General features: G+C 38.6%; 18 protein-coding genes, 2 long non-coding RNA genes, 1 other non-coding gene and 1 pseudogene across 30 annotated transcripts in view; 11 read left to right on the top strand and 11 right to left on the bottom strand.

Moving 5' to 3' along the window:
* Nucleotides 1-830, top strand: part of LOC103437901 (tip elongation aberrant protein 1-like) — a 9,393-nt gene extending 8,563 nt beyond the window's left edge. For both annotated transcript variants that reach the window (XM_070824186.1, XM_070824185.1), the window contains exons 12-13: nt 16-229; nt 404-830. In XM_070824186.1, coding sequence (XP_070680287.1) covers nt 16-229; nt 404-453 — 264 coding nt within the window. In that variant the 3' untranslated portion in view covers nt 454-830. The remainder of the gene's footprint in view (nt 1-15; nt 230-403) is intronic.
* A 514-nt stretch (nt 831-1,344) lies between these two features.
* LOC103437900 (protein SPIRAL1-like 3) lies at nt 1,345-3,083 on the bottom strand. The gene is made up of 3 exons (XM_008376424.4): nt 2,956-3,083; nt 1,958-2,249; nt 1,345-1,613 (listed from the first exon to the last, which is right to left on the bottom strand). The coding sequence occupies exons 1-3, from the start codon at nt 3,072-3,074 to the stop codon at nt 1,524-1,526; spliced, it is 501 nt and encodes a 166-aa protein (XP_008374646.2). The 5' UTR covers nt 3,075-3,083; the 3' UTR covers nt 1,345-1,523.
* A 1,328-nt stretch (nt 3,084-4,411) lies between these two features.
* On the top strand, nt 4,412-9,979 carry LOC103437899 (uncharacterized). Of its 2 annotated transcripts, XM_008376423.4 has the most exons (7): nt 4,412-4,616; nt 5,644-8,103; nt 8,185-8,266; nt 8,355-8,421; nt 8,623-8,808; nt 8,915-8,975; nt 9,357-9,979. In XM_008376423.4, exons 2-7 carry the CDS (start codon nt 5,733-5,735, stop codon nt 9,524-9,526), a joined length of 2,937 nt encoding a protein of 978 aa, XP_008374645.2. In that variant the 5' UTR covers nt 4,412-4,616; nt 5,644-5,732; the 3' UTR covers nt 9,527-9,979. The 2 variants fall into 2 exon arrangements, 1 of the variants encoding a protein (XP_008374645.2); XR_011582266.1 differs by lacking the exon at nt 8,185-8,266.
* Nucleotides 9,980-10,738: 759 nt separating this feature from the next.
* On the top strand, nt 10,739-11,511 carry LOC103438203 (uncharacterized). Its single transcript, XR_011582267.1, has 2 exons — nt 10,739-10,966; nt 11,096-11,511. It is a non-coding gene; the product is annotated as an uncharacterized lncRNA (long non-coding RNA).
* A 1,378-nt stretch (nt 11,512-12,889) lies between these two features.
* Nucleotides 12,890-12,961, top strand: TRNAT-CGU (transfer RNA threonine (anticodon CGU)). The gene has a single exon. It is a non-coding gene; the product is annotated as a tRNA-Thr (tRNA).
* Nucleotides 12,962-16,983: 4,022 nt separating this feature from the next.
* Nucleotides 16,984-19,514, bottom strand: LOC103437897 (transcription factor TCP5-like). 2 transcript variants are annotated; one of them, XM_070824184.1, is made up of 3 exons: nt 19,196-19,514; nt 17,316-18,560; nt 16,984-17,234 (listed from the first exon to the last, which is right to left on the bottom strand). In XM_070824184.1, exon 2 carries the CDS (start codon nt 18,457-18,459, stop codon nt 17,335-17,337), a length of 1,125 nt encoding a protein of 374 aa, XP_070680285.1. In that variant the 5' UTR covers nt 18,460-18,560; nt 19,196-19,514; the 3' UTR covers nt 16,984-17,234; nt 17,316-17,334. The 2 variants fall into 2 exon arrangements, with proteins under 2 accessions (XP_070680285.1, XP_017188371.3); XM_017332882.3 differs by having other exon boundaries at nt 16,984-18,560.
* Nucleotides 19,515-30,035: 10,521 nt separating this feature from the next.
* Nucleotides 30,036-30,419, bottom strand: LOC103409839 (uncharacterized). The gene has a single exon (XM_008348626.3). The coding sequence runs from the start codon at nt 30,417-30,419 to the stop codon at nt 30,036-30,038; it is 384 nt and encodes a 127-aa protein (XP_008346848.3).
* An 18,056-nt stretch (nt 30,420-48,475) lies between these two features.
* On the bottom strand, nt 48,476-51,617 carry LOC114825419 (uncharacterized). The gene is made up of 2 exons (XM_029104095.2): nt 51,100-51,617; nt 48,476-48,755 (listed from the first exon to the last, which is right to left on the bottom strand). The coding sequence occupies exon 1, from the start codon at nt 51,498-51,500 to the stop codon at nt 51,105-51,107; it is 396 nt and encodes a 131-aa protein (XP_028959928.1). The 5' UTR covers nt 51,501-51,617; the 3' UTR covers nt 48,476-48,755; nt 51,100-51,104.
* A 7,435-nt stretch (nt 51,618-59,052) lies between these two features.
* Nucleotides 59,053-63,916, top strand: LOC103437896 (nuclear transport factor 2). 4 transcript variants are annotated; one of them, XM_008376419.4, is made up of 9 exons: nt 59,053-59,293; nt 60,406-60,591; nt 61,297-61,600; nt 61,684-61,934; nt 62,022-62,193; nt 62,426-62,550; nt 62,636-62,701; nt 63,208-63,271; nt 63,357-63,916. In XM_008376419.4, the coding sequence occupies exons 2-9, from the start codon at nt 60,412-60,414 to the stop codon at nt 63,605-63,607; spliced, it is 1,413 nt and encodes a 470-aa protein (XP_008374641.1). In that variant the 5' UTR covers nt 59,053-59,293; nt 60,406-60,411; the 3' UTR covers nt 63,608-63,916. The 4 variants fall into 4 exon arrangements, with proteins under 4 accessions (XP_008374641.1, XP_070680284.1, XP_008374643.1 ...); XM_070824183.1 differs by having other exon boundaries at nt 59,093-59,293; nt 60,410-60,591; nt 62,639-62,701; XM_008376421.4 differs by having other exon boundaries at nt 59,097-59,293; nt 62,639-62,701.
* LOC103437894 (uncharacterized) lies at nt 63,917-65,106 on the bottom strand. The gene is made up of 2 exons (XM_008376418.4): nt 64,677-65,106; nt 63,917-64,524 (listed from the first exon to the last, which is right to left on the bottom strand). Exons 1-2 carry the CDS (start codon nt 64,842-64,844, stop codon nt 64,156-64,158), a joined length of 537 nt encoding a protein of 178 aa, XP_008374640.1. The 5' UTR covers nt 64,845-65,106; the 3' UTR covers nt 63,917-64,155.
* A 783-nt stretch (nt 65,107-65,889) lies between these two features.
* LOC103437893 (mitochondrial import receptor subunit TOM5 homolog) lies at nt 65,890-67,593 on the top strand. Its single transcript, XM_008376417.4, has 2 exons — nt 65,890-66,087; nt 67,301-67,593. The coding sequence occupies exons 1-2, from the start codon at nt 66,001-66,003 to the stop codon at nt 67,376-67,378; spliced, it is 165 nt and encodes a 54-aa protein (XP_008374639.1). The 5' UTR covers nt 65,890-66,000; the 3' UTR covers nt 67,379-67,593.
* A 3,768-nt stretch (nt 67,594-71,361) lies between these two features.
* Nucleotides 71,362-74,297, top strand: LOC103438200 (ninja-family protein Os03g0419100-like). Its single transcript, XM_008376730.1, has 2 exons — nt 71,362-71,884; nt 73,933-74,297. Exons 1-2 carry the CDS (start codon nt 71,362-71,364, stop codon nt 74,295-74,297), a joined length of 888 nt encoding a protein of 295 aa, XP_008374952.1.
* A 4,633-nt stretch (nt 74,298-78,930) lies between these two features.
* LOC108173620 (ninja-family protein 6-like) lies at nt 78,931-81,748 on the top strand. Its single transcript, XM_017333044.3, has 2 exons — nt 78,931-79,390; nt 81,396-81,748. Exons 1-2 carry the CDS (start codon nt 78,931-78,933, stop codon nt 81,746-81,748), a joined length of 813 nt encoding a protein of 270 aa, XP_017188533.1.
* Nucleotides 81,749-84,528: 2,780 nt separating this feature from the next.
* On the top strand, nt 84,529-88,888 carry LOC103437892 (glycerophosphodiester phosphodiesterase GDPD6-like). The gene is made up of 8 exons (XM_008376416.4): nt 84,529-85,068; nt 86,019-86,182; nt 86,298-86,481; nt 86,720-86,794; nt 87,221-87,330; nt 87,586-87,804; nt 87,925-88,080; nt 88,513-88,888. The coding sequence occupies exons 1-8, from the start codon at nt 85,053-85,055 to the stop codon at nt 88,741-88,743; spliced, it is 1,155 nt and encodes a 384-aa protein (XP_008374638.1). The 5' UTR covers nt 84,529-85,052; the 3' UTR covers nt 88,744-88,888.
* Nucleotides 88,889-89,238: 350 nt separating this feature from the next.
* Nucleotides 89,239-92,647, bottom strand: LOC103437891 (replication protein A 70 kDa DNA-binding subunit B-like). The gene is made up of 12 exons (XM_008376414.4): nt 92,419-92,647; nt 92,046-92,192; nt 91,704-91,952; nt 91,429-91,606; nt 91,044-91,314; nt 90,863-90,965; nt 90,649-90,773; nt 90,467-90,545; nt 90,212-90,356; nt 89,930-90,090; nt 89,717-89,837; nt 89,239-89,609 (listed from the first exon to the last, which is right to left on the bottom strand). The coding sequence occupies exons 1-12, from the start codon at nt 92,547-92,549 to the stop codon at nt 89,412-89,414; spliced, it is 1,908 nt and encodes a 635-aa protein (XP_008374636.1). The 5' UTR covers nt 92,550-92,647; the 3' UTR covers nt 89,239-89,411.
* Nucleotides 92,648-94,038: 1,391 nt separating this feature from the next.
* On the bottom strand, nt 94,039-97,056 carry LOC103438199 (uncharacterized). 2 transcript variants are annotated; one of them, XM_029104097.2, is made up of 3 exons: nt 96,760-97,056; nt 95,294-96,438; nt 94,039-94,808 (listed from the first exon to the last, which is right to left on the bottom strand). In XM_029104097.2, the coding sequence occupies exons 2-3, from the start codon at nt 96,385-96,387 to the stop codon at nt 94,589-94,591; spliced, it is 1,314 nt and encodes a 437-aa protein (XP_028959930.1). In that variant the 5' UTR covers nt 96,388-96,438; nt 96,760-97,056; the 3' UTR covers nt 94,039-94,588. The 2 variants fall into 2 exon arrangements, with proteins under 2 accessions (XP_028959930.1, XP_028959929.1); XM_029104096.2 differs by having other exon boundaries at nt 95,294-96,414; nt 96,760-97,055.
* A 731-nt stretch (nt 97,057-97,787) lies between these two features.
* On the bottom strand, nt 97,788-99,635 carry LOC103437890 (presenilin-like protein At2g29900). The gene has a single exon (XM_008376413.4). The coding sequence runs from the start codon at nt 99,481-99,483 to the stop codon at nt 98,182-98,184; it is 1,302 nt and encodes a 433-aa protein (XP_008374635.1). The 5' UTR covers nt 99,484-99,635; the 3' UTR covers nt 97,788-98,181.
* A 970-nt stretch (nt 99,636-100,605) lies between these two features.
* LOC103437889 (glycine-rich RNA-binding protein 4, mitochondrial-like) lies at nt 100,606-103,333 on the top strand. The gene is made up of 5 exons (XM_008376412.4): nt 100,606-100,830; nt 101,620-101,773; nt 101,866-101,934; nt 102,311-102,417; nt 102,715-103,333. The coding sequence occupies exons 2-5, from the start codon at nt 101,629-101,631 to the stop codon at nt 103,126-103,128; spliced, it is 735 nt and encodes a 244-aa protein (XP_008374634.1). The 5' UTR covers nt 100,606-100,830; nt 101,620-101,628; the 3' UTR covers nt 103,129-103,333.
* On the bottom strand, nt 102,713-107,661 carry LOC103437887 (uncharacterized). 3 transcript variants are annotated; one of them, XM_017332951.3, is made up of 4 exons: nt 107,282-107,661; nt 105,891-107,169; nt 105,030-105,451; nt 103,715-104,723 (listed from the first exon to the last, which is right to left on the bottom strand). In XM_017332951.3, the coding sequence occupies exons 2-4, from the start codon at nt 106,777-106,779 to the stop codon at nt 103,902-103,904; spliced, it is 2,133 nt and encodes a 710-aa protein (XP_017188440.1). In that variant the 5' UTR covers nt 106,780-107,169; nt 107,282-107,661; the 3' UTR covers nt 103,715-103,901. The 3 variants fall into 3 exon arrangements, with proteins under 3 accessions (XP_070680283.1, XP_017188440.1, XP_028959931.1); XM_029104098.2 differs by having other exon boundaries at nt 107,347-107,638; XM_070824182.1 differs by having other exon boundaries at nt 102,713-104,723; nt 105,891-107,657.
* A 3,863-nt stretch (nt 107,662-111,524) lies between these two features.
* On the bottom strand, nt 111,525-114,004 carry LOC103438198 (serine/threonine-protein phosphatase 7-like). The gene is made up of 4 exons (XM_029104099.2): nt 113,319-114,004; nt 112,491-112,637; nt 111,871-111,978; nt 111,525-111,757 (listed from the first exon to the last, which is right to left on the bottom strand). Exons 1-4 carry the CDS (start codon nt 113,874-113,876, stop codon nt 111,677-111,679), a joined length of 894 nt encoding a protein of 297 aa, XP_028959932.1. The 5' UTR covers nt 113,877-114,004; the 3' UTR covers nt 111,525-111,676.
* On the top strand, nt 113,924-114,883 carry LOC114825511 (serine/threonine-protein phosphatase 7-like; annotated as a pseudogene).
* A 1,263-nt stretch (nt 114,884-116,146) lies between these two features.
* Nucleotides 116,147-117,200, bottom strand: LOC139196723 (uncharacterized). The gene is made up of 2 exons (XR_011581832.1): nt 116,611-117,200; nt 116,147-116,498 (listed from the first exon to the last, which is right to left on the bottom strand). It is a non-coding gene; the product is annotated as an uncharacterized lncRNA (long non-coding RNA).
* Between the last annotated feature and the right edge of the window lie 21,666 nt (nt 117,201-138,866).

Here is a 138,866-nt window from a genome sequence, read left to right as displayed (position 1 = left end):
TGGACTCTTATGCAGGATACTGGAAACCCTGAGCAGTCAGTGGTTCTGTCAGTGGTTCCTTTGAATCTGAGTAAAAATCAGACCAATGATGCTCCAAACTCCAACTCTGAAGTTCTGGGAGACATCAGGACTCATAGGACAACTGATGCACCAAATTTCAACTCTGAAGTTACAAAGGAAAGTTTGTCTGCCTCAGCTAATTCCGCTGCTGCTTCATCCCTAAACCAAGGTAGGAATGTAATGAGATTTATGACGTATTTGGTTTGCTACAGGTTCATTAGCATTGTACGCAAATGCTTATGCTTACTGCAACAAGTTATGCCAATTGCTAAAGCAACCTGTACCATCGTCTCTTACTGATCTTCTGATGACCTAACTTGGCCGTCTAATGTTCTGCTGGCAGGTGACGGGAAACTAACACCGGATGGACAGAACGACGCAGCATCCATTTGAAAGAGTTTGGTTGAGGATAGCTTCTGAACATAACCAGAAATGAAAAGCCACCGGCTATCTGTACATTCATCATGTGAAGGAGATCTTAGATGCCTACGACGGGAGATACAGAATTTTCCTACCGGTGTTATCTGCAAACCTCCTATAACAGTCGTAGGTCAAAAACTCTAGTTTATAGCGCTCATCAAAACTCCGGCGAATTCTCAGTTAGGCCCTTCTCCCAATTGAAAGGGGAAAAAAGAGGCGGTTTTTGCTTATAAGAAGTTGGGCAACTCTTTTAGGTTTAATCTCCTTGAGATGTGAAAATTTAGCTTAAATTTTACTTTCCTTGTTATTGTTTACAGTCTCCGTTAGATGGAAATTAGTTACCTGGATAATTTTCTCTGGTTTTATATTTGTACTTATTTGGGACATGAATTTACCCCATATGATCTCACCCAATACGAAAGAGTAGGGAGAAAAAATGTTCGTCCCGGAGGTGTTTTTCAAGAACCCTGTACAAATTTTGAGCACAAAAATGGAGGGACACATCTTGTGACATCCCACATCGTCTAAAGGAGTGATCCTTAAATGTATATTTACATCCCTATCTAGCACGATACCTTTTAGGAGCTCACTGGTTTCGGATTTTGTATGAACTCCGAAGTTAAGTGAGAAAGAGGCCTAAGCACTCCCAGGATGAGTGACCCACTGGGAAGTTGCTCGTGAGTTCTCAAAAGTTGCTTGTGAGTTTCCAAAAACAAAACCGTGAGAGAATGGTAAGTTTAAAACGGATAATATCGTGCTACGATGGTAAAACGGGCCCGAGATGTGGTGGACCCGAGCCGGGATGTGACACATCTCGTGTGCTTCTTTCCTTCCAAATAGAATCTAAGAAACTTGTATAACATGTAGTGCAATTGGGAACGATTATATTATCGGCCAACTTAACTCAAAAGTTTTAGCAGCATAAAAGCTTAAACCCAACAAATCTCTGCCACAGGAAGTGCTAGAATGTTACAAGAGAAATCATCCACAGAGGGTCCAAATCCCCGCCAAACTGACGATTCCAACTTTAGCGGCGTGAGGTTTCACTTGCCGCCACCACCACCAGCTCCAAACAGGTAGTCTAGGGATGATCCACCACCCGGAGCTGCGTGCACTTTTGTTGATGGGCGATCCTGTCAACCAAATTTTTGAAACCGTGAATACCAAAACTTAAGGGGGTAGTAAAAGTAAGATAAAGAGCATTTAAACTTCCTTTCTAACATCAGAAAGTATGCAGATCTGCGAATTACAGACTGCGAACAACCTATTCACGAGGGAAACAAAAATGTAGGCGAATAAATTTCTACCGAAATGGAGACAGAATTCTTAATTAGCATCAATGTGCTTGTTCTACCTTTCGTTCAGATCATAGCCCTAATAGTTAGTGTAAGGAAGCATATTGTTTGCCACAATTTATAAAATTTCATGCATTGACATATGATTTAGAGCAAAACATGACTATGAATAAAGATCATACTGTGATGAAGTTCCCGCAGTTCTGGCCATCAGCTCGGAAATAGTTGTTTGAGGTGTTCCCTGGAACGCCAGCAGGAATCTCCTTATTGACTTCTGCAGGTGGTGCGGAAGCAGTAGGCTTCTGAGCAGGTGATTCAGTGGTTGGAACCGGGGCCTGGTTCTGAGGAGCTGTAACCTTTTTCGGGGCAGGAGTCTGAGTTTCTTCTCCACCCCCAAACAGGTAGCCCAAAGAACTCTCTCCACCTCCGCTGCTGACTCCACGACCCATCTTCCTCGCCTCGAATGAATGGATACTGCACACATTTTCTCAACCAATTAAATAACAACGAATGAAACTAACACAAAGCAATACAACAACAAATCATTTTCCCGGCTATATAAATCCTATAATGCCATTGTGCTCGGTTCTGTGAACACAAAGCAATACCAACCAAAAAGTAATCAGGAATCACAACGAAAGCAAGAAAATACCATCTCACGTTACACCGTTCTAATCAATATCCATTTTCCGGGGATTATCTCCGATATATTTTGTGCTTTTACGCCACAATTCATGTTTCCAGATCTAGAAATTCATATTTTTCATTAAATTAAAAATGATTAAAACCCAACCTTGCCAATAATGCCACTCGGAGATCTCATATCAATACTAACTGAACACGAAATTCCATTTCTCGGTCAAATTGAACTCAAAAGTCCGAGTGCGAAATCTGACCCGAAAACAGTAATGAAAGATCGATTCAAGCTATTGAAAATTTGCAATTAATCAGCTTTATTAAACAAACTCACGCATCTGCAATCTGAAAAGTTGTAGCCAAATCAATAAGAATCAAAATTAAGCAAAGAAAATGCACAATGTAAAATTCCGATACAGATTCACCAAATCAAGAGTAAATTATTCCAATTAGCTAATTTCAGATGGTTTCATAGCACATTTTCCTGCATTTTCTCGGGAAACAAACAGTAGGTAGCGAGCGAGAGGGAGAGAGAGAGTGTTACCTGTGGGTGCGTTGCGTTGTTTGGACTTCAGATCTGAGTCGCAAGAGCACTGAGTAGTAAAGCAAGCGGCAACTTTCTATATTTATACTGAAATTCAAATCGCATGCGCTGGGGCCCATAACGAGAAGATATTTTTGGAATGGATTCGTTTTTCTAGGAAAAGGATTTTCCTCTAAATTTGGAGGATGATAATGGTCGTTTGTACATTATGCGATCAGTTTTCGTTAGTTACTATTTATATTTAATATTAAACTTTAACTTTTAAATGATTTCTAACTGCACGATGTATGATGAATGAACATAATCATTGGATCCCCAAGAAAAGGATCCGACCGTTTTTCTTAGTTAAGTTATATATTTTACTTTAATTCAAATTACTTAAAAGGTGAAGTTATTGATAACATTTTTAGGGTGCCGTGAATATAGCTTGGTGCAAGTATAATAATATAATAGCTTGAAAATTTAAGAAAAATAAATTTTGACAAGTTGTATTATGACATTCTGTGTTCCAAACCGTATTCTTAGCATACTGAAAAGTTTCTCACAATTAGTGTCTCACATTGTCTGAATTGTGTTAAAAAGATGGCAACCATGCTTACGTGGCAGAGTAATATAACGATTTCTTCCTTGTTGGCAATAAGAACCCATTTGTTGGGAATGAGTTCCAATCTAGATCTCTGTGTATGGAGTTCATAGACCGAGAGATCAAGCTCGTTCAAGAGAAAAAAAGATATCCAAACAATTTAAGTTTTTGAGTTTATATAAAGTGAGTTAGTGTGATAAGTTAATAAGAACACAGAATCCGTATTGGACCTCGAGCCATTTGTTGGGAATTCTCAAGTCTTGCCAATAATAATCTGCCACATGTATTACTTTCAATTAGACTCTCAACACCACATGTATTGCCCTCCATGGTTAGTTTCGGGAAGAGATCCCCTTCGGATCTCTCCCACGAAAACCACATAATCAATTAATCCAGACCCTTGAAATTTGTTTAAACGACTAAAATTATTATAACTTTTAACGGGCCCCATGTTTGTAGTCGTTTGATCAAATTTCAAGGGCCCGAATTAGTTGATTGTGTGGTTTTGGTGGCAGAGATTCAGAGGGGATCTCTTCCCGTTAGTTTCGGGTTGTATGTCGGGAATATGGAAATTCTTCCACGCACATTATTCTTCACTTAATTAGTTAAATCTCAACCGTTCACACGTAAAGTAAAAATATGGAGGTGAGAAGAAACTCGTGGGGATGTATCAACATTTGGGCCATTGCCCTAAAAATAACAATTTGGGCCAAATGAGACCTTATCAGCAGCCCATTAGCTGAAAACAACAATAAATATGGCCAGTGCAGAAATTAATTAGGCCCCATAAAAACAAAAATTAATTTTGAGTAAAATGACGAAATTACCCACCTATGGGAACAGGATAATAGGTAGCCGCGCGTCGAACGAAGCGAAAAGCAGTTAGAAAGTCCAATTGCCAATTGTACCAGCACCTCAGCACCCCACTCGCCGCCGCTTCAACTCCCTCCGCCGCCTCATTAATTTTCCTCTCTTCTTCTGCTTCTTCTCTCCGCCGCCGATTCGGTTGCTCCTCGCGGCTTCCCTTAATTCCGCCGTCAGAGATCTGCTTCGCACTGATACTGCCGATTGAACAGAGGTCGGTGCTCCGTTGACTACTATTTTCTTCATATCTTGAAACGTCTGATAAATATTTGATTAATTATCGAATTAATTGCGTTTTTGGGTTACTAATTCCAATCCTGTTTTCTTCGGGTCAGATTATCTTGTTTTTATTTCTATCTGTTGTTGATTAGCTTCCGAATGGTGATTCTGTTATTGCTTTGAAATGAATTTTGAACTGTTGATTTGATTGATTTATTGTTTGTGAATGCATTTTCTTGGGTGCTCAATTCTGGGCATATCAGCTGACTGAATGCGATTTTCGGGTTTTCAATCTGGATTAAATTCTTCATTAGGATAAGAAAACTACTTAATCCCAATGTTAACATGAAGAAAATTACTTAATCCCATTGCTATATGAAGAAAATTACTTAATCCCATTGCTATATGAAGAAAATTACTTAATCCCATCTCACTTCTGTGTGTATCAGCTGATTGAGTGCAATTTTCGGACTTTCGATGTTAGAAAGTTTCAATTTCTTTATTAGAATAAGTAAATTACTTCATCCCTTTGTTAATGCAAAGCAAACTACTTAATTCCATTTTTATATGAAGCAAATTACCTAATCCCATTGTTATATGACTGCTGAAGAATTAAGTCTCTTAGTAGTAGCGGAGGTTGGTCGTCAGGTAGAAGTTTCCCAATCAGCTCCATGGATTCTTTAGTTCAGTTTATTCCTTTTATCATTTGCTATGTTGTTTAATTTATATGACGGTAGTGATTTTAACTGAATATGCATATAACAACCTACAGTTCCGGGTTTTATGCATATGTGAATATGCACCCTGGACTGATTCATTTACTACTTTATTATGATTTTTTAATTGCATTCAATTCGATATGAAATTTGTAAATTTGAAATCCAAGCATGCGTTTAATGATATTGGTTTCCGGATGTTATATCTCTATTTTAATGAATTAGCTTATTTTTCTTTATTACTTGTGGAAAATGCATAAATGTCTTACAAATCTGATTTTTTGTTTATGTTGACCATTCTTTCAGGTGTTAGAAAAATTATTGTGAAGACCATTTTAGTTGACAATGCTTGGATTCAAGGAGAAGATTTCCCCAGTCATTAGCTACTGATCAATATGGAAACTGCAGAGTGTAGTGAAAAACCAAATTCACAGTCAGGAAGGGAGGACTCAGAGAAGCTCAGCGAGTCCAGGAACGATGCTCTGTTGGAGGAGCCTTCAGTAAATCTTAGTGCAGATTTGCCTCTAGCTGAAGCCCTGCCTTCTGTACTGCCAAAGAGACAGCGGAATAGATCTAGGAGTAGTAGTGCTAAAGTTATTAATAATTTAGATCTTGATTTAAGTGATAATACAGATTCAGTTCCAGTGCAAGCCTTGGAAATTCTGGTAAATCCGGTGGAATCCCAGCATAATGTGCAGAGGAGCCATTCCCCAAGTCCTGATGATTCAGATCTATGTTGTTTGAAGGGGACACTTTCAGTTGAGAGTATTACTCCTGAAAAAAATTCTTGTGTGCAGTCGTTGGGTAGGGATGCACATCAGGATTCTTCACTTGGGACTGATACACTGTTGGAGGATCCTTCAATGAGTATCGTTTCAGATTTGGTACCAGCTGAGTTACCGCCTTATGGAGACTTGAGTAATAGGAAGAGAAAGAAGGATATGATAAGTGTTGCCCCAGAATCTGAAGATTCATGCCCTGAGTCTTGTGTTGAAATTTGCACGGCAGTTTCAGAAAAGGAAGGACATCAAGAAGATTTGCTTCACAAACAAAAAAAGAAGAGAAATAAGCAGAATCAAAGGCATGAAATCCATGAGAATAATGATAAAAGTTGCGATATTTCTGTTGATACTTCTTTAGGGGAAACTATTATTCCAACAGTAGACCAGTCTGTAAAACCTTCTGTTGCAGGATTCTCCAAACAAGTGCTACAGGTGGCAAAGTCACAACCACCTATGGAGGGAATTAGTACAGATGAAAACTCAAAAATTGCTGAACCTATTGAAGATTTGAGTTGCTCAATGAAAAAGAAGAAAAATTGTAAAAGTAAAACCCGTGAGGGTAATGATGAAAATTGTGGTAATGACAAAAGTTGTGAGCTTTCTGTTGGTATTTCTGTAGTGGAAAGTGTTATGCCAGGAGTAGATCCGTCTCAACAGCCTCCAGTCTCAGAATCATTGGAACAAAAGCTCGAATTGACGCAACCACTTATGGAAGGAATTATTACGAAAATTAATTCAGAAAGTTCTGAACCTATTGAAGATTTGAGTTCCTCAAGCAAAAAGCAGAAAAAGCCTCGGTGGAAAAAGTCTAATGATGAAAGTTGTGGTAATGACAAAAGTGGTGAGCTTTCAATTGGTATTTCTTTAGTGGAAAGTATTATGCCAGGAATAGATCCCTCTCAGCAGCCTCCAGATTCAGAATTCTCAGATGAAAAACTAGATTTGTCACAAGCATTTGTGGAGGGAAATTGCACGACAGTAAGCTCAGAAGGTCCCAAGTCGCCTACTGTGGACTTGAGTTGCTCACAAGAACAGAAGAATAAGAATCGAAAGAGAAGGCATAAAACCAATGAGTGTATTGGTGAAAGATGTGATCTTTCTGTTGATGCTTCTTTAGGAGGAAATACTATGCCAGGAGTAGATCTGACTGTACGGCCTCCAGTTGCAGTGTTCTCGGAACAAGATCTAGAAGTGGAACAACCACTTGTGGAGGGAATTAGACAGAGAACCAATTCTGAGAGTACCAAACCCTATGAAGTTTTGAGTTGCTCACAAAAGAGAGAGTGTCTGAAGAAAAGGCTTGAAATGGGTGAGAGTAATGATACAAGTTGTGATCCTTCTGTTGGTACTTTAGTGGAGAAGATTATTCCAGGAGCAGATCCATCTCTACAGCCTCCGCTCGCAATAGTATCAGACCCAGAGCTCGATGTGTCTCAATTACTTTTGGAGGAAAGGACCTTACAGGAGCAAAATGAGGACAAGGATCAGAACAAGAGCTGTAATGCCTCAGGAAATAACGACACTAACCACCAAGTTTGCACTGGCTTTCCTTGCCAAGTTGTAAATGATGTTACTGATATAAAAGAATATTCTCCTATCCTCAAGGAACAAAATGGTCTACAAAAGAGTGCAGATGCTGGTTCAAGGAATAAAATTAACATGGAGGTTAGTGGCACTAAATCATATTGTTCAGATGCTTTTCCTGAATCTGACAATATTACTGATACAGAATGCACGGAAGCCAAAATTGAAGATCCTTCCTTGCCATCTTCGTCCGTAAAAGCTGATGTTGATTTGGCTGTTGTCGCGAAGGAGGGCAGTTGTTCACAGATATCAAACTCTGCTGTTGAAAGACCTCTTGTTAGTGTTTCTAAGAAAAAGCTTCTCATTCTTGATGTAAACGGGCTTCTTGCTGATATTGTTCAATTGGTTTCCGAGCAATATAAATTATATAGACCAGACACAACAATATCGAGGAAATCAGGTGATAATTTACATTTGAATGTATCTGGAGAGATACTTTTCTACCCTTACTGAAATCTAATCCCCACTTGTTTGTTCACAGTTTTTAAGAGGCCGTGTTGTGATTCTTTTCTACAATTCTGCTTTGACAATTTTAACGTGGGTGTTTGGTCTTCAAGAACCGAGTAAACTTCATTCTAGGACTGATACACCTGTTCCTTCTCTCATTTCTTTTTTTGGTTGGGTTATGATCTTTTACACTTGCCTTTTCAGGAAGAACGTGGAAATGGTGGTAGATTATCTTTGGGGAGATTCCAGAAAGAAATTGCTTTTTTGCTGGGTAAAACCATCTTAACCACTTAAGGACTTCTTCAGTATAGTTTGTTGAGTTAGGATAATCTTCTGTATTCTAACTTATTCAGTAAAGTAATTCAGTGTTACTTTAGCAATTTGTAGAACTTGTCTTTTGGATGCAATCAAGTCATCATTGCATTGAATTTCAGTTATATTGCTTTATTCTTACGGTGATTGGCGTGTGCAGAATCAATCCCACTGTACTACTACGAAGTTCAATACTCTTGACAACGAGGAAAAACCCCTTGTTTTGAAAGAACTTAAAAAGTTATGGGAGAAGCATGATCCTGATCTTCCTTGGGCGAGGGGAGAGTACAACGAGACAAACACATTATTAGTGGATGATTCACCATACAAAGCTTTATGCAATCCAGTTAGTTGATTAACTTGTTCCTCCTTATTTCTTCACTCATGGACATTACTGGTTTTAGTACAATGGTTACAACCTGAAACTAATACTTTTGTTTCTGATTGCTTAGGAGAACACAGCAATATTTCCCTACCCCTTTCGATTCAAGGATCGAAGAGATAGATCACTAGGTGAGATACCATTCAAGTTTTTGTTGTATTGGAAATGTAAGATCATTGGATGCACCTATATCACACATTCTAGCCTCACTCACATTTGCATTACACATGGTCGATCTCAATTAAAATAATTACGTAGGTTATAATTTGATTCAGGTTTGGACCTATTCTTGTCATTATGTCTTTCAAGTATTATGCGCGTTTGTGTGGCTTCACATCTTTGTGTTTGAGTTTGTAATTTTCAGTTTATCTACCCTCAACCTCGATGTTCTTGTTCACTTCTCTAAGTAGTACTCGCTTTTACTTCTAAGTATTTACGATGTTAGTGGTGTTAAATTTTAGCGTCCAGGTGTTTTATTACGGTTTCTTGTCTTTTGCACATTGTCATCACAGGGGAAGGAGGCGATATTCGTTATTATCTGGAAAGATTAGTTGAGGCTCAAAATGTTCAAGAATACGTGAAGCAGCATCCATTTGGCCAACGCCCCATAACAACAAAAAGTCGTTCATGGATATTTTATCGTCAAGTTATAGAGGATCAAGCAGTGTCACCCAAAAATTGATACCATTACTGGCAGGCGGAGTTGCAGTTGGCTAAAGTTACCCAGGAAACGGGTTCGTGGGTCGATTTTTCAGTTCTAATTCACCTCTTTTTGTACCAAAATATGGCAATGAATAATTGTGTAAGTTTTATTGGCAACCCACATGGAACCCTTTGCTCCCAGCCAAGATAAAATTGTTCGGCAGCTCCATCTTGAGAATCCTCTCTTGTACCCTGGATCCTTCGATGTTTTTTGCTTCCTAACGGTGCGGTGCAGTTCTAACGTGTAAAAGTATGATTCATTGTTTTGTTTCAGTTTTTGTTTACCAAGCATACAGAGCTAGAAGGATATAGCGTTTTACTCGACTTAGGTAAGAAATACGATATCTTCTATCTTCAAAGAGTTTGCTACTGAATTTTGTCGTTTTAGTTATATACAGGTTTTATATACAAGCGATATTCTTATTGTGTTCGATTAGTTGGTTATATGTTTCATACGACTTAGCAGATTCCTGTTTATAGTGTGCTAATGTGTTGATGTTTCATCACCGCGCATGTAACTCATGTGGTTCAGAACATTTACCTCCCACCCGGGATGGTGAGTTTGAATCTCCTCCTCCCGGAATATGGTTCTCTTGTACTTGAGCAATCATGGACCCAAGGACCTTCATTTGTGTATCAGAATCCGTAGCCTGACTTACTGCCTTGGGTCTCATCAAGATCACAAACTCTCGTCGTTAGATCGCGGTTTGCTAACCTTTTCACGCACAAATCTTCCGTCGTATTGTTCAACTCTTGTTCCATCTGCACAAAGTCGTCAAACGAGATGTCACCATAACCCTAGATGATCGCAATTGGTTACAGAAATTCACATAAAGTGTTCGTATCGTATGTATGGTTTCAAATTTTGATATAATAATTGTTCACTGAAAAACCATTGAACTTGTTTGTACCTCGTTGCCGTTATTTTCATTGAGGGAAGCCCTTTTCATTTGGAGGTTCAGTGAGTACGAGTGAGGATTAACGAGATATGAACTCGTATGAAGATGCTGCGAATCAATTTGTCTGCAATCCTCTTTTGGCCCCGGCCAGACGTGAAAATGCACCGTTGTTACAGGCTTCTCAGACGAGTAACGGTGGGGCAGGCTCGAAGTTGATGGTGGATTCACATCGCGCCCACAGGCTAGAAATCTGCATGAAGAGGACAGTGAGAGTAAGATAGAAAATGTAGCACAACCGCCACCCGAGAGGGTAAGGGATAGGCGGGACTGCACAGAGTGCTTTGGCATGAAGATCATGTTGCAAAAAGATATGCTGTGAGCTGGTCGGATGCTTGAAGGACTAGCAAAAGCTCCAATCTCTCACACACAGCCTCATCGAGAATTGAGTCATCTGGTTATTGTTTCATGTGACATACCAGAGTCGAAGACTCTGGTAAAGCAGATGCCGAATGCCCTTCAAGGTACAGTAGAACCTTAATCTCACTAGAAAGATTAGATAGATTTGAATTAGTGGTGAACGTATTTGCATCTAGAAACAGTTTTTTTCTCTTGTCCATGAAATCCGACTTAAATACTTCTTTGGAATACAGGCAATGGTGCCGAAGATTCCAACCACAGCGAAGGTGAAGATCAATGGAATCCTGCAGGTAAGCTTGACAGCATGGAATCTGGTCTTACATCGGAAATCAATCGTATGAAATTGAAGAACATTGAAAACTTAGTTCTGAAGCTTAGACGATTGAACTATAATCACGATGAAGCAAGAACATACTACATTGCATCGCTCTGCGAGAACACAAATCCAGACCACAGATACATTTCTGAGATATTGTTAGCTTCAGGCCTCCTACTCAGAGACCTCGGCTCCAGCTTGACAACATTTCAGCTCCATCCCTCAGGCCATCCCATCAACCCTGAGTTGTTCTATGTTTTGGAGCAAACCAAGGCAAGCAGTTTGCTTGCAAAAGAAGAATGCATCCCTGATAAGGTAACCCTTGCAAAGCAAGAGAAAGAGAAATCTCATCGAAAACTCATATTTGACGCTGTCAATGAGATTGTTGTTCACAAGTTGGATTCAGCTGGTATCTCTCCCGTCCACGGCGGAGCCAGCATGGGATCACTGGTTGTCCTTGACTCCAATAACTTCAAAAATCTCATGTATATTTGTTTGTATATTGTATTTGACGCGTATAAACAGCTAAAACAAACTAAATTACAACCTTATTTTCCTATATGTCTATTTTCTTCTATCACATTTGTCTTCCTTTTCTCTCCTCTTGCATGAAGTACTTTAGTCGAAAAACCTTGACAGTCTTCAACATTACTCCATAATATCCTGCATCTACCCTTAACAAGCTTCTGCAAATAAGAATAGTTGTCGATATATGTTGGCATAAACTTTCAGCATATGTTGACAAGAATTGACAGGTACCTACTAGGTGCTTGACGAGATGGCCCAATGAAGCTTTTTGGTTGATAATATGACCCTAGTATTTGAAAATCCTGGCTACGCCACTCCCTCCCGTGCGATGGTTGAAGCCTAACAAGCTCGCAAAGAAGACCGTCAACGCACAAAAACTTCTGAAGGAACTGTCTAGCGAGATAGAACAATTGCAAGCCAAGAAACCGGAGTGCAGCTTAGAGGACGAGGATGATGGTTTGAAAAACATACAGTGGGAGGATGTGGTGCAAACCGGTCAGAAAGCTGGACAGTTTTTCCATGGTGACACGTCCGGAGTAGTGTTAGATGTTGAACGATTGATCTTCAAGGACCTGGTTAACGAAATCGTTATTGGTGAGGCAGCAGCATAATAAATTGTGTATAAGATCCACCGTTCTTAATGCTGGGTTTGTAACGAAGTTAACTTGTAAAAGTCCTTAAAAAGATAAACTTGTATTTGAAATCAATATATAAGATCCTTTTTTCTTCCCTCTCCACTTTCCACTTCCCTTTCAAACATGCTATGTGTGGGTTGATCATATCATATTTTCTTATCCGAAGGCGAGTTTTCAAAAAACTGCTCGAGTTTTAACTAAAACGGGTCTCTGGGGTTGTATTGACTGGTTGAAAGGTTTGTAAATGAACGTTGTTTTATTAACCGTTGGTATTGGATTCAAGGGATTAATAGCAAAACATTGCATAGCATACATGTTCCATCTAACCTAGCACAATCTAATAAACAATTTTCCAACCACTTGTGCTTTTATTTTTATTTTTCTAATACAACCATTTGCACATTAGGTTACTGATTAAATCCGGAAAATTAATTTTGCTAATGGTCAACTAATGATTGCGTAGTCTGGAAGGAAAAAAAACAAGTCATTCGCAAATTAATGATTACGTATTTGTATAAATAAATTATAAAGTAGAGGATTAACAATCAGCCTCCGTAGCATAGTGGTAGTGCGTTCGCTTCGTAAGCGAAAGGTCGCGAGTTCGATCCTCGCCGGGGGCTTTCTATTTTACAGTTACATTTTTTTTTTTTCAAATGGGCTGGACTTTTGAGGATTCCCATAATTTGACCCAAATCCAGAATGTTTATCTGTAAACTTGTGCATAAGTTGGGCCTAACTGTGAAACTTTATAACCTTTTTTTTTAATTGTTGCCTTGTTGGTTCTGTTTGCAATCAAATATAAAGAAAATGGTGATCGAGGAGGTGGAGCAATGGAGAAATCTTGAGTTTCGACAGTCGAACCAGGTGGATTGTTATACCTTTAACAAAGAAGTGTGATTTTTGTATTAGAGGTTGTATAATGCGGTTAAGTGATACCTAAATATAAAAAATTTATTTTGTTTGTGAATGAGTCGAACAGCCTACATAATTCGGTTGTCGAATACAAGAACAATGAGCTAAGAATACAATAAATTTAGAATTCAGTTCTATCAAATGTAACAAAAAAATATTAGTTACACAAAAGAAAAGTTGACAAATATTTTGCTAGGATGGAGCTTAATTTGTTTTGAATCTCAGCCATTCAAATAATACCCAAATTGAAAAGGGAATGTTAAAAACCAATTTGAGAATTTGAGTAAGAGACCATTGATCAAATATGATCCTTGACCTAGGGCAGCGTGTAGAACGTTGAGGACCACAAAAAATTCCATAAATCTTAGTAGGAGTACCTATCAGCATGCCTGTACACACCTTCCATTTGCCTCCATCCTTATGTATTTCCAACAGTAAAAATAATAATTAGAAAAGAAGAAAAGTTTCTTGTGCATTCATGTCCATGCATGCTAGATATATGTACTCCTCGTTTGGTACATTATACGAACTGTTTTAGTCGAATAGACTAACCACGCTACTAATTATCTCTTTTTTATTTTGTATTCGTAACCCTAAACCCTATGCGCTAATGAAACCTTAAACACTATCCTATACACCAGCATCCGTTGAATCCTTGACTTCTGGACCTTTAGCTATATATCCAACACTCTATTTATCCAGTGCATGCCATACATGGGAGAATAGTAGAATTTTTACCCGTGCTCCACACTGTTGAGGGTAGAGGACCACAACTGGTACTGGGTGAGCCTTTTTGCATAATGGCACCTACATAATATAAAAGGGACAAGGATTGTCTGCTCTTCACTTCCGGTGCCCTTTCCGTGCCCTCTTGTTTTGTGTGGTCACGGTTAAGCAACGTCAATATTATATATATATATATTTTATAGATATAATAAGACAAAAATGAATAGTAATATAAAATGTTGACGTGACTTAACCGTAACTACACAAACAGGAAGGCACGAAAAGGACACCGGAAGTGAAGGGCAGACAATCCTTGTCCATATAAAAGGCAGGGAACTGGGGTTGGGTGCCCTTATTTAATGCTTCTTGGATCTTCTGACATGGCTAGCTGCAGCTGCTGCGCTGAGCCTGAGAGACGCAGAGTCTGCCTTCTAATTCAGTCCTCTCTGCCTGTGGACTCGTGTTCTTTCCTTTTCATTCTCTGAAGAACTGCAGATTTATTTTCGAAACTAATTTAAACAATAATTAACCAGTGTTTTTCTTGTTTTTCCTTTTTCATTTGTGCGTAGTCATCCATGCTTATTATTATAATCTTTATTGCTTCAAAAGGAGGGTGCACAGATGAAGGGAAACAATTAGACTTGTGGGCTATCCTTTCTAGCTCGGCTCTCGTGTGCCAAAATTAAGATTATTCATTCATGAAATTAATTTGAAAAGAAGAAAAGAAAAAAAAAACCACGAATCTGGTAGGTTATAGGAATTGGATTATATATACTCGTGCAGTTAAGTTGCTAATGTAGTTTGCTAGCTCTGCTTTAGACATGTATAAGGTTAATGCATGCATATGGTTAAAGTCTATAGAAGTAGTTTGGCATGCATTCCAGAATGCCCGAGAGAGAGAGAGAGAGAGAGAGATCTTTAAGAAGAGCTCGACGTTCATGTGCAACAAAGATGCCTCGAAATTAATCACGTAATGTCATATAAAAAATTTTAAACACATAACAATACATAATATGACTTAAATACCGTCACATGACATTTTCGTTGTAAACAAGTTTCTCTCCTCAATTAGATTATGCATGCCACTTTCCATTCATTCTAAGTTTACTTTTTCTTCATTTTTCGAAGCATTAATATATGGATAATGATAGGGAGACTAAATTTGTAGATAAAATATTGTAAACTAAATGACATGAAAATTGATGATTGGATTATTACTTAAGCGTTATAAACGTGCTCATTCTATATGGCGACACATTATTTAGTCTACAAATATAGTTTCCCTAGCATCATCCTTGATATATTATTGAGTGCAATACAATTAAACATGCACCCACATGCGTAAAGAGGCAAACAGTGGTACATGTTTCTGGCTATATATAATACACTGCATACGTTTATAATATGTTCCTACAAATTAAGTAGATATGTCAGGACTCACAATTAGTAATCAGAATCCTTCAATATTAATGGACGTAAGTTGGTCATCATGATTCATGAGGATTGAGCTATAGTTTTAGCAGCAAATCCTAAGAATAGTGATCACAGGTTTGGCTCCAGGATTACGTGCTGTTGATTATATATCATTCCACATTGTACCCACATATATAAACATCACAGCATAGCATGTCAGCGCGGCATATATATACATAATACATAATACATATACATATGCATATATATGGCCATGGCCAACATCTCCAAGATTTCCTGTATATAATTAACCAAAATCAGCCAACAAATATGATTCTGCTTTGCTGTACACAAGCACGTATATATGATCTTAACGAGCATGTGATGCATTACGTAGGGGTAGGGCATTGGCATAAAGAGTACGCACAAGCTAATTGATCATCCGATCGAACTCAAGACGTGTTACTATATATCATCACATTGTACCACCTCTCTAATAAACGTAGAACCTTAGCTCTTATTAAACATGGTCTTTTGTATTAATTGGTTCTTGAAGAGATGTGGATATCATAGTTCGTACTCCTAGCCAATATCAAGCTAAAAAACACATCACCTTGACTGATTTACTTATGCAGATCAAGTTTAACATGTTTTCTCTCTCCCGGTTTTATAACTTACTTAATATATATATCCTAACACGGATGACAATGGCAACATTATATTAATATCAATCCCGCAGCTACTTGCTAGTAGCTAAACCATAGATTATCAACTAATAATTTGATACTTTTGGCATTGCATACTAAAAAGAACACATGAAGAATACATAATTAAATTCTTACTCATACGTTGCTTAGATATCCACCAAATTATGTGTGAAATCGGCGGATTTTCTCACTTTTCATCCCAAGTTATCAAGTTCTTTAGTAATGTATATCTCTGAAAGGAACTACATATTAAATGTGGATTATATGTAGTACGTAGTATGAGTATTAGTACACAGTAGTATATATATACATACCCATATATAGAAAAGACCATTCCACTCTTGGCCAACTTTTTTTAATTTATGTTCACTACTTCTTTCTATTCTTTCATGTCATTATCGGACAAACATACGCATGTCCAAGACTGGCAAAGGAGAAACCTTCTAAATCAACAATATATAACCTTACCACAACCACTGTAATTACATTACTATAGTTATTATTTGTTGATGATCTAATATATAAAATCCAGGTCTTTCATCAACAGAAAACTAAGAATATAGTAGACCTAATCGTACCAACACACACATTACATATACCCCATTAAATTGAGAAGTTCATGTTCTATATCTCTTTTTTTTCCCCCTTACCATGACTTAATTAATAATCATTGCTCATGCATATGATCCCCAGCACTGAGACTATAATTATAATCTCATTGGATCTCTCTCTCTCTCTCTCTCTCTCTCTCTCTCTCTCTCTCACACACACACACACACACACACACATGTGTACGTGCAATATATACACGAATGCAATACTGTGGATATCTGACCTCACACATATATATCGATGGATTAATGTGTATAGGATAGAGTATAGTATTTAAGATTATAAGCACTCTAATGAATCACTAGTAAGCAAATGTCTACATATAACATTGCCATACTTACAAAGTTATTCAATATTAATTCTTGTCGCCTTCGCAGAGAGAGATGGAGGAAAGTAGTGCAGGAAATAAAACCAGAGGAGATAGACTTTTTCTAGCTATAACTTGTGCCGAAATAATCAATTGCTTTGCTCCTCCAGCCAACACATCTATGCATGTCACGGTTCATCAGTTTCCATCTCCCGTCTGTTGTGTAAATCGATGCATGATATAAATAGATAGATGTTCCAAGATCACGAGATCAACAACTAAGGTATACGAACTTACTTGCAATGAGGCTAATAAGTTATGGAACGTCTTTATTTGGTTGGCTTCCATTGTTATTTTGTGAATTCAAATGGAGCTGCTGCTTGGGATGAACCAATGATGGAAAGGATTTCAAGGATGAGCTAACTGAATGAAGAGGAGGCATGAGAGCATTGTTAGCTAGGAAATTTTGTGAATTACTTGGTGAGCTCAAAAATTGGAAATGGTTGGCTTGTCGAGGCTGATCGGTAGCAGTACTAGTACCCTCCACTATTGGATTGGTAATATATGGAGGATATGAACCGAAAAGCATCGGTGTTGCTGTAGGTGGACGGAAGAATAATTGAGAAACAGATGGCATTGGAGTTGAAAATGATAAGGCATTAGTACTCATCATGTGACTATGATGCTGATCTAATTGTGGTACTTGTGGAAATCCATGGCTACCAAACTGCGCTAGAGATAGCGTTGAAGGCTCTGAATAGTTGTGATAGTAGTTGTATGCCATTGCATTATTTAGCATGCCAGGTATGGAAGAAGAGCCTATGGGAAATAGCTTTTGAGCTAAGAGTTGTCCAACATTTCCTTCGTGATCATGACGATTTTGATCATCTTGTCCGTCGTTTGTCTTGATCGACTTGCCTTTTGCTTGATCACGAACTTCTTGATGATCAACTTGGTCTGCCTCCATAAAAGTAGAATTTACATCAAAGAAAGGAGCAACAAGAGAATTACTAACTTGATGAGGATTTAGCATTGGTTGATGAAATTGATGACCAAATCCATGAGGAACTTGAAGTGGAGGGAGCTTATCGATATCTTGTTCCGTAATGTCAAGCAGCCAGTCTATTACCTTGCTAGGTTGGCTAAGACCAAGCCTATCTTGAAGATCATATAATTGAATGGCCGTTGGTACTGAAAGCCTAATTCTCCTGTCCCTCAATCCCCTCACTGTGGAAACCTTGCTGTGCCTATCTTTCCCACCGAAAGTACGCGAAACACGTACGATCCTTGGATTTCTAAATCCAGACCATTGCCTTGAAGTAGTAGTACTTGATGATGATGCCTTATGAAAACTACTATTGTTGCTCCCGTCATTGTTATTGTTGTTGTTGTGGCCCTCTTGCTTTGCTTGGAAACCCTTGTCCCTTGAATTTGTTATCATTGTAGTATTTCTGATTATAGTAATCTCGCCCTTCTTTCAATTGCTCCTTTTTTTGCGGAAATGGAAAGAAATTCTCCGATCGCTCAACTCCAAAGATCCAACTGAAAAAAACAAGAATAAAAATTAAAGGGGAAAAATAATAAACTGTTATATACTACATGAATTCATATGATTATTCTTAATTTCTTTTGGAATCCATATGAGTTTATATCTTATGGAAAATTGCTTCATGAACTAATTAAATTAATCACTGTTCAGTTCCCGATCAATAGATGAGGAAGAAAACATTTTCTCATCAAAGTTTCCAATACTAGTATTTATTTGCATCTATATATATATATGCTCCCCTAATTATTAAGGAGATCCTCCATATGCAAATCTGAAAATTGTGCTGAGAAGTTGAGCAGATGTTGCATTAAAAAGAATGGTCACAAACTACTATAGAAGATAAATACACACACACACACACACATATATATATATATATATATATGATTAATGAGTTGAACCATTTTAATCTTCAAAGAAGTTAAAGAACTTATAAATTGTTTACAATTGAGAGTTAACAGGATGAGCAAAAGCTAGTAGAAAATCAGAGTTTGTAATGAGGTTTTTTCTTGATGTACTCTCACAAAAATCATACAAATTCAAACTACCGGAAACCCTAAGTTACCTTTACCTCTTATCAATCTATTTTGAAAGATATAATTAGGATCATAAGATGAACTGTACTCACATCAGACTGAAAACTGAGGTCGTAGAAGCTGAGATCAGATTTAGTTCTTGAATGTCGAAAACTTATTAACAAGAAACAGAAGAAGTAGGACAGACTAACAGGATGCAACAGTGGGATTTGAACCTCTTGCTAAATTATATATGATGCTCTCTCTTGAATTTCTTACTAAGCTGTGTACTTCATTTTCCTGTCAAATTCAACATCTTAGAGGCTCTTAGCTGCAGAGAGAGAGAGAGAGAGAGAGAGAGAGAGAGAGAGAGAGAGAGAGAGAGAGAGAGAGAGAATATAAACTTCTAAAAATAATAATCCACCATTTGGTAAAGAAAAGATGCTAACTAGATTTTACCACACCATATTGCATGGGAATGAAAAAGGAAAAGGTATGGCACATTTATGGCCACGTGGCATCTGAATACGCTAACACGTTAATTTAGACCAATCTTTTATGTATCTGAAATAGGACAACATAGCGTTATCATCATTCTACTCAAATGATATAATATAACACGTGAATTTGTTTTTACTAATGTCCTAAATATAGGACATATCAACTCCATTGTCCTCTCTTTTATAACACATAAATTTATACATTGCATAACTTGTGTTCACGATACCTATACTTTCTCGTCCATCTGTCAAGCCACAGTATAAAAATTTCAAGAATTTGTTCATACCACAGACTGAACAATCACTACTTAATTAATGAAAAAGTTTGGTCGTAGTTTACCGTATAATATTATGCAATAGGTTCTCTAGGTATAGATCTTCGATTATTTTGAAGGGGGACCATCTCACACTTATCAGCAACTACAAATAGCTTTATTGGTGTATTCCACATAGCATGAATTGAAGAAGGCATGCCTAGCTACCAGTTTAATCAAGAAAGCAGAAAAAAATTATCTATACATAAACCCTAATTAATGTTGGAGAGAATGTTTCTTCGATCTTTTTCCCCTACATGTAAATTTGTAGTGCAATATTCATATAAAAATCATATATATATATATATATATATAAACTAAATGGTACTATAAGTGATTTAGTTATATAAAACATATCAATATTACAAAAAGAATCTTGACAAATCAAAGGATGATAAAAAAGAAAAACGAATTGTAAACGATCTGATTTATTCTACAAACAAAAATAAAAAGCACTACAAAATTGTCAAAGTAACTACATAACTCGAAAAGTTTACATTTTACTAGACGTAATTCTTATAAAATTACAAGATGTGAATTTCAAAAACTTAAACCATGAAACAAACAAGAAAACTAAACTAAACCCTAGCAAAAGCAAGAAAGCAATCTTAATGTACTTATTCTACTAGAAACCCTAATAAAAATACCAAAATAACCTAACAAAATTACTGATAATAAACCAAATTTACTAACTTGCTAACATTTGCTTCACCAAAAACTATATTTGTAGTACTCATAGTTTAATATTTAGCAACAGTTTTAGTTTCTTCTTCATTTTGTGTGGAGCAAAATTTGAGATTAAGAAGGGGCATGCATATTTATAATTAGTAAGTCTGAATAGTTAGTAAGATACTAGAGTTTGCTATATCTATACACGTACATAACAGTAATCTTCAGTCATGCGGCTCCTAAAATTGTGGTCTGCAAGCTATCGTCTGTTTACAGTATACCAGTTGGGATATATATATATATATATATATATATATATATATATATATATATATATATATATATATATATAGCAGCATATATGTATGTACAATTTTGAGAGCAAGGATAGAAGGGTTAGACCTTCTAGAGAAGAGTAAAGGAGGGACCAAAGCACAGGTTCTTTAAGGCATCGATCCACTGAATGCATCGAGAGAGAGAGAGAGAGAGAGAGAGAGAGAGAGAGAGAGAGAGAGAGAGAGAGAGAGAGAAAGAGAGAGAAGGGACCTGGACCACTACATATCTACAGAATGCAATGAGATTTTCACAACCCCAAGTTGCACTAGTTTTCGCTAATATAATGTACATGAATGAAAAATAATATATACATAATTACATATATATTTACTCTTTGCATCTTTATTTCAAGTAGCAGTTTGATATATATATATATATATAGAGAGAGAGAGAGAGAGAGAGAGAGAGAGAGAGAGAGAGAGAGTTCTTCATATATACATGTGTGCATAAGGGCTCCTCAATAATCAAGACAAGTAGTGGAATCTTTCAACAAATGTGTGCATAAGAGGGCACCTCAATAATCAAGAAAAGTAGTGGAACCTTTCAGCAAAATAATTGAGAACGTACGCTAATATAGATCGAGTACTGTATTAGTTGCAGTTCAAAAGCCGAAGTCCTACTTTTTACAGAATTTCAAGACAAGAAATAAACCGGCCGACACTCTGACATCTGGCCAAGACAATTAATTTTACTTCTCCATAATAATAAGTAACAATTTGATCATCATTCCATTTGAACTAATTTTTAAGCAATATTTAACATAGCCTTATATGGTTTTAAACCCTCTGAAACTGATATACTTAAAATAAACATATGTTTTTGCAGAAACATAAACCCTAGCAAGCCTTCTCTAGCTCCTAATATATGTGTGTGCGCTATCAAAGGCTCCTGTCTCCTCAATACAAGAATAATGATAAGATCTACATAATATTATACTCAAAATTAGTATGCTTTTTATTGTTGGCATCAACCGAATTCTGGGGTAGCAGTTACGTAGGGATTTTACCAATTATAGAGATTGTAGTTGAACAATTTAAGTTAGTAAACCGAAAGCTATATTCAGAGTTCATCATACACAGAGAGCAGAGAAGTTATCTGAATATCTGCCCTAAAGTAGCAGAAAAAAGAAGTTAGTTAAATAGGGAGTTAAAGATTTTTTATCAAGTGTGTTAAATTCAACATTGACATTGCTCCTCCAACCAAGACAGCGGTTTTACTTTGTTCAGGAACCCCTAAATTTCCTGATCACTTTTTGGGTAAAAATTATTTCCACACCTTGAGTTTGAAGTGTTTGTTTCTCCCAATTTAAAGCCAGAGAGAACCCCGGCCTGCTCTTACCATATTAATTTGTTTAAATATATATAATATGCAGGCAGCTGGAGATCTGAGCAGAGCGGCAAAAAGGAATGGACAAAGCCAGTGATACTTGATAAGAATCTAATTGCTTCTTCACAGTGATTAGAATAATAACGATTCGTCATCAGTCAAATGAAGATGAAAATGAAAACTGTTGATGCACAAAACCGGAGGGGTCTTGGAACAACGTAAATCCGACTGTGAATCTGCAGAAAGTAAAGAACACAAAATGTATCGTGGTTCACCCCAATGTTTGGGCTACGTCCACACTGATGTTAATATTGTTTCACTCTGAATGGTGAGTATACAAGAAGGCTAGAGGTAGTGTGCTCTCTAGCCTATTTTCTCTCTTCCTATGGCCTAAACCTTGCCCTCAATCTTGGCCTCTCCTAATGAGGAAAGTGAGGAGTCCTTTTATAAAATAAGGGCTCCTCACTTATTACATATTTGCCCATCCGGTTTTGTGCATCAACATTTGGCGCCGTCTGTGGGAATCGACACAAAAAGCTATGTCGGTTCTCTTTCAATTTTTCATCTCACCACCGTGAAACCTTCACAACCTCACTACTGTCCACCATGGATCTGCAAAACCCAAGAGACAACCAAAACTCTCACTGCCTCTCTCTTACTTCTGATCTCTTTCACCTTTTCAAACAAAACACCACAAACTCTCTCTCTCTCTCTCTAAAACTCACGGTGATAAAACACCACCACCCAAACAACTCTCAAACATTCATTGCCATCAGAAAAACTCTCTGAGTCTCTGTTTTTTCTTAGTTCTAGAGAGAGAGATGGTGGCAACCACCGGTGCGGTGCTCAACGGTTTGAACTCGGCAGCCTTCTTATGTGGGGGCAAGAGAAGTCAGGCCTTGCTCTCTGCTGCCATCGTTGGAAGCAAGGTTGGTGGTGCTTCTTCTACTCCTAAGAGGTTCATTGTGGTTGCTGCTGCGGCCAAGAAATCTTGGATCCCGGCGGGTAAAGACGGCGGTAACTTCATCGACCCCAAGTGGCTTGATGGCTCTTAGTGCTAAATTACGCCGGCGGTTGGTTGCGTCGGTTGCACCATCTTTCGACATTTACTGCTCCACCCTCGAGCCCGTCTCGGTTCCCAGACTCTCCCTCTTTGCTCACACGGACCGTACGACACCACTCAACAAGTTGACGTTCACACAGAGAAACTCTCAAGTGAAAGCAACGAAACCAGTCAGGTTAGATCTGAAGCTCTGAAGGCCACGATGGTGATGGTGGTGAACGAGCGACCACTGAAAAAGATGAAGAGGCGAATTACGGCGGATCTTAATAACTTCTTTATATTCCCGTTGGCGTCGCCCAACCACCGCGTGGGGCCCTTCAGGAGTAGCGTCATGGATTTCATCTCTAAGCATGTGTTGCTGCCTCTGCCCTTTTCCTTCTTCCCTCACCTCACGACGTGACAGATCCTCTTCAGGGCCGGGATGACGATCCATCATCATCCCCAGCCGACGCTGCCGTCGTCTGTCTCGACATCGTGGAGGAAGACGTCACCAGATCTAGATCCATCTATTGTGATCACTGCCGAGTCGTTGGTGCAAATCTTGCAATCTTAATGCAAGTACAAAAGATTTTGAAGACTGAGTGTATAACCAGTTAGAGAACACAACTCATCTTCTGCATGGAATGGTCCATTCAAATGGTTTTGGACACCTTCTTAGGGTCAATGGAAGGGAAGGTGGCTCGAGAGTTCTTTCAGGATGTCATATAATGGACTTTTGGGACTGGCTCTGTAAATTACTTGGAGTCAGAATGGTCAGTGTGATGGATGTGTCAAAGAAGTATGGTTTGGAATATCGACTGCTTCATTCAATTATCAAAGGGCATCCCTGGTATGGTGATTGGGGTTATGAGTTTGTTGCTGGTAGTTTTGCTCTGACTCGTGATGCCTATAAATTAGCTGTTAGTGCACCACTACACTACACCACTCAAGTGAGCTGCAGCAAGTGAGAAGTGCAGTGAACAGAGAGAAAGCAAAACCAAAAAGAGAAAAGAAATGAAATGGGAAATTATGCTCCAACATGTGAAAAACCATAAACAAAAAAGGGTGTCGACCACTGGAAAAAGATAACTTTATTATCTTTATTATCAGTGCATTAACATTTTGTCGACCACTGGAAGAAGATAACTTTATTATCTTTATTATCAGTGCATCAACATTTTGTCGACCACCAAAGAAGATGCCCACCAACAATGAAACTTCCATCATGAAAGGGAATGCATGTTCCCTGCCCATTCTCTAAGAAGCTACGGGAAGATCTATAAGGAAGATAAGGGTTCCTTACTTTAAATGATGTGATTTACTTTTCTTATCTTTTGGAGACATCTGTATAAGCCCATCAGAAGGTAATCATAAATAAAGAAATAAGGCAGCATGCCAAAAAAAAAAAAGTACGTCCAGTACTCTAAAATTATTCGGCAACTTGCTGCTATTATCACTTACCAGGTTGACACGCCCCGACCCTGATATTCTCCGAATACCATTCTGCAGAGCTACACGAATTCCCTCAATAGGAATGAGTCCAAGAACGTTGATTCAAATTCCAACTGACACTTTCCAGATTCGTCACAACCAACGTTTACTTGTTTTCTCCAACGTGCATTTCGAATATTTTAAGTAGTTTCCACAAAGATGTGACCTTGCCCGCCATTCCTAGGTAACGCATATCACAGAGTGACATCATCGATTTCGATTTCCATTTCGTCTTAACCAACTCGTACCACTAATCCAAAATTTTTGATGTAGAGCCGACTCTGCCCGCGATTCCTAAGGAATGCATGTTGCAGAGCGGCATCGCCATTCAGATCTATGGCTAATCTTAACCAGAATTCCTCAAATCGAGATTTCTAAAACACGTCGCTGAGTATCGATACGATGTTAAAAGTCGTCTAACAAAACAAAAACGTCACCGATGAGGCACAATCCTGACAAAAATTCTTGTATTTCAACCAGAAGGTGACAATTCAAATAGAGAAAGATTTGCACAACTGCGCCGAAAGACAGCAAATCTAGAAGTCATGACATCCAAATAATGTCATGACAGACACACTACGAGAGTTAAGGATAATCCTAAGTATGCTCTGAACACGTTCCTAAATTGTTAATTCATTGTTTTTAAATTCATAACCTGTATTTATTTCTTATTCTTAGCTTTTGTATCAATTAATGGCTTTCGTCACCCCCGGGTGTCGGCCAGCACGTGTCGGTCCTGGTATTCGGAGAATATCAGGGTCGGGGCGTGTCACATGTGATCAAAAGTACAACCAGTACTCCAAAAACATTCGGCAGACTGCCGCTATTATCACCAACCAAGTGATTAAAAGTACGTCCAATACTCCAAAATTATTCGGCATCATGCCGCTATTATCACTAACCAGGTGATCAAAAGTATGTCCAGTACTCCAAAATTATACATGAGCATCACTTATGTCAATCATACATAAACATTCATGAGCATCACTCATGTCAATCATACATAAATATTCATGAGCATCACTCATGCCAATATTCATCAGCATCACTCATGCCAACATTCATGAGCATCACTCATGTCAACATCCATGAGCATCACTGATGTCAATCAACATAAACATTCATGAGCATCACTCATGTCAACATTCATGAGCAACACTCATGCCAACATTCATGAGCATCACTCATGCCAACATTTATGAGCATCACTCATGTCAATCAACATAAACATTCATAAGCATCATTCATGTCAATCAGTTTCGAAAGCTTCATTTACAAAAGCTCCAGCTTCGAAAGCTTCATTTACAAAGCTTCGACTTCAAAGCTTCACCTACAAAGCTTTCGTGAATGGTATACAAAGACCGCCTCCAAACAACCTCCACTTCGGCCCATACATGGATTGAAATTAAAGTCTCCAGCCAACAGCCTCTATTGACTGAAGACTTGAGGGATTGCACTATGTACCAATATATTGGGCTTCCACAACTGGGCCTCGTGAAAAATACTCAGGGGACTTAACCCATTATTCATGTATTGAGGAGCGAACCCTTATTTTATAAAAGAGACTCCATCACTTTCATTAGAGAGCACCCATTATTTATGTACTAAGGAGCGAGCCCTTATTCTATAAAAGGGACTCCCTCACCTCCATTAGAGAATATCGCCGCCAGCTGAGCAACCGCCTCGCCACGAACATCAACTCTAGCCCATCATTTATGTATTGATGAGCGAACCCTTATTCTATAAAATGGACTCCCTCACCATCATTAGAGAGCATCGCCGCCTACTGAGCAACCGCCTCACCGCGTGCATCAAATCTAGCCCATCATTTATGTATTGAGGAGCGAGCCCTTTTTCTATAAAAATGACTCCCTCACCTTCAACGCCATAAGTCGAGCCAACCAAGGCAACATAATCCATAAGCCGAGCAGCCTCGCAACATATGCTACTTCTAGTTGAGCATCATTTCACATTGAGCACCGCCTCATATCGAGTATTCAGTTCTAGATGACATCTAGTTACTTCAGCCCACACATGGACTGAATTTCAAGTCTCCAGCCAAAAAACTCTATTGACTGAAGATTTGGGGGACTACTGTTGATACCACATATATTGGGCCTCAGACTTTGACATATTGGGCCTCATTACCCAGCCCATTATTATGTAAAAGGAGGAGCCCCTTATTATATAAAATGGGACTCATCCCCCCTCACAAAGGGGACTTGGATCTCAGATCAAGAGATACCCCCAAAACATACAAGCCACAAAGCTCACAGAGAAACTCTCTTTTTCTCTAGGGGACTCCCTCTCACACTTATAATCCATACATTCATACAGAGAAATACAATCAACATCAGTGTGGACGTAGCCCAAACATTGGGGTGAACCACAATACATCTTGTGTTTTTTTCTTTCTTGCAGATTCAAGGTCGGATTTACGTTGTCCCAAGACCCTTTTGGTTTTGTGCAAATGTTAATGCACAAAACCGGAGGGGTCTTAGAACAACGTAAATCTGACCGTGAATCTGCAGAAAGTAAAGAACACAAGATGTATCGTGGTTCACCTTAATGTTTGGGCTACGTCCACATTGATGTTGATATTGTTTCATTCTGAATGGTGAGTATACAACAAGGCTAGAGGCAGTGTGCTCTCTAGCCTATTTTCTCTCTTCTTATGGCCTAAGCCTTACCCTCAATCTTGGCATCTCCTAATGAAGATAGTGATGAGTATTTTTCTAGAATAAGGGTTCCTCACTTATTACATATTTGCCCCTTCATTTATTACATAATTACATTTGAATCCCTCGAGTATTTATACGAGATCTAAATACAGAAGCCCTAAGTATGGTACAAACAGTAGTCCCCCAAGTCTTCAGTCAAGAGAGTCTTTTGGTTGGAGACTTGAAATTCAGTCCATGTGTGGGCCGAAGTAACTAGATGTCGTCTAGAACTGAATACTCGATATGAGGCAGTGCTCAATGTGAAATGATGCTCAACTAGAAGTAGCACATGTTGCGAGGCTGTCCGGCTTGTGGTTTATGTTGCCTTGGTTGGCTCGGCTTATGTCGTTGAAGGTGAGGGGGTCCCTTTTATAGAATAAGGGCTCATTCCTCAATACATAAATGATGGGCTAGAGTTGATGCTCGCGGCGAGGCGGTTGCTCAGTAGGTAGCGATGCTCTTTAATGATGGTGAGGGAGTCCCTTTTATAGAATAAGGGCTCACTCCTCAATACATAAGTGATAGGCTAGAGTTGAGGCTCGCGGCGAGTCGGTTTGCTCAGCAGGCGGCGATACTATCTAATGATGGTGAGGGAGTCCCTTTTATAAAATAAGGGATCGCTCCTCAATACATAAATGATGGGCTAGAATTAATGCTCGCTGCGAGGCGGTTGCTTAGCAGGCGGCAATGCTTTCTAATAATGGTGAGGGAGTCCCTTTTATAGAATAAGGGCTCGCTCCTTAATACATAAATGATGGACTAAGAGTCTCTCTCTAATGAAGGTGAGGGAGTCCCTTTTATAAAATAAGGGCTCGCTCCTCAATAGATGAATAATGGATGCTCTATATATGGTACACTATAAATAATGGGCTAAGTCCCCCAAGTACTTTTCATGAGGCCTAGTTACGGAAGCCCAATATATGGTACATAGTGTAGTCCCCCAAGTCTTCAGTCAATAAAGTCTGTTGGCTGGAGACTTCAAATTGAATCTATGTATGGGCCAAAATGGCGGTTGTTCGGATTCGGTATTTGTATACCCTGCACTGAAGCTTTGTAGGTGAAGCTTTGCAAGTGAAGCTTTGAAGCTAGAGCTTTTGTAAATGAAGCTTTTGAAGCTGGAGCTCTGTAAATGAAGCTTTCGAAGCTGATTGACATGAGTGATGCTCATGGATGTTGACATGAGTGATGTTCATGAATGCTTATGTATGATTGTCATGAGTGATGCTCATGAATGTTTTGGAGTACTGGATGTACTTTTGATCACCTGGTTGGTGATAATAGCGGCAGGCTGCCGAATAATTTTGAAGTACTGTGTGTACTTTTGATCACCTGGTTGGTGATAATAGCGGTAAGGTGCTGAATAATTTTAGAGTACTGGGCATACTTTTGATCACTTGGTTGGTGATAATAGTGGTAGGGTGCCGAATAAATTTGGAGTACCCCTCCGTACTTTTGACAACATGGTTGGTGATAATAGCGGTAGGGTGCCGAATAAATTTGAAGCCATAAGGTCTAGCTCTTTTAGGCATATGGGCATTCGCCCTCTCCATAACATTCTAGCCCATTATCTTGGGCTTGCCATTTTTTTTTTAACGATTACCCTCTGATGGGGTTATACAGATGTTTTCGAAAGATAAGAAAAATAAATCACATTATTCAAAAATAAATCCGACCCTCAGCTCAATAGGTCACGCCCATAATTCCCTTTTCTGCATGCCATCACCACCGCAATTATGTCTGCTTCTTTTTTTCTTCTTTTGCTTTCTGCTTTTGCTTTTCCTACTCCATTTCTTTCTCTTTTCTCTTTTGGCAGATGGCAGACAACGCCAAAGCGTAATAATAATGGAATTGTTGTAAGACATCTTATCTTCTGCCTGGTTTTCCACTGCTTCCTTCAATGTAAGAATAATATCTAACAGTACCAGTAAAGCTTATGTGAATGTCCGGTAAAGCTAAGCCTTTTGTTGGGAAAAGCTATTCCCTTTGTTGAAGTGGGTTGTTGAAGAGAACCCATCACTGCAGCCCCACCACAAGCCTGCATCTTGGCAGCATCAATGTTCTTAGCCACTTTGGAATTCGCTTCATCAGTTCCAATCACTGCATCAACCTCCATCGTCTTCTTCACGCCTATGCCGCCGGCCTTCCCGTCGTACTCCAGGTAATACATAACGTACGGCGCCTCCTCATCTCCCGGATTCGAGAAGCGAGAGGTTGAGCAAGGTGGGCGGATAAATGGCCACAACTGATGTCGTGGCCTCCATCGACGGCGGAGCAATGGGAAGAGGTACGCCAAAGATTTACCACCTATCGCCGACCCTTATGTTGAACTGAAGCTCAGAAACGGATCATTTCCTCGAAAAGAGTTTGACATGCTACCATTCATAGTGATGCTGCCAGCACCCCCCATTTTATCTTGCCGATAGGGATTGAGATTTGAATTTAGTGACTGCCGATATAATTGCCGATAAGAAAGAGCGTGTTGTTGAAGTTGTTGCTATTGCTGCAGAAGTTGAAGCATTTTTGACATAGTCAGCATATCTGTATCTCTACTTTCATCATTGGCAACAGACGGTGATGTCATCTTTTGATGAGCAAGCATAAGTTACTGGTGTTGTGGTGTCAACATCTGAAGCTGATGAAAGGGCTAGGGAGCTTGTATGAAAGGTTTCGGTTACTGAAGTAGTCCCCCAGTGAAGCTGCTCCAAACCCTTGATGAAACAAAGAAATGACCCAATCAAATACCCCAAAACTCCCATAAACGCCAAGAACCGAAATCTGTATACCACTTTGTTTAAGTATTCCTCGACGGCTTCTACTTGATTTGGTGAATTTGCTGAATTTTGACCGACTCCGGCATTGGAAACGATATCGAAACCGATGGGCGGGGAGGATGAGTGTTGTGGGGCAGAAGAAACGACAGGCCTGGAGCTGGCGGCCATGAATACAATGGGTCGGAGAGCATGAAGACAGTACCCAGATGCCCTATTCCAATTTGGGCTCAGTTTTGAGGCTTTGTTGAAGGATGATGGCAACGGCAGATGAGGTGTCGCTGCTCGGATGTGTTTTGGGAGCAGAGGCCGAGGCGGTGTTATGAATGACTATTTGACTGGTTTGCCAAGTTCGAGTTCTGACACTCGGGCGAGTTGGTTTCGGTTGAGGAACTGAAAAACGGTTCGAAATTTGGAAGGCTTCTGGTGGCTTTCTATTTGTTAGGGTTCTCTGGAAAAGTCACTGAATTTGGAGCCGCGTGGATTATTTTGGTTCGCACAATTTGTCAGCAAGTTGGGCTAGAAATCAAATGCAAGAAGGAGATGGGTTTTGCAGTGACTTTGCAGGGGTTTGGTTCTTGAGTTTTTGCAGATTCACGGTGGATAGTAGTGAGGTCTCACGGTGGTGAGATGAAAAAATGAAAAAGAACCAACATAACTTTTCGTGTCGATTCCCACAGACAGCGCCAAATGTTGATGCACAAAACCGGAGGGGTCTTGGAACAACGTAAATCTGACCGTGAATCTGCAGAAAATAAAGAACACAAGTTGTATCATGGTTCACCCCAATGTTTGGGCTACGTCCACACTGATGTTGATATTGTTTCACTCTGAATGGTGAGTATACAAGAAGGCTAGAGGCAGTGTGCTCTCTAGCCTATTTTCTCTCTTCCTATGGCCTAAGCCTTGCCCTCAATCTTGGCCTCTCCTAATGAGGAGAGTGAGGAGTCCTTTTATAAAATAAGGGCTCCTCACTTATTACATATTTGCCCCTTCATTTATTACATAATTACATTTGAGTCCCCCGAGTATTTATATGAGATCTAAATACGGAGACCCTAAGTATGGTACAAACAAAAACAAAAACGAATATTATGATATAGCGAATTATTTCAATCAAAAAAGATGAAACGAATTATTTTCTGTTCTTCAAGAATACTATATCCACTTTTCTTCATAAAAAATGATATTATGCAACATACATGATGTAAATGATTGAAATTTTTTTTTATCACTTCATATATAATTAATATTATGCAACATACTTAACATGGCTTAATTAAATTAACTGTTATGACCGATGCTTAATGTCATTCAAGAGAAAAAAATGTGTCACCAATATGATCTCAGTTATCATGTCATGATGACAACATGAGCATGTGTGTGAGAGAGAGGGAGTGAGGAAGAGTATGGTCCATATATATCCATCCAAAATTCTAATGTCTAATGTGTATGTATATTGCATGTGTGTTGGGAGGGGGACTGTGGATAGAAAACCAAGTAGGAGATGGAAGAATCAATAATATATAGTATTTTATAGTTCAAACGTTATAGCCGGTAATGTTTATTTTCTCTAGTGTCATTTAAAGATCATCTTTAAAAAAATAAAGAATTATTAGATTTGAAGGCTACTTAATCATTCGTATGAATCTACAAAGATTGACAGTTCATCATTTCTTACTATAACCATCCATCTTATGACACATATGAATGTTTAAACCATCTCCGAATTGAATAAACTTTTCAGATAATTTTTAAATAACGACAATGAGGGTGAACCATTCTAATTGCACTTATTGTACCGTAAAATGATATAAATGTTAACGAAAAAGTAGGACTTGCCTTTCATTGTCCTCCTTTCCAATATTATCCTAAAACTGTAGTGTGAAATATAAAGGATTATATTTGATCTAATTCGCAAGCATCTCTTGTTTTCTTCTTCTTTTTCTTGGTTCTTTCGTTCTGACGCCTGAAAGTGACAGGGCCAAACCCTACGAAGAGAAAAATAAGGTATCTAGCGAACGATGGCCCCAAAACAAAAATAAATGCGTGCTCCCTTTTTCTCTCTGCCACTGCGCATGTCTCTGTAAATAATACAAACCCTGCAATCTCTCAGCCTACAACAGAAAGTAAACTGCATTTCGCCCTGTGAACTCTCACCGTCGACTCTCTCTCTCTCTCTCTCTCTCGTGTAATATGCTCCTTCTGCATTAGTTTATAGTTAAGCACTTAGGTGCAGAATAATAGAATTAATCAAGAAAACAATTCAAAAAATCCAAAACCCAAATTACCGTACGTACTTGTGGAGCCAAAAATAATCACAAGGCGACACGTGGTTTTTTGGGTAAAAGATGACAAAAATACCCTTGAGGTATAACGGGATTCCTACGCTCAAGTAGCGGGCCATCATCCTTAACCAAGTAAAAAATGCTCCAAAAAGGTAACCAATTCCAAATTATCTCATCCATCCTCATTTAAGGTAATTCCCAAAACCTAATTTATTCCATTTAGCTAATCAATTAGCTAAATAATATATTTTTTCATATTTCCTAAAATCTTCCTTTAAAATCATAATAATTGACTAATTAAGGGATTAATTCCTAATCAATTCCTTAATTGTCAATTAAAACATCCATTCAACCCAAAAAACAAGTGAAGGGCCGGCCACCTATTATTAGAAAAGGAATTGGCCATGTTTTGTTTATCTCTTGATATTTGCCCATTTCATCCCATTAATTAGCTAATTCATTTGGTAATAATTTTATTTTGCCAAATTAATTAGTCAATTAATCACATAACTCCCAAAATCATCTTAAACCTAAATTAAACCCAAAAAACCCTAGCCACCTCCTATCTCTATAAATATACTCTCATTCTCACCAAAAAGGAGATTCCAACACTTTGGCAAAAATCCCAAAATTCTCTAAACAATATTTCTCTCTAAATTCTAACTTTGGCATTGGAGGTTCTTCGGCCAAAGCCCCCCCCCATTCATCGTGGGAGCGTGAGGCTCTTGGCCTTAACCTAAGGTGTTAATTGTTTTGTAGGTGCAAAATTGTCCAAGATCAAGGAGGAAGAAATTTGCATCCACAAATTGGTGCTTTCATTGAGAGTTGAAATCCATACTCGTAGAAGACTCTCGCACAAAAAGGTTTTTTCTTTATTTTCTAGTCCATTTGAATATTTTTCATACGTTCTTATTATTAGAATTTTTTACTTGCAAAGGTTCTTTGATAAAACGTATAAGCAAAATATAATGGCTAGAAATTTAGAAAATTCCACAAGTGAAAATTCTAATGTTCAAGAAATGGGATTGCGGAGATCCGTGAGGCTAAATGCGACAATAAGGGGAGCGGCATCATCATCACGAGCTTCCACCATGGGAACCACCGTGGTGGCTACCTCGGTAGCCACCCGCGGCGAGGTCCATGGTGCCTTCACCACGGCCACCATGGGAACCACCGCGGTGGCTACTTCGGTAGCCACTCGTGGCGAGGTCCATGAAGCCTTCACCACGGCCCGGAGATCCGTGAGGCAAAATGCGACAATAAGGGGAGCGGCATCATCACCACAAGCTTCTACCATGGGAACCACCGTGGTGGCTACCTCGGTAGCCACCCGCGGCGAGGTCCATGGTGCCTTCACCACGGCCACCATGGGAACCACCGCGGTGGCTACTTCGGTAGCCACTCGTGGCGAGGTCCATGGAGCCTTCACCACGGCCCGGAGATCCGTGAGGCAAAATGCGACAATAAGGGGAGCGGCATCATCACCACAAGCTTCTACCATGGGAACCACCGTGGTGGCTACCTCGGTAGCCACCCGCGGCGAGGTCCATGGTGCCTTCACCACGGCCACTATGGGAACCACCGCGGTGGCTACTTCGGTAGCCACTCGTGGCGAGGTCCATGGAGCCTTCACCACGGCCCGAGCCGTGCCATCCAAGGCTCACGGTACCAAGACCACGATCCAAGCCGTGTCATCCAAGTTTACGTGGACCCAAGCCCAAGCCTCGCATTCACATGCACCGCGCATTGAGCAGCCTGCTCCAGTGATCCAGCCTGCTCCCGTCAAGCAACCCACTCTCACGGCCCAACCTGCTCCTGCCGAGCAGCCTGCTCTCGTGACCCAGCCTGCTCTCGACGAGCAGCCCACTCCCGTGGCCCAGCCTGCTTTCGTCGAGCAGCCCACTCCGGTGCCCCAGCCTGCTCCTGCCAAGCAGCCCACTCCCGTGGCCCAGCCTGCTCCTGCCAAGCAGCCTGCTCTCGTGACCCAGCCTGCTCCCGATGAGCAACCCACTCCCGTGGCCCAGCCTGCTTTCGTCGAGCAGCCCACTCCGGTGCCCCAACCTGCTCCTGCCAAGCAGCCCACTCCCGTGACCCAGCCTACTCCTGCCAAGCAGCCTGCTCTCGTGACCCAGCCTGCTTCCGACGAGCAACCCACTCCCGTGGTCCAGCCTGCTTCTTTCGAGCAGCCCACTCTCACGGCCCAGCCTGCTCCCGTGGCTTTCCAAGCAGCCCAAGTCGGCCCAAGATTATCTCAACCATCCGGACCTACCATCGAGCCGGGGGCATTCTCACCACATTTTTTCGCGGATTTGACATTTCCTAACTCAAATCTCGCGCTCGGAGTCTACCACCTTTCCACTGCCCAAGGAGGCGCATTCCTTCCAAGCTCTTCCAATCCAAATGGCGAACAACACTTGTCTCGACAAGTCATAGAGTTGACGAGCGCCCTTGCACAACAGACAACTTTGGTGAATCAACTTGTGCAACGCATCGGGATCCAACGTGCCCCGGACGAAGTATCCCGAAGTAGGATAAGGGCAGACGAACCTTTCCAGCAGCGTCCCGGCAAGCAGCCATTCGACCAGCCACGAGCCGAACGTTCAGGCAGTGTACATTCCCGATTGGGCCCCCGAGATAGCGTATACTCCCGTCTTAGCGCGCGGAGGAGCGTGTACTCTCAACTAGGCCCACGGATGAGCATACATTCACGGTTGGGGTCACACTCCGATAGTCAACATGAGCAACCTTCCGGACAAAGTGTTCATTCGCGGGTAAGCCCACAAGGAGCATCATCCACCTCACATCAGAGTAGGCAGCACGACGGACGGAAAGAAGCAGTCACTCAATCCAGCTCAAGTTCAACCAGCAGCCTGCGAAGAACTCGCTCGCCTGCTAGAAACGCACCACATGCACTGCATCTGCGGCGTAGACGAGCCAAACACATGGAAGAGCAGCCTAGACCAGCAAGTCATGGCTGGGGGCAGCCGAGAGCTCCGCTACCCCAACAAAGGCAAATTCAGGAAGAAGTAGAGAGACTCTTGACCAAGCGATTGCATGATTTCCAACGCAACGAGGTCACCGACGAGGCACTACGACGGAACATGACCAACATAAGCAGGTCACCCTTCACGGACGAGATCGAGCAGGCAGAGCCTCCACGAGAGTTCAGCATGCCACATTTCACATCTTTCAAAGGGGATGAAGACCCGGAGAGACACTTAAAGCGCTACCGAAGCGCAATGATCCTTTATCGAAACAACGATGAGCTTATGTGCAAGATATTCACCACCACTCTACAAGGCGAGGCGCAAGATTGGTTCTACACCCTGCCGCCACAATCCATCCGGAATTTCTACGAACTTTCTTTGGTTTTCACCAAAGAATATTCATCCTATCGCTCGATCAAAAAGAAATCTGATCATTTGTTCAACGTCAAGAAGAACCCAAATGAGTCACTTCGCGACTATGTGAGGAGGTTCAAAGTAGAGAAGGCAAAAATAGTCGGATGCAACGACTCGATAGCTAGAGCAGCCTTCCAAAAAGGACTTCCAGCAGACCACCCGCTATTCGGAAAATTGATCATGAAAGAAGATCTAACTCTGGCAGACTCTTTTGCTTTGGCAGAGAAGTATGCACTTTGGGATGAGGCTCACCAATGCACATTCAAGGACTTGAAGAAGTACCCAACATCACCTCCCTAGAAGCAGCGGATGACTTATTCACATGTTTGACGGTATCTAAAGTAGCAATAAGCTCTACCATCATGCGAGAAGAGATGGGGGCCCGACTACCTGTATTCCACAGTTACCTGTATTCTACAGTTCAAAAGCTCTCCTCGATGTTATTAAAAATTCAAAAGCTAACTTTGGCAATAGTTGTTGCAACCCAGAAGCACAAGTTTTACTTTCAAACGCATGCAATCATCCTAATGACGTACTATTCTGCCCAATCCAGACGCGCGACGATAAAGGCGTAGACCCTGGCAGATGTAAAGTTTTCTGACAAACGCAACACTGGAAGGACACACTCGAAAGCAAGTTTTGTCCTCGTCACCCTAAAAGATTCTACATAGAAGCAACATGTATCGGCAGTTGAGTACCATTTCTTGATGCGCATCACACGGCCCTAGCCGACCCTTGCTCAATGATTCAACTCTAGAGTGGCCCAATACCGGCAGTTGAGCATCTCCTGTTGCGTATGACATGGCCCCATCTCCACAGCTCCCTACTGCGTCTTCACGCCGAGCCTAGGTGACGCAACAGAGCGGCCCAACGATGCCTCAGAAGTAGCCGAGCACACTCTAGCTGCGCCTACTCCACCCGATGGAGACTTCTGGCATTTGCATGTCGACGACGCAGAAAAGCCTTCATCACTGCCGGCAGAGAAGGCTCCAAAAAGATGGATCCCATCTGGGAAGGTCCGTACAAGATCAGCAGAGTAGGGGGCAAGAGTAATTACACCCTCATCACCATGAAGCGGCAAAAAGATTGAAAAGAAATGGATGGCCTACAATCTGAAGAAGTACCATGTGTGACCTCCCGCTACATCAAAACCCAAAGACTCAATAAGCTCGACGGGCACCATCTCACAAGCTGATGACTATCCAGTTGTTATGCAGTTCCTACCTTACAGCTAAAGTTCTCGTTCGTTTCACTCGTTTTTCAATGAGGAATTTAGAAGTAATCACAACTTGGCTTGGCTGCATGCTTACAACAACTAATCACTCCTGCACTTCAAAAGAAGACTGCGCCCTTCTTAGGGACTCATCGCAGGAATTGCGCCCCCCGATGGACCAACCATGCTCTCCAGTGCGAGAGGGTAAACCAATTCTCCGACACCCATATGGGTCAGCTCTCCAAGACGGGAGGATAAACTTTACACTCCGAATATCCAGACGTGGATGAGCCTGGCTGCCCTAGTATAACTAGATGCACGATGGCTTGCGCCGGGATTCCTAGAAGTAGCCGCAATGGTCTTTTTCAAGGCTTAGCTAACTGAAGGATTTTGGGTCTCTTGGCCTAATCCGTGGGGAACCGGGCCCTAGAGATGGAGAGGGCACATTACGCAGTACATCCAATGGACGGCTGCCCTGGAATCCTAAAGCTGCTACTGAGTGCACTAAGGTAGCCTACGGATTCCGGAAGACTGCCTACGGCTTGCCCTTCGAGCAGTGAAGCCGCACTAGACTTATACAACCGCACATTCTTGTGAAAGGTTAAACAAGCTAGCGCGCATATACGAAGTTTTATCCACTGCCGACATGCTACGTAGTCGATAAGCTTCACCTCTGCCAAGCGCGGAACAACCTACACCAAGTCCTAAAGTGTTGTGATACTTGCTACGCAACCTACGGAATTGAAAAAAGTCAAGGTTAACAGCCTAGTGGTTACGCGGACTTGTCTGCTTCTGTAAGTAAGGCATCCGGCTGCCAACCCAATGGCTAACAACTTTGCAAAGTTCTACACCAACACCTACGACTGCATAGGCTACGCGAGCTTGTCTGATTATAAAAAAGTAGCATGCTTGCCACTGGTCTATCAAGTCTAAAGGTTAGGGCATGAACAAAAGAAGAAAAAATGAAGAAAAGCTAAGGAAAACATGTTTATAAACGATTAGCAAAGGCCGAAGGAGTTCAAGCAAAACAAGAGCTACAAGGAAAAACAAAGAAAATCTTAAAGGCTACCTAGATGACTACACTTTAGCAGCCTGGACATCCTACGACTATTCGGTCGCCACACCTTCAGCAGCCGCGAAGCTCTTAGCAGCGGTATCACCCTTGACTGCTCTAGCCTGGGCACCAACTTCTCCAACTACTTCACCAATACCAACATGGATGCGCTGCAACTCATCCACTTCTTTCTTCAAACTTTCGTTGATCTTCAGTACACCTTGAAGTTCCAACACTTGGGGTTCAAGCCTATCGACGATTCTCTTGAAGTGGATCACTTGATTATAAGCAGCAATCAACTTTTCATCCTTTGCATAAGCAGCGAAAAAAAGTCTTTAGTTTTTTCTCAGCCGGCATCTCTTGAGCAGGCAGGGAAGATCCCTTTTCCCACCTTCACTTGCAGCAGGATCCACAACGGTGATTGGACGAGCCAATGCATCTTCCTTGATCATATTCACCTCTTATTTTGGGAGCAGCCCACATTTTTCCTGACGAAGAGAATTAAAGTAGCCAACGCCATTCGTGGTACCCAGCATGGGAGTTCAACCCAACATTCCAATAGCTCATGAGGCCCGCAACCTCTTCATTTCTCTCAATCACCTGCCTAGCTCGCGTCATGTCCAAAAGCCCAAAAAGACGTGAGCTATGTGACTCGCCTAGCACTGCGCCACATCGCCACAATTCGTGGCCCCAGCCATACAAGCTGCCTTTAGTTCTAGCCAAGTCGAGCAGCTTAAAGCAGTGGTCCCTGCCACAATACCTCTTCGGCCCATGCCGAGCCGACTCCTGGCCCATGCTAGCCGACATGCCACATCACCCCGACGGCTGCCCCGAGGTAGCACCATCCAAGAAGAAGACAAGGAAAATTAATTTTTTCTTACCTCAGTGCGGCATGAAGAAGACAAAGAAAGCAACGAAAGACGGTCCTTTGCACTGGCAAGATATAGAAAATTGCTAGAGGATGGGGAACAAATATCCTCTAAGCTATCTCTCTCTTGTAGGGTAGAATAAATCGCTCTCCAAAGTTGATTTAATCACCCACTTAAGGTGGACTTAAATAGGCTTTGAGAGAAATTTATTTCCCTTTCCTAGAAGGATCTAATTTCCTATTAAAGAGATAATCTACATCAAAATAGGAAGCAGTCCTAAGTTTCCTAAAGCAAGAAGATCTCTACACCTGCTGCCCTTTTCTACAAGCAGCCCAACAGGTGTGGGGGCATTTGTGGAGCCAAAAATAATCACAAGGCGACACGTGGTTTTTTGGGTAAAAGAGGACAAAAATACCCTTGAGGTATAACGGGATTCCTACGCTCAAGTAGCGGGCCATCATCCTTAACCAAGTAAAAAATGCTCCAAAAAGGTAACCAATTCCAAATTATCTCATCCATCCTCATTTAAGGTAATTCCCAAAACCTAATTTATTCCATTTAGCTAATCAATTAGCTAAATAATATATTTTTTCATATTTCCTAAAATCTTCCTTTAAAATCATAATAATTGACTAATTAAGGGATTAATTCCTAATCAATTCCTTAATTGTCAATTAAAACATCCATTCAACCCCAAAAACAAGTGAAGGGCCGGCCACCTATTATTAGAAAAGGAATTGGCCATGTTTTGTTTATCTCTTGATATTTGCCCATTTCATCCCATTAATTAGCTAATTCATTTGGTAATAATTTTATTTTGCCAAATTAATTAGTCAATTAATCACATAACTCCCAAAATCATCTTAAACCTAAATTAAACCCAAAAAACCCTAGCCACCTCCTATCTCTATAAATATACTCTCATTCTCACCAAAAAGGAGATTCCAACACTTTGGCAAAAATCCCAAAATTCTCTAAACAATATTTCTCTCTAAATTCTAACTTTGGCATTGGAGGTTCTTCGGCCAAAGCCCCCCCCATTCATCGTGGGAGCGTGAGGCTCTTGGCCTTAACCTAAGGTGTTAATTGTTTTGTAGGTGCAAAATTGTCCAAGATCAAGGAGGAAGAAATTTGCATCCACAGTACTGATGAAAATATGTTCCCTTAATTCGTGTAAGATTTTAAGCAGCAGAGTCATGGTAACATTAACTCCTAAATATGCGTCATTTAATTGATAAACCTTCATTTGGTGTCCAATTTACGCTTCTCCTACGTACGTGACAATTGGTAAAGTCCATCAAGGATTAACTAGGATAGAAATTATGTACAAAATCGATTTACATTGAATGCAATATATTTTGCTATAGTTTCTCATCGGCTATGAGGGCGGACTTGCCTACTTGGTTAACCGTTAGCTCAAGTGGTGAGAGAGAGTGGAAAAATAAGGATTAAGGTAGTTCATGCATAATAATCCATATTTGTGGGAGGGCGGAAGCGAAATACATATACTAAACTCTTATGACAAAAAGTTTAGCATTATATTTGGAATATAACTTTTAAGGGTAATTTTCCTTACTGAATAAGTCTTATAGTTCAAGTGATCAAAAAGTAGGAAAATGATCTAATCTACCACTTAAGCAAGTCCTATTCATTTATATTCAATGCAATAATGCTAATTCATTCGCTTTAAACAGTAATAGGTGGATGCATTTTCTTAAAAAGTATTTATACATCCAGCACTGATGTCTTTTGTTAAATTTCAATGTATCCTATATCACTTGTATAATAAAATATAAAAACTTGATCATTAAAAATAGATTAGAGGCACAAGTTCGTGAGGGTCTGCATCGTTGCCATGATTTTATATTCTCCCTTTTGTCATCTCAGACCAAAAGAGAACTGGATCTCTCAGTGAAGTCAAAAGTAGAGCCTCCTAAGATCTTTTGCAGTAAGTGACAACAATATAAACAGTGATCATTGTACACTAAATATTCTTCTTGTTGCTTGATTCATACTTCATATAGACTTTGTACGGAGCTTTCTTTTTCTCTTACTCGTGCCGAATGCTTTTCCAACGGACTTACCATCACTGTCTGCCCAACATGAAAACATCCCTGAAGGTGAAAGTGAAGTAACAAACAATGTCAGTTAGAAAATATAGCATGCATGCAAATATATTGTTAATTCTAAGGGTGTTGGAAGGGTTTGGTGAAATGGGTTTGTAATTTGGATGCAGTTCAGATTATTATTCATAGGAACAAAGCCCAATTTTAATACAAGATACACACATGAAACTAGAAAGGGTAGTGCTATCTACAACACTCTTTTTTACTTCTCACACACCCCTTTCAATTTTCGGCCGTCGTATTGAATGAATTGAAGAATGGCAACGAATTAACAAGGGTGTGTGAGAGGTTAAAATGAGTGTGTGAATAACATTTTCCAACAAGAAAATGCCATGATAGTAAAACAATAGGAAATAATAAATTAATCCTACCGCGAAATAATAGTTAACTGTATAACGAGCATGATGATGCGTGGTGATTTTACGCAAGAGATTTGTAACTCAATAATGAATTAAGAGGATTACCAACCTTATGCACTTGAAATCCGAGTTTGATAAATTCTCCACAAAAAAATTACAATATTTAATTAGCCCACTAAATGTGGGTTAATGAAATCTAGGCATGCACCAAAACTTGCAACAGCTCGAAACTTGGCTCTGTGCATCCCAAAAGTAAAAGATTGTGCGAGCAGCTGAGAGGATTATGTAAGTACATCACTTTCAACTTGCTAATTAAAATTGTTGATTACGCCTAGTAACACTTTATGCGGCTGCAAGGAACCTTGATAGGGGATTTTTTGCATGGATGTTAGTTGGCTATTATGGTGCTAATTAGAACTTATAAACTAGGATTAACTACTAAGTAGCTAGGTAGGGTGGCCCGTGGAGATTTAATCAAGCTAATTACCAAAAAGTCGCTCAACTTTGGTAGTCACGTAGAACTACTAAATTTAATTAAAGAGAAATTAGGTTTCATTCCTATTGTTTCTACTCCATTAATTAAGACTTTATTCCTTTGCAATTTTTAATCAAAGTCCTTAAGTTTTAATAACATCATTAATTATTTCAATTATAAAATATTTACATGTCAAGATAATTAATTTTTTTTCTTTTCAATTAAATTGTATTTCTAAATATATTCATTTAGTATTGAAACGTTACATTTGGTATACTTATAGTTATGGCTAAACTTTGTATCATATATTTCTATTTTTAGTTTGTACCCATTTTTAATTTGCAACCATTTGTTTTTCAAATTGTACCAATTTTCTTTTCAATTTTAATTTGTACCTATATATTAATTTCTTTTTGTGCCCATATTTTTTAAATTTTTATTTGTACTCATAATTTTTTTAACCTTTTATTTGTACCCATAATTTATTTATAATGTATCCATTTTTATTAAAAATGTACCACTTTCTTACATACAAAATGTACCCATTTTTTTTGTTTTGTAAGTACCATTCAGTACAATCTTTTTTTTTTTTTTTTTAAATCTAAAATGTACCCATTGTTTTTTTTATAGGGGTATTCGCTAATTTACCCCCTGAACTTGTAAGAAATAGTCAATTTCCCCCCTGAACTTTAATTTTAGCCAATTAACCCCCATAAACTTGTGTAAATCACCAATTTACCCCCTGCCATTATATTTTAGAATTTACCATCCAATTCACCATCCAATTCGATCACGTGCTTTGCACATGCTAATGGTGTGAGGACAAAATGGTAATCATACACCACAACCAAACCTAATCGTTGTTGGGTATATGGAGAAGCAGGGGAAGGCGAGCCATAAAGAATTGGGCATTCTAGGGTTACAGTCTGAGAAAAGATATGGAGAATAGACAGTGAAATTAACAAATTGCTACCAAATATTGAAGGTATTTTGAGTTTTGAAGTTGAGAACGATGAGTATCGTGGTCAGGGATGGTGGGCATCCTCCAAGATACAGTAAGTCTTCACTTTTTCTTTTTCAGTTTGTTTAATATGTGAAAGGTTTGCTTTGTGTGCTATTTTTCCAGTCGTGTGTGTATATGGGGTCCCTTGATTGTTTTATTCAGTTCTGCATCCCACACCCTCCCACCCTAATCCCAGCCCAGCCATACCCACACGCCATTCAACCTTTTAAATTTTTCAAGAAGGGGATGGGAGAGAGCATGGCCCTGATGTGGATCTAACTTGTGCTGTTGAGTCGAGGTATCCTCGTATTTAGCAAGAAACACCATTTGCCGAGTCTCTTAATTTACCTTCTCTAAGCTACATAATCTCGAATTTGTTTACTGTATTATGGTCTTTTGATTTGCTATACAGTATTTTATTTTTTTGTTTGTTTGTTAATGAACTCTTTTGATTCATGCTTGCTTCCATAGATTGTGCCCGAAATAAATAGGCTTGTTTGTATAACAGGCAAAGCCAATAATTAGTAAATTATTTTCTTTTGCTGGAAGCTTGCATATAGATTGTGGCCCAAAATATTTAGCAAGCTGTTTGCTACTTGTTTGGATAACAAACCAAGCAAATTATTCCCTCTTGCTTCAAGCTTCAGAGATGAGGGATCTAACAAACAAGCAACGTTGCAGGTCTTTGCTGGTATAATCTTTTTGGTGTAGCATTGTTGGCACTTCCTGTATACTATCAACTTTGCACATATAATATGTTTAGTTGTTGCTTTTATTGACTTTCTTTAAATAATTAGCAAGTTAGGTTAGTAAATGTTGTATATTGGTGGATATTTGGTTAGTAAGTGTTGTTTAGTGATCCTGATTATATTGTGATGTATTTGTTGTAGGTAATCATGACCTATTCACACTTGAAATACACCATGGTGGTCACTTTAAAGCTGGTCAGTATGTGGGTGGTATTGTACAGTGGGTTGACAATTATACTAAAGATTATATGTCTATGCTTGATCTGTATGAGGCTGCTACAGTGCTTGGGTATAATAAAGAGACTGCAGGTTTTTACTATTGGCACCAAATAAAGGGTTTTTTACGAATTGAATGCGATGCAGATGTGTTTCAATGGGTTTCACTCATATCTCCTCAAGTTAGGCTGCATTTATTATACTTGATTGACTTAAGGAAAATCATAAACAATCTTGGGAGTGATCCGTGTGCAGCTTCCTTTGTTGATGTGGATGTTCAGTTTGAGGGGTTTAATGCGGATGATGAATGTGAGGGTTAGAAGAAGACTCAAAACACCTAACCTACCTCAATATATGAGAGAGACAGATAAAATTAATCCCACTCTTCATCTAGGGTTGGAATTTCCAAACATGAAACAATGCAGGGAGGCAATAAGGGCTTATGGTGTGTCTGTTTGTCGACCACTAGATTGGGCAGTGAATGATTCCAACAGATTGCTGATCAAGTGTGCAAGAAAAGTTGCAGTACCTTGTCAATGGAAATTGTATGCCTCTTTTGTGGGGAAGGGACCGACAGTTAGAATTTAAACTTATAATCCTAAACACATTTGTGTAAGGGGGGAGCATTCTAAATTTGCCACCTCATCATGGTTAGCTGATCGGTTTGATGAGGAGCTTAGATCAAAACCCAATATGAGTGTGACTGGTTTCATGGAACTTGTGAGAAAGCATTATGGTATTGACATAACAAAAAACCAAGTTTACAAAGCAAAGAGAATTGCAAAAAAAGTGACGGAAGGTAGTATAGATGAGCAATATGCCAAGCTTTGGGATTACCTGGAAGAGTTGAAAGTGAGAAATCCTGGGAGTACTATCAAAGTAAAAACAGATTTCTAAGGTGAAAACCCTATTTTTAAAAGGTTGTACATATGCTTTGCTGCATTGAAGAAAGGCTTTCAAGAAGGGTGTAGGTCTATAGTGGGTTTTGATGGGTGTCATATTAAAGGACCCCATCTTGGTCAGATCCTTAGTGTTGTTGGTGTTGATGCCAATAACAGCATGTTTCCAATAGCATTTGCTGTTGTGGAGGTAGAAAATAGGGAGACTTGGACTTGGTTTTTGGAGATCTTTTTCAAGGATGTGGGAATTGAGAATGGAAATGCTTAGACCTTCATCACTGACAAACAAAAAGGGCTAGGCGATGCTATACGGAGTCTGATGCCTACTGCAGAACACAAACATTGTGTTAGACATTTGCATAATAATTTTAGAAGTGCAGGTCACACCGGACTTGCCTTAAAACAGAGATTGTGGGCAGCAACAAGGGCAACTACTGTACCTACTTATGAAGCTGAAATTAAGGCGATGAATAATCAATCTGATAAGGCAGTGAAATGGCTAGCTGATAAGCCACCTTGCCATTGGAGCATATCTCATTTCAGAACATCGGTAAAGTGTGATTTGTTATTGAATAACATGTGTGAGTCATTTAATTATGCAATTTTAGATGCAAGAGATAAACCGATTATTACGATGTTACAAAGGATTCAAAAATATTTGATGTTGAGAATGGCTAGGCTAAGAGAAGCTAAGTGGACCCAACATGTTGGACGTAGAATTTTGAAGATTGTTGAAAAAAATCAAATGGATGGTTTCAATTGTTTTGCCAATTATTCGGGGAATGATCAATATCAAGTGCATACTTTGGTTGGTAGTATGTTTGTAGTAGATTTGGAAAGGCACACTTGTTCTTGTAGGAAGTGGCAACTATATGGCATTCCTTGTCCTCATGCTATATCCGCAATTGCTAGGAATGAGGCTAGTCCACAAGTGTTTGTTCACTCACTTTACAAAAGGCCAGCTTATGATAGGTGTTATGAAGGGTATATTGCTCCTATGCCTAGAAAAGAACAGTGGAAGAGAACTGGCCTTAGGCCTATTAAACCCCATTTTTACCACAAGCAACCTGGAAGACCTAAAGGCAAAAGAACAAAAGCACCAGATGAGATAAAGAAAGGGCCAACAATGCTAAGGAAATATGATGTTGTAATGCATTGCCAAACCTGTGGAGAGGAAGGACACAACAAAAGAAGTTGTCCACAAAGGCTATTACAATCACAACAAGGTTTTGTGCCCACAAAAGACGTAATTTGATCAACAAGGATTGTATTTATTTTGAGTTTTGTTATATCACTTATCTAGTCGCTAGGTGAACATAAATAACTGAGTATAAATGGTTTTGATGTAGGAAATTGGTGCACATCATCACTCGGGGGCCGCTCCATCTCAAACTAGGCCACAAGGAACTTCTAAACTACATGTAATAACAAGAATTTGTCTTTTTTTTATTAAAAAACAAAAGTATTTGTTATACATTAATTTTTGTTGTTTTGGGTTTGCTAACATTTTTGTTGCTTTCGTGTTGAGTTCAAATAGGTGTACCGAGGCGGTCGTGTGAATCAAGTCACAAGAAAGGCTAATGAAATGGCATCACAACCCCAACGTGTTGCCAAAAAACCAAGACCATGGAGAGTATAACTATAATGTGTTGGAAGGCATTTCGTCCTGTTAATGAAAACTTTTGGTGTTGAGATTAAGTTGGTCTTTTAATAGGATTATGCAGCAGATTTTTTGTGGATGCTGCTAAGTCTGTTGCATATTTTTTTATGGATGCTAGGTGCAAGGCTGTTAAGTCTGTTGCATATTTTTTGTGGATGCTAGGTGCAAGGCTGTTAAGGCTGTTAAGTCTGTTGCATATTTTTTGTGGATGCTGTTAGCTTTATTAAAGCACTCGAAGTAAGAATCGTTAATTTCATTTTGGTAAACTGGGCACTGAGCCAATATTTTTCAGTTGCTAATTAGACTTCTATAGCTAATTTAGACAAAATTGTACGGAGTGAACTAGTGGAAGAGAAGAAGAATAAAGATAGAATGTCTACATTAGGGATAAAATTACTTTTTTACCCTTAAAAATTTGGCATGTGCCAAGCATGTGACCGAGTTGGATGGAAAATTGGATGGAAAATTCTCAAATCTAACATCAGGGGGTAAATTGGCTAATTACAAAAGTTCATGGGGGTAATTGGCAAAAATTAAAGTTCAAGGGGGAAATTGGCATCTCCTTACAAGTTCAGGGGGGGGAACGACAAATACCTCTTTTTTATATATAAAATGTACCTCTTGTTTTTTTATATAAAATGTACCATTTAATTTATATAAAGCGTGCCCCTTTTTGTATAAAATGTACCAATTTTTTGTATGTGAAATGTATACACATCTTTATATAAATGCACCAATTTTTTTAATGTAAAATATACCAAAATTTTATTATATAAATGTACTCATATTATAAAAAATAAAAAATAAAAAATTCTAGAATGCACCCATAAGCTTTTTTTTTTTTTTTTTTTTTTTTTTTTTTTTTTGTTGAAACCCATAAGCAAATTTCAATAATTGGTGATGTAAATGAAACCAAAAAACCGGTTGGAGTCTTTATTGACATTATTACATATCTTTTATTATTATGCTATTTATGTGGAGAGGGACTTTAGTCTAAAACCTAAATACATAAAGTTTGAGTCTACAACAACAATTAGGGACTAGGGACCGCAACTAAACTATCCTTTTAATCAATGATGGTGAACTTTAATTAACATCCGCATTAAGCTTTAGCCTTTAGCTAGTAATCAAGGAGACCTGAAAATGGTTGAAATTAAACAATCACAACAGTAACCATTTGTTGTGCGATTATTCTATTATGCTCCGGTGCATAGCTGCACTGAGCCATGGAATGCTAGATGCCCCGGGTAGTGGAATTACTGGATGTGCGGCCAAAAGTTCAATGAGCAAGAGTTGATCAGCCAAACATCCCGGTGTATAAGAAAACCCTGGTCTTCCAAAATCCGGGAGGGCCTGGAGCTACTATGGAATAATCACAAACAACAATGCATATTAAGATTTCCACCAGGCCAGGGAGCTCACTTTATAGATTTGGAACAACAATGGGCGCATAAAATGTTCATCCCCCTAATCCACTCGGGGACATTCTGCTAGACTCCAGCTCACTGTCGTCAAAACTTGCTTAACTACCGTTTACGCCAAATTGCCGGAAACTCAATTGCCTTCCATGTCAATTGCAGTTTCCTCTCTCAAACGTCAGCAGCATACAAAACAAGCTAGAAACAACTAAAGATTAAAGGAAAGAGGGATGAGAAGCAAGGTCCCCATAGAACATTCAGAGTTCGGGCAAACCTCGCAATTTAGGTTTAAGGCATTTAACTCTAATAACCTTATTCATCAGCGTAGAGTATGCTACACTGACAATTATAAACAGGGAGGGTCATGATCATCCTTTCTAGGCTATAACAAATTAACAATATAGATAAGAGAAGCTTGCTAATATTCGTTCTAAATCCTCAACCTAAGTCTTCATATGGTTGCAATCAGGGAAAGAAAATCACAATGACAGACAAGATATCGCAAAATTATCGCAGGTAGAAATCTTAGAAGTTAAAGAAACGAGCGAAAATGTAATCCATCACCCAATTGCAGTTGCATTTGGATTTTATACAGATGCATTCTTGGCCAAACAAAATCGGAAAAAATGGTTTTATCAAGTACCCTTATTCATGTCAAGCACATCATTTCATTACGTGTGGAGACTAGACAAACATCCATGCTAACATGAACAGCATCTCTTCAGTTCAAGGAGAGGAATAAAATAACACAGATATTTTTTCCAGAATCCCGTAAGCCTGCAAGAAGTCAAAACAAGCTAAGAGTCATTGATACAATATAAACACGAAAACAATAAGCAAGCATCGCCAAACATAAGTACATAACCTGAGAAACCAAAGGATATAAAATATGCAAACACAATGACAGGAACCAAGGAGAGGAACAGGGAAAAGCAAAACTAAAAATTAGGAAAGAGCATGAGGATAGCCTCTATCTCTATGTATCTTCAACGGCCCAATCAGTTATGGAAACAAATTAGCACATCCAGGATGCAGCCAGATAGCTAAAAGGAAATTGAGAACCATCGGTAGAAGAGATGGTATCGGTCAACTTATGGACGTCCATGAAACAAAAGCAATTCCTACAGTGGATTTCGATATCAAATCATTCAACGGAAGATACCAGCTGTGGAAAGCAGGTATTCCAGTAATAGCATGTTTGGATTCAGATAATTTTTAAAATTACTCTCATATGGGTGGTTCACTATAGATAGAAATGAAGAGATGAGAGTACAGAATACTTGATTTCTCTGCACATTTCAAGAGGAAATAAACTTTGTGGTTTAATTTTAGAATGTCTTCAATTAAAGACTTTCTCTTTGTCTCTTTCACGCCCGTCCAAACAAGAATAAAATAAGCAAAAATATCCTTTTTCTTCTCTAGTCCTCCCGATGGATGTTTCCATGAGTTCTTCCCGAAGGAACTAAAAAAATCCCCATGGATCTTTGTTGAAAAACCACACACTAGACCTTGTTCTTTAATGTAACCAACGGCAATAGACTAAACTAGCAAATATAGAAAACTTAGAAACACACAAGACTTATACTGGTTCGACAGAACTTTTGCCTACGTCCAGTTGTGATTTCTCTGGGTAGAGAAATCACCGCTCCTTTGATTAATAATAGAGAATTACAGAACTTTTGCAAAACCCTAGAACTAATCTCTCTCTCTTGTCTCGGCTGTCACGGTTTTTCCTCTCTTAAATTTAAGCCTTGCCACACCCTATTTATAGGCATAGAGTGCAGTTTACATGTCCTTTACAGATTATAATTCCTATTCCAGAAATTAGACTTCCTTTCCAATTCCAAATAGACTTCTAGGATTTCTAATCTAAATTGAATAAGGAAACTAAGATTCTTTCGTAGCCTTCTTAGGAGAAGAATCAGTGCACCCTTTTTTTTCCCTAAAACAATCCTAAACAGAAAAGGACACTAATTGACGAGCCAAAACCTAACAACCTTTCCATTAGATCAAAACATAATTCCAAGTGTGATCACCCACCAGAGTCAAATATCAAGAGTATGCCTGTCAAACTCCAGCCAAAGCATGGATTGTGGCAAACTTTGTCTGATGCATCTCCGACAAACAAATTGAAGTTTCAATGAGATTGAAGTTATTGGAACACAGTATCTTGTCTAATATCCATATAAAGGTTCAGGATGTGCATACACAAAAAATTGATGTTAGACTAGCTACGAGAAGTTCAAGGAAGCTAAAGGTGAGATCCCATGGATGCTTTTTATCTACATACAAGGTTATCAGCACTAAGGCCTCCAGCCTGCCTTGCAAGCCATGCAGACAACATGATCCTAAAACCATGGGCAAATGACTCACAGCAATGGACGAAAGGTTTTGTACTATGTAAAGAATATATGTTATTTCAATTAACTTTCCCAAAATAGAAGATAAATATAACAGTAAACCATTTCAAAGCCAAGCAAAAGATCCATGTTTTGAATCCTCGAATCAGGTACTGAGTAAGCCTCAAGGTTTAAGGTGTAAACTACAGTGTTTATGGTGCATTTACTATATCAAACTTGTATCAACTAAGACTCATTGGATCGAAGATTTTCAGTCTCCCACGGCTATAAAAGCCACAACAATGGAGCACCCGGAAAGGTCCAGTGAAGCAAAATACAACCTAATTCAGTATTAGAGAAACTGAAATTGCACTAATCCAAAGTTACAGCCAAACTGCCACTGAAAGCAGCAATTCCTAACCAATTGAGCCTCGGAAGACAAACTTCCTGAGCAACTCACAATGAAAACAAGCTCAGCAAACTCAAAACCAACAAAACAACCTTCAATGCGAAAAACCCGAAACATAAAAAACCTTTCTCATTGCTGTCAAGCTATTAACAAAACTAAAGGGATAATCTTCCTGCACAATTCTATTCCAAAACTCAATAAAGACTCCTACTTTTGCATATATATCACTCCATCAGTACATTGTCACAAAAAGATTCAAGCACAAATAACAAAATTCCACAATTTGCACAATGCCCGAAAAAAGAACCCTAAATTAAATTAATTAAACCCTTAAATGATCAAATTAATGAAAAATTGGAGGAGGAAAACGAACCCAATTCATTTCTGGTAGCCTCCACCCTGAGCATTGTAATCCTCTTCAACGAAATCGGTCAAGTAAACCGGCGGAAATTCCGAGACGTCGAAGGTCGTCTTCTCCTTCATCAGCTTCTCCACATCGGCCTTCTTCAATACGGTGCGCTTGATCGGGGGCCGGTTGCGCCGCTGGTCGCGGGCGAAATACTTGATATCGTAAACGGTTTCCGGGTTGGAGGTGGGCACGCACGCCTGGACCTTGGTGGTGGCAGGGCACTCGAGCCGGTACTCGAGCGCGCCGGGTACGGCCAATTTGTACTCCGGATCCGCGCACGGACCGGTTATCTCCCACGGTTTCTTGAGGTAGCGCTTTAGGGTTTGGGAGAGGGATGACGCGGCGGTTGCAACCGGTTTCGCCATTGGAGGAATTTGAGATGCAGCTCAGGTGAGATACCGAGACGAAGATTTGGACTTTTTTTCGTTGGAAAATGAATTTACTCGAAGTGCACGTGTTTTCTTTAGAGATAAATTCGTAATATCAGAATTTTCATGTCCATATTTAGTTTTTTTTTCTTTTTTTACAGTGCAGCTAAATCATACAATAGGCAGTCTAATTTGGTATTGAATTTACCATCCATAAGATTTGAATTTACCTCTCACTTTTAAACGAAAGTGGAATACCACTAGACAGTTGTATTGAGTGGCATCCATATTTAGTTATTAATTTTGAGGATATTTTAATTTCACTAACATTATGTTTAGATAAAGAAAATAAACTTGAAATTTGGATAAAAGTAAGAATTTATAAATTGAAATGCACAAATTCTTTAGTTTGGATTAAAAATATAGAAATTTTAGAATTTTCGCTTATAAAAATAAACTTGGAATTTAAGACCTTTAATTTTTAACTTTAAATTTCGTATAAATAAGTGTCATTTTTTCAATTTCTGTGTGGTGACGAGTGAGAGTTTAAAAATAACAAATTTCATATTTAAATTACATTGTTCTTTTAGGTCATCTCCAACAGAAGGGTCCAGATGGCCAAAAATAGCCTAAAAACCGTGTATAACCGAGACCTAGGCCAAAAGGCTCGTGGGCCCCATAAAATCTGAAAGGGCCAAAAGGTTGGCTGGAATTTTTTTTAAAACTGTCGGTTATAACCGACATAAATAAAAGGAATAGTGTCGATTATAACCGACACAAATAGCATGTAAAATTTTGAATATAACGGCTAGCTGATGTCAGTTAGCCGTTATTTTTTATTTTTTATTTTTTTACAGTTTTTTAATTATTTTTTTATGTACAAATTTTGTTCCTATAACTTCTATTTTTTCTATAACTTCCTATAACTTCTATTTTACTAAATTTGTTTTATATTTTTTTTTAAATTCTATTTTTTTTGCTATAACTTCTATTTTACAAAATTTGTTTCATATTTTTTTATAAATTCCATTTTTTTGCTATAACTTCTAATTTACAAAATTTGTTTCATATTTTTCTTAAATTCTATTTTTTTTCCTATAACTTCTATTTTACAAAATTTGTTTCATATTTTTTTTATAAATTCCATTTTTTTGCTATAACTTCTAATTTACAAAATTTGTTTCATATTTTTCTTAAATTCTATTTTTTTCCTATAACTTCTATTTTACAAAATTTGTTTCATATTTTTTTATAAATTCCATTTTTTTGCTATAACTTCTAATTTACAAAATTTGTTTCATATTTTTCTTAAATTCTATTTTTTTTCCTATAACTTCTATTTTACAAAATTTGTTTCCTATTTTTTTTAAAATTTCATTTTTCCTATAACTTCTATTTCACAAAATTTGTTTCATATTTTTTAAAATTCTATTTTTTTCCTATAACTTCTATATTACAAAATTTGTTTCATATTTTTATAAATTCCATTTTTTCCTATAACTTCCTAAGCCATTATACAACATTAAATTAAATTAAGTAACATGAAACAACATTAAACAATATGAAACAACATTAAATAACATTAACTGACATAAAAATTATATAACATGCAAAAACAAACATTTAACAACATGAAACTTAAACAACATTTTTAAAAACATTTAACAACATAAAACTTAAATGTCTACTCCATGCTTCTTTTGACTTAAATATGTGCAACAAGATCCTGTTGTAGGTAGGCGTGGGTAAACTGGTCCTGGACCCGCGGGTAGGGGCGGATCCTTGCTGTTCGGGGCGGGTATGGGGCAGGTCCAAAAATTATAAGTACGAAACGGGGCGGGGAGGGCCGGTTCTTGGTAAATAACGAGGCGGGCCGGTTTTAAAAATTTGAGAAAACGGACCCCCGGCCCAGACCGTTCTCTACCCCTTCTAATATCTATCTTTTTTGTCAAAGATACTTCACAGACCCCCACCCAATTGGGCTAATTCACTTTATTCTCCGTCTCTCCCCTCACATTACCTTCTCTTTCTATCCCAATTCTCTTCCCTTGATCTCTCCTCCTTGCATTTTCTTTCCTTTCTCGTCTCAAACCTCTCTCAAGCCCAGGCTCCCATCTCAGACCTCAATCTTGACCACTCATTCTCCTGACATGCTGCAAATGCACTTCTACGAGACCTGTGACGGTCAACACAGTCTTCGAGTTGCACAAGCTGCTGGCCCAACTCGACCTTGTTTGACTCGCTTGAGGGGTCGGCGAACAGGCAGGATAAGGTTATGTTGGAGGTTTATTTAGGGAAGCAAATCTGCAATCTTGGTGGCGTGCGAAGGGTTGGACCAGGTGGAGAGGTACGATCACCATCGTGGCATCCTTTTCTAACTCTCCATCATCGCATCCCTAGGTAATTTATAAATTAGGGTTTCTGATTTAGGAAATTAGGGTTTCTGATTTAGGAAATTAGGGTTTTTTATTTAGGAATTTAGGGTTTTTTATTTATGTGGGTTTCTGATTTAGGAATTTTGTGGGTTTTTGATTTTGTTTTGATTCATCAACTGATGTAATTTGTAATTACGATGGTGGAAGTCTTAGATCCATGGAAAGATGACGTCTTTGGTTCGATTTACCGATTTGAACAATTTGATTATTTGTGAGATTGATTTGATGTAGTTTTGTGCGTAAGTGTAATGGGTTCTGTTTGAAACTATAGATCTGGGATTTCATGGTTTGCTTATTTCGGGACATGCATGGAAGTTAACATGTGCGGAGTATACATAAATGTTTGTAGGATTTGTTTTTTTTGTGTGTTATGAGTAGTGCAAATGAGGGTTTAAAATTGTTGGTTTTGCTTCTGCTTCTACTTAGCATATCGGGGTAGTTCCAAAATTGAATAAAAAAAAAAAGTAATTGGACCCGTGAACCCATCTCGAACCGGCCCGTTTGAAATAGGTCGGGTTAGGTCCGGTTCCCAAACTCAAAACCCTTCTACCCAGCCCGGCCTGTTGTATTTTAAAACGGGTAGGGCTAGGTTTCTCCAAATTCAGGCCCGACCCGGCCCGTGCCCAGCCCTAGTTGTAGGTACTTGTTTGTGGCACGATAACGTATCATTTTATAGCGCCTCATGTACTCATTTATAAAGATATTACCAGTTCTTAGATTGAAAGGGAAATTAGGTCCATCATATATTTTTGCACGATCCTTTCTTGACCTATTTGGATCTTCTTGGTCGTCATCAAACTTTTCATCAATATACCTATCTCGCTCATCCTCCACTATCATATTGTGTAACATGATGCAAGACATCATGATGAAGTCCAAATTTTCTCGACTCCACCCTCTTGCCAATTCGCTGATGATCTTCCACCATGTTTGTAGAATACCGAAAGCTCTCTCAACGTCTTTCCGATATGCCTCTTGGTGTAAGGTAAACAACTTTTCCGCGTCATTCCTAGGGTTTGGAATTGCTTGGACAAGTGTTGCCCACTTTGGGTAGATGTCATCTGCCAAGTAATACCCCATATTATATTGACGGTCGTTGATGTAGTAGTTAAGTTGAGGTGCTTTACCTTTTGTTAGGCGATTGAAGAGAGGTGAACGCCCAAGAACTGTAATATCATTTTGGGATTCAGTGACTCCAAAGAAAGCATGACAAATCCATGTATCATATGAGGCAATTGCCTCTAACACAACAATTGGTTTTCTCGACCTTCCGCTAAAGCCTCATTTCCATCTGGTGGGACCCGAAAACCCACGGTCTTCAGCTTTGCTAATGAGCCGATTCATATCTTCTTAATTTGGCTCGCAAAGGTACTCATCTTTGTAAACCTGAACAATTGTGTCACATAATTGTTCAAGAGTATCAATGCATGTAGACTTAGACATACCATGGGTTTCATCTATCGAATCAACTGGAGAGTCATAGGCCATCATTTAGAGTGCAACAGTAACCTTCTAATGAGGTGAGAAACCAGGGCGACTTGCTCTGTCCCGCTTCTGTCGAAAGTATGGACTGACCTGCTGGACATCATGAAGTAAATGCTTGAAAACATGACACCTCATCTGGATGTGACATTTAAAATCCTCTTATATGTACACCGAGTTGAGGTTGAAGTAGTTGTTCATCAGATTAGCATGCGTCATCGCTTTGTTTCGTGGTTTGTAAAAGTGACCAGCAATGGAGCCACCCCATTGAGGTTGTTCCTCAATTGGCTGACACATTATGGCCGCAACCATGGCTACTGTTCTGTTTTGTTTGTTGCGCCTTACTTGAACTTCTTCATCATACTCCTTATCTTCTCGTCTCATTTGCGCCCATTATTCTTCCAATTTGGAATTGGATGAGGACCCCCAGTTGGAATACGAAGAGGATCCAAAGTTGGAATTCATTGCAAACTTGAATTGAAAGAGATTGAATTAAAATAGATTGAATTCAAAGTTGTGTGAATTATAGCCCAATATCCACCCTATTTATAGCAAAAATAAAATCCAACGGCTAGCTGACGTCACTTAGCCGTTGGATTTGAATTTAAGTGGTAGTTTTTAAATAATAAATTATGTTTGGCCTTTTGGCTCTCGGTTGGAGACGGTTTTTTATGACAGAGCTAAAACGAGTCATATGGGCCTTTAACCCTCGATTGGAGACGGAGGCAAATATTACCATGTATTGTTCATTAAAATATTAATATATTGGAGGACCAGAGGGCTAAAACGAGCCATCTGGCCAGCCCTCGATTGGAGATGACCTTAAGTTAACCAAACAAAAAACTTCACAAATTCTAAAAAATAAAATTTCATCATTTTAAAATTCTTTAGTAATCTTAAATTTCCTCATCCAAACTTTTGTCCTTAGTTCTTGATTGCTTTATCAGTAAACTTAAAATTTAACGAATTAAAAACTTAAATATGATTGAACTATTTAGGTGGTCATGCCACTCGAAATAAGATCCTCTCCGGATCCATTCCATTCAGATTTTTCAGATTCTTCAATCATATCCGTTCAATCAAAAATGAAAAGTCGGGAATTAATTAACTTTTTTTTGTTCATCTTCTTTCTTCTGCTCACTATTCTCTTCTCTCCCTATATCGGAGGACTTGATTCCAGTTTTGGGCAACTAAAGATCGGAAACGATGGTGTAGGCATGATGGGTCGGCTGTCGGAGCCAGAACCCATCGAAGAACGCAAAAAACCAAAGAATTCAGAAGATCCAAATGAAAGAGATTAGGAAAAAATCTCGACCCGTGTCACTCTAGCAAAAGAGTGGCAATAGACTACAAGAACACTAAAAAAATATAGTATGCATCGAATCTACTATCTACCAAAGTTTTGGACTCATTTCTTAATTACCTAATCATTAAACTTACAATTTAACGAATAAAATTTTGGTATATAAGATATACAGGAGCATATATATATATTCTAGGCTTTTTATTCAAAATGGTCCCTGAGATTTGCATCATCCATAAGTTTGGTCCCTGAGATTTAAAATCAATAGAAGTAGTCCCTGAGATTGTCCACCATCCATGATTTTGGTCCTTCCGCTGAAGCTTTTGGCCGGAAGTTTGGGTAATTTTCAAAGCTTCGTAACTCAATCGTTTCTTAACCAAATTCGACCCATAATATATCAAAATGAAGATAGGAAAGTGTAGAATAAGATTATATCTATTTGGAAGCCTAATGATTGCTGGAGATGATCAGAAAATAGCCTCAAAGTTGACTGGTCCGAGGGAAAACTGGAAAACTTGCCAGAAACTCGCCGAAAACTGGGTAAATTTTAAACGTTCATAACTTCTTCAATACTCAACGAAATCAAGTGATTCAAAAACGAAAATCATACTTCTAAACAAAAAGAAGAGAATGGTACCTTTTTTAATGGCTAACTCGCCGTGATTTGATCGGAAACCGGCTAGAAAGTGGCTGTTGAAAAACGAGTCGGCAACTTTCGAGCCTTTTTCCGGCCAAACTACGGAAATTTAGCAATTGAAAAAAGGTACCATTCTCTTCTTCTCGTTGAGAAGTATGATTGTTGTTTTTGAATCACTTAATTTCGTTGAGTATTGAAGAAGTTATAAACGTTTAAAATTTACTCAGTTTCCGGCGAGTTTTCCAGTTTTTCCTCGGACTAATCAATTTTGAGGCTATTTTCCGACTATCTCCAGTAACCATTGGGCTTATAATCTTATTCTATACTTTCCTATCTTCATTTTGATATATTATGGGTCGAATTTGGTTAAGAAACGATTGAGTTACGAAGATTTGAAAATTGCCCAAACTTCCGCCAAAAGCTTCAGTGGAAGGACCAAAATCATGGATAGTGGACAATCTCAGGGACTACTTCTATTGATTTTAAATCTCAGGGACCAAACTTATGGATGATGCAAATCTTATGGACCATTTTGAATAAAAAGCCTATATTCTACTAATATAATTTAGTTATATACAATTTTGAGCAGATTCTTTGTGAGAACATGCCAAACCGAAATTCCTCTCATTTTTTTATTATGTATTTATTCAAAGATTATGTCTACAAAAAATTACTCAAATTTGAAACCATATGACTCTTGTATTAAGGGTTTAGGGTTTCTTTATAGAACTGTATTTATCTATTTTCTTCACTACAAATAAATGTCTTAATGATTTTTGAATTGTCTAATTTTTTGCTTAGATGATCTATGAAGATCTAAAAGATAAACAGTTCGGATTTTTAAAATGCATTACAAAATAGACCCCAAAAAAGTGTGTGTCAAAAATTATGTAAAAAATGTAGTGTAAATACAAAACCAAGCAAACCAAAAATAGTGTGGGTCAATAATGTACGTTGTAACACCAACCACACCATCCCGTCAGCGATGCTGCTCCTTGTGGCCAAAAAAGTCATCTTTCTTTTCTCAATTTCTCTCATCTCTCTTTAAATAAGCGGAGCGAATCAATTCGCCATAAATTAAATTTAAGAAATATGGTTAGACCTTAACACTAAGTGATATTTTTTTTTCAAATTAAATGATCCAAAAGTTTTTTTTTTATAACTTTATTCTTGTCGTAATATCATATGTGGAGAGCCTATATAGATAGTTTGCAATTATTCATCCAAAGAAAAATCAGATCGATTATTATTCAAATGAAGAAAACCGGATTAGTTACTCTTCATGCACACTATTTCACTATTCATTTGAGAAAAGTTTGTAAAGTGAATAGTATTGCTATAGTAATCTTTTGCCAATAAAACGAGAGCATACATAGGAAGTGAGAAGAAGAAGAAAGAGAGGAGAGAAAAACACAGAGAGGAAAGAAAGAGGAGTTATGGAGTAGAAGGGAGAGAAGAGGAAAGAAGAGAGATGCAGAAGAAATTACTAGTGAGCCAGAATAGAGAAAAAAGAGAAAATAGTGAGAGTTATTTTGTATTCCTATTATTTTAGATAATGAAAAAAAGAATTATTATTGTCCCAATGATGTAGGCACATTTGCCAAACTTTGTAAATATTATGTCTTATTTACTTTATTTCACTGTACACATATCGTCGACTTCACATTAATTCCAAAATTAAAATAATTTTCCTTATTTATTTATTTATTCCTGAAGGTGCTCTTTCTCTTGTGATCTGACCAAACATATAAAAAGCTTCAGCCTTGGGCATCTTGAGGCATCTTTCCCCCATTTCTTCTGCCCTCCTATCTTCAAGGACTGCTCTCTCTCTCTCTGCAGCTTCACTTTGCTTCCTCTCAGCCCACAGATCTCTCTCTCTCTCTCTCTCTCTCTCTCTCTCTCTCTCTCTAAAGCTCAGATCACTGCCAAGCAGGTACTCCAGATTCCTCTCTCGAATCCAACTTTCTTTATGTTTACAGTTGACTGCCTCTGCTGGTTAATTTCATATTTTATTTTATTTACTTGTCAACATATTATAGTGATTTGATCTGTTAATATCATGTTTTCGCAATTAAATCTCATCATTGCTTTTGGTGTTGGTGCTAATCAATTTCTGTGCTGTTCGTATTTTTCTAAATTAGGGTTCATAAGGTTGTAATTAGATATTGTTTTGTTTATCAGTATGATTATTAAGTTCTGGGCTGCTTCAGTTTTTCAGATGACCCTTTTTGTTGTTTGGTCAAGTTCACTTGGTCTGCTCCATTTGGGTTTTATTGGGATTACCATAACATGAATAAATACTTCTGGGTTTTCGAAATTGCTTGTAATCAGTTTGCGAATTTCCGCAATTTGAGCATGTATTAGTTCCTAATGTGTGGTTTGTATTATTGTGATGTTACACTTAGGTACTCGAAACAATTTTAGCTCGTAGTACTTGGACTTATGAGCTCAAAGACAAAGCCTTTTGCTCTTAGTGCTTGTAGTACTTGGACTTAAAGTGTTCGTGTCGTGCGTACTTATCAGGTTATTAGAGTTTCGTAGCATAGCTATTACGACTCTTTGCTAATTTTCTGATTCTCTTGTTACAAAAACGATATCCCAAATGTGTCATTGGTTATGCCCGTATATTCATTATCAAATCTTACTAGACCTTTTACTGCTTTAATCTGCCTTATGTTTTCAGTGTATTGATTGTTTTATTGGTTGGTTATGATTTTAATGTGTGGTTGTGATATTATACTTGTGATTGAATCTCCTAAACTGTTTTAGGCTTTTAGCTCATAGTAATTTAACTTATGAGCTCAAATACAAAGCCTTTGCACTCTAATCTGGCGCTTACAGTGCTCCTGTATGCTTATCCTGTTATAAGATTTTTGTATTGTAGTTTTACTTTGCTACTTTGCTGATTATCTTGTTACATATACGATATTCACAATGTATCTCTTTCTTTTTGTCTCTTGTTGTTATTGTAATTTTCTTTTAACATCTTAGTAGTTTCGTCAATATATTCTTTTACTACTAGTACATATTTTAAACTTTCCGTAGATAGTCATGCAGGAAGCGACTCCTGCCCCTGCTCCCAGTGCCCAACTTGTTGGCAATGCCTTCGTGGAGCAATATTACCATATTCTTCACCAATCTCCACAGCTGGTGCATAGGTTTTATCAGGATTCGAGCTCACTAAGCAGGCCGGATACCAAGGGCAATATGACAACAGTGACAACCATGCAAGTATGTATTCTTTCGTTCATATATGTTCATGATGCAGTTTCTACTTCAAGGCCTTAGATACGTTGGAATATGCTCATGATTCGGTTTTGACAGAAAGATTATTTTCATAACAAGTTTCGAAATTTGACTTTTCGTTTTTGTATGGCTTAACATGAATTGGGCAACTTTTTTTCTTTACGTTTCCAATTCAGTTTTTCACTTTAATGCATTAAAGAAGTTTAATTTGTAGCAAGCATGTAGAAAAATATATATTTTACAATGGTTGAACATGAATTTGGCAGCTTTTCCATAATACATTGTTGTATTAAATTTTTCTTTAAGTGCATGTTGAACAAACATGGACAGGATGTCTATTTGATGCTTCCAAATTTAGACATTTATGGACCAATTATAACCGGCCTAAATGGTAACATTTTTTATATGATTGGTGGCTGATTCAGATGGCCAGTGCTCTAGTCATGAAATGATGAAAGTTTTGGTATATTGCATGTTGAACATGTTACAGTATAAAAAGCGAGGCATTTAATGAATCAAATTCATGACCTTTTTCAGACCAAACTTTTTGTTTTAAAAATTTTGAAAAATTCTGCATCACTTCTTGGCCTTGGATATAAACTGAATTGAGAATCCTGAATTTTTATTATAAATGATAATTATTGATGATAAATATTACATTTGTTAACATTGCACTATCTATTGGAACAGGCAATAAGTGAAAAAATTCAGTCCTTAAATTATGGAGACTATACGGCAGAAATAAAAACAGCAGACTCTCAAGAGTCTTATGAGAAAGGGGTGATTGTTCTTGTGACTGGATGCTTGACTGGAAAGGACAATGTGGGAAGAAAATTCGCACAGACATTCTTTCTAGCTCCACAGGAGAAAGGTTACTATGTATTGAATGATGTTTTTAGGTATATTGAGGACAACGAATCATTGCCGACCGATACTGCCTCAGTCAATGGCGTCAATGAAAGTGCTCCAGAAGCTATTGTGACAGCAGATCCAGGTTAACATTAGTTTTCTTTCTTCCTATACCTTTTTGTGATTTGCTTTGCCTTTCATTTTCAAATTGCTTTTATGTTTGTCCAGAGCCTATTCACGCTCCCGATCATCTTGTGGTGGACCCTGCTACTCCCTCTGAGGAAGAAGATCTCAATAATGGTGCTGAAGTTTGTGATCCTTCAGATAATGACGAAGGATCGGTTGTTGAAGATGAGCTTGTGGAGCCTGAGCCCCCAGCTCTTGCAAGTCAGAATAGAGGTCTTGCAGAAGTTGAACCAACCCCTGATCCTGCCCCTGAAACTCAGGAGGATGCTCCAAAGAAATCATATGCATCAATTGTGCGTTAAGGCTCATAGTTGACGTTTTTAGGAGAAAGTATTTTTACTTTTCGCGTCAACTGATTTTGGCGTGCTTTTACTTTTCAGCTATTGGAGAAAAGCACAGCCAGTCCTGTCCGCGTGGTTTCCCGTACTGTGAGGACAGTATCTGCAAACAGTGATCATCAATCCGCTGGTCCTGCAAAACCATTTCCTGCGCCAGAGGCATCAGCTCCTATAGGTGACGCTGCCCCTGAAAGCAGTAACACTCATGAGGAAGGTAAATAATACTGAGCTTTCTGCCTTTGTTTACTCTCAAACAAAAATAGTACTCATCTTTCAATGGTTGGGTTGCTCAGTTAACTACCTTAACACTCGCCTGAGTTTTGGGCTCGCATTTACTCTTTCATGAATGATGCATGATCTGTTAGCTATTTATTGTCATGCAAACAGCAAGATCAAACTTATTCGTGTTATGGGTTATAATCTAATCTACAATTTATTCTTTACAGCACCTGAAGGTTACTCCATACATGTACGGAATTTGCCGTACGATGCAACAGTGGGACAACTTGAGAAGGAGTTCAAGAAGTTTGGGCCTATTAAGCGTGATGGGATCCAAGTCAGGAGTAGTAAGGTATTCTTCGTTTGTATAATTCACTTCCTGATCCAACTGATAATTCTTTGGTGTAACCTTACAGTTCATATATTTGTCTTTCTAGCAGCAAGGATTCTGTTTTGGCTTCGTTGAATTTGAAAGCTTGAGTTCCATGCAAAGTGCACTTGAGGTAATGTGCTTCACTTTCATATTCCACTTGTCAAATTCCAAGGGCCTGGTTTTTAGCCTACAATTAGTGTTCCAGTTTGGCTCGTTTAGTTCAAAACTGTAGATATATTATAGTCATTTATATTGGCTCGAGGACATTTTGTTTTGTATTTTCGGTTAGGAGGGGCCACAAGGCCCAAAGATAATTTGCTCATTAGCATTAACATGAAGACATCTTTGTTTTCTTGATAAAAAACAGCATGGACACTAATTTGGAGTTGAAAATGGAGGTATTGTCCCTCGTGAATATCTACTGGTGTCCCTAGAATCCTAGATCTGTTGTTTGAGTGATAGAAAATTATAATCTCCAGTGTTTTTTGTGTTTACAACCTCACTGGAATATAAGTGCAGTTTGATTGGATTCTCATACTAAAGTGTTTATTCATAGTTGTGGGTGCCATTTTATGTTTATGTATCTTGTATCATTGTATGTTTATTCAATTGTGAGCTCGTTGAAAATCATTGCAGGCCTCACCTATCACCATCGGGGATCGCCTAGCAGTGATTGAGGAAAAGAGAACATCAACTCGAGGTAAGCTGGGGTTTATAGAAGGTTGCTAGGTAAAAGATAACTCCTCTTAAATAGTGTTAAGCTAACGAAACTTCTGGTTGTTCAGTTAGTAGTGGTGGGAGAGGGAGGTTCACTTCAGGAAGAGCTGGCTATCGGAATGACAATTTCAGGGGTCGTGGGAACTATGGTGGTGGTGGCCGTAGCTTTGGCAGGAATGAATTCAGAAACCAGGGTGAGTTTTCTGGGCGAGCCAGGGGCTCGGGAGGACGCAGTGGAGATGGTTATCAGCGGGGGAGTTCCAATGGAAGAGGTGGGCGTCAAGGTGGGGGAAACCGCATTGCCTTTCCCCCTACTTAATGTTTTTTGAGAGAAAGTGGTGGATAGACAATTTTTTTGCACACAAGAGGGTCACTATTTCTTCCCTTTCTTTTCCTTCAATTGCAATTTGTCGGATAAAAGAGTTGTATTGAGCTATTAGAAACTTAGGTTTTTTGTTAAATTTCGAGTTTCTGCGAAGATTCATGTTTTTTCCCCTTCCTTTTTTGGATAACCTATGTTTATCTTTAGATTATTTTCGTAGAGCTTACACGGCATGAGCAAGTTGTGTTAGTTCAACGTACTTCTATGAATCCAGATCTATATATTTATGTTATTTCGGTCATGAAATTTCTCATCTCCATTTTTTCATAGATATATCTAAAGCATTCACAGTTACACAAAAGGGCCAAAATAATGATGGTCTCGTCCCAAGTGAGGAGACGAGCTTTCATGCAACAAAAATGTCACTGTGTCGGTATGCCAAGCCAAAAACGCACGATAGTGCATGATTGGCTTAGGACATCGTCACTGTGGCATCTCGGTGCAAGCAAGTTCTCTCTCCCGAGATAGACCAAGCTCATCAAATTTCAATTTGATTTCTGCAAGCTGGATACAAGATTTGATGCAGCAAAAGCAGCTGAACCACCAGCTACTGCAGCCAAAGCAACAACAGCTTGTAACCCTATCTCCAAGGGAGAATCCTCAGGCACAAGATAAACAACAAATGGACCCAAAACCAGCAGTCCTAAGCTTAAGCTCAGCAATGCCCCGGGAGTTCCAGGGTCGGTGGCCGCTGACAGGATTCCGAATTCCTCCGCTTTGGAGAGCAACCCTAGCTTCTCTATCGTCGACAATGAGAGCCCGGACTTCTCTGCCGTGGATAGCAGGCCGGCTTTCTCCGCTTTGCTCAGTAGCTTCAGTTGCTCCACCCTTGTTAGTAGCTTCACAGATGAATTCTGCAATGCGTAAAGAATCCCACGTCGGAATACTAACCAAAGAAATTACGATATATATAACGAATGATTCTATTCTAATACCACCGAGGGCCGAGGCATTTTGTGATAAAACCCGACAAACATATTTTGAAGAGAAGAAGAAAAGTACCCACCTTCTTGGAGCTAAGTGTTTTGGTAGCTGAAGGCATGGGTTTCTGGGTAGCCATGGATTGGATGAGGAGGGGAGGGGAAGAAGCAAAGTTACCCCCTTTTGCCGCCGCCGCCGCTCTGAAAGTGAAATGCACGCCTCCTGCGCTGCTGCAAAATGCTCCGGCCTCCATTTTTCTCCCCCGCTTTGTGTCAGTGTGTCTTTAGAGCGATGATTGAATCTTTGAGGAAGGCTTTGGTTTGGGCTTAAATTAGTGGACAAGGAAGATCAGGTTCGTGTTTCCAAAAAAAGGAAGATCAGGTTCGTTGTATACGTGTCACTATGTGGACCGCTGGATGGAAAGAGAGAGGCTGGTAGACAGTAGCTTTCTACCTTTTTTTAGCTTTTTTTTTTCCTTTTTTTTTAATCTTTAAATTGAGTTTTTGTTTTTATATTTGTTATTTGAATCTAATTTCACATGATTTATAGTCCTCAAATAATCAAATTGAATAAATTAAATAAAAACAACAAATAAAATTAAATAATGACATATAGGAAGAGGAAAAAAATGTATGTTTATGAATTTTTATATCATATTATAAAAAGTCACATCATTTATTGACAGATTTAATTGTGACAACCTAACATTGAACTTAGATTCCCCAATTTTGTTGTATTAAACTGTTAAATCCAAAACATAGGTACTGAAAATTTTGATGAGTTAAAGTTGAGAGAGTTAAACTAAAATTGACCATGTCTTTACAATGCAATATTTTATTCTTAACCACTCTAATTAACTAATCATAAAGATTTATTCTCGAGTGTAAAATGACATACACACTGACTTGACCAATTAGACTCTAATTGTCTAATCGAATCAGGTACCAAACCTTTTTTTATATTACCCTATTTATCTATTTATTTATTTTTGAGCAGGCGATATTATTTACACTAAAGAGTAGGAGAAAGGCTAAGCCTCACAATGGCCGAGCTATAATAATGTGATTCAAATTTGGCGAAAATCGAACCCAAAACCTCTCGCCTACAAGTGAAATGGGTATCACTAGACCACAGTACTAATGTCGCTCTATTTATTTATTTATTTTAATTTTGTAATGAGAGAAATGGGTTCACTAGATCGTAGTACTAACGACTGTCTATTTATTTATTTTAATTTTGCAATGAGTAACCGAGTGAGTGCGGTTGTTTTGGTAATTTCGTCACTTGCCTTCTCCCTTTTAACTGGATTTCGCACGGTCGCATTCTTTTCCCATTGAGCTCCCTCCAATTCTCAAAACCCCCAAACCTAAACCCTAACACCCAAACTCCCTCTCCCTCTCCACACATCAATGGCGGACTTCAACGTCTCACTTGAAAAGGCGAAATTTTTCTTGCAGTCGCAGTATCACGACGAGGAGAAGTGGGCTCTTAACATGGTAATCTCTCAAATACTCTCCTACTTTTCAATTTTGATCGAAGCTTCAAGAATTTGTATCTGGAATATCTTGGTTTTAATTTCTCCTTTGGCTTCAATTTCCGCATAATTTCCTACATATATATGTATATGATTTTGTATGTTTTGTCCATAGGATGTGGGAAAGTTTATATTTGTTTGGATTAGAATTTATAGCTATACAATGACTTGTGATTGCGATTCATGGATGTTCTCGGGACTTCTGTTATGTTGAAATCCTCCAGTGTGTGACAGATATCGTCATCGTGTAATATTTGCGGGATGTGAGTGGCCGGGCAACCAGCTGTATTGCATGATTGATTGGCCACTCGCATCCTGCAGCTTTCGCACAAGATTTATCCCACATTGGAGGAAAAACTTAGTCTGTTATTTGCCTATTGTTACGAAGTTGTTAATGGAAAGCGGGGTTTTCAAGAACAGGGGTTACTAACGGTTCATTTAAGTGTCCTGTAATCAGACTTTCTTAGGTGTTGTGTATTTGAATTGATATCACTAAATGACTAATCAGCGTTGTATGATCATGTCGTGCTTTTTGTTGTTGCGTAAGCTTAATATGTTAGTTTTAGGAACTTTAGAAGTGGAAGAAAATGTGCCTTCTATGTTAGATCAGGAAAGACATGAAATTTAGTTATTAACATTACGGTACATGGATGGGATAATTTCCTAATCGATTTACGATGCCTTTTGCCTATAACGATAGATGTGCTTTTAAGTCATGCGTGTCTCACTGTCTCTTTAATGTTTGATCTTTGTGTGGTGGAAAATTTGTACCTGAGGCCAAACAAAGCTTTTCCTCACATACTTTAGATATGAGGAAAGTTGCCTTGTATATTTTTGGGAACTTTAATGAAAAGCTCTCGGTACTGTTCACTTTAACGAAAAACCATATTTTTACACTAAAAAGTCAATCCTAGTACTATTCACCTTACCTTTTATTTTGTCCTTATCGTTAAAACTCAAAGTTTTCAAGCTCTTTTCATTAGTTTTTCTTATATTTTTAGCCTTGTTATACTGTAGATAAACCTTTCTATTCTTTCGGAACTGCGAGTTTTATTTGCTTTGCATAGATGCTGGATGGTTATCTCACTCATACAAGTCATAAATTCATCTTTTTTTTTTTTTTTTTTAGAAAATGATAAGACAAGAGAATTAAAAGTGTGTTCTCTATCTCGCAGAAATTGCTGCGTGCTGCAGGGCTGTTTGCAGGATCGATTCTGCTAATGAGGAGTTATGGTGATCTGATGGCTATATGAGCTCTACCAATATGTCGTAGGCCATCTTATTTAGCAAGTTCTGTACGGTTCCTTTTGTTGCTTTTGCAGATTTGTTTAGCACTCTGTTAAGTTACAGGGTTTCCCTGTTTACTTTTATCGTGTCGATGTTAGTAACCTAAATGTGTTTCCAAAAACATAAGAATGTGGTTCTATTGGAGAGTTTTTGAGATGAATGAAGTTACTCAACTTTCATATACTGAATGGCTGATTATCGATTGCGTATTCATTTGATTTTCCATGCAACTCATTCACCATTAGACGGTGAAGAGAATTTTTTTGATACAAGCGATATTGGTGGATGAGATTTCGAACACAGAATCTCTGGATGTTATAAGATAGTTTCATCTTAGGGCGTCGGCTTTGGCTTCAATGGGCTTTAGGGTTCGCATTAGGGGTTTGAGTGGTCCGGAGCGCCATTGCAGGTGAGTTTGAAGGTGAAGAACGGATCAATTAGACCCATTGGGTCATTTATTATGGGGCCAATTTACAAATAAGAAAAATAGGTAATCCAAGCGAGTATTTTATCCAATTGAGGGAAAAGATATTTGTCGCATTCCAAGGGAGTCAAACTTCAGATATCTTATTTACATGTATATGAGCGATATTTCTACTTTAAGGGGAGAATGAGGGTTTGGACGTTGAAGAGGATGGTCTTAACCACTAAGGCAGTTCACTATTTACCACCAAATCGTATTGTTAATTGGTGGGTTTCGTATATGCTCTTAGTATCTCAAAAATACTTGCCACCAAATCATATTGTTAATTGGTGGGTTTCGTATATGCTCTTAGTATCTCAATTTTTGCAAACATCTTTTAAAATAGGACTCGTTTGAGATTATTTTTTTAAAATGCACTTTAAGGCTAGAGATGATAAATCAACTCTAGGTTGTTAATGGGTATTCATTTAGTTTGATTTCACCTTACACCGTCATCATCATTACCAATCTCATCTCTATATTACGATGATATCAAATTGAATGGATCTTAACAGGTACTCATTAGCAACTCAATAGATTGATTTGCCACCTTTAGGCTATCAAAAAAGTGTTTTCACCCTTCTAAATACAATTCTAAACAAGACCTTGTGTTCTCCAAAAAAAAAAAAAAAACAAGACCTTGTTCCCCATCGAGTTTTTTGAGTATGAGTCTCCTCTCTTTTTTCCCTCATCTTCTCTTCACTCCTATTTAAACGGTCATGATTAAATCACGTCAATATTTTATATATTAATTTTTTACCAAAATAAAAAATATGGAAGGAGAACAAATAATCCTACTCCCGACTTTTTATCTCCACTTGGCAGCCGTTGGTCCGAGACTCCTTGTGCTCCGGGCCCATGGTGCGAGATCTTGGCCCGCGGCGCATGCAACATGACAGCGGAGCACCGACACAACAACCCCCATGACGTGGTCCGTTCCCGGGGTGCATCACGTGGCCCCTACAACTTGTTGGGGAGTTACGGGACCCGCCTCGCTGACTTGGCACCTTGCTGCCGCATGGCGCACACTTGTCACATCGGATCTGAGAGACAGCGAGAGAGAATCCTCTCAATTCCTCGCCGCGGGTTTTTAATCTGAAAATCATCGATTGTCGAGTTTTTGGTGGTGTGTTTTCGTTGCACAAAATGTTATGATTTATATAATCGTGAATATTATTTGTCCAAAAAAATATATATAATTGTGAATTTTAATTAATTAGTAAAATTATTTTAGAGATTTTAGACTTTTTTCTAATTAGAACTACGCTTTGCGTTTTAACTTGATAATTACTAACATTGCGTGCCTCAATACAAAATTTATATTGCTACATGAAGAAGAAAAGATGTGCGATTTAATTCACAATTTAATATATTAAAGGTATGTTATTGTTGAATGAATAAATGAAACTGGGTTCGATGAAATTTTCAAACTAAAAAGACTTCTTGACCGTTATGCAGTAAATTTGAATTAGGTCAATTGGTCAGACAATTTATTAACATTTTCATACCGTGTTTCACACTTTTTTTTGGGTGTAAATTAGAGATTTTTTTTTAAAATTATGAAAATTAATTAACTTGTCTAAATCTCTTTTTATCGACAAGATTAAATTGAATTGAACGAGTTTGAATTAATTTTTTCCTAAAGAGGTGCAAAAAGGTGTGAACAAATATCTTTAAAAAAGAGTAAGGTTATCCACACTCATTTTTATTTCTTACACACATGGCCCTTTTCAAATTTCGGCCGTCGATCAGATCAAATGAATTAAATAAGATCAATGACAAAAAACTGATAAGAACATGTAAGAGGTAAAAAAATGTGTGTGAATAGCATTATCCCATAAAAAAATAGTGAAACTTCAAGTGGGGATGGCTTTGCTATAGCATTGGGAATTACGAAATGCGTTACAAGTTCCTCTTACACTTCAGACGTACCTCATAACAATGCAAACAAAGCCAACGCAGAAACAATATATCCATACCAACTTCCACTCCTCTTGAAGGAAAACGATTACATAAAGCAGATTTATCGTCATGTAATTAAAGTCTCAATAATGAATTAGCATAGATGAATATTTCTCATAACAAAGCATTATTAGGTCGAAACGTCATGGTAACGATGAATTCGTGTCATATAAGTTGCTCTCATATGAAGGACAAGAATGATTTACATGGCACAAACAACTACCACCGTAGTGTTATGTGCTAGTGAGAGAAAGGTGTGGAAGTTTTGTGTATGAGGTGACGGGTGAACTAGTTTCATATAAGTTGCTCTTAGTTGAAGGACGAGAAAATTTTACATGGCATGTGAAGACTGCCACCGTAGCATTATGTGCTAGTAACGCAAGGAAAATGCTAGGGAGACATGAATATTTTTTTACCACATTCATGTAAATATGATATGGCAAATGATATGTATATGTTATGTCAATTAATGAGATTATTTCATTAAATGTTGATATATATGTGTCAATTGCCACATCATATAGTACCTGAAAAAAAATATATAGTCGCCCTGGCAATAATCCTCTTTTTAAAATTGCACTCAATTATCCTCACAATTACAAGCAAAAATCCATAAGAGAAAGAGGAAAACGCAGAAACAGCTAAGATGAGTTACAGGTGGTGGGAGAGGAGCAAAGTCATGGAGCTGCAAATTGCAAAGGCTGATGAGAGAGAAAGAGAGAGAGGGATGAAAAGAGTTACCGTAGAAAATGTGAACCAGTCTCTTTGCAACACTGTGCTCTCCTCTTGTAACCACGTGGAGATTGAGAAATGCAGCCACTGTAATACCTTCAAGCCCTTTTCCTCACCGATTTCCAATATAAATCCCCCCCCCCTACCCTGCTTCAAATCTCTCACATCAGTTTTGCAGTTCTGTATTTGCAGAGAGAGAGAGAGAAAGAGAGAGAGAAGTTGGTTGCAGGAGCACCAGTCTGTCACAAAACCCTTGTAAGCCTGCCTTTCTGGGTTTTTTTTTTCCATTTCTCTCCCTCTCTCTCTCTCTCTCTCTCTCTCTCTCTCTCTCTCTCTGTGTACATATATATTTCTTTTTTCTTTTTTCTTTTTTCTTTTCTAAAACTTAGTTTAAGATTAAATTCTTAAAAACCCTTGTAATCATATCTGGGTTTGCTTCATCTCTCTCTCTCTTATTTTCTTAAAATTACGGTTAAAGATTGAATTTATAATGGTAATTTCAAAATTCCATGTAACCGTTTATGGGTTTTAAAAATTGGTCAAAGATTAAATTTTGGGGTTTCTGGGTTATCTGAAATTCTCACTCTTTTCATTTTCTTGCTGCATGCAGTTTCAAAACTTGGGTCAAAAATTACATTTTTCGTAGTGTTTTCTGTATCTATAATTTTCTCCTGTCAAAAACCATGCAATCAAAATTTTCATGCCTTGCCCTAACTTTTGCTTTTTCTTGCCGCAGAAGAGGTGGCTTAAACAAATCCTTTTTCAGTCCAATCTGCTGACTTCCTATCTGCAATGGCCGCCGCAAACAGAGACAACCTTTCTCAACCCCACAACGCCGCCATGCTAAATAACATCGCCGATTCCCAGATCCCAGACCTCAACCTGGAATTCTCTCTCGGCGGGATTTACTCCGAGAATTCCAACCAAAGCCCTCTGGACCGGTTCTCCACGGAGGCCAAAGTCTTGAGGCTTCAAGAACCCCAAACGACCCCGCAGATGGCTGCTGCTCCAGTTCGTTCCATACGGCGTCCGAGGGCAAGGTCTCTCCCAAAAGAACCTAGGCTCAGGCGGCCGATCAGGCCCAAGGACGTTCTAGCCTCGAGAAGGCGGGAGACCAAACAGAAGATAGCTCAGAGGCAGATGAGCCAGCAACTAGCTGCTTTGCCGGAGGTGGCTAGGGCTGTAGCAGCTCCGGCAGCTCCAACAGCTCTTGCGGTGTGTAGTGCGTCTCGTGCTTCTATCGGTGCCGGGGCCTCGGATACAGTCTATCATTACAAGGAGGAGGGATATTTCACTGTGTCTCGTGCTGCAGAGGGTAAGCCACACATCAATATTCAAAGCTAATAATTTGTCTATATATGTTCTTTTTTGTTTACCGTTTTAATGTTTAGCTTGAGATTAAGTTGTGATTGCTTGATCTTGTCATACGATTTTTGCATGTTTTTATGTTGAAACAAAAAGATAGTATTTGTTTTTGTGTGTGTGTGTGTGTTTTTATATGATTTTCTGTTTGGTTCAAAGATATATCCACGGTGTGCTGGGTAGCTCAAAGAGGAACTGGTTAACTAGTTGAAAATGAAAGTAGAAAATCCTAATTGTCTTTGGAAGGTCTCTATTGAAAGTATTGGAATTGGTTCATGGAAGAGAATGTTGTGCATTCGGTAGTTATAGGGTTCTTGATACGATTCGGGCATTAGGTAAAATTGATACGATTTGGTAAGTTAGGGTAATTGTATTGGTAATGAGTAATTCTATAAAGAGATCAAATTTTTTGACCATATTTTGTAGACCATATATGATTTGACGGTTAATGTTTAGACTTCTTATCTAAACCATTAAAAAATGAGTCTAACCATCAACTGCCACATCACGTGGTCGACAAAATGGTTTATAAATTTGGTCTCTTTAGCATTTTTCTAGGGTAATTGATACGGTTCGTTAGGGGAAAATTGATATGATTGGGTAGTTAATTAGGGTAATTGATATGATTCGGCAATTAGAATAATTGATAACATTTGGTCGTTAGGGTAATTGATACGATTAAGTGGTTGGTACATTCAAATCGGTCATGAAACGTGTAGCAAAGTGATATAACGACAAGAGAATTTACGGCGTCCACGAGGAAAGATGATCTAGGTTTCTTTTGCTTATGCTTAGTCAACGATGTTAAAGATCACGATGATTGGTGAACACAAGTATCGAATATGGGAAACACTCGAATGCCGACAAAAAATTAGGGCAGACTGTATCCCACAATGAACTAAATGGAAAAATAAAACTAATTAATTGCATATTGAAACATATTAAGTAAAAGTCTATCCAACAACGTATAGACAAAATAATATAACAGCGTTACATATAAACCCAATAAAGAACCTAATCAAAATCAAAATTTTCATCTTTACAGTCCATTTTAGTAATTAATTCAAAAAAAATTCTTATGTAGTGTTGCCTAGTTACGGGTTACATGTATTATTACGCATAATGTGCAAGTGACATTCCAAAACTTTACTGTTATGAAACTTACAAATCACACAAAATAATTCATGTTTTGAGTCTAGGTTAGTTGGTCTCTTGACCATAAAGTAATAGTTTTGATCAATAATTTAGGAATTTCTTCCCCTATATATACTTGCTAGTTTTTTAACTTCCTGTCACCTTCCATTCACCATTGTGACTATAACTTTTCTGACCGTGCTGGATAAAAGAGTTTTTACTAGATCTTAGACGGTTTACCAGCCTAATATGTAAATTTGTTAGATGTATACAGATGTTATAGATCTAGCTACACGCACAGACACTTAAATTGGAGAACCTTGATGAACCTTGATACCTTGAGAGAACATATAGTTTTTATATTCAAATTCTTGTTCAACTATGTTATCTGCATGTTGTTTCTGTGATCATATGTTGAAGTTCGGTTCTTTCTTGTTTTTGACTTGAAAAGTAAAGGATAAAAAACGTGCATGATTTCTCTTAATAAAACTCGTATCCATGTCTCATAAATGTTTATCCAATTTCAAATTAACAAATTATATCTGTGTACAATATCATGATGCATATCGTTCTAGCTTTCCTCAACATCTGTTAAATAAATTGTATTTGCAGAGTCAATTCCAAGTACTCTAAAACCACTCGTTAGAATTTGTATCCCAATTGCTTACAAGAATGCATTCATGACTTTAGCCAAGTCATGTCATTTTATATAGCAACAAGAGCAATAACATTTTGAGACAACTTGCTAGTTTCAGATTCAAATGTACAGAGGATTTGACTTTCTTTGACCTGTGACATTCATCTTCGTATGGTTTTCTTAAATGTACTTTCTTCGTCAAAGATTTGAACTATGTAAATTCCATGCAGGTGCGATAAGTGTTCAGACGTTGCATTCCCAAAGGGATGTTACACCGATAGCCTCCTCTGCAACAGCGACCACTACAAAACAGGCTGTCCCTTCACAAAGTACACCTGAAAATCCCTCAAAGAGGGTCAAACATTCCAGTGGAAGTGTTCCCCAGAATGATGGGGACGAAATGGTTTCAGTGAGAACCACCGGAGAAGGGGGAAGACAGATAGAAGGAATTCTTTATGCTCGCAATGGCCAGGTCCAGATTCTGTGCGTTTGCCATGGCATCTACCACTCACCTGCCGAATTCATTAAGCATGGCGGTGGAAAGGAAGTGGCGAATCCTTTGAAACATATAATCGTCCGCCCTTCTTCTGATTAGGTTGACGATGGTGGTTGTCACCCCTTAGGAATGTAATTGACATCAATTTTCTATACAACAGGATGTTAATTAAAATATTTAAAATCATATGACCAATTAGCTCTAATTTATGATGATGTTTGCTCCGTTACCAGATATATATATAGTCCTTTGTAATTTGTATAAGTGTGGATGTTGAAGCTCATGCACTTGAACATATATATACATAATTAAACTCTTGCCTCTTGATTAGTATAGTTCCGCCAAAGCACTCGGACAATGGATGTTGAGCATACTTCTGATCACCTTGTAACTTGTTGATATTGCAATACCTCCAAAATTCAGCACACCTTGGTTCAAGTGACATTGAATTGATGGATGTCAAGCATATATACCTTCGATCACTTCTAACATGTTACAGATTTTCGGTCTCTTCATAACCTGTTGGCTTTGTACTATGTCCAACTTGAGTTTTTTTAGATTAGGACTTTCCTTTTTATAGTTGGAATATCTTCTATTTTTACTACTCTTCTTTCCTTCAGATCTCATTCATTTAAACTCCTTCAAACAAAATCTCAAGGTTCGATTTCTTCTTGATTGAGTTTTTAATGTTGTGTATCTCGTCTTCCTTTATTTTTTCTTTCCGCTAAAGTTCTAAAACTCTCATAATGATACAATTAGGAAACTTTATCATTTTCAGTTGCTTACTCTTAGATTGTCTTATTTTCATGTGCTATTACCAATTCACTCATGTTATAACAGTTTGATTTATATCCTAATTCATAACAAATTAAGCTTATCGACGATAACACGTGAATTAGTAAACTTACGGAATAATGTACAAAAGTTTCTCATAATAACAAAGTCAAATCATGTTTGGGATTGCTTCTCTAGAAACAACTTCTGTTCATGAGCGCTTTTCTATAAGTGCTCTTGTCATAAATTTATAAACACGTTGAAGTTAAAGTGTTGTCATGAATACTCTAATTTGTGGGAACTGTTATTAGTATATAAAAAAAATTATACACTTGTAAGGAGTATATAATAAAAATTTTGGTACATAAAAGAGCTTATAAATCAATAAAGTGCACTGTGTTGTCCTAATTAACACTCTTCCACCTGAGAGAGAATTGTCTTGGAATAGAGAAACCACAATTGGACTATTCCAATAATCCATGCACATCACCGTGAAACAATAAAAAACAAAACCAGTTCCGCCTAGGGTTTAGTCGTAGTGCCCTACTAAGTAACCAGTTCCCCCTCATCTCCTCTGCATGTGTATGCCCTAAAACAGCAACTCCAATTCAGAGAACCGAGAACTCAACCTGGCCGGGGATCTCTCTCAGCACGGGGGCCACTAATACCGTCTTTCAGTTCAAACCAGAGGGCTGTATCTGGAATAGAGAACGACACAGCAGATATGAGCCATTTTGGTCAGGGCATTTGCCCATGCGTGGTACACTGCCGATGCTGTCTGAGAGGTGCGCAAACACCGAAAACTCCTAGTCTTCTTCAATTTATTATATCCGACGATCAAAAATTAAAAAAAATATGTTAAGTAAAAATAAGTATGCAGATAACACTACTTTTTTAAATATGACTCGATTAGGATTACTTTTCTCAAAAATGCACCTCAGGCTATCAAAAAAGCGTTTTCACCCTTCTAAATGCAAATTCCAAACAAGGCATTGTTTCCCTATTGAGTTTTTATCTACACTTGGCAGCCTTTGGTTCGAGACTCCGAGTGCTCCCGGCGCCTGGCACGAGATCTTGGCCCACCGTGCATGCAGCCTGGGAGATGATTCTCTTCTCTTTTATTCTCTCCTTTTCTCTCGTTTCATTTTCTACTTGAATGGTTATGGTTTAGTTATATTAATATTTTATATTGATTTTTTATAAAGACAATAAAATAAAAAATAATATGTGAAAAGAAGAAAGGAAAGTGGATAAGAATAGAAAGGAAGATGAATCTTCATCTACAGCGAAGCGCACCGACACAACAACCCATGACGTCGTCCGTACCAGGGGTGCAGCACTTGGCCCTACAACTTGCTGGGAGTTACAGGACCCACCTCGCTGACTTGGCACAGCAAGCATGGCCCACACTTGTCACATCGAATCTGAGACACTGAGAGAGATAAGATGGGGAGAGAGAGAGAGATATATCTCTCAATTCCTCGCTGTGGGTTTTAATCTGAATGTCTTCGCCGAGTTTTTAGTGTTGGGTTTCCTTGCACAGGGTGTAATGATTTATATAATTGTGAATTTGAATTAAAGAAAACTAATGAAAATGATTTGAAAATTTTAAGTTTTAACGAAAAGAATAAAAAAAATGATAAAGTAAATAGTACCACGATTGATTTTTTAGTGTAAAAATATGATTTTTCGTTAAAGTAAATAGTACCGAGAGCTTTTCGTTAAAGTTTCCTTCTAATTAATTAGTAAAATGATTTTAGAGACGTTAAATGAGTCAAATACGATTGGAAGCTCTCGTCTTGATCGGTATATAATAAATTTGAGATAGGTCAATTAGTCATACAATTTTTTAGCATTTTCATACGTGTTTCAAATTAATTTTTTTTTTTTGTGTAATTAGACTTTTCTTTTTCTTTTGAAATTTTAAAATCTAATTACCTTGTGAAAAAATTTTCATCGATAAGATTAAATTGAATTGAAAGAGTTTGATTTAAATTTTTTCTAAATAGGTGCAAAAAAGTGTGAGCAAATCTCTTAAAAATAGTGCAATTTCAAGTGGGGATTGCTTTGCTAGAGCATTGCGAATTACGAACTTAAAGGAAAACCATTACGTAAAATGGGTTACGTAGTCGCAATTACGCATTGTCGCAGATAAATATTTTTCATAACAAGATATTATTGGATTGAAACGTTGCATTAACGGTGAACTTGTTTTGTACAAGTTTCTCTCATCTGAAGAACAAGAAAGATTTATATAGCACAAGTAACTTTCACCGTAGCGTTATGTGCTGGTGATGCGTTATGTGCTGGTGATAAAAGGATGTGTGTAAGTTTTTGTCAGCGAATAGTCGTGCATGGTGACGGGTGAACTCATTCTATATAAGTTGCTATTATTTGAAGGACGAGAAAGATTTACATGGGACATGTAGACTACCACCGTAGCATTATGTGCTAGGACACAAGGAAAATGCTAGGAAGACCTGCATATCTTTTTACTAGATTCATGTAAGATCCCACATCATCCAAGGGTGAGGATCCTGTAAGCCTTATATGTATATTCTCATCTCTACCTAACACGAGGCCTTTTTGGAACTCACTGGCTTCGGGTTCCATCGGAATTCCGAAGTTAGGCGAGTTCATGCGAGAGCAATCCCATGATGGGTGACCCACTAGAAAGTTCTCGTGTAAGTTCCCAGAAACAAAACCATGAGGGAGTGGTAGGGCCCAAAATGGACAAATAGTGCTACGGCTCGAGCCCAGGATGTAGTGGGGGGCTCGGGTCGGGATGTGACAATTCAGGTATCATGTGACATGACAAATGTGTATATGTCATGTTAATCAATGCGCTTATCTCATTAAATGTGATTATGTGTCAATTGCCACATCACCTAGTACATAAATGTGGTCAAAAAATCCCTGGCAATAATCCTCAACGTTTTCAAAATTGCCCTAATTTTTCCTCACAATTGCAAACAAAAATCCATAAGAGAAAGAGGAAAACGCAGAAACAGCTAAGATGAGTTACAGGTGGTGGGAAAGGAGCAAAGTCATGGAGCTGCAAATTGCAAATGCTGATGAGAGAGAGAGAGAGAGAGAGATGAAAAGAGTAACCGTAGAAAATGTGAACCATTCTCCTTAATTACAACACTGTGCTCTCCTCTTGTAACCACGTGGGGATTGAGAAATGCAGCAACTGTAACACCTTCAAACCCTTTTCCTCACCGATTTCCAATATATATCTTCCCCACCCAGCTCCAAATTTCTCACATCAGTTTGCATTTCTGTATTTGCAGAGAGTGAGAGAGAGAGAGAGAGAGAGAGAGAGAGAGAGACAATAGTTGGTTGCGGAGCATCAGTCTTGTCACAAAACCCTTGTAAGCCTGCCTTTCTGGGTTTTTTTCCATCTCTCTCTCTCTCTCTCTCTCTCTCTCTCTCCCTATATATATATATATGGTTGTCTCTTTTTATTTTTCTAAAACTTAGGTTAAGATTGAATTCTTAATGGTATTTCCAAAAACCCATCTAATCCTTTCTGGGTTTGCTTCATCTCCCTCTCTCTCTCTCTCTCTCTCTCTCTCTCTCTCTCTCTCTATCTCTCTCTCTCTCTCTCTCTCATTTTCTAAAAATTCCGGTTAAAGATTGAATTTTTCATGGTAACTTTAAAATCCCATGTAACCGTTTCTGGGTTTTAAAAATTGGGTCAAAGATTAAATTTTGGGGTTTCTGGGTTTTTGAATTTCTCATTCTTCTTCATTTTCTTGCTGCATGCAGTTTCAAAAATTGGGTCACAAACTACATTTTTCATTTTGTTTTCTGTACTTATAATTTATCCTGTCAAAAACCATGCAATCAAAATTTTCATGTTTTGCCCTAACTTTTACTTTTCTTTTTTTTTTTCGTTGCAGAAGAAGCTTAAACAAATCGTTTTTCAGTCCAATCTGCTCAGTTCCTGTCTGCAATGGCCGCCGCAAACAAAGACAACCTTTCTCAACCCAACAACGCCGCCATTCAAAACAACACCGTCGATTCCCAGATCCCGGACCTCAACCTGGAAATCTCTCGCAGCGGAATTTACACCGATAATTCCAACCAAAACCCTCTCGACCGGTCCTCCACGGTGGCCAGGGCGCCGCAGATGGCTTCTGCTCCGATTCGTTCGATACGGCTTCTGAGGGCAAGCTCTCTTCCATCAGAGTCCCGGTTGGCGATCAGGAACAAGGACGTTCCAACAGCTCAGAGGCAGATGAGCCAGCAACCAGCTGCTTTGCCGGAGGTGGCTAGGGCTTTAGCAGCTCCGGCATCTCCAGCAGCTCTGGCGGTGCGTAGTGCGTCTTGTGCTTCTAACGGTGCCGGGGCTTCGGATACAATCTACCATTACAAAGAGGAGGGATATTTCACTGTGTCTCGTGCTGCAGAGGGTATGCCACACATCAAACTTCAAATCTAATAATTTGTCTATGCTCGCTTTTGTTTACCGTTTTAATGTTAAGCTTTAGATTAAGGTGTGATTGTTTGATCTTGTCATATGATTTTTGCAGCATGGTGTTTTCTGTTGAAATAAAAAGATAGTATACGTTTGTGTGTGTTTTTTTTTATATAATTTTCTGTTTTAGTTCGTACTTCGTAGATATATGCATGGTGTGTTATATAGCTAATTAAAGAGGAACTAGTTAACTAGTTGAAAATGAAAGTAGAAAACCCTAATTCTCTGTGGAAGGTCACGATTGAAACTTTTGGAATTGGATCGTGGAAGAGAAAATTAGATAAAATTGTTACGATTTGGTTTTTAGGGTAAAATTGATACGATTTGGTAAGTTAGGGTAATTGATATGATTGGTTGTTAGGTAATTGATACAATTCGTTATGGATGTAATCCTGAACGTGAAGAATGAAAGATAAAAATTGATATGATTGGGTAGTTAGGGTTATTGATACGATTCGGTAGTTAGGGTAATTGATAAAATTTGGTCGTTAGGGTATTTGATATGATTCGGTAGTTGGTACATTCGAATTGGTCATGAAATGTGTAGCAAAATAATATAACAACTAGGGAAGCAAAGACGACAATTTACGGCGCCCACAAGGAAAGATGATCTATAGGTTTCTTTTGCTTATTCAACGATGTTAAAGAAGGCAAGGATTGGTGAACACGCGTATTGAATATGGGAAACATTCGAGTGCCGACAAAAATTAGGTCAAACTTTATCGCATAATGAATCAAATGGAAAAATATAACTAATTAATTGCGTATTAATAGAAATTAAATAAAAGTCTATCCGACAACGTATCGAAAAAATAATAGAGTTACATATAAGACCAATAGAAGCTAATCAAAATCAAAATTTTCATCTTTACAGTCCATTTTAGTCGTATCCAGTGCACAAGGCTTCCGCTTTACGCATGGTCTAGGAGAGGTGAATGTCGGCTAGCCTTACCCCCATTTATGGAGAGGCTGCTCCCAACTTACAGTCCATTTTAGTAATTAAGTAAAAAAAAATTCTTATGTAGTGTTGCCTAGTTACGGGTTAAGTGTGTTATTACACATAATGTGTAAGTGACATTCCAAAACTTTACTGTTATGGAAACTTACAATTTACACAAAATATAGTTCATGTTTTGAGTCGGAGTTAGTTGGTCTCTTCACCATAAAGTAATAGTTTTGATCAACAGTTTAGGAATTCCTTCCCCTGTATATATGTACTTGCTGGTTTTTTAACTTCCGGTTCAGCATTGTGACTATAACTTTTTTGACCATGCTTGATAAAAGAGTTTTGTTGTTCTTCTCTCTTCATTTTTGGAATATTAGTTTGTAGCAGTCTCGTCTTAGAAATCTCAAAGTTTCATTGTGGCAAATCTGTTGATATCTTTAGATTCAAATAGATCCAGAAAAATATAGTTTTCCTTCAGTTCAGGTGGGTTTGGGATATAGATCTGAGCCGGTTTATCAACCTAATATGCCAATTTCTGAAGTGGAAACATCGATTTATCAGCCTAATATGTAAATTTATTAGATTTATACAGAATTTATAGATCTACACGCACAGACACATAATTAAACTGGAGAACCTTGAAACCTTGATACCTTGAGACAACATATAAGCTTTTATATTCAAATTCCTGCTCAACTATGTTATCTGCATGTTGTTTCTGTGATCATATATATGTTGGAGTTCGGTTCTTTCTTGTTTTTGACTTGAAACGTAAAGGGTAAAGAACGTGCATGATTGATTGATTTCTCTTAATATATAAAACTCGTATCCACGTCTCATAAATGTTTATCCAATTTCAAATCAACAAAATCTGTGTACAATATCATGATGCATATCGTTTCAGATTGAGACAACTTGCTAGTTTCAGATTGAAACGTATAGAGGATTTGACTTTCATTGACCTGTGATTTGAACTTGTCTAAATTCCATGCAGGTGCGATAAGTGTTCAGACGTTGCATTCCCAAAGGAATGTTACACCAGTAGCCTCGTCTGTAACAGCGGCCACTACAGAAGAGGTTGGCCCTTCACAAAGTACACCAAAGAGGGTCAAACATTCCACTGGAAGTGTTCCCCAGAATGATGGGGACGACATGGTTTCAGTGAGAACCACTGGAGAAGGGGGAAGACAGATAGAAGGAATATTGTATGCCCGTGATGGCGAGGTCCACATTTTGTGTGTCTGTCACGGCCTCTTCCACTCCCCTGCCGAATTCATTAAGCATGGCGGTGGAAAGGAAGTCGCCAATCCTTTGCGGCATATATTTGTCCGCCCTTCTTCTGATTAGGTTGACGGTGGTGGCTCCGTCACCCCTTAGGAATGTAACTGATATCAACGTTTTAATGAACAGAATGTTAATTAACATATTAGCACCCTCATTTGAGCAGTTACTTTAATTTTATGATGATTTGTACTCCGTATATTACAATATATATAGTCCTTTGTATAGGTGTGGTTGTTGAAGCTTATGCATTTGGACATATACAAGAACTCTTGCCTCTTGATTAGTATACTTCCGCCAAAGCACTCGGGCAATGGATATCGAGTGGACTTCTGATCACCTTGTAACTTGTCGATTTTGTGATACCTCCAAAGTTCAGCACCTCTTAGTTCATGGGACATTGAATTTATGATGTGAAGCATGTATACCTTGGATCCCCTCCTAACTTGTTACAGATTTTCGGTCTCTTCATAACTTGTTGGCTTTGTACTATGTCCAACTTGAGTTTGATTGGGTTATTAGGGCTTTCCTTTTTATAGTTGGATTCTCTTCTATTTTTTCTACTCTCCTTTCCTTTAGATCTCATTCATTTAAACTCCATTAAACAAAATCTCAAGGTTCTATTTCTTCTTTACTGGGTTTTTAATGCTGTGGATCTCTTCTTCCTTTCTTTTTGCTTTCCACCAAAGTTCTAAAACTCTCTTAATCTTTACAAGTAGGAAACTTTATCATTCGATTTTGGTTCGGTTTGGGAACTAAAATAATTGAACCATTTGATTTTGGTTCAATTCGATTGCAAACGTTTTTTGTTGCAGTTTGGGCCTAACTTATAGTCCTGTTAAAAAATTTACCTTACCTTACAAGCCTGTTTCGGTTTGGGGTTCCCAATTTTTGTTATTTCGTTTTTATAATTTTTTCAGTTTGTTTTGGCTCCTAAACAGGGAAGGGACAATTTACAGTTTGTAAAACCAAAATTGATAACTACCGTACTAAAATTCAAGGAAATCTCTTGGTTTGTTTCCAAATCAAAAGGGAAACACAAATTCCAGCAACTAATAACCACTATACTAAAATTCAAGTATCCAAATCAAAAATCACGTATGAACTCCACCAAATAACCGACTACAACCCCAGCACTTAATTTGCTAATTATTAAATTAAATGTTGTTTTATATTAGGAAGTTCGGTTCTAAATATTAAGATCCAAAACAAAACCGTTATTTTAGCTTTCGGTCCAATTTGTCTATGTTTCGGTTTCGGTTTCGGTTTCGGTATCTATCACTGGGCCACATGTATTTTCTTCACATGAATGATCCTTAATGCGAAAATGACATTATAATATTAGGTAAGTCATTCTTGTTTCACATACTAACATCACAAGACAATATAATTTAAAAAAGGGTTTTTGAACTTTAACCCTTCAAGAAGATTAAAATTTAATAAGAACCTGGTGTTAGATTGGATATTGATTTTAGTCCCTTAATGTGTACTTAATTCAAATTCATATTATATATTTTTTTAATATTTAATAGATATCTTATTTAATGTCATTACATTAAATTTTAAATTTATTATCATACACATTTTAATTCATTAATTTTATTTAAGTTCTTCTAATTAGTGTACCTAAACGTCCGTATCATAATATATTTTACTAACTTAGTATACTGAAATATCCGTAACTAAATATATTGTAATGAATTAGTGGCACATAAGAAAACATGCAAAAACATAAGTGCACCAAAAATTTCGTACCTAACTATATGATACTAAACTAGTGTACCAAAATGTCGGTACCTAAATATATTATACTAAACTAAACTAGTGTACCTAAATGTCCGTATCTAAACATATTCTACTAACCCAATGTACTGAAATGTTCGTACCTAAATATATTGTAATGAATTAGTGGCACATAAGAAAATATGCACAAACATAAGTGTATCGAAAAATCTCTACGAAAATATTTTTTTATATAAGATACTCACCATAATAATGAGAATTAAAATTTATAATATTTTCATAAAATGTAATTTAAGAACACCATAAAATTATAAATAAAAAAGAAAGACATTGAATACATATGCTGGCATTAAAAAGAGTCTAGGGACTAAAATCAATTTTTAGTCTTGTATAAGACATTTTTTTTTAACTTCATCTTAATTAGGAATTAAAATCGAATTTTCTATAAATTTAACATAAATTATAAAACATAGATTTAAATTTAACAAAGTCAATTCTAGTACTAATGAAAAGGGCTTGAAAATTTTGAGTTTTAACGATAATGACAAAATAAAGAGTAAAATAAATAGTACCAGAATTGACTTTGTAATGTAAAAATATGATTTTTCGAAAAAAAAAAACCCTTTAAAATACAGTCATTTTAGTGTCTCCGTTCTATTCTCCGTCCCACATTGTCAATGTCCAAACGGAAGTATATATCACGACGCGTACGACAGGTCACCATTCAGTCAACGCCAATTGGTCGCTGCGTTAACTTGCAATTCAATCATTCAAAACTCTGTATTCCTTAAGATGACCGGCAACTGTCGAAAACCAAAAAACCCAATCACCACCCTCCATGTGTCCATCCAACAAGTCCCGCCAGTATTGCAGTCGAATACGAAAGGGTAGTGTTATTCACACATCCCATTTTACCTTTCACACACCCTTGTTAAATTTTTGTTCATTGATCTTCTTCAATTCATTCGATTCAACGGCCGGAAATTAAGAAGGTTATGTGAGAGGTAAAAATGGATGTGTAGATAGCACCACCTATACGTAAATATCCGAAATTGTTGATATTTCCGTCTGGAAAATTAAAGATCAATATGAAAGTGGGCCAAATGAAAACTCACCCTATGTCGGAGAGATATAGAAAAACAATGAACATCGTTGATATTTATCAACTCACTACAAAAAAATTTGTCAAAAAAACTCATTGCAGATTTCAAACTTTTGAATTTTTTTTTAAAATTGATTCTCTAATTTAGACTCAATCTGAATGAGTTAGATACATCCATCCATTACTAATTCAGTCGAAAACAACTGATATCGATCCATAAATTTGCGATTGAATTTGTCCATGTTACTCCTAAAATTTTTAGTTTATATAAAGACATAAATTAATTTTTTTAAAATCAGTTTCCCGGTGAAATCCCATCTGTCGGAGGGAATATCCTTGGTTTACAGCCAGATCCACGGCGCCAAATTCTCTGGTCCCTCCTTGCTATAAAACTCTCGGTCGCACAGGATTTCACCGCCTTAGGAAAAAAAAAGCTCTGCAGCTTATTGATTCATTTAGTTCGTCAAGAAGCTCAGGAAACACAGTAGGAACTAGGCAGAGAGAGAGAAGCTCTGGGAAAACGCCATGGCTTCCTCACACTGTAAGCTAACAACCTAACTTTACTCCAAAGATTAATTTTTTGCTTCAGTTTTAGTCCTTTTTTCTTGTGATGGTGTGATTTTTTCAATGTTTGTATGTGAATGATTGCTGGGTTTTTTTTTATTCCAGTTGTGTAGAAATTAAGCTGCAAATTGGCTCCAAAGATTGAAATTTTTGCTCCTTTAGAGTTTTAATTGTTGATCGTGTAAGTTTTTCAATATCTGTATGTGAATGCATGATTACTCAATTTTGTAGAAATTAAGCTGCAAAATTGGCTCCAAAGATTGAACATTTTGCTCTTTTTTTAGAGTTTTAATTGTTGATGTGATTTTTTCAATGTTTTTATGTGAATGATTACTGGGTTTTGTTGAATTTTGTAAAAAGTCGGATTCTTTGTTTCTTTGGTGGTGGTTGATGTGCTTCTGATATTGGTTTTCTGTCTTGTTTGCCCCTGGCAATTGCTTATCTGGGTGACCGGGTCTGTTTGATTAGTTTGACTGGCACACCCCGATCCGGATGTCCAGGTGAACACCGGAATTCGAGGAGTGCTGGCCGACACCAAAAGTCGGGTGTCCAGGTGGACTTTCCGCGTCGGGGGAAGCTTGCATTTAATTTGTTTGAACCAAATTTGGTGATTTTTGGAGGATATTTTTCAGTTTTGCAGTTCTGGGAAATTGATATTTAGTTGAAATATGCCTTGAGTGTTTCCTAATTTAGCAAAATTTTTTGATGTAGGGGTAATGTCAGGTTGTTTTTTTAATACTATTTATAAGTAGGCGTTTTTAGTTGAATGAGCCAATTGGTTTCTAAATATGGGAAGGCACAGGTTAGTTTGTAGCGCAAATGGCGATGATATTATTTCGGTTTGTATGTATGATAATGGTGTAGTGTTAAGACTCATAAGTTGGATGCCAATCTAAATTAGTAAGACTCATAAGTTGTACGTGACAGGCTTTGCACCTCTTGTGTTCCTACTGCTCCTTGTTGGGTGTTCCGGAAGGCCAATCGATCCGCATGCCACCAATAGACAGCCTCTACAGACTTCTCGTCCATACAACATTGCTCATCGAGGTTCAAATGGAGAGATTCCTGAAGAAACTGCTGCTGCATACATAGTAATAATTCACTAAATATGGGCATAGTTAAATATTGTATGCGTTTCATTAAACTTCATTCACTTGATGAAAAGCTGTTCCCGGTACGTGGGTACTAAAACATTCATTCTTGCAGAGAGCTATTGAAGAGGGTGCAGACTTCATTGAAACGGATATCCTATCTTCCAAAGATGGTGTTCTTATATGCTTTCATGATGTGACCCTTGATGATACAACTGATGTTGCCGAACACAAGGAGTTTGCAGATCGTAAAAGAACCTATGAAGTTCAAGGGTTCAACACTACCGGTTTTTTTACTGGTATGTGAAGCCCTTCTGCTTGCAACACTTTTTTAAATCGTTAGTCTCACTGAACATTGAACGCATTGTGTTGATGGGTATCTTTGTACATCCCATCTTCTAAGTGACGGTTGAACACTCAAGTGATAAGTTTTGTTAGTTTACCACAACTCCCAAAATTCTTATACTTCTATCTTTACTTTTTGTGATGTCTTTGTCGCCAACTGCGAAATTAAAAGTTACTTTAACCTGTATGCAGTTGATTTTACACTAAAAGAACTGAAGTCATTACGAGTGAAGCAGAGATACTCATTTCGGGATCAACAATATAATGGTGAGTACCTATCTCGGCAAATAACTCTTAATTTTAGCATGCATCTTTCATTACTTTCTGTTACTGACTATTTGATGATAGAGACCTTATTCCAGTATCAGATTTCTAACCATTAATAGCTTTATCTTGTGGCTTTAAAATCATGCAAGCGCTATATTGTTAGTTTATGTTTTGAGCTTGATCGAGCATTTAGATAGACCGTGTGCTTAAGCTTTACTGTGACTCATCTCACCACTTGACTCACAGTGCTAATTCCCTAGGTCGTTGTATAGAACGTGCTATATGTAATGTAATATTGCTACACTTACGTAATTTTTTGCATTAAAAAGCATATGTTTTGTTTCCGAATTCCAAGTAAAAGATATTCATTTATATAGATGGAAATATAAGGATGGTTGAGATATCCTTCTCTGATGCATTCCTCAGGAAAATATCCGATTATTACTTTTGAAGAGTACATTTCAATCGCACTGGACGCACCCAGAGTTGTTGGAATATATCCGGAGATTAAAAATCCTGTATTGATCAACCAACATGTAAGTATCCTGAAAGCTACCACAAATAATGGTTTCACAGAATGTGATTAGCATTTTTTTATTTTATTCTAATCTGTCACGGTCTAGTTCTAGAGTTTTTTTATTAACGGATGGAAACAACTCTTAAGTTTCGCACTTACTAATTACGTAAGAAAGCATCAGGACATGGAATCTCTGCCACCATTTCTGGTGCTGAATCTGATGGATATCTTTCTCTTTTGTACAACACTTACCTGATGTTTTAATTTATGACAGGTGAAGTGGGCAGATGGTAAGAGGTTTGAGGACAAATTTGTGGAGACACTTACGAAGTACGGATACAAGGGTTCATACCTATCAAAAGATTGGTTGAAACAACCTGCATTTATCCAGTCATTTGCTCCAACTTCACTTGTATACGTATCAAATCTGACAGACTTGCCCAAGATCTTCTTAATTGACGATGTTACTATTCCAACGCAAGACACTAATCAGGTTTGTGTTCTTTCTAGCGTTTATCTCCCCGTAGACTACTTACACACTATAGTTCTTCCTTTGACTTTTCAGTATTTGTATTCCTTGCTGACTGACTGACCTCGAATCTATGATGTGCAGTCCTATTGGGAAATTACTTCGGATCCTTACCTTGACTACATTAAGGATTATGTGGTGGGCATTGGACCGTGGAAAGATACTATAGTTCCTGTAGTGAACAATTATTTGCAAACACCTACCGATTTGGTCTCCAGAGCCCATGCACATGACCTACAGGTAGATTTCTTCTCTGCAAACACTTATCTGTTTGATTTGGGGTAATCGGGTCCTGTTTCTTTGACTAGTGGCATCATTGTTGTCTCTGCTATAATTTGCGAAGCCAAAATATGGTAACATGCTGGACGAGAGCTACTAGTAAAAGGTTGAATGACTGTAGAACAGAACAAAAGATAAATATTTTCCTTTGTAAGAGACTAATTTGTAGCTGTTCAGGCACAAAACCTCGTTATGGATTGTAAGATACGTATAATAATCTAGATGGGGTGAACCAAGGTGTCTCTTAGATACATCGTGTTGTAAACCCACCCTAAAAATATGAGGAACCCACGTTGGTTTTCTGTGATTTATCTTCTGAAATACGAATGCTGCAGATGCATGGACGTAGTTCCTGTAAATCGTGTTCTTACATCTCCTTCAATTCCAATGCAGGTGCACCCCTACACATACAGAAACGAGAACTCATTCCTGCACTTGAACTTTCATCAAGATCCATACGCAGAGTACAATTACTGGATTAACGAGATAGGTGTCGATGGACTTTTTACAGACTTCACAGGAAGCCTACATAACTTTCAAGAGTGGACCTCCTTCAATGACAAGAATGCATCAAGTTTATTGCACAAAATAGCATCAATGGTCTCTTCCTATGAGAAGGCGTGAGATCGAAAGTACATTTTAGGTATCATTTAAGCTTGTTAAACTATGTAGGTGCAATTTCTGCAGACCATAACCCTGTAAAATTCATTTAGAGAATATCGTTTTTCAGTTCTTTTCTCAGTTCAATTAGTATCTTGCCATTAGTCTACTTTCATCCCAAGTTATTACAATTTAGTGATGTTTTGGATATTTCGTCTTTAAATTTCGTTCTTGGATATTTTAAACATATTTGTTCAAAATCATCAAATCTCAGAATTTCAAACTTTGGATTTGATTTGGGTGTGCAAAAGTTGAAACCTTTTTAGACCATAGTCGAGTGAAACTTACAATTTCTAATCCGAGTGGATGATAAAATCTTCCTCTTCAACCCAATATCCCATCCCGAGTTCAAACCCTCCCTTCTAGTCTAGTTTAGAGTACTAATATCGCTTGTAGTGAGTAAATCATTCATACCAAACTTATCAGCATCCATAAAAAAAAAATGTGAATCACACAGGATTATAAAAGAAGTGCATTTATACAACTAGACAAACACTATCAGGCATTTTTCTGGAATGCAACAAAAACCACCTGTACTGATCTGAAAATCACATACAAAACCTAAACCAGAGAGATTAAAGTTAGATCTGCCTAGATAACATTTTCATTCTTCATCCTTCTAGATCGTTAACTTATGACGCCTTCATCTTCGATATGTCTTCAAGCAAAAACCTCGATTCAGCAGCAAAATCAACTGGAGCAACTGCCCTGGCAGTTATCCTCTTCCGCTTCTCGTTATTGTACTCATTCAGAGTAACACTGACCCTAAAAAGATGAGGAACCCAAGTTGCTTCTTTCAGTTTTTGTTGGAATTCATTCCCGTCTCCGTCCTGAAACAAAATGTAGAAGTTTCAAAGATTAGAAACCAGCTGCTGATATTTCATGGTTGAGTTAATCATTTGTAATAAGCACCCTGAATTGAATTGTAAAGATGTACCTGTGATTTCAATTTGTCCAGTTCATCTGCAGAGCACCCGAGGACCCTCTCAGCTTCGTCATTGAAAAGAGAAAGATACGTTTCCCCACTTACATCAGTAACTCTCACAACCAATATGTACCTGGAAAGAGAACAAAATGGATAAGAGAAGTTGGGAATCTGTATAAAAACGCCAATAGCATCCTTATCATGAAATATTGAACTGTATTTTACCGTAAACTGCATTCTTCATCGTTTTTCTGGCACCCTTCACACCAATAACCAGACCCAATAGCTTCAGTCACTTTCTTGTTACAAGTTTTGCAAGCACGGTACCACATTGTCTGATCAGGCCTGATCGAACTTATGAACGCTTTAACACTGAAAAACACAGGCTGCATAGGACAAAAACAAAAATATTCAGTACAACCAAAATTCATAAAAGTTTCAAGATTTTCAATTCTATTGAAATAAAGATTCTTATGTAATTAAGAGCCATGGATAAAGTGGTTATACCTTATCCTCACCCAAGGACGGGTCTTCAGATATATGAGACAGGGTGACTCTGTCAGAGTACATGGACCTTCCTCCATTCTTGGCTGAAGGGCTCATACCAGAGCCAATAGAGGCCAAAGAAGATTCTTTACCTTCAGAATCATACCTGACAATTAGGGCAATTTAATCATTTTTCGGGTACCAGAAAACATAATCATAGATAACTCATGTAGATAAAAAAAAGAGAAGGTAAAATCCTGATGAAAAATAACTTACCAAGACCTCAACTTCTGTGCTTCAGGTAACTCTGGATTAACCAATATTGTGCTCCTGCTCAATGTTGACAACGATACACCTGCAACAATATACAAGAGTACATTACTATCAGGAACTTTGAGTGTTCATGTTGGTTCAGAAATGCATAATCCTTTGAACTGTTATATAAACTTTTAGGCAACCTTGGAAGTCTCCAACTTTGAGGGACTTGATAGCAACTACGGGAGATTGATCAGCAATGTCAAGCAATTCCTGGCCTACACCAGTTGCGAGCTCACCCCATAAAGAAACCACAACTGTCTTCTTCCTGCAGTTCATATACAAATTGATTCAATACACAGTGTTAACATATGGCAATTGTAGTCAGTTGCTAAACAAGAAGTACCGTAAGCTTACGTTTCATCAGCAATGGTGATATCACGCTTTGGAATACTCTCATTGTTGCTCTTCCTTCTAATGCTCATTGTAGGAGACACATTTTGAACAACCCCAATAACATCTAAGATATAAAGCAGATACAAGTAATTGAGAAAGCAGAAGACACATATCAAAACAGATTCGAGGAGTGGTTGCTTACCCACAAGCTCCTTTCCATTAACAAAAGGACCCAACATATCAATGGGCACAAAATTGAATTTTACTTCAGGAACAAAAGCTGCTTCATTGCTAGCTTCTTCCACCTCAGAATTCTCATTCAAAGTCATTTCATAATCATTTTGCACCGTCTTAAACTGCTTGTTAGCAACCCTCAGAGATCCCTTTGAAATGTAATAAACCTTCCCTAACTCAAACTTCTCAAAGAACTTCTTTGCAGCTTCATTGAACATTGTTGCTTGAATTTGGGTGCCCTAAACCAACATAAACAAATTTACACAACATAAGAATCACTACACCACATACATTAAGCCATTGTTATCGGGAAACTAAGAATGCCAACAAAATCAAATGAGCTTGTGGCTTACATCTTGATCTGTTAACTCCACATTGAAGACGCAACCTTCACCTCTAGCATTCTTGTATGTACGCATGGTACCCTTGTTTGTAACTCGAACCTTTATGGTCCAATTTCCTTGGTAAGGGTTCAAGGAAACAAGCGGGTGAACCCTTCGTGTCATAGCCATTCTCGCAGATGGGGCCATACTGAAATCAATACATACAAAACCAAACTATCAACAAACACAATCATAAATTCAAATACAGAGTCACAACTGATTGGCAGCAAAACAAAAACACTTACTTCCCAGCCTGCTCATGCACAATTTGGGCAGCAGATTTTGAAACCATTTCTTGCTTGGGCTTCAATATAACCCCAACATCTTCCTTTTTGACCTTCCCAGCCTGCTCATGCACAATTTGGGCAGCAGATTCTGAAACCATTTCTTGCTTGGGATTCAATATGATCCCAACATCTTCCCTTTTGACCTCATTTTTCACCTCCGCCTCAAGCGCAGGCGAAACCACCTCACATTTTGTTACAAGCAGATAGCTGAAAACAACAAAACAAAAAAACCAAAACAAAACTTCAACATTCCATTCCCAACATTTCAAAAGAGGGGGAGAGAGAGTCTGAATCGCTTACTTTTCGGACAAGTTCGAATTGAAATTAACAGAGTAACCCAAAACGCGAATGAGACCCAGATTCTGAATCTCCCCAGAGGTGACCTGGGGAGCCAGCCGCGAGGAGAGCATCCCCTTTAGCTTCGCAGTTCCATCAGTAGCAGTAAACCTAGAGCACCACATTCCAAAACGCAAGAACCTCGATCAAACCCAAAAACTTCACAATCCAAACTCATCACAAATCAGTTCAGAAAACCCAGAACTTAAATCTCCAAAAATTGAAGAGAGCAACCGGATCCAGATCTAAAAAGGGATTTCTGAAAGCCCTAAACTAAAACCCAGAAACAAATGAAACCGAAAAAGCAAAAATACAAAGAGAAAGATAAAAAGCTCACATGAAAGACTTGCCCCTGGGGGTGAGATCGCAGACCTGAACCACGATCTCCGGCAGCTCAACGGACTCATCCGGCGACTTGTTCGCCAAGATGATCGAAATCGCATCTGGGGTTGGCCCTAACTTCGCCATTCTCTCTCTCTCTCTCTAGCTTTCTCTCTCTAAAAATGTATGGAGGCGGAGAGATGGTGATATGAGAGCGTCTGCGTGTTGGAGTCGGGGGTTTTTGTATTACTTTATTCCGGCGGGAGACTTTTTGAAATGTTTACGTGTTTTGGCGCCAATTTCGGGTTTCGACGGTTTTTGGTTTGGATTTTTGTCGCCTTGGCGCCCCCGCCGGTTCGATTTCGTTTCGTTCTTTTACCATTTTACCCTCCCGTTGTTTTGCGCCTAACGGGTTTGGGTTACTGAAATATTGTGGGCCTTTCCAAACAACTGGATCCAAAATATAATTAGAGCTTTATTGAATTTTTTTTAAGAGTAATGGGACGGATCGGAGGCATCTTTTTTTTTATATAATTTTTCACGAAAGTTTTTTTGGGGTTAATGTATTTTAAGGATCCGAATTATTTATCTTTTAGGTCTTCTTTTAAAAATTATGTTTACCAAAAATCATCTAAATCTGAAATCATATGATTGTTAGACTAAGGGTTCATGATTTATTTGTAAAAGCGTATTCGTCCATTTTCTTCACTACCGATTAATGTTTTTAATGGATTTGGATATGTCTAATGTTTTGCAAGGATGATCTATGAATAATGTTCTAAAAAATAGACGACTATAATCATTGAAATACATTACGGAGTGAACCGTAGAAAAACTTGTGCCAAAAGTTGTATTAAAAAAAGTTGTGTAACAGATCCGCTCCAAAATTGTAGGAAGGATAAAGCTCCATCTGCGGAGTTTTATTGGAATTGATTAACTTAAACCTCTGATTTAGTTACAGAAATCTATAGACCTCAAACTTTCATATTTGTTTCACTTTTGTCCATTTCGTTAGTTTTAAGAGATAAATAAGTGATTTTGCCTTGCATGATGAAAAAATTTACAACATTAAAGTTGTACCATGTATGTTATTGAAATTTTGTTTGACATGACTCATCTTTTTGTTTTTGGTCAATTACAACATGAATATTGTTAGGAATACTATTTGGCTCCGCATAGTTAACGAGCCTTTGCAGACATGCTGACACTAAACTCATGTACATTAACCACCATGGATGTCTCAATGGTAAAATTTCAGGCGCGTATTTCACACGACACATTTTGAGTTTGATTTTTCATGTTGTGTGAATCACACGATGGTGACTAAGAGAAAGGCTGAAATGCCCTTGAACCTTCTCAGCTCCCAAAAATGTAGACTGCTGTAACGAAGCCACTATAAGATGATATTTTGTCAAACAAAAAAACGTAGGTTTATTTACTATTTTTGCCAAACCAAATGTATGTAATCGTCCATGTGAATTTACAAGAAAACAACACAATAAATTGGAACATGATGAAGTATTGCATTAACATGGATTAAATATTTACTTTCCCTATTGGAAATACCTAAATAATCAGTTTAATTAATCTCTATTAATGCTAAAAAACATGTTAACCTCACATACAACTCCAAGGAGAGAAAATAATATGTGAATACGTATAACCATATATAATGTACAACAACAAGAGATAAACTCCTAATCTATATTTTGTTTTCTCTTTTTTTTTTTCAATTCTTTTTGTTGCAAGTGTTAATAACTTTTCCCTCTAAGCAATAGGGCGGATGTACATTGGAACCAAAGTGGTCTCAGGACCACTCTGAGACCACTTGGATGCCAGGAAATAATCATGTGAAAGTTTTTAGGACACTCCGAATGTATGGTATGAGTCCTTTTTGTGCTCACCAAGCGTTTGATGTAATACATGCTAAGCATATCTTGATAGCAATCAAGTTACATCGACAACACTCAACAGTTACTCTCGACAGCACTCGTCAATTGCTTTGACAAATGTCGATATATGTTGGTGTATGTGACACGGCTAGGCAACAAGCCCACCAAATATTCCATGAAATGCCTCCATGAGTGAACTGAAGTTTGTTTACGCTCGAGCTATGTTTCTATCTTAAAAACTTATGCCCTTACCATTCAGACCCCAATATTCAAATTCCGAATTCCCCACTCTCGCTAAGTACAGCATGATGGGCAACAAGAGAAGCAAGACAGCCCCCATCTGCACTTGGGTTCAATTGGGGTTGGTTTCGAGGCCTGAGAAGATGCTTCCGGTGTTTCTTCCCGTGTCTGCGGCTGCGATTGTCGCTGAGACGTTGGCTTTGACCCCGGTTGGTGCTTGTGTTTCGCTCCTTCTCCCCGTAGCGAAACATTTATGTCTCCGTCCCCTGCCAATCTTCATGGAACAGAAAAATGTTCAGATGTTTGCTCAACATGCAAACGAGCAAAAATACATAGTTGCAATGCAAGTAGGTATTTGTTCGTATGAGATTGTTCGAACGGCAGTATTTCAAGCTAATCCCGTCGTTGTTCGAAACACATTGTTAGTCCTTGTAGTTTGCACAAAGTTCCATTTCTACCAGTATTTCAGATTACTTCGAATTTGATCCCTATAGTTTGCAATTTGTTCCAACGCGAGGACACTCGTCAACTTTTGTTGATTCCTTGTACCAATCCGTCACATACGCGTTACACGGGAAGGTAAATTTGACGGACTTTGGACAAGAAATCAACATGACGAATGTCCTGAAGTCGGAACAGTTTGCAACTACAAGACCTGATTCGACGTAAAATGCAGTGGCAAGTGTAACTTTGTGAACACTACATAGACCAAAAACATGTTTTAACCTTAAATTTTGCTAACATTTACCAGCAACTTACATTGGGAATGCAAAAGATTTTGTACTTCCATCCGAAACATGAGAGAGGCAAGCTGAATGATACTTGCCGCCCTCGCCCGCGGTGGGTGCCTTCTCCTTCTCATGACTTTCTGCATTTTCCCTTATAACTTCTCTCATGGTTTCCACAGCTTTCGCTTCGGTTGCCCTCAGGCTCGGCTCCTCCTTCACATTGCCTTTGTTATTGGAAGCATTCTCTGCTGATTGCGCCGTTTGCTTAGCCGGAGGCTGGTTGCTTGTGAAGTCAATGCTGCATGGACCACTAGGCAAGTAACTTACCTCACCAGGTAAACCCAATTCACCGGATTTACACAACCAGTTAAACTCGTCCCTGGTAAAACTCATATTTCCCATCTGAATGCTGAACAATGACTCGTTGGAAGCGGGGCTCCATTCCATTGGGGATGTTGATTTGTTCCTAGCAAACACGTAATCCGGAATCCTATACGGTGAGGATGTAGGGTCGCCTGGCCTCTCCATCACCTGCGTTGGCGGAGATTGTGTTGCTGAACCGCTTGCATCAACTGCTGGTTGAGAATGCGACCCTTCTAGTCCATCACTAGGTTGCACGTCCTGTGCGGGCTCTGTGCCCGCATAGGCGGCAAAATCCTCGTCAGTGGCTGCATTTGCACCCAATTCAAAGGCTTCGGAACAATCAGATACCTGAGAGTAACTTAAATTTTCTCCTACGGTAGAAGTGTTAGCTTCGCCTAGAGCGGTAATTGGATCCGTCCTCAACTCATTCAACTGATTGGACGGGTCTAATCCGCCTGACCCGCTGCTTCCTTTGCCTGCAATATCAATTCCACAGTGAGTTGTAGCTGCAGGGCTTTTCTTCGTATCGCTGTCTCTTGTTCCATCTCCATGTTCCACACCTTGTAATGTTGTCTGATTGAATCCGGGATCCAAAGTTTCTACGACATTGTTGTCCTGATCAGGTTGTTGCAAGGTCGTTGTGGTTTTGGGGGCTGCTTCCGTGGTGGACTCTTCGTGGGGAGTGTCCAAAAATGTTGGTAACGAGGTGGAGGGGGAAGAGGAGGGAGGGCTTAACCTATTTCCCTCATCTGCCGATCCCATAACTAAAAATTGTCTTGGTTCTGCCTCCTGCAGTCCAAAACCATCAGATTTCTGGGAATCGAAAAACGAAACAGAAATATAAGGACAACAACGTGCGAGAAAAGTAGGCTCGTCCAGCAACCATTTCGTTTTTAGTTTTCATTTTTTTGTTAGAGACATTAAACCTCGAATCCATAGATTCGATATGAACCATAAATCACAATGTGTTCCACGATCGTTGCCCCTAAGATTTGAACACATCGTACCTGTGTTCTAAATTGAAAATTCGAGTTGCATGCTCAACATGATCAACGAAAAGATCTCAGCAATTGTCGTTCATGAAATTTGAATTCGAGATTAAAAAAAAGACACGTTAGAAAACTTTAACCTTACATGCAAAACCAAATGCCAATAAACGTGCCCTCAGAGAGACTGCCAACCTTCCAGCCTTCGAAAAATCGACGATGATTCCTTACCGGCCTGAAAATCAGCAGGCTCAGTTTCGCGTCGATGCCAACCTACGAGCAATGGGGGCCGGGGGGGGGGGTGGGGTGTAAGACCGAAAATTCAAGAAAACAACAAAATCGAAAACCCGAAAAATGAAACTGACGGGGATGAGCGAGAGAAACCAGAGGAGGAGGATTAGAAGGCCGTTGCTTAGACTTAGGGGTTTCTTTCTCTCTCTACTTTCTCTCTCTATTTTCCATCTAATGACAAACTTAATTTGCCAAGCGCGTCCTCATTTGACTAATTTCTTGCAATCCAAGGCTGTATTTGCCCTTTTTGTCCTGGCCGGAGTTAGAGCAAGTAGACACAACAATCTTCAAATATGTCTCCTTAACGACGTCGTTTAGAGAAATATTTTGGGCGTGATGGTCACCCTAAAGTTGATTTGGTTACGGCCTAGTCCATGTTGAATCCAGATCCTCGCCGGATTCTCTTTGTGAGGATTCCGGATATTCGTGAATCATATCCGTTTACGATGTACGATAAACGGATACGATTGACGATATCCTCATCAAAAGGATTCGGAGAGGATCCTGTTGGGTCCTTGCTAGTATTTCCGATTATATTTTTATGTTTTTAGTCCAAAAATTCAATAAACAATGCTTGTGTGGGAAGATAAATAACAAGACCGCTTCCCATAGCGTAAACTATTTTCCGGCAAGAAAAAGGTTTTGGCAAAATCCAACAATCGGGCGTTTTGCGAAAAGAATTCAAGAAAATTACTCACGGTTTTTAGTCGGTTTTTCAAATTGTACCAAAACAATCATAAAACCTAGTTTTCATGGAACCCTCGCCGCGCCACGAACTACTTTGCATCAATGTTGGACATTCCGATGATGTTCTGAAACTCCGTTCGGGCTATATTCTTGTCCCGGAAAGAGTAATGTGCTCGGTCATTTTAATACGAGGCCGAATTCGTTTTAATTATTTTGTTTATTATGTGCTAGGTACAATGAACATCGATTTCAATATGAAGGAGGAATCTAACCGAAACAAACAATCAAACATTTAACATTATTGGTACAAACACATGTAGGCCTTCCGGCATCCTCCGAGGCTCCGACCCATACGGCGTCCTCCCTCCTCCCAAACTTGCAGGTGTTGGACTCCAAGGGACCTTCAAAATCACAATCTTACCCTATTTGAAATGAACTTTAGGAAACAATGTAGATTCCGGACGTGCAACCAGTTCACAGAAAAGAACTATACCGGTTGCAACGAGAAATCATCGGTGTCACATAGTATGCTCCGATGCTTCATATACATTCTGCAGCTGCCTGTCAATCTTCTGCAATAAAACTTCCACTTCTAGAACATAATGAGGTTCAAGGAACATTGTACAACGAAAACTTCGAGTAAGAGCCGTGTCAATACATAAATCAGTACGCCGAGTATTATTGACACCGGAAGAGCTGGCAGAGCTTTCTGATACAAAGCTAACAGTATCAGAGTAACTCCAAGGCCACCTATGATGGCAAGATAACACGCATACACGGTCATAAAATCATACATTGCTGCCCTCCCGACTAAAACACTGTAGAAGATGAAGTCTCCCAATCCCAGCTTGATTGAACCGGAGGACCCCAATCCGATGCCCTCAAGCAACAAGCTTTCACTCGCCACAACATCTTCCTGCCTGCGAGGTGGAACATTTGCTACACGCTCAAGTAATGGGGCAGATAGCTCTTGACCCCTATCTGGAATCCGCCCCTCTTCGGCTCTAACCAAACTCGAATCATTATTAACATTGCCAAACTCACCAAGATTCGAACTTGAATTCAAACCAGAAGCGTGATCGACATTGACATTAGAAGTTGACCCGGGATTCTCATTCCCATTACTCGAATTCTCATTTCTCCTATCTCTCCAAACCCTCCTCTCACCCACATTACCCTGAGAATCATGAGCAGTCACGGGCCTGGCCTCGTAAACCAGAGCCGGAATCTCCTCATCCCTAGAGATTGCGAGCTCCACCAACAACCTCAACGGCCCGACGGGCAACAAAACCGCGGCAAGATCATACAATGCCATGGCAACCAACAGCACCCAAGTTGTCCACTCGGGCAACAACGTAAACCAATAAGCAACCAGCATTCCAATCACAACCAAATAGCCCTGCGTCACGAAAATCGCCATTTTCGACATGAACACCGCCAAAACCCCAACAACAGCAAAATTGAACAACACCAAAACAAACGTAATCGAATCGACTGGAACATTAAAGTCCTGAATCAAAAACAGGGCGACTTCTCCGCCCATGAATCCCAGAACAACAAAAGACGAAAAACCCATGTAGATTTTGAGGAACCTGGTGCATCGGAGGTAAAAAAGGAGCACCAAAACGAACGTGACGACCGTGACGACGGCGACAAAAACGAGGGCGTTTAAGAGGGCACCCACGAATTTGTCCCAGGAGGAGTCCGAAGCGGTCTCGTCGTAGGCAATGGTGGCGATTGAGTTCACCGTCTCCGACGAGGATGAAGCGTCATCGTTTAGGACTGTGACCAGAAGGACCACCAGCAGCATACAGACGGAGACCGGAGTGATGATTCTGATCAGTTCTTCGCCCAGGGATTTGAGAATTGTTGGGGGTCTTGGGTTTTGGGCCATTGGGTGTCCGATAATCGGATCAATTTCGGATCTTGGGGCGGAATTTGGGATTTTTGATTTGAGATTTGGTCGCGGCTCTTGAGAATTCGACTGAGAAATGCTTCTCAGGTGTTTTGGTGGAAGAGCTGCTTGGACTGGTCGATGGCGTTGGGAAACAATCTTAGCCGCTCATCTTTTTGACTTTTTACTGGTTTAACCAAACGATGACATTAGTTTTTTTTTACTATTTTCCTACAATTTACATAATTTATTTCACTTTGAATTAAATCTTCCAAGACGTAACAAGTGAACCATAATAATTTAATCAAACTTGTCATCACATGTGTCAAATTTAAAACTTCTCATTTACAATTGAAGCTAAATATGACTATATCATAATGCAAATTGACAGACTAATGTCAATAATTTTCAAATAGTTAACGTAAAAAGATGAGAATCAATTTGATCTAACCGATTATAAGTGACTCGACCAAAAATATTGTGCCACCTCATTGCACCCATGTTTCGAAGAATATGTGGGTAAGCGATCGCATCAAAACCATGGATTTGAGTTGAGGGGAGCGCTTATCGGTGCATACCTTGGTAATAGAAGCAAATATTTGAATGAGAATTTTGAATATGAAAGAAGGAGAAATAATCATGCAAAAGACAATTGTAATTATTTAGTTAATCATACAAGACAAATAAAATCGAGTTAAAATTCCTAAAACAAAAAAGTGACGATAATTTTAAAAAGTTAAAATCTAAAATAGTTTAAAATAGGATTGTATCATATGCTTAATTGCATTTAAACTCCGGTTAATTGAAACTCAATTCGTGTCGCACTTTAATGTTAATGTAAAAATCCGTCAAAATTATTTACGTGCCAAAAAAAAAATGAATGGGCTTTAGTTGTTTTGGGCTTCGTCCACATATATTTTGAGGCCCTTTAAAGATAGCTTGCCTGGCCGTCTCAGAAACCATAAAACAACCCAAATACAAACGTCCACGGAGGCAGTACCGCTCGGTAGAGGAAAGCCATTGAATTTGATCAGGGTTAAAATTATTATAACTTTTAAAGTGAACTTCTGTTTGACTGTTGTATTAAATTTTAATAGCCCGGATTTCCGAACTTGATGAATTAGAAGGAAAGGATCTGCCCTCAGTAGATATCCACAAACCCTCAACGTCACGACTCAAATCCAACGGCTGTAAATTCGTCCCCAAAATCGACGGATCAGATCTCCCAGAGCTCTCCATATAATCCGACTCCTCCCTTTTCCTCATAAACCCTATTCGAAATCAGAAACCTTAGGGTTTTGTAGTCTGTCCCCTGAGAGCAGAGTGACAGAGTGAGAACCGGCCAAGGTAAATCTCCGTCGAACCCTCGCACCGATCTGACGTCTGTTGTTGTTATGCTTCCGGTGCATTCGATATTCCGTGTGATTTGGTTTTTGTTTCCATTTCTCGTTGCTTTTCGATTCGGGTTTTTGTTTATTTTTTGGAAGGGATTTAGGGTTTATGATATTTGCATGTGGGGGTTTTGTATATGATTCGTATGGGGTTGTATCTCTCTGTGTGTGTGATTGTAGTTTCTAGTGTTTTGAAGGCGAAGTTTTGATTTGTGGGGTTTATGGATGCCGCGGAACGGAAGAACCTGTGTGTGTTTGCGGTGGGAAATTTTTGGGGTGTACTCTTTCGATTTATCGAATATTGGGTTGAAATAAAGTTTTCTGCTTGAGATTCTTCGAAATGGGTTTTTATAATCAACTTCATTTGAATCATTTCCCTGCACTTTCTTAAGAACCAAGAAGAATTTTTTATTTTTTTTTGTGATTTTGTAACCCTTTTGAAGTGCGGAACTGCTTGATTGCGTCACGTTCTTATTGGGTTGTTTTGTTTCAGTAGTAGGTGAAGAAATTATTTTCGATGATCGTTGTGTAGGTCTCTAATTAATCTTATGTATTAGTTAAGTAATACTTAAACACAATTTAGATTAAGGTTTCTTATGCATAGTACATAATCACGACTTTGTGTTATCATGATTGTAACATGTTTAGTGTTCTGCCACTTTGCGGTACTTGTGCTAAAGAACAGGATGATTGTTGATGATAGATATTTGTTTATTGAAGCTTGTGTGCTTGTGCTTTCTTTTAGGTGATTACGATGGCTTTCTTAAGTAAAATTGGGAGCATACTTAGGCAGACTGCAAACAAGCAGATCAGGTCTGAAGTAACTCCTCTCAAACTGTCCATCCATCAAGCTATAAGATGCATGTCATCCATGGCAAGCTCAAAGCTGTTCATCGGAGGTGATTTCAGGACTTCAATATTTCCAAATATGATATTCCTCCTCTCATGTTGCTTGTTTTTGTGTTAAGATACCTCCCATTTTGTAATGCAGGTATTTCGTACCAGACAGATGACCAGAGTCTGAGAGAGGCTTTTCAAAAATATGGTGAAGTTGTTGAGGGTATGTAATTAACTTGCTTGTGTTACTTTTGGGACTTCTAGACAAAATTAGACTTGTGCGACTTTATAAGCTAAGGCGATTATGAAAATGCATTATATTATACAGACTTGCAGTGGCCTTTCTTTTGACGGGATTGTCAAATGGGTCAGATGACTGTCAAATGCTTATGAGACTTGGTGAAGTGTGGATGTGGGCCTCACTTATTTTATGATCCCTTTGTTTTTCTTTCTTGTGAACCTCTGTTGTCGCGTCATGTTTCTCCATCTTTCCATTTGCATTGTCTGATGATAACTCACATTTTAGTTTCCCTACAAATTTGTTTGTAAAATATGAAGAAAAAAAATGATTGATGCTGATTGACCTGATAAATTTGCAGCAAGAATCATCATGGACCGCGAAAGTGGTAGATCAAGGGGATTTGGATTCATTACCTTCACTTCTAGCGAGGAGGCATCTAGTGCTATCCAGGCCTTGGATGGGCAGGTAGTTATTTGTTATTATATTCTTTCTTATTTTTGTTAAATGGTATTGGATAATAGTGGTCTATTGAATTCGTTTGTTTACTATATACATTGAGGAGTATTTTTGAGTACTGAATTAGTGTTTGGGATTTAAAATTTCAATACTAGCAGGTGAAACTAAACATTCAATTTTGCAGAATTAAAATAATACAGAACCTGTTTTGTCACATGAAATTGCTTTAGTATAGTCGTCTTATGTATTCTCACTGTTACTTCATATACCTTGGCAACTGTTAAATTTTGTCTGAAAATTCTGTAGGAGCTTCATGGCCGCCGAGTAAGGGTGAATTATGCTACTGACAGGCCTCGCCCCAGCTATAATAACTACGGTGATGGTCAAAGTAGTTATGGTGGTGGAAATAATTATGGTAACTACGGAACCGGCGGAGGTGACAGCTATGGAAGAGGAAACCCTGGATATGGTCAAGGAAGCTACAACAGTCCTGGTAATTATCCAAGTGCAAACGCTTATGATGCTCCCGGTGGAGGTTTTGGCAATAGCAACACTTTTGGTGCTGGTACTGCTGATAACTTCGGTGTTGGTGGCGACAACAGCTTTGGCACTGCTAGTGCTCCATTTGGAGAGAACAAAACTGGCTTTGGCCTGGATGATCCACTGGAAGGAAACGATAGGGACGATGATGATGCTGGTGACTTCGCCAAGAGGGCCTGATAATAATTATTAGATTTCAGGGGCTGTTTGCTTCTCCGGCAGTGCTACAAGTAGATTTTTTTTGTTTATGTTACAGCCTTCTCATGTTCCCTTCCCCGTCTCTCTGAACCATTTTATTACATTTTATGCCGTATTTGCCTGTCACAAAACTTCATGCACCTTTCTGTGTGCTTTGTTAATGAAGGACCTTGAATTGTGGAAATAACTGTTGACTCATTCTCTCCCTCTTGAAATGTATCCCTTCTTGTTGAAGGACCTTGTCAAATCTAAAGTGAAATTTGCAAGCTCTTGTTTATTTCTGTCCGGGGTGTCAACGGTTAGAAAAATAGCGTGGCGAATTCTTGCACTCAAGTTTAAAACTCCCTTTGCAGCTTTCTGCGTCTGGCGACTGCAACCACCTCTCCGTGTATTACAGTAGTTTAGAATAGAGCATTGGCTCGTCCGAAAACCCGTAATAAAGGAAGAAACTCCCCATGCACTTGTTTATGACTTCACTCTTAAAAGTGGGAAAAAGGAACAGAAACAAGGAAGGCGAGGCAGAAATGGGAAGCAGAAACGGGGAGGAGAGTACACAAAACTGAAAATATTGGAGAACAGTTTCTGATGATTAAATAACGAAAAGCCTCGATAAGCTTCGGAAATCGGTAAACACCATCGACGTTACAAACGAATGGCGTATTAGCTTTAGCTACAGAATGAATACCTAACCACTTTCTATATTTTCATATTTTCTATGAATCTATACACTGCAAAACTTCATTCCTGTTTTCGACTTAACTCTCGTTCTCATCAATTGACCGGAACCACCTTTGTGCATGCAGGACTACCGGAGAACCTTTCTTGGCCTTCTCCACAATCTGCCTTATCAACTGTTTCTCCATCTCAGCATCGGAATCATCACTGTTCTCCCCACTGACAGATGATTTACTGAAATCAAAATGATTCACAGAACCATCTAACTCGTCACTTTGAATTTGACCGGGGCTTTGACGCTTGACTGTTTCAAAAACTTGACAAGGTGAATCTTCACCTAAGGTTTCCTCTTTACTGAAAGCAAAATTCCCCACAGAGCCATTCACCTGTTCACTTTGAGTTTGACTGTGGTTCTGAGCACTGAATGTTTCAAAAATCGGACAAGGTGAATCCTCCTCATCTGATTCACCAATCTTCATCAACTCTTCGTAAGCCTCATTGTACGCATCTAAAGCTTCTCCCGATAAGTTCATGACTAGAGGCTCTGCCGTGGTTTTGCAAGTTTCTGCAGAATTTGTAATCTCATGGATTCCGGAATGTATGTGATTGTCTGAGAAGTCTCTCCAAGAATCCTTGTGCTTCAACTCTGCGAGTTTGACCTTCCTTTGGCTGTTTTGTAGAGACACCTCAAGTTCCTGGACACGTTCTTCTAGTCTTGATTGGATAACTTCATGCAGACGCAAGCTAAGCTCTCTGGGAGAAACTGCATAGTTTGCACAGTGATAATCCGTAGAGATGCTGCTTGCCTCTTCATTTGACATGGATTGGGCAACAGATAGCCCACCAACCAAGTCAGCTCTCAGCTCGCCTTGAGCAAAATCTGCCATTAAGTCTGGGTCAAGCTGCACAAATTATCATCTCCGTTAGCACTTAAAGAATCTGATGAGATCACTACATAAGCCAAAAAACGCATTTGAATTATAGAAAGCCAGTAATAAACGGGTCCTATGCAATTAGCATTCGTGTTCTAGAAAGACATGACACTAGAACTGAAACTTCGGTGCAGAAAATCATTTACATAATAGGAAAAGGGCCAAATATTTACTAAAGTGAGATACTTAAACCCAATCAACAAAGAATTCAAAGCTAAACTAAAATGTAAAGATGTGCTGCTTAAACATAAGAATACAAAGATAAACATAGCTGACCTCAGCAACATCAATCGATCTTCTCTCCGGAATAGAAGTGTTCATGTTTAACCCCAACCTCTCAAGTTCAGCTTCAAGCTCTGCCTCTATTTTACTCATCGACTCAGAACTCTCTTCTGCTTTCCAGTTATATGAATTTTTACCATCATATTTGTCCATATTCTGTTCAGTAGAAAAAGAATTTGGTGCCTTGTCAAAAACGGAGCTGTCACAAGTATCTTGTGCACCATAATTCTCATTAGCTATTTCCTTCACTGTTACTGAATCTTTCATTTGGAGTTCCTCCGCTAGATCCTGAACCAAGTTCTCGGTCTGCTTCAACAAATCTTTCAACTTGTCAACTTCTCTTTTATTTGCTATCAAAGAAGATATTATGCCAATAGAAATCCCAAGACAAAGAAGAACTGCTCCATCCAGTGAACCTGATGAAGGGAAAAGCATGAGGACATGAACTGAGATAAGTCAGAAATACTGTACACAAATAAGTAGCAAACATGGATATTGGGTGAACAGAATTTTCAGCTTTTACGATTGGAGTCATATATGCATATGGGACCTTGACTTAATAGAGCATTAGCATATAAACAAATGACTTTTCCCTTGATTAGCAATCTAACAACACCAGAGAATATGCATTTTCCCCTCTTTCAATAAATACCATATTTCCTAAGAAATTGAATATGCCAAGGAAAGAACATGACACAAAAAAAATTTAAGCAAGGAGACAGACTTAAAAAGCCTCCAAAGTCTAAAACGACGATAGGTTACCCTTATGAAGTGGAATCTAGTTGAGAAAAATCTGGAAAGTATTGAGAATTACCCCAAAATAAAATTACCCCTACAATATGAGAAGAGGACTACCTTCAGAATGCAAGTGTTTTCCATTGACCAATTTACTGGCACTGCTCAATTTTCCATGCCGCCCCTTTCCTGTCTTACTTTTCATCTTCTTGGGCAGATCCAAATAACCAAGTTTTGGTTGTGGAGGAACCCCACATGCATTTTCATTAGTTTCCAAATAGGCTTCCTTATGCAGCTTATTTTCCTCGATCCCAATCTGAGACCTGAAATGATCTCCACTTGCTTTGCTGATAATTCGGTTTCCATCAGTCACAAACAATGGTCTCATACTTGGACTAGATGGCGATGGAAGGGTAAGCACATGTTCCTCTTCAGCACGCTCTTTATATAACTGAGCCATAAGGCAACTCTCTAAGGAATTTACTGGCTTAATCACATGCCCATACGAACGCTTAGTTCTAACAGAACTTTTGTTTTTTAGAGGAACATGATGAGAACCCCCTTCCCCACTCGAAGATTTAGGCAATGTGGCACCAGTACTGTCATCAATATCATGACTTATCCAAGTCCCATCCCCATTCTCATTTTCATTTCTAGAGTATACCGGTGACATGTGTGATAAAGAAAGTACATTGCAATCCTTGTAATTAACCAAGTCTCCCAGCTTTTCACCATCATACCCACTAGTAGAAGCCACTTCTGTCCCACAAGAACTTTCTAACAAGTAAGCATCCGAAGCCTTTTTTCTATCAGTAGAAACATCATCACCCACTTTCTTTCTGCGTCCTAGTCTGTCTAAAGGATGCCTTGAGGATTCAGATTTGTCAAGATTTGCATCCCCAAAAGGCAAATTTAACAAGCCATCTTTATCCCCATTCTTCGATATGTTCTGCCAATACTTAGTCAAATATCCGGCGCCTGCAGCTGCTGCAACAACCCACAAGTCCATATCTTCCCTAAACCAGATTCCACCAAGAAAACTTTCCTCTCTTTCAATTCTCAGTACCAACAACCCAAAACCAAGAATTTGCCAACTTTGCGGGAGGGAAATGTTCCAATTTAAGTATCAAAAACCCTTTATAGTTTTGGCGCAATCGGTTATGAAAATGCATACTTGAACTAACAACCACAGATTTGTGGAAGTAAAATAGCTGCCCAATTCAACAGAACAGAATTCCCAGCATCCAAAATCCGGAAGATAACAAAGATACTACTGCTGAATAAGAACAAAACAGTGAATAGGCTTCAATACGCAAGTCCCAAAAACCTCAATTTCTGCAGCAATAAACCGATTGCAGAGCCAAATTCCTCAAAAATCACAAATATAATCAACCAAGAGCTACAAGAACAACAACATATCAGAAGCAAGAAACCACTTTCGATGAATGCCAAAAATCTAAACCCTACCCAATTACTAGCAACCTACACTGAGAGCTCATCAAAGAACAAACCTCAATATCTCCGAAAACGCAATAATATCCCAGAAATAGCAAGATATTGAAAATCTGAGCTATACCCAATTGAAAGCAAGTTCTCATAGCCGCAGAAAACCCATTTGACAGACCACCATTGGCAAGAAGGCGAAAACAGCTGGGAGCTCTTCCTCTTCTTGGCGATGGAGGAGAGAGAAAGAAGCTTGCTTTAACGAAGCAGTGAGTTCGTGAGGCCAATCTGAGAGAAACCCAGCTTTTGGAAGAGGGATTTTTCTGAATCTTTTGAAGAAGAAATTGGATTCTCCGGAGGAACAATAACCAAACCACCCGTTTGCTCTGTTATCTACGGAGCGATACACCCCACAAACCCAACTTCTTTGCACTTTGATAAACTAGGGAATTTTTTTTTTCTTTCCTTTTTTCTAAAAAGAAATTTAAATCGCTTGATTTGTGTCACTCATTGTTACGGTTTGATGGTATTCTTCTTTACTTAGAAGTAAACGTCGATCGGTTTATAATCTAATTTTCTTAAAATAATATAATATCATCTCTCGCAATTGTTTTTGAGCATCTCCAACAATATTGATTAAATTTTTGTTCCTGTCGTAACTAGCCAAACGCGCACAAACTATATAATTTTATAATTTTAATGTTGGCAAAATTTTAAATCCCTCTCCCCTCCTACTATAGCTAGTTAGCCTTCACAAGTTAAGATAGCTTGTCATTTAGTTAGTGTGTTAGGTCATCTTCAATCGACCATGCTAAAGGGGTGTAAGGCTAAAAATAGTCCATTTTGACAAGATAACTTTCTCCAACCGAGGGCTAGTGGTCCCCATCCGGCAAAAAATGGGAGAACCGACCAAAGGGCTGACCAAAAGCAGCCAGCTCGCCAGCCCTATAGCCCAGCCATCCAACGCCAGAATGTCAAGTTTGACATTTTGCCAAGCCCCCAGCTCAGCACATTTAATTGCCAACGGCTACCTGGTGTCAACATGACACCAGCTAGCAATGGCTAGTTGACGTCACATTGCTGTTAGGTTACTGTTGGAATTTGATTTTTTTTTTTGGACGAATTTAAAAACAAAGTATTCTAATTTTTTTCCTATAAATTCCTAAGTTATTCCTACACCATTCTCACAAACTTTTCATTATTTCATACTATCTTATCTCATTTTATTTCAATTATTCACATTCTATTCTCTTAACTCTTCCAATAATTTTTCCTTTAATTTTTTCAATAATTTTCAAATTGCCACATCTACAATGAAAGGAAGGGCTTGGACCCGAAAAGAAGATGAAGCTCTTTGCATGGCTTAGAAATGAGTCTCGAAAGATAGTGTCAAGAGTAGTTCTCAAACAAGTGAAGATGTTTGGAAGTGTGTGAATTCTACCCCAATATCCAGCCAATTTATTAACATTCGAAGCTGAAGATAAGAAGTGTCACATAAGTAAGAATTCTATCTAAAATTTGCACAACTAATTACATCTCGACACATGACACTCGAAACCCTCTCCGAAAAATTATTAAGAGTACATAAAGATAAAAAATATGGAGAGTTGCTCACTTTAGCGACACGTGTCACTCAAAATCATATCTGAAAAATTATTGAGATTACATAAGGATAACAAATATGGAGAGTTACTCACGTTAGCGACACGTATCACTTGAAATTCTATCCAAAAAATTATTGAAATTATATAAAGATGAAAAAATCCAGAAGCTTATTAATTTGGCCTATGACTTTTTGGCCCCCTCGACTGGAGATGATTTTTTGTCAAATGGCTATATTTGGTCTATGATCTTTTGGTCTCCTCGGTTGGAGATGATATAAAATATGGCCTAATACTATTCATTAAAATATAATTTATTATAGGGCTTTAGAGTTAAAGAAAGCCTTTTGGCTCTCCTTCGGTTGGGATGGCCTTTGAGCTTTTAACTAAATTGATTATTTTAAAATATAATTGTTTGAGATGCTTTAACAAAATTGATATTTTAGAGATTTTTCCTTATGCTTTCTATTTTTATATTATAACAAATGGCACTACAAGTTGGAGAGTTGGTCGTTTTTCATATCGAGCCATTGAAGCAGCACGTGGGGCTACAATTGGACAATCCCATCAGACTATGAGCCGAAGAAATAGTATGATATGGTAAGAGTTTTCACAAATCTCCTTATTAGCCAGAAGCCTACAAAAGTAAGAAAGAAGAAAATAGGGTGTGTGATAATTGGTGATCTATCTTTCTTCTCTAGTTTTCTTATTATTGATTTTGGTTTGGAAGTGTTTTTAAATGATTAAAACTGTTTTTGGTGAAATATTTTTTAAATCACTCATTGGTAAAAATTCAAGTGAACCCTAAAAAGACATTTTAAGTACTTTTTGCATGAAGCACCTATCTGATGCTTATTTCAAAAAGCACTTATAGTGTTTTTGAAACCGAAAATCAATTTCACCAAAAATTATTTTAGTTATTTTAAATACACTTCAAAACGAGCATTTAATATTAGAAAGAATTTCGCTCCCTCCCTTAATAGCAAATTTCAGCAAAAGGCATGAACTTCTTCATCGTTTGAGGAAAAAAATAGGTAAAAATAAAGGGAACTTTAACGACAACCAAACCATGCGTTTTGATAGAATTATGAAAATAAATACCAACCATTTTTTTAGGTTGCCTAGTGTGTGGCTTAGCTGAACTCTCAATCCACTAGTGTAAAAATATCAATGTACTTAAAAAAAAAAAAAAACATGTCACACTTGGCTAAGGGTTGTAGGTTGTCAAACTTTTGTTTTGTCGAGGGAAATGCAAGTTTTTTAAAGTGTATTTTTGCTTATCACCATTTAGTTGCGGTAATGCTCATCACCATTTTTATCATCGTTGGATGAGTTTAAATTTGAAATTGGTGTATATCTATTATACATAATTTAAAATTTAAAACTCATTTAATGATAATAACTAAGATGACGAACATCATCATCAATTGAAGTTGGTGAGAAAAGTATTCCCCTTTTTTAGGACAACATAGAATTAGATTAGATTATGTGACATAAAAGGTAGACTCTTCCTTCGGAAGTGCTTATATAATCACTGAAGCGTTTTTAGTGAAAACGTTTTTTAAACTAATCCTTAGAAAAAACGGAAGTGAATTATGGAATAGCATTTGAAGTGCTTCCTAATTGGTGTTTCTTTGAGGAAGAACTTCAAGTGCTTTTTTAATCCAAGAACAATTTCTTTAAAAACGTTTTCAATCATTTTAAAAACACTTTTAAACGATCATTTACTTCATTAAGATTGGTTTGAGACCAAGCGATCCCACATGGATGAGCCCTTAGTACCAGCACATCACACTTGAAAATTGCTTCACTTTCCACCCTAAAACCAATAAAAATGATAGAAAGCAACTGTTTAATTAATAACGTTGCCAAAAAAGTGCACTTGAATATTCAGGATGTTGTCCTTTGATATTTGATATTTGAGTTTGAATGAAATTTTAAATAAGGAATTTTAACGAAAAGCTTCCGGTACTGTTTATTTTAACGAAAAACCATTTTTTTACATTAAAAAGTTAATTATGGTACTATTTACTTTACTATTTATTTTATCATTTTCGTTAAAACTCAAAGTTTTCAAGTTTTTTTCATTAGTTTTCATTTTTATTATGGGACCAATGCGAATAACTTATCTGCAATTAGCATGTCACGGTATTTCAAATTCAATCACGACTTGTTATATGAAAAAAGTGCATAATTTGTTTGAATTGCTTTTACCGTGACATCCCACATGTATGTACGGAGATAAGCTTCTCTGGAAATCAAACTTGAGGAAGATGATCAAGGGATGAAGATTGGAAATGGGAATCACACACAAAGGTCAATCCTGCCATGTTATTGGTGGTGTGGTATTCTCTCAACAAAAGGCCACCTTGCCGTAAAAAATTGATCCACACACGGACATTAGCCGCGGTCACCTCCGCACGCGGATATGATATACGGACATTAGCCGTGGTCACCCCCGCGCGCGGACAGTTTTTTGTTCGGGTTCAATTTAGTAGTCAGAACAGTAGCAGCACTTCTGTGGAAAGAAATTTAAACTCCCTACCCAACCTCAATCAGGCCAGTTAGCTTCCATATGTTCATTTGAACTTTGATCTTGCTTAGCAAGGAGTGTACATCTAATCTCCGTCCTAAGTCGAATTCGTGTTCTTCGGGTTAAACATAACTAAGTTTCTAACGCAACGGCACAGGTTAAGGTACAAGTCGGATCAATATCGAAAGGCACCTGTATTCTGATTCTCATTGATGAACGATGTACATTTTGGAATGGCTTTTGGCAAGGCAAAAGAAAATGCAGTGTCCAAAATGGAGAGACGCAACAAAATCATGAAGTGTACGATTGGCGATTGATGACCGAGGCCTTCACGGGGTAGTCTCCATCGCCCCAGAGTCCGACTCTTGATCAGAATCAGATAAGTCTTCAAAATCATAAAAGGGGGTTGCCTGCAATGGAAGCCACAAGTATGGAGATATGAAAGCTCGGATCAGTAAAATCCAATACGAAAAGAAAAACTTATCAGGGATTTGTAAAATCTCGGATCAGTAAAAACCAGTACCTGAGGTCTTGGAGTGACTGCTTCGAAGCTACGGATAACAGGATTATCAAAAGTAGGGGGTTCTAGAACGATGTAAGCTCCTTTATTTCTGTACCTATCTTCCGTTGCCTGCATATGCATCAAGAGATTAGTCAGTGTCAATTTACAGAATGCGAAAAAAATCCGTACATCAATAGCTATGCGTTTAGGCACACAGAAACACATTTCAAGCGCTGCATCCATATATTTTATATTGATTCCATGCTCTTGTTCTATTACACAAACGATTTCTGTACAGAAGTTTCATCGGTGGAATCATCCAGTTAAGGAACTTTCAACTAAGCGAGATAAAAGGTCGACATTTCTGCTTACAAGGCTAAAAGAATGTTCCAAACCTATAAAACTTACCAATGTTAACAATTAAGATAATTGAGTTTACGATCTTAGAAGGAAATGTGTAAAACCCCATCAACATAACCATACATGCATCAAGCAAACATTGCAGTGCAATTTGGCAAGGGCAGACTGTATTACTGGCAACAGCCTGTAAATGAATAGTTTCACAAAACCATGCAAGGAATTCACCGAAAATTGTGTTAATGAACACAACGAATACTAATCTCAAAAGATTGTAAACAAACCTGAAATTGTGGGTAGTCTGGAGCACTAAACAAAGTTATGAGCTTCCCTGACTCCACAACGTGATCTATGGTGAACCCGTTATCCATTAGACCAAGACCTGGCCTCTTCTTCCGTGCATCAGGGCCTTCATGCGATCTAATAATCAACTGTGGTTTTAACAATTTCCAAATCTTAGTATTGCAAATACAGCACAAGGAAGTAAACGTAACAAGAGAGTAGAAGGAAATCATCTCATGCTTAGTGTGAGAGAAACGTAAGTGCAACGGCCTTTGTGCAGTTTAGAAACATTACAGCTGCTAGTCATCTTAAAGGAATTAAAGTTAGACATTTTCCTTCCTTTACTAGTAAAATTTTAACGGAAGACATAGTCGAACCCCACCCACCATCTACCTATTGAGCCAATGCCACAGTGGTTAAAAACTACCAAAGCAATAACAAACTCATAAGCACCTGCATGCTCATATTCAAGCCTTCATAACTAAGTTTTAACAGTCGCCATGTAACTAGGACATAAAAATATGCTGTTGTAAGAACCTATTTGTTGTCAACATTATATTAGGGTTGCAACTGATCATCTGGCAGATATTGTTTTCGACTAACCCACTTCGTATGAAAAATAAATGCGAAGTTAACCTGTGTTCAACCTTCCAAATTCTACTAACAAACACAAGCAAGTCACTATAAAACAGACAACAAAAGACATATTGTTAAAGATCATAGCATTGGCGTAATATCCCACAATATATAATTTCCCAACATGTAACCGTGCAACTATACTAACATTCAATTGCCTAATAACACGAAGTGCAGGTTCCATCTTATATTACCTTGAGCTGAAACTTCTTGAGAAATTCCTCAGTGCAGTCAGGACCCCAAAGCAAACCAGCACCTCTCAGTTGATTCAAAGAAAGACCGGGATCCATGGATGGATCTGACCATAGCACGTCACCAGGAATCAAGTTTGAACCTTCAGACGGAGGATCCAGAACCATTCTTTGAGCCTTGTTTAATTCTTCAAATATGCCAAGAGACAATGTTATGCTTAGTTCAGGATTGAAAGATATTTTCCTTTTCTTCTTTCCCTTTGATTTCTTGAGGTATGCCGTTGTGCTGCGAAACAGCCCACCATGAGCAGTGTATACATATTTCCCGATAATGGATGTCAAAGGGAGACACTTAAAGCACCCAAAACATTTTTGGTAAACATCATCCCCTTTGTCTCCATACTTTGCCAACAGTTCCTTCTCAAATCCATAAATGGAATTATAGTATTTGGATTCATGATTTCCTCTAAGAATATAAACGCTTTTGGGCAAAAATACCTTCCACACCAATAAAATCGCCATTGAAGACAAACAAACGATTTTCTGAAGGACATCTAGCATCCTTTAGAAGGAAAAGGAGATTGTGCAGCTGACCATGAATGCCTCCAATGACGTCAACAGTGGATTCTGGGCCTAACTGGTCGACAACAATGCAATTTGACTCTTTGTGGAGAATCTTAGAGGCTCAGATGATCAAGCTGTACAAAACCTCCAACTTATGGTTGCCGCCGCCACCTCCCGAAACTCCAATTGTCCGGCCCCCTGATGGAAAGCTTAGCCTTGAATGGGTCCATAACCTTATGTCCGTTTTCGATTGGGCGTCTAGAAATCTTGACCCAACCTAATTTCCAGACGTGTTTCCTGTGGAGGTTTTGTACAGCTTGATCATCTGCGCCTCCAAGATTCTCCACAAAGAGTCAAATTGCATGGTTGTCGACCAGTTAGGCCCAGAATCCACTGTTGCCGTCATTGGAGGCATTCATGGTTAGCTGCACGATCTCATTTTCCTTCTAAAGGATGTTGGATTCAGAAAATCGTTTATTTGTCTTCAATGGCGATTTTATTGGCGTGGAAGGTATTTTTGCCCAAGAGCGTTTATATTCTTAGAGGAAATCATGAATCCAAATACTGTACTTCCATTTATGGATTTGAGAAGGAACTGTTGGCAAAGTATGGAGAAAAGGGGAGGATGTTTACAAAAAATGTCTTGGGTGCTTTAAGTGTCTCCCTTTGACATCCATTATTGAAAAATATGTATATACGGCTCATGATGGGCTGTTTCGCAGCACAACGGCATACCTCAAGAAATCGAAGGGAAAGAAGAAAAGGAAAATGTCTTTCAATCCTGATGAACTAAGCATAACATTGTCTCTTGGCACATTTGAAGAATTAAACAAGGCTCAAAGAATGGTTCTTGAGCGAAAGCAAGTACCTTACCACTAAAGCTATAAAAAAAAAGGGACAAATCTCTCCTCTCTGACAGCCCCTCCCCTGTGTGGGTTTGATCTTTTCTTTACTCTCTCCATTAAAAAGGGTAGATCCTTGAACCACTTACCCACCAACCCGAGTTATTACCTTCCCTTTCTTCATTTTCCCCACCAACCTTCCAGGTCCCTTTTTCAGTGATCTTTATTCTATCCCATTTTTTCAATTTAACTTTTTCCACATAACCCTTACCTTTCGCTTAGCCTTCTCAAATTACCCTTTCACTGAATCGAGTTATTGCTCACCCACCAATCAGATTTGCTCACTGCTCACCAATCCCCCAGATCCCCTTTTCAATTACTAATTCCATCCCCCGATTTGAATTTATATCACCCCAACCACCTCCTGCTACATTATTATCGTGGATCTAGTTGCTACTCTGGTTTCTGTGATCTTTCTCCAAAGATTTAGCTCTGTTCTCCCCTTCTTCCAGTCAGCAAGGCCGGTTCAGAGATTTTTGAGGCCCGGGGCGACCTAAAAAAAAGTGCCCTAACTTTATGTAAGAAAATTATTTATTTTCACACATAAGATATCGAAAAAATTATACTTAGAAAAACACTTCAAACTCAATAATTTAGAAACACAGAAAGACTAATTTATTTTGTATTGAGAGAGGGAAACAAAAAAACTTCGGGCTTACAAGTAGATAGATGATGAGTTTTGTTTTCTATTTCTTTCAATGTGTTTTTGAATAAATCGTGAGGTGTTTTTTTCTTATTTACTAACCTTGTCAATATGGGACTAAAAAATAATGATGTTTTCGAGTCTTTAATTGATATGTATTATTAATGAATGGGCACTAAATTAAACATTTTGATGACACGTCATATAATTTGCAAATTTGGTCTACGTATTATTCTTTGTTAAAGATTAGACTTGAATTAAAACGAATATTTAAAAATAACAACCCACATAGCTACTAGATAGTAACTAAAAATAAATTACCAACCAAACAAAAATTTGTAAAAATTGAAAAGAATAAACATGCACATAGCATTTCGAACTTAGGACCTCTTGTTAATTTTAAACAACAAAAATCATTGTTTCTAATTAAACTTCTTGATCCTTTAACCAAATTTTCTAAATTTATACTCTTATAAAAAGAAATTTGTAAAAAAAAGGAAAGTAAATAAGCACACATGGTGTTTTGAACCCAAGACCTCCTTATTATTTTCAAATGACAAACCACCACTTCTAGTTAAATTTATGTGTCTTTGAATCAAATTTTATAAATTTATACTCTTATAAAAATATATATAAATATACCGTCCTAATAATTTTGGTGCCCCTAATTTTTTTGGGCCCTGGACGGTCGCCCCTCCTGCACTGGGCCTGGGCCGGCCCTGCCAGTCAGGTTCATTCCTCGGAAGGATAAGAACCGGGTCAGGTGTCAGGCGTTGGGATGACGGGAAGCAAAGGGAGAGGGAAGACATTAATGAAGTAAAAAGGTATCAGAAAAATTAAGGAGGATGGTAGATCCAAAGTGCAGAAGTGGGTACATAATTAAAGTCAGAAACTCAAACCGTGGTGTCAAATGGAGACAGAAATTCCCTCGAATGATATTAGAGCACTTCCAACGTGGTGGAGGCCCTTAGGGCTACTCACTACGCTATTCACTAAGTAAACAGTAACTACCCTTAGGGAGTAATTATTGTCTTTTGCATCTTCACCTTAAAATATTGCAATCCAGAAAAAATCCTGCAAATTTCAATAAGATTTAAATTAAAAAATCTAAAAAAATCAACCCAGAATCGAAAAACCCACAAAGGTTTAACAAAGATTTAGAGAAAATAACCAAAAACCCACATACCTTTTTGGTCACAAATTCATCGAAACAGGTCGAATTACCGGGTTGAATCTCTACCAGAAAAATCAAAGAAGCAGTTAAAATCCAGAGCTTCGACGGAGCCCCAAACACCACCAAATCAAAGCTAGCCGACATAAAATCTCTCCACGCAGGCTCATCTTTCGCTCTCCTCCGTTCCTCAGAGAAAACCCAAATCCAAAATCTTTTGTAAAACTCTGTGAGAAAAGATAGAGAAAGAGCCAAAGCGAAAGAATGACGGCATCCTGATGCCACGTCAGCCCACGTTAGACTGCATTCGGGCGCTCGGGCCGGCACGAATCCACGGGCTTCTCCCCCGGGCCTGCTCGGGCTCGCTCACCAGCACATGCTAGGCTTCATCACTTGGGTATTCAAGCCCTGTTCCTCGGGCTGGAGCTCCCGCTGGAGTTGCTCTTAACTACAGTAATGAAGGCCACCTACTCTGCTTGTATCAAGTGGAGCATTAATGGATAGGTATGGCTCATCAATATGATACAAACCTTCATTATTATGGTTGTGCTCCTAGTCTATTGTCAACTTGAATTAAAAAGTTGTGAAGAGAGAAAGTGGGCAGAGGAAAAACAGAGAGAGGTTCGGGATAGAGGTCAACCGGTCATTAGTCTGAACATCTCGAATCATACAGCTTGGGAAGTCGAACAAATCTGGGGTCAAATGGCAGCAGCGGATGTAGAGGAACTAGTGGTCCATCTGGAAAGAAACATGGATTTATCAATTATGGAGCAAGGAGTCAAACTGGTGGGTTCGGTTTTGGTTAACAAAACCTTAAACAAATGGGGCGTAAGGAATATCCTGAGATCGTCATGGAAAGAGTGGGGGGAAATTGAAGGAAAATGGGTTAAAGACAATACCTTCATTATCACTGTCCAGGATGAAAGCACTACAACTCAGATTCTAAACCAAGTCCCGTGGGCTATCATGAAGCAGAACTTCTTAGTAAAAAGATGGGATAAAGAGTTAGTTTTGGAGGAAATCAATATGAATATAGTCCCATTTTGGATACAAATTAAGGGTGTTTCGCCTTATATCAATTCTAAAGAAAATGTGAAACGCCTAGCTGTGAAGATAGGGGAGTTTGCAGACTTTAAGGACCCTGCTAAAGCGCGAGGTTTTTTAAGAGTTAAGGTGGCGGTCAATACCTTGAACCTTCTGACCACAGGTTGTTGGCTCCCGAGGGAAAATGACAATGAGACATGGATTGAGTTTCGGTTCGAAAGATTACAACACTTTTGTTACAAATGCGGAAAAATCGAACATCCAAATACGAAGTGTTCGTTCGAAGCTGTCAAGGGGGTATGGCAGGGTATGGAGAATGGACTAAAGCTGCTCATGTATGGGATTTTATTGATATCCCAAGACCTCTGGCTATTACTGTGGGAGAACGAAGACATGCTGAAGTAACAAAAGTCGGCTCTAGGAAGGTGACTCAAAGAGCTAGAGAGGAAAACACTAGGGAAACAAGTACAAAGAATGCCCTGAATGATAGGGACCTCAATCCATCATCTTTGCTACAGGGTAAAGGGCAATGGCTCAAAGAGATGGCATAGAGTCAAACGAAGGGAAGAATGACAGAACTTTAAACCGGCACAGTGGATAATGGAATGATGTGGGCCTGTGGGACAACAACGATTTGTGATGGGCTTTGAACTGGTGGAGATAAGAAGTGAATATATAAGAAACTCGACTGTCATGATTGAAAAGATTCAAGAAGAGGATTTAATCCTGCATGCAGGAAAGGTAGCGGGACAACATGTCCATGTTCCATAGATAGAAGGGGTTGAAAGTCACAATAAACGGGAGTTAGAAAAAAAAAGATACTGAGGTGGGTCTCTCATCAAAGAAGAAAACTAGAATAGAGAATGACTCTAGAAAGGTTAAGGAAATGAAGGAAATGGCCGCGAAACGCCTGAGGAATATGGCCACGAAGGAAATGTGTCTGAAGATGGAAATGGCGATCTATACGGAGGAGGAGTTGCAAGATATCCCGATAAAGTATCAGGATATGCGGGATTACATGGAGGAGATCTATGTGAAGAAGAAAGAAGCACTGATGGCTAAGAACTTGGGATTCTTTTCCCGGGATGGTGGCGGCTGGCCTTCAACAGTCGCACGATCGCCATGATACACTTATTCTGGAACTGCCGTGGTCTAGGGTCGGACACGGTAGTTCGAGCCCTTCATGGGCTGATAAGGAAACATAGACCTCTATGATATTTCTATCAGAAACAAAAATGCAAGATAATAGAATAATAGGTGTGAGACAAAGAATGGGGTATCGTAATGGGTTTGATGTTGCACCTGTTGGAAAGGCAGGAGGTCTTAGTCTCTGGTGGGATGAGTCGGTACATGTGATTGTGAAGGATTTCTCAAAACATCTCATTGATGCTCTGTGCAGCCTGGTGGACTCTCATATCGTGTTCAGGTTCACCGGCGTGTACGGTACCTCCTATCGTGCTGAGAATGTAGATTTTTGGTGGTGATTTCAATGAATTATTGTGGGACCATAAGAAATCGGGTGGAGCCGAAGTGAGATATAACTGGACTAGATATTTGGAGGGATTTATGAGCAAGCTAGAGATTTCGGATTTGGGCTTTAATGGCCCAAACTTCACTTGGTGTGGGAAGGGAAATAGGCAGCTAGTGGAGGCTCGGTTAGATAGAGGGCTTGTGAATGAAAGTTGGTAGGCTCTATAGTCTAACTTTATGGTCACTAATGGAACGTCACTAGGTTCAGATCATAGCCCAGTTATTGTTCAGTGCAACCCACGTGTTGGTAAGTGGAAGAGGATTTTTCGCTTTGAAGTTCATCGAACAAAGGATACATATTGCAAAGAAATTGTGAAACGAGTTTGGAATAAATTTCAAGAAGGTAACTCGGTGGAGAGGTGGAATCTAAAAATCAGTGAGGCCTGCTCTAACTTGTCCAGGTGGAACAGGGATAAATTTAGCCAGAGATCGTGGCAAATTCAGGTGATGATGCGCCACCTGGGACAGGTCCAACTTGACTGGAGAAGCAACTCCCATGAGATAGAAGAGCTTACAAAAAAAGGTTGACCTTTTATGGAGTCAGGAGGAGAGCATTTGGCAACAAAAATCAAGGGTGCAATGGCTTAAGGAAAGATATGCGAATACAAAGTTCTTCCATCAATCTACCTTGCAAAGAAGATGGCGAAATAAGATAATATTGCTTTAAAATGGGAATTGGGTGGATAATCCAGGACAGATCCGGCGAGTAATTGATGAACATTTTATGGAACTATTCACTTCATCGGGTCAAAGGGAGTGGGGTGACATGCTGGACTACGTTACCTCAAAGGTTTCTGAGGAGATGAATGTATCGTTAACGGTTCCAGTTTCTATGGATGAGATTAAAAATGCTGCCATGAAAATGAGAGGTCTTAAAGCTCCGGGTCCTGATGGATTTCAAGGGATCTTCTATCAGTCACAGTGGGATATAATTGCTACGAACGTTAATAACTTGATTGAGGATATGATGAATAGGTCTTCGCAACCGTTGTGAATCAATGCTACTCACCTGGCTTTAATTCCAAAGGTTCAAAACCAGGAGTTAGTGTCTTAGTTTCGCCCCATAAGCCTTTGCAACTATTCCTACAAAATTCTCTCCAAGGTCTTGGCCAACCGATTAAAGAGAATACCGCCAGAGTTGATCTCTTTAACCCAAAATGCGTTTGTGGAAGGAAGACAGATTCAAGATAACATCAGCATTGCGCATGAGCTTTCCCATTTTCTAAAAAATAGAAAGACGAAGTGCAATTTTGAGTTGGGAATCAAATTGAATATTCATAAGGCGTATGATCGGGTGGAGTGAGATTTTTTAATGGTAGTAATGGAGAAGATGGGTTTTAATAGTCGTTGGAGGAGTTTGATTATGGGTTGCATTTCAACAGTGAATTTTGTCATTCTTCTGAATGGACAACCTGGCTCCAAATTTGCTCATTCAAGGGGGCTTGGACAGGGTGATCCTCTTTCCCCTTATTTATTCTTGCTGGTCAGTGAAGTGTTATCGTTCCTTATTCAACATGAGAGTGATAGGGGGCGGATTGAGATGGTTTAAATGGATCGTGGCGGTCCCATGATATCTCACATTTTCTTTGTTGATGATACACTGATTTTCCTCAAGGCAGAGATGAGAAACTGCAGAAATTTAATCCAGGTTATTGAAGAGTACTACTCAGCTTCGGGGTCAACATGTTAATAATGTGATCGTCGTTATTATTCATAAAGTATTCAAGGTACTATTTTTCAAATTTTCTTCGTTAGTGGAGTTCATATTTTGTTTCTCTAAAAAATAAATTTGAGATCTGCATGTTATTCAATAATAATGACGGGTCATTGTTTCTGAACTGTAAAAATAAATTGTTTCTGGATCCAAATGAAATAGACACACTGTTTCTTAAATGTAAGCTAGAAAAGAAATAGTGAAATTCATTGTATTTGGATTCAAAGCAAAATAAGCATCCTATTTCTTAAATATAGTCAACTGATGCATGAAAAAAAAAAACAATCAAAGGTTAAAACATAGACTGTTTCTGGAATCTAAGTCACTGTTTCTGGAATTTAAGTCACTGTTTCTGGATTTTGGTTCTTTTCTTTGCAGATACAGTGTTTGTTTATGCACAAAAAAAGTAAACATTGTATCTGATTTTTTTTTCTTTCAGAAACAGTGTTATGTTTTGGGTTCTCCAGAAACAGTTTTATGTTTTGGTTCTTTTTTTTTTCCTATTTACAGACGTCTGACATGTACGTACATCACCGGGACCGTAAGTCCTTATTGGATATGATTGGAATAAAATACTAATACTATAAATTGTTCGTGGTGCAGATAAGAGGATGAGGATGAGGACGATGACGAGGAAGATAAGGATAAGGGCACGAAAAAGGTAGACAATAGTTTTGGATGATTTTTTTATTAAACTTTGAGCCCTTTTGGTTAAATAACATTTTAGGATGGTTTTTTGTTAAATATTTGTTGGCCCAAACCCTTTTCATTGAAGCTCTCTTTATTTTTTGACCTTATCTAGTATACATTATAATGTTTTATGCAAAATGTGTAAATTGTATACCGCCACATCTTTGTTATGTGTGATATATTTTTTTAAAGACCTCAACTGGTGGTTTTGCCATGACAATTATCATTCCGGGGGTCAGAAAGACTCACAAAGATATGTTAGCTTCTTTCTGACCAAATCGTATGATTCATAAACGTCATAAATCGAACCTCAACCAGGCCCATTACCTTCCATATTTTCAGTTTAAACTTTGATCTTGCTGGGCAAGGAGTCTATAATTTTTTTTTTTTTAATTCTTGTAATTGTACGATTATTTCGGGTAGATAATCATGGAGTGTACATCTAATCTTTGTCCTAAGTCTAGTTTGTGTTCTTCGGGTTAACTAAGTTTCTAAAGCAACGGCACAAGTTAACGTACAAGTCAGATCAATATCGAATGGCATATGTATTGTAATTTTCATTGATGAACGATGAACCAAAAGATGAATGAATCTAACAACCAAAAAATAATAATGATTACCTTTGATATAGCATTTGGCAAGGCAAAAGAAAATGTAGTTTACAAAATAGAGAACGCACAAACAACCTATATAACTCCCATGAAAATCTTTCATGCTTTTGGTTTAATTTACCATTAAGAGAGTGGAACTCGGATATCTTTTCCAAATGGGAAATAAAAATACCCCTTAAATAAGATTTAACGTAAAATATTTACTAGTTATACATATATATTATACTTTGGTCAATACATACAGAGGGGGCATTTAGGGGGTGCGAAATGTGCAGTCACACAGGGTCCCAAATTTGAAGGGGCCCTAAAAATTTTGTCACCTAGTAATTATATGTAATAATATTCTATATTTAAAATTGCTTTTGTTATGAGATAATGTTCTATATTCAAAAATTGATTTTGTTAGCACTTTAAAATCTCATCTTACATTCCTTATAAGCGTAATTTTTTTTCTTTTCTAAATATAAAAATTTAGAGCATAATAAGATATTTTGAGTGCCAATAATAAACCATGAAAGACAATATTTTTTCAATATTATTATATAATAAAGTTACATATTCAAGTGAAACTTTAAAGTTAGAGTTTTTGAAGTTTGTTTTCTTGTTTGGTTGTTTAAGACTGAAATGCTTTTGATTATTTAGTGAACGTTATGTTTGTAGCTCTTTTACTTATTACTAATGACATTTTTAAACTTGCAATTAGTGGGTGCTAAACTTTGTTTTGAAAACTTGCAATTAGTGGGTGCTAAACTTTGTTTTGATTTAAGTAATTGATTTCTAGTGTCAATACATTGTCCTACATTTTTTAAGACTATCTAAAGGAGGAACGCTTTTATAAATTTCACACAGGGCCCCTAAAATCTCAGAGACAACCCTGAATACATAGACGTTGTAATGTATACAAGATAGGTTTAATAAAAAAATATGATAAATTATGAGCTAGATCGTTAAATATAAAAAATCAACGATATAAATCTAAAAATGGTTACTCAAATAAAGTAACATAAGAAAAAAAATCAAAGGGGAAAAGTAAAAAATAAAAAATAAAATAGGGTACGTTCAGTAGAAAAACACCGAACTACAAGCCTAATAGTCGCTATCTTCATAGCAACAATTGTACAAAAGTATCGCTAACTTCGTACCGATCATTCTTTTCAAATTTTTTTAAAATTTTTGTTTATTATTTTTTTTAAATTTTCTTTACCATGACAACAAACTATCATCTTCATGTTCTTTAAAATATATTTTCCATGCAAAACCCATTAATTCATGTTTAAATAATTGAACTTTAACGATACAAAACCTAAACTGGAAGATATATAAATTTATTAGTAGTTACTCAAATAAAATAACATATGAAGAAAGAATCCAAAGGAAAAAAAAAAGTAAAATAAAATAAAATAAATTGGAATAGGAAAAGATCGGTACCACGCTACCAATCCACACCTAGTCATGCCCCTAGCGTCATAGCGTTCTTCTCCTTGAATATTCAATAACTCCGTACCAATCATTCAGATATCTTTTCCACATTGAAAGAAAAGTGCCACTAAACTAAAATCTATCATAAAATATTATTGGCTATACATAGACATTGGTCAATATTCATAGACGTTGTAATGTATACAAGATAAGTTTATATAATAAAAAATCTGATAAATAATGCGCCAGATCATTAAATATAAAAAATATCATAATTTTTACATAGACCATACCTGAAAGCTAAAATATTTAGTATTTTCACACATATTATTTCATAACATAACTCAAAAACAAAATTAGAGACAATAAGATACGGTATAATAGAGTGAAAAATCCATTTTTAAATTAAAATCTTAACGTCCTAAATCGTTAGAAAAAAGGAAAGAAAATGAATTAAAATAATATTAGGAAGAACGAATTTTCATAGGAAAGGTGTTGAGGTCTAATTATGTGTGCTTCCCTTCCTCAATCTTCATATCATCGAGTCAAGGTTCTCATCCATTGTCGTTGATGGAAATTAACCAACAATTCCACAATGATGGTTACCCAAAGTCAATTAGGTGAAAATTTATTATTAAATTGGAATACTGTTATCATGGTTTCTTTAACTGATATCGTGGCTTCCCGATTAAAATAGTACTTTGACATCCTTATTGCAGGGATGCCACCCGAATCACATTATACCATGTGTTTAACTTTTTATTCTGACATCAAATGATTGGTTTGGTATCCTCTACCTTTAGCGTTCAAGTTCATGTAAGTCCTCTTGAAATCGTTCTCATTAAGATTAGGCTTGGGGTATTTAATATTTCTATTAAACAAAGATGATGGTGGTTAGCCAACTGCTTGAATAGGCATAAATCATAAGAAATTTGATTTTTCCACGAACGAAAACTTAAAAACTGGTGGGTGTGGTCAAAGAAAATGTTAACTACTTTGGTTCATGAGTGGTTAATGAGATTTGAAATCGATAGTAGTAGTTTATGAGATTTGAAATCAATAGTAGTGGTTTATGAGTTTGTTTACTATTAATCATTTTGGTATTTCCGTGAAAAACTCTATTAAGTAAGAACTAGAATGACAAAAGTATCCTCAAAAGTTGACACATGTACAATTGTTATACAACTGGGATTAAAGCTTATTTTAACATAAAAAATAAAATTTTAAAAAAGGGAATTCCTATTGACACTCCAAAATTTTTATTCTACACTCCAAATTTTATATATTTAGAAAGAAAAATACACTTGTGAGGAGTGTAGAATAAAATTTTTAGAGTGCCAATAACACTTCCCTTAAAAAAATGCAGCACCAAAATCCACAAATTCGTCAATGGGGTTTTCATATATTGAAAGTTACCATTACTCCTTTCGACCCTGATATTTGATAGAGAGTTGCAGAGAGAGAGAGAAAGAGGTCGAAAAAGAAAGGGAAAGTCGACAGCGGCTGCCCTGGCTGCAGAATTATTTTAATTTTTTTTTAATTTTATTTTGTAAGTCTAAAATAAATATTTATTCCAACTGTAAATAAGTGGTATACATGGCAAATTTTGAATGGAAGTACTACAATACCACTCTATAATTTTCGCCAAAATGATTTGACAAAAATTGAAGGTATTTTTGTCATTTTATTCTTATTCAACGGAGAGTTTTTACTTTTTACGGAATGACCAAAGTGATTGAGATGGACAAACTCAAGGGTCAGTTATATTGATTTTAAATTTTAGGAACCAAAATAAGAAGTTATGTCAATCTCAAAGACTATTTTAACTAAAAGCCTTTTATAATATTAACGCGAAATATTGTTACATCTTGTAGAGCATGTAATGTCACATGCATCATGAGGGCACATATAGAACACAAAATACAACACGTACTAAAAAAGTGGTGTTGCCATTTAGTACTACGATGTAGTGGTATTTCTCTTCACTTATAAGTGAGAAGTCTTACGTTCGATTCTCGCCAAATACGAATTTGAATCATATTATTAAGGCTCACTCATTGAGAGGCTTAGTCAACTTTTACATCCCTTAGCGTAGATAATATCATTTATAAAAAAAAATGACGTTTCACTTTTTGTATCTACTCGCACATAAGCGGCGGAGGCATTTTTTTACTGACACAAACCTAAGTTAAAATAAAATTTAAGAAATAGGGTGAGTACCAAATTTTAAGGGACAATACTTGACTTGTGAGAAATCAGCAGTAGCTTTTGCTGCTAGTCAATCACAAATAAACATGTGTCTAATTTGTAATTAAAATTAATTATTTGGACATGTGTCCATCTATGATTGGCCAGCAACAAGAGCTGCTGCTGATAGTTCTGTTTAATTTTAAATAAATTGTATACTCAATTTCAAGTAATAAAATATTACACTAAGGGTGCATTTGTTGCATTGGACTAACTCGGACTGGACTAACTTCAGGGACTAAGCTGAATTGGCTTAGACTATACTAAGCTGGATTAACTTTGTTGATGCACAAAATCAGCGAGGACTTTGGTACAACAGAAAGTATCAGGTTCGTGACCTTCGCTTGGTTGCTTAGATCACTAGTGAAGATAAGTACGTAAATGAATAGGGACAGGGAAGCAAACATAAGATGTACGTGGTTCACCCAGATTAGCTACGTCCACGGAGTAGAGGAGTTCTCATTAATTGTGAAGGGTTTACACAAATACATAGGTTCAAGCTCTCCTTTTGTGAGTTCTAGTGAATAGTTTAGTACAAAATGACATTAGAGATTATTGTGGGAGAATGATCCCTATTTATAGAAGAGAGTTTCTAATTTTGTTCTAACATTGACACGTGTCGTGTTGTGATTGGCTTCTGATGTTGACACGTGTCGCGATGTGGTTAGCTTCTGATGTTAACACGTGTCGCATTGTGATTGGCCTCCTGGTTGAAGGGAAACTCTTTTGGGTCCTTGACGGTATAACGTTGACCGGTGCTCAGTAGTTTCGGGATTGGTCAAGTATGGTACAAACAGTGCTCCCCTAAGTTCCCGAGTGAGGGAAGCTCCTCGGTTGGGGACTTGCAAGATCCAAGCCACTGAGTAATCACGAAACTTCTAAGTACCGAAGTGTGGTATTGTTTTCACTTGCCTTATCTGTCTCATATGTAGATGTGGCATCTTCTCTGGAAGTACTTTTCCTCCATCCATGGGTGGTATATTTAACCGATGAAGATGCACAAGGTAATGTATCAATTTCACTTGAAGCTTACTTGTAGTTTCGGGCTTGGTCAAGTGCAATACAAAACCCTATAGTAGGAGTCCCCCCAAGTCGCCGAGCTAGGAGATGTGCTGAAAGAGGTGACAGACAAGGTAAGCAATCAGAGCTCCAAGCAATCAGTCCCAGATCAAATATGTGATTTTGAGTTCCGGCTGATTGTTCTCATTCTCCCTATCTTACAGGCAACATGAAGGATAAAAGGAAGAAAAATGAGAAGAGATGATATGAGATACTTTTGGTTTTGAAGAAGTAACTTTCCACAGGTTTATTCTTGAACTGGATTTGATTCAGGGTGGTGGACACTTGATCTTAAATCGGGCTTGTGATATCTTCAAGGACCGTTGGTGGCTTGATCTTTAAGGATTTGATTCAAGAGTGGTGAATCGGCACGTGCAGTTCATGACGCCTTAGTGAGTCGACTCAAGTTTTTTAGGGTCAAAACAAGTCCATTAAATCTAGAGTATGATCAACCCTGATGATATGTGATACTTTTGCTGTTGACAGAATAGTGAATGTGGTATGGAAATGTGTCGTGATGTAGTGATCTGTTTCAGCTCATCGTTGAACCTTCTGCTTCAATCTTTTGCATGGCAGAAGTAGTGTGCAACCTTTGCATTTAAATGGTCATTCAGAACATTCATTCATAGTGACTCATCTACGCTTGGCAGCTGCAGTGTAAAGAGCCAATATCTGATCAATTGTCATGAGGTATTTGCCGGATGAATTCATGACCTTGACAGCAATTGAGGATGAGTACTCGAGAGCAATGCTAAGTAAGCAACCAGGCAAAGGTCCCAGGCAGTCAGTTCCAGATTGGAGGTTTGATTTCAGGTTCCGACTGACTGCTCTTTTTCTCCTTGTCCTGCAGGTGTGGACAAGGACAAAGACAAGAACAGGGAGAAAGCATGATATGAGATACTCTTGCTTTCGACCCTGATGATATGAGATAATCTTGTTCTTGGTGTGGCTTATTTGCTGAGGTGTTATCGGGGGGAAATAAAGCTGAATATTTCGAGAGGTTATGTTGAGGGTGCTTTTTCGAATGCGAGAAAGGGTTGAGCATTTTTGCAGGTTTGCCTATCCGTGGAGGAGGGAGGTCGACATATATAGGAATTTCCCAATAGCAAGTAGTAATGCTATTCCTTTACCCTTCTTGGTCACAGCAATGTAGTGGGAGCTGCCAGCTTCATGTGTTTTAACTTTGCCAGAGCACTTTGAAAAAGTGGTATATGGTATCTGGAAAGCTGATGTTGTGTGTGAAGATTACAGACAAGCTTTATCTAAGGAAATCCGGCTCTCGAAGTTCTGAGAGCTGTGCCTCTTCGGTTTTCGAACAAGCAATCCCGTCGGGGATCTGGCTCTCGAGATTCAGAAAGCGGTGCCGCTTCAGCTTTTAAGAAAGTAATTATGTTGGGAGTCTTTTCTTGAATGTGAGTAAAGGTTGGACGTTCTTGCCAGTCTGTCTTGCCACGGAACACGGAGGTCGACACACATATGGACTTTCCAGTTGTCAAGCAGTGGTGATGTTCCTTTACCCTTGTGGGTAATAGTAGGGCAGCTGGAACTTCGAAATTCTCGTGCCTAAACTTTGTCAGAGATCTTTGGCAAAGTTATATGTGGTACCTGAGGAATTGATGTTGCGTGTAGAGAGTGGTGATTGAACAGTAAGATTCACATGCTTTCTACTTCACCAGAAATTTTCGACAGATTGTCCGTAATTTCTGCAAAGCTGAGTGTGCATGTGACAGGTGCTGACAAGGTTGAAAAAGCAGGTGCCTCTTTGATTTTTGAGATCGGCCCTCGTGGTCTCTGAGTAGCCCAGCTTTTGAGAAAGCAAACGCCTCTTCGATTTCTGAAGCTCCGTCGAGTGCAGATTTTTATAGAGGCTAGCATTAAGTTCCACAGCACACTTGAATCTCCACCAGTAGAAGCTCCATTCTTGCACTTCTAAGATCTTGATTTGTCTGACCTATTCTCTCTTCAACACCTTTGAAAATGTATGGCCCCTCCGACCGTCGTTTTGACTTGAACCTTGGAGAAGAGGCAGCCACGCCTTCTCCAGACAACATATGGCGCCCATCCTTCATATCCTCTACTGGTCCTCTTACCGTTGGGGATTCTGTGATGAAGAATGATATGACCGCTGCGGTGGTGGCCAGGAACCTTCTCACTCCCAGAGATAACAGACTACTTTCCAAACGGTCTGATGAGTTGGCTGAAGGATTATCTGGCTCTTAGTGTTCAGTGTGCAACTTCTATGTCTAATATGGCCCAACGCCTATTTGCTAGAACTCGCCAAGTTGAATCATTGGCTGCTGAAGTGATAAGTCTCAAACAGGATATTAGAGGGCTCAAGCATGAGAATAAACAGTTGCATAGGCTCGCGCATGACTATGCTACAAACATGAAGAGGAAACTTGACCAGATGCAGGAATCTGATGGTCAGGCTTTACTTGATCATAAAAGGTTTGTGGGTTTGTTCCAAAGGCATTTATTGCCTTTGTCTTCTGGGGCTGTACCGCATAATGAAGCTCCAAATGATCAACCTCCAATGCCTCCTCCTTCTGGGGTTCTGTCCAGTACTGAGGCTTCGAATAACCACCCTCCGGTGCTTTCTCTTTCTGGGGCTCTACCGACTGCTGAGACTTCCCCTAAGCAACCTTTGTGAAGGCTCCCTTTTGTTTGTTTATTTTGAATAATGTATATGTACATATTTGTGGCTTATTGGAAATATTAATAAATAAGCTTTGCTTCATTTCAACATATTGTGTTAAATACACCAAAGCCTTCTTCATAAAGTTCTTTGAATTTTTTCTTTTGTTGAAACTTGTATTGTTGAAGCTTTGTGAGTGAAGCATGTAGTTTGAGGTAGTGTTCCCTTAATTTCCCGAGTGAGGAAAACTTCTCGGTTGGAGACTTGAAAAATCCAAGTCACTGAGTGGTTGTGAGACTTCCGAGTATCAAGGTGCAGTAGCATATGGTGGGAGTCCCCCAAGTCTTCAGGCGAGGAGAGTTGCCGAATGAGGTGTCTTGCTTGTTACTAATTTGTCAAAGTAACGAATCCTTGTTTCGATGTCACACATTCGTATATGCCTTATCTAAAAATATTTCCAACTTTTGTGTGTTTGATGCTGCATGCTATTGACTAGACAAGATCAAGTGCAATTAGTAGCTTTTCTCTCTTTTTGACGAGTACCTGTGTCCTACCCAGCTCCCTTTTTTGTGTTATTCTTCTTTTTCATCTTTTCTTTGGTGGAATTGCTTTTCGTTTCCACTAATCAGCCTGAGTAGATGCAATATAACACCATTCTCTATAGCTCAGATCGCAAAGTCGTCTTCATGAAAGTTGTTCCTTATCTTGTGAACTACAACATATCCAAATTTGAGATCCATCGGAGTTGTACAACTCCAGAAATTCAGGTATGATGAGTAACTGTTCATCAATTTTCTGTTAACCCGTCAGACTTGTTGTGAGCTTCGAAACTCCATTTTTTATTGTTCAGCTCAACATACTTTCTTCATCGAGGTTGTTCCTCACCTTGTCAACTACAACATATCAAAATTTGAGATCCATCGGAGCAGTACAAATCCAGAAATTCAGGTATGATGAGTAACTGTTCATCATTTTTCTGTCAACCTGTCAGACTTGTTGTGAGCTTCGAAACTCCATTTTCTCTTGTTCAGATCAACATACTTTCTTCATCAAAGTTGTTCCTTATCATCTCTTTCATGACATATCAAAAATTCAGAATGAACTAACTGTTAAATATTTCCAGATCTTCGAAACATCACAGCAGCTTTTAAATTTGCGGGAATCCGACTGTCGTGTTTGGAGCCTCAACACTTTAATTTCCGTTGCTCAAACAGAAATGATTCCTTCTTGAAAGTTGTTCATCTGCTCAAGAACTATAGGGTGTCCAAAATTCAGCTCCACTGGAGAAGAGCAAAGGTTGCAGAAATTTGATAGATGAAAGGAGGCGGAAGAGGAAGAGAGGGAAAGAGGTTGCTTGGGTTGGATTTCTAGTTAAACTTGGGATTTTGGCTTGTTGTTTGATTTATTATAATATGTTTGGAAACATATACATAATTGCTTGTTTGTTTATGACAGGGATGTTGTGGGTGTAGAACAAAACAAATGTTTGCGTTGACCCGTGTTTTTGTACAGGTTCAAGGGAATCTTGGTTTTGTTGAACAAAATTTGTTTATTTGTCACAAGGTTTTGTGTTTGGGAAATAGTTTAATAGGTAAGGTTTATTGACTATAGATTTTTGCTTGGGTATATAGCGTGACTAGTTGAAGCTATTTTTAGGATACAAAACTTGAATTAGCTTCGCACTATCTTGATGAAGAGTGTGCGAAGCTTTTATATGTTTTGGTGTTGAAATTTTGTATTGTAGGTGAAGCATTGGAGTTGAAGCTTTATAGGTGAAGCTTTGGTGTTGAAGTTTTATAGGTGAAGCTTTGTGTTTAAAGCTTTATAGGTGAAGCTTTGGTGTTGAAGCTTTATAGGTGAAGCTTTGTGTTTGAAGCTTTATAGGTGAAGCTTTGGGGTTGAACCTTGATAGGTGAAGCTTTGGTGTTGAAGCTTTATAGGTGAAGCTTTGGGGTTGAAGCTTTATAGGTGAAGCTTTGGTGTTGAAGCTTTATAGGTGAAGCTTTGGTGTTGAAGCTTTATAGGTGAAGCTTTTGTTGGCACCATAAATTGATTTTGCTTCACACTATCTTGATGAAGATAGTGCGAAGCTTTTGAGATTGATATTTGTCCTCCATTGATGAAGCTTTTGTTGGCACCATAAATTGATTTTGCTTCACACTATCTTGATGAAGATAGTGCGAAGCTTTTGAGATTGATATTTGTCATCCATTGATGAAGCTTTTGTTCGCACCATAAATTGATTTTGCTTCACACTATCTTGATGAAGATAGTGTGAAGCTTTTGAGATTGATATTTGTCCTCCATTGATGAAGCTTTTGTTGGCACCATAAATTGATTGTGCTTCGCACTATCTTGATGAAGATAGTGCGAAGTTTTTTTTTTTTATTGGTAGTTGAATCCCATTGATGAAGCTACTGTGTTCCCCCTTCGGATTTTTTTTTTTTGAAGGGGGGAACTGAAACATTTGAAATTTGAAACTCCCTAGTGTTAGAAGTTTGAAGATTTTCCATGTGGGGCTTTCTCACTGTTTGAATTTGAATTTTGAATATCAATAGCCATGTTGAACTATATATAAGAAGGATAAGTTTCCATTCTTTACCTTACCTTCATTTGCTCATCTTGTAGTGATTTTTGAAGACATAGTGCTCTTTACTTGAAAGGGATTCTGGCATTGCTTTGCTGCACCATCTTCAGGTTGGTAGTCTTCTCCACTAGATCAAATGTTTTCATTCTTGTTGAATTGTTTGAGTGTTCATGTATTTTGTTAAGAACATAATGAACTGGTTGAGCTTTTCTGCATGCCCTATGAGTTTCCTTATGTTTTGATCCTTCATGTAGTGATAGAGTTTGTTTCTGTTTGTTGTAGATGTCGGAGTCTGGAAGTCTTAGTGATGAGGGCTCCCCTAGCTCTAGCTCTAGGTTTGAGCCTGCCATGTCAGGGTCTTCATGGCCTTTGTTAGAGTCTGGTATGAAAGAAACGTTGGATGATCCTCACAATTGTCAAACCTTAGCCAATATTGGTTCTTCCTCCATGCTAATGGGTGAGGGGGTTGTTTGTGACGCCATACCCATATTTCGTTATAATCCTCACAATTGTCAAACCTTAGCCAATATTGGTTCTTCTTCCATGCTAGTGGGTGAGGGGGTTGTTTGTGACGCCATACCCATATTTCGCTCTGAGTTCACAACAAAATAACTTGTTAGATAGCGAAAAGCAGCTTCAGGCCCTAAGGCGATCATGTAGTATCCCCCGTAGTGTAGGAATACGTTTGGTGCGTTGTGAAGAATTGCCTTCTGAGCCGCCCACGGGTCATGTTATGTTCTATACCCAGACATTAGTGACCTTGGGGGTAAATTTACCTTTGCATCCGTGGTTGCAACGGATGCTGTCTTTTATTGGTTATGCACCGGGGCAACTCAACCCTGGTTTCTGGGATACCTTGACCGGGTTTTATATTATTTGGATGGAGTGTGGATTAGGTGAACCTTCCTTCCATCAGTGGCGCTACTGTTATAAGATGCGCCTGGTGAAAGCATGTACTGGTTATGCCGAATGTGCATGTCGGAGTGAGAGAGAGCGTGTTGTCTTTGATAAGAGAAATGCGTACTGCACATGGAAGAAACGTTGGTGCTTTCTTTATAATGATTGAGAGCATGCTAAGGGTGTCACGCCTGAGTGACGTGTTCCTACTCACTTCCAAACTGTAGGTTGTAATGTATCCATTTTCTCATTATTTGCTATTGTTGTGATTTTCTCTTGCTTCTAAGATTTTTCTTCATGCAGTGACACGAGGCACCATCAAACTCTTCGGACAGGAGCTAGCTGATGTAGAGAAAGTGTTGAGGATGCCTAAAGAAGATAGACACTTGGGTAAGCTACGACCCTTGTTTCGAAAGTACGGTTTCCAGCCCTTAGTTTTTGAGTGCCAGAGACGAGCGAGTAAGTTGTATCCTCACTTGATCCTTGTTCTTCCCTTTATTTTTTTATTTATTTTTTTATATAGATATATAATGTGGTATTCCTTACTTTGATTTTCCTTGTTCAGTGGAGAAGGTGGGCAAGAAAGTGGAGACTAGCACCAAGAAAAGGAGAGTGCCCATGTTAGTTCCTTCAGAAGACATCCTGTTTCACAAGGAAGCTCGCAAGCACCGAGTGAGACCAATAATTAAAACTAAGTCTCGAGAAGAAGTCCTCAAGGTTGCTGCCTCGAAGAAAGCTGAAGCTGAGGCCATTGGATGTGCTGCTGCCATAGTTGCCGGGGAAGATAGGCGATTGTTGCCTCATCTTCCTACTATCAATCCTATCTTTCCTCCAGTTAGGGAGCACATTGGGCAGAAAGGTGATCCTAGTTCTAGCAGCAAGGGTAAAGATAAATAAGAGGTTGGCAGTGTCCCTTGGAAGGATTTGAAGGTTGCCATGCGGCCAAAGGACTTTGGGTATATCAACAATTGCCTGGCAGGGCGTCGATTCACTTTCAATGAGCTCGGAGAGCCTTTAGCTAAAGATGAATTGGATTGTGACTTGATGTTGAAGCTGTCTTCATATGTGAGTGTTACTTTGTCATTTCCTTGTTTTCTCATCTTTATTAGCATTATTTTGGTAGCGATGATCGTCTTGTCATACAGGTCATGGCTGAGTATCACGACAGACTGCGAGAGGCTGAGCGGTGCAAGGTGAAACTGAAAGAGAATAAGCAGCTTGTGAATGATGCCAGGAAGACGAGCAAAGCTTTGGCTGAGGCCATCCAAGTCAGGGATCAACATTTTGAGAGTTTGAAGAGGCAGAATGGTGAGAACTTGAGACTCAAAGTACAGTTGGAGGCGACTAAGAAACAGTTGGAGACAACTATGCTCGAGGTTTCCAAGGTTAAAGGGGAGTTGGATGGTGCCTTGGTTGAGGTTTCTGAGCTGAAGAGTAATATCCCGACTGAGAAGGAAGCTGCTGTAAAGGAGTTCTTGGGTTCCCTGGCCTTTCTCCATGTCCTTAGACCTCGCTGTACCCGGGAAGTTCACTTTGAAAAAAGAAAATGGATGGATGTCCTTGATCGTTATGATGATGGAAGCGTTCTTCGAAAATACCGTGAAGAAATAGATGAGCATCATCGAAAAGGTGAAACTTCGACCTTGCCGTTTATTCTAGCAGTGCAGATGAGTTTGGTGATGAGGCTAGTGCTGATGAACAGAGTCATCAGGGTGATGATGAGTTTGGAAATGCAGAAAATGGCGGTAGGACTCATAGTGATATGATCAGGGGTTTAACCTCAGATGAGGATGACTAGAAGTGCTTTCACTTTCTGCATGTACTCTACCTACACTAGTTTGTTGTTTGTATGGCATGTGCCATGTTATAAGCCTGAGAGTTTTTTTGTTTTGTATGTTTATGAGTGTTTGCATTATCAAGCAAGTGTTTGTATTGTCAAGCTTCAAGTGTTTGCATTATCAAGCTTCAAGTTTTTGCCCTATCATTGATGAATGTTTGGCTATGTTTGCATAGATCATTTGTATAGTCTTGTTGACACATACTTAGATTTGATTTTGTATTGGAAACATTTGCGTTGAAGCTTCAACACTTGAGTGTTTCATTGCTCAGAATGTAAAAGAGTTTAGGGTCGAGTTGGCTAAATCACCTCTTTATTGAATTCATACCAAATGGGCTTTGTTACATAGGATGCCGAACGACTGTAGCTTAACACTTGTACAATGTGAGTCTATTTGTAATAGTACTTCAAATGGTCAGCATTCCATGGATGGCCAAGGGTCTTGCCGTCGGAGCTTCTGACCTTGTAGGAGCCAGGGCGGCTGATGCTGACGACCTCGAACGGTCCGTCCCAGTTAGGACTGAGTGTTCCTTCACTCAAGACCCTATCACAGAGTAATCTTTTCTTCAGTGCCCAGTCTCCCACTTTGAAAGAGCGAGGTTTGACCCTTGAGTCGTAGTAGTTGGAAATGCGCTGCTTGTAGGCGACATTCCTCAGGTGAGCCTGATTTCTGTGTTCCTCGACTAGATCCAGGTTGAGGGTGAGTTGTTTGTCGTTCTCACTCTGCATGTAATTCTGGATTCGGTATGTTGTTTGCTCAAGCTCAACCGGGACAACTGCTTCTGTACCAAAAGCAAGTGAGAATGGAGTTTCTCCTGTGGAAGTCCGATATGAAGTGCGGTATGACCAAAGAACTTGGGGTACGTATTTTGGCCAACAACCTTTAGCTTTGTCCAAGCTAGTTTTCAGAGTGCACTTGATTATTTTGTTAATGGCCTCGACTTGTCCATTAGACTGGGGATGGGCTGGAGAGGCAAAACATAAGTTGATGTTGAACTTAGAGCAGAACATCTTGAACTTCTTGTTGTCGAACTACCGCCCATTGTCCGTGACTATCGCATTGGGAATGCCGAATCTGCAGAGGATGTTCTTCCATACGAAGTCTTCTATTTTTCCTTCAGTAATGGTTGCCAATGGTTCTACTTCAGCCCACTTTGTGAAGTAGTCAACTGCAACGATTGCATAGCGGACCTTGCCCTTCCCTACATGCATTGGGCCGATCAAATCAAGTCCCCATTGGGCCAAGGGCCAAGGGCTGATCATAGGAGTGAGCGGCTCGGGAGGGGAGCGAGGGATAGTTGCGTAGCGTTGACACTTATCACATGAGCGAGATATTCTGATGGCATCTTGGTGGAGTGTTGGCCAATAGAGGGATAGTTGCGTAGCGTTGACACTTATCACATGAGCGAGATATTCTGATGGCATCTTGGTGGAGTGTTGGCCAATAATATCCTTGGCGAAAAGTCTTGTGTGCTAGGGATCGAGACCCAGCATGATCTCCGCAGACTCCTTCATGTATTTCCCGAAGGACAATTTCCGCCTCCGCAGGTGTAAGGCATCTTAGGTATGGTAGGGTAAAACCGCGCTTGTAGAGTTGGTCGTTAATGATCAGGTAGCGGGCAGACTTGTATCGAATCTGCTTAGCTTGGACTTTGTCAATTGGGAGGGTGCCATGAGCAAGGAATTTATAAATTGGGGTGATCCAACTATCTCCTTGTTGTAAATTGCACACTTCCGCGACCATGGTGTTTGGTACTGCCAACAATTCGACATGAATTTTTCTCCCAATCTTGTCTTCCACTGCCGAGGCGAGGCGAGCCAAAGTGTCTGCATGACTGTTTGCCGCTCGAGGAACTTGGGTGATCTGGTAGTGGAAGTGCTTGAGCAAAAATCGCGTTTGTGCAAGATATGCTGCCATGGAGCTATCCTTAGCATCAAAGTTGTTTGTGACTTGGTTGACCACTAATTGGGAGTCACTGAAGATATCAATTCGTTTAACCCCAAGATGCTTGGCCAAACGTAAGCCTGTTAGAAGGGTTTCGTATTCGGCCTCGTTGTTCGATGCATTGAATTTGAAACGAAAAGCGTATTCTATCGCCACTTTGTCGGGGGTAGTGAGGACTAATCCTGCTCCGCAGCCCTGTTGGTTGGATGAGCCATCAACATACAGACTCCATGCTGGGGTTGTTGGTTCTATCTTCTGAGCTTCCGATGGTAATCAAGTTACTGCTTCAGGTGTAGAAGCAATGTCAACATGATATGTGAAGTCGGCAATGAAATCTGCTACTACTTGACCTTTTTCGGCTGGTTTTGGTTGGTAGGAGATGTCAAACTCACCCAATGCTATCGCCCATTTGATCATTCGCCCAGACGTGTCAGGACTCTAGAGTATCTGTCGAAGAGGGTGATTAGTAAGCACAATGATGGCGTGTGCTTGGAAATAAGGGTGAAGTTTTCGAGCAGACATAACCAATGCTAGAGCTAATTTCTCAATGTTGGAGTATCGTGTCTCCGCATCTTGTAGGGCCTTGCTAGCATAGTAGACGGGCCGTTCGACACCACTGTCCTTTCAAATAAGAACAAAACTGACTGCTGAAGCCGAAACCGATAGATAGATAATGAGAGTGTCACCAGCTTCTGGTTTGGAGAGCAGATGGGCTTTACTCATGTACTCTTTGAGGTTCCTGAATGCCTTGGCACATTCCTCCGTCCATGTAATGTACTTCTTATTTCCCTTGAGTGCTTTGAAGAAAGGAGCACATCTGTCTGTGGCCTTAGAGATGAATCTGGTTAAGGCTGCCACCTTGCCAGTAAGGCTTTGGATGTCTTTTGAAGTTACTGGCTCTTTCATGTCGCGGATTGCTTTGATCTTTTCGGGGTTAGCTTCAATGCCTCGTTGGCTAATCATGAAGCCTAAGAATTTGCCAGAGCCCACGCCGAAAGCACATTTGTTGGGGTTCAACCTTATTCGATACCTCTTTAGAATGGTGAAAGTTTCAGATAGGTTGGTGATGTGTTGGTCAACATGTTTGCTCTTGACTAACATATCATCAACGTAAACTTCCATACTCTTCCCAATCTGTTCGGCGAACATTGAATTGAACAGTCTCTGATAAGTTGCTCCTGCATTCTTTAGACCGAATGGCATGACTTTGTAGCAATATAGTCCCTTGTCAGTAGTGAAGGTTGTGTGTTCTTGGTCTGAGGGGTTCATGAAGATTTGGTTGTATCCTGAATAACCGTTCATGAAGCTCAAGAGCTCACACCCTGCTGTAGAGTCTATAAGTCTATCAATGAGAGGAAGGGGGAAACTATCCTTTGGGCATCCTTTGTTTAGGTCGGTGTAGTCGACACATATTCTCCACAAGACCTTTTGAAGCAGGAGACTTTCCTTGGTCGGATTTTTCTTAACAAGGACAACATTTGCTACCCATGTTGGGTAATTGACTTCACGGACAAAGCCTATGTCCTTGAGTTTTTCAACTTCTACTTTCATCACCTCGTATCGTTCAACATCATAAGATCTTCGCTTCTGTTTTACTGGTTTGGTCTTGGGATCAATACTCAAGTGGTGACAGATGATATCAGGAGAGATGCCCGATATATCTTTATATGACCAAGCGAAGACCTCGGCATTCTCTTGCAAAAATGAGATAAGCGACAACCGAAGAGGTGGTGACGAAGTGGTGCCAATCTTCACCATGCGATCTGGATGGTCTTTGGAGATAGAGACATTCTCTAACTCTTCAACGGGTTATGCTTGCTGGGTGAATGAGTCATCTCGAGGGTCATCGGGTTGACTGTTGCCATCATGAAGAACCAAGTTGGCTTCATCTAGACTGGTCTTTACTGCTTGGTTATGTATAGAGAGGGTCTCCTTGGGGACAGGCAGGTGTTGTTGCTTAACTGAAGTGTTGTAACATGATCGACCACTAAGTTGATCTCCCCTGATGTATCCATTGCCGAAAGGGGTTGGAAACTTCATCAACAACATATGTGTG

This window comes from Malus domestica, chromosome 06 (assembly GCF_042453785.1).
Source record: "Malus domestica chromosome 06, GDT2T_hap1".
Classification (NCBI taxonomy): Eukaryota; Viridiplantae; Streptophyta; class Magnoliopsida; order Rosales; family Rosaceae; genus Malus; species Malus domestica.
This window is presented reverse-complemented; position numbering and strand designations above follow the sequence as displayed.

Excerpts from the sequence above, each read along its gene's own strand:
- LOC103438199 (XM_029104097.2), bottom strand. The coding sequence starts at position 96,387 with ATGGGATCGGCAGATGAGGGAAATAGGTTAAGCCCTCCCTCCTCTTCC. Across the intron at positions 94,809-95,293 it reads AAATCTTTTGCATTCCCAAT|ATTGGCAGGGGACGGAGACA; the intron begins GTAAGTTGCTGG and ends TGTTCCATGAAG.
- LOC103438198 (XM_029104099.2), bottom strand. The coding sequence starts at position 113,876 with ATGCTAGATGTCCTTCAGAAAATCGTTTGTTTGTCTTCAATGGCGATT. Across the intron at positions 112,638-113,318 it reads TCAAGAAGTTTCAGCTCAAG|TTGATTATTAGATCGCATGA; the intron begins GTAATATAAGAT and ends TTAAAACCACAG. Across the intron at positions 111,758-111,870 it reads CAGTCACTCCAAGACCTCAG|GCAACCCCCTTTTATGATTT; the intron begins GTACTGGTTTTT and ends CTTCCATTGCAG.
- LOC103437900 (XM_008376424.4), bottom strand. The coding sequence starts at position 3,074 with ATGGGCCCCAGCGCATGCGATTTGAATTTCAGTATAAATATAGAAAGT. Across the intron at positions 2,250-2,955 it reads ACAACGCAACGCACCCACAG|TATCCATTCATTCGAGGCGA; the intron begins GTAACACTCTCT and ends AAATGTGTGCAG. Across the intron at positions 1,614-1,957 it reads ACTGCGGGAACTTCATCACA|GATCGCCCATCAACAAAAGT; the intron begins GTATGATCTTTA and ends TTTGGTTGACAG.
- LOC103437887 (XM_017332951.3), bottom strand. The coding sequence starts at position 106,779 with ATGGACTTGTGGGTTGTTGCAGCAGCTGCAGGCGCCGGATATTTGACT. Across the intron at positions 105,452-105,890 it reads AAAACACTTGCATTCTGAAG|GTTCACTGGATGGAGCAGTT; the intron begins GTAGTCCTCTTC and ends TCCCTTCATCAG. Across the intron at positions 104,724-105,029 it reads GATCGATTGATGTTGCTGAG|CTTGACCCAGACTTAATGGC; the intron begins GTCAGCTATGTT and ends TAATTTGTGCAG.
- LOC103438200 (XM_008376730.1), top strand. The coding sequence starts at position 71,362 with ATGGCCGCCGCAAACAGAGACAACCTTTCTCAACCCCACAACGCCGCC. Across the intron at positions 71,885-73,932 it reads TGTGTCTCGTGCTGCAGAGG|GTGCGATAAGTGTTCAGACG; the intron begins GTAAGCCACACA and ends AATTCCATGCAG.
- LOC103437893 (XM_008376417.4), top strand. The coding sequence starts at position 66,001 with ATGGCGGACTTCAACGTCTCACTTGAAAAGGCGAAATTTTTCTTGCAG. Across the intron at positions 66,088-67,300 it reads AGAAGTGGGCTCTTAACATG|AAATTGCTGCGTGCTGCAGG; the intron begins GTAATCTCTCAA and ends TCTATCTCGCAG.
- LOC103437889 (XM_008376412.4), top strand. The coding sequence starts at position 101,629 with ATGGCTTTCTTAAGTAAAATTGGGAGCATACTTAGGCAGACTGCAAAC. Across the intron at positions 101,935-102,310 it reads ATATGGTGAAGTTGTTGAGG|CAAGAATCATCATGGACCGC; the intron begins GTATGTAATTAA and ends ATAAATTTGCAG. Across the intron at positions 102,418-102,714 it reads TCCAGGCCTTGGATGGGCAG|GAGCTTCATGGCCGCCGAGT; the intron begins GTAGTTATTTGT and ends AAAATTCTGTAG.
- LOC103437896 (XM_008376419.4), top strand. The coding sequence starts at position 60,412 with ATGCAGGAAGCGACTCCTGCCCCTGCTCCCAGTGCCCAACTTGTTGGC. Across the intron at positions 62,551-62,635 it reads TCCAAGTCAGGAGTAGTAAG|CAGCAAGGATTCTGTTTTGG; the intron begins GTATTCTTCGTT and ends TTGTCTTTCTAG. Across the intron at positions 62,702-63,207 it reads CCATGCAAAGTGCACTTGAG|GCCTCACCTATCACCATCGG; the intron begins GTAATGTGCTTC and ends AAATCATTGCAG.
- LOC103437892 (XM_008376416.4), top strand. Across the intron at positions 86,482-86,719 it reads CACTACCGGTTTTTTTACTG|TTGATTTTACACTAAAAGAA; the intron begins GTATGTGAAGCC and ends ACCTGTATGCAG. Across the intron at positions 87,331-87,585 it reads CTGTATTGATCAACCAACAT|GTGAAGTGGGCAGATGGTAA; the intron begins GTAAGTATCCTG and ends AATTTATGACAG.
- LOC103437891 (XM_008376414.4), bottom strand. The coding sequence starts at position 92,549 with ATGGCGAAGTTAGGGCCAACCCCAGATGCGATTTCGATCATCTTGGCG. Across the intron at positions 91,607-91,703 it reads GTGCATGAGCAGGCTGGGAA|TATGGCCCCATCTGCGAGAA; the intron begins GTAAGTGTTTTT and ends TATTGATTTCAG. Across the intron at positions 90,546-90,648 it reads CAAAGTTGGAGACTTCCAAG|GTGTATCGTTGTCAACATTG; the intron begins GTTGCCTAAAAG and ends ATATTGTTGCAG.
- LOC114825419 (XM_029104095.2), bottom strand. The coding sequence starts at position 51,500 with ATGGCGAAACCGGTTGCAACCGCCGCGTCATCCCTCTCCCAAACCCTA.
- LOC103437890 (XM_008376413.4), bottom strand. The coding sequence starts at position 99,483 with ATGGCCCAAAACCCAAGACCCCCAACAATTCTCAAATCCCTGGGCGAA.
- LOC103437897 (XM_017332882.3), bottom strand. The coding sequence starts at position 18,459 with ATGATAACAAATTCAAGGGACAAGGGTTTCCAAGCAAAGCAAGAGGGC.
- LOC108173620 (XM_017333044.3), top strand. The coding sequence starts at position 78,931 with ATGGCCGCCGCAAACAAAGACAACCTTTCTCAACCCAACAACGCCGCC. Across the intron at positions 79,391-81,395 it reads TGTGTCTCGTGCTGCAGAGG|GTGCGATAAGTGTTCAGACG; the intron begins GTATGCCACACA and ends AATTCCATGCAG.
- LOC103437894 (XM_008376418.4), bottom strand. The coding sequence starts at position 64,844 with ATGGAGGCCGGAGCATTTTGCAGCAGCGCAGGAGGCGTGCATTTCACT. Across the intron at positions 64,525-64,676 it reads AAACACTTAGCTCCAAGAAG|AATTCATCTGTGAAGCTACT; the intron begins GTGGGTACTTTT and ends TACGCATTGCAG.
- LOC103437899 (XM_008376423.4), top strand. The coding sequence starts at position 5,733 with ATGGAAACTGCAGAGTGTAGTGAAAAACCAAATTCACAGTCAGGAAGG. Across the intron at positions 8,104-8,184 it reads AACAATATCGAGGAAATCAG|TTTTTAAGAGGCCGTGTTGT; the intron begins GTGATAATTTAC and ends GTTTGTTCACAG. Across the intron at positions 8,267-8,354 it reads GTTTGGTCTTCAAGAACCGA|GAAGAACGTGGAAATGGTGG; the intron begins GTAAACTTCATT and ends TTGCCTTTTCAG.
- LOC103409839 (XM_008348626.3), bottom strand. The coding sequence starts at position 30,419 with ATGGCCGCCAGCTCCAGGCCTGTCGTTTCTTCTGCCCCACAACACTCA.